Source organism: Siniperca chuatsi, linkage group LG12 (assembly GCF_020085105.1).
Source record: "Siniperca chuatsi isolate FFG_IHB_CAS linkage group LG12, ASM2008510v1, whole genome shotgun sequence".
In the NCBI taxonomy this organism is placed as follows: Eukaryota; Metazoa; Chordata; class Actinopteri; order Centrarchiformes; family Sinipercidae; genus Siniperca; species Siniperca chuatsi.
This window is the reverse complement of record NC_058053.1, coordinates 27,300,868-27,427,415: the sequence shown is the minus strand read 5'-3', so window position 1 is coordinate 27,427,415 and position 126,548 is coordinate 27,300,868. Positions and strand designations below refer to the sequence as shown.

General features: G+C 41.7%; 2 protein-coding genes and 3 long non-coding RNA genes across 9 annotated transcripts; 1 reads left to right on the top strand and 4 right to left on the bottom strand.

Annotated features, from left to right (window-relative positions):
• The first annotated feature begins 11,081 nt into the window (after positions 1–11,081).
• Positions 11,082–13,066, top strand: LOC122885628. Its single transcript, XR_006380152.1, has 3 exons — positions 11,082–11,330; positions 11,436–11,590; positions 12,359–13,066. It is a non-coding gene; the product is annotated as an uncharacterized LOC122885628 (long non-coding RNA).
• An 897-nt stretch (positions 13,067–13,963) lies between these two features.
• LOC122886035 lies at positions 13,964–20,410 on the bottom strand. Of its 2 annotated transcripts, XR_006380233.1 has the most exons (5): positions 19,236–20,410; positions 17,398–17,576; positions 17,010–17,073; positions 16,324–16,468; positions 13,964–15,811 (listed from the first exon to the last, which is right to left on the bottom strand). It is a non-coding gene; the product is annotated as an uncharacterized LOC122886035 (long non-coding RNA). The 2 variants fall into 2 exon arrangements; XR_006380232.1 differs by lacking the exon at positions 19,236–20,410 and having other exon boundaries at positions 17,398–18,103.
• Positions 20,411–32,514: 12,104 nt separating this feature from the next.
• Positions 32,515–45,076, bottom strand: LOC122885238. 2 transcript variants are annotated; one of them, XR_006380073.1, is made up of 3 exons: positions 42,508–45,076; positions 33,165–33,257; positions 32,515–32,981 (listed from the first exon to the last, which is right to left on the bottom strand). It is a non-coding gene; the product is annotated as an uncharacterized LOC122885238 (long non-coding RNA). The 2 variants fall into 2 exon arrangements; XR_006380072.1 differs by having other exon boundaries at positions 32,515–33,257.
• Positions 45,077–64,685: 19,609 nt separating this feature from the next.
• Positions 64,686–66,623, bottom strand: LOC122885237 (ADP-ribosylation factor-like protein 4C). Its single transcript, XM_044216053.1, has one exon. It carries the CDS (start codon positions 65,921–65,923, stop codon positions 65,345–65,347), a length of 579 nt encoding a protein of 192 aa, XP_044071988.1. The 5' UTR covers positions 65,924–66,623; the 3' UTR covers positions 64,686–65,344.
• An 18,201-nt stretch (positions 66,624–84,824) lies between these two features.
• Positions 84,825–125,811, bottom strand: LOC122885235 (SH3 domain-binding protein 4). 3 transcript variants are annotated; one of them, XM_044216051.1, is made up of 6 exons: positions 123,433–125,808; positions 107,630–107,776; positions 102,955–103,175; positions 99,848–102,207; positions 87,712–87,900; positions 84,825–86,549 (listed from the first exon to the last, which is right to left on the bottom strand). In XM_044216051.1, exons 3-6 carry the CDS (start codon positions 103,079–103,081, stop codon positions 86,325–86,327), a joined length of 2,901 nt encoding a protein of 966 aa, XP_044071986.1. In that variant the 5' UTR covers positions 103,082–103,175; positions 107,630–107,776; positions 123,433–125,808; the 3' UTR covers positions 84,825–86,324. The 3 variants fall into 3 exon arrangements, with proteins under 3 accessions (XP_044071986.1, XP_044071985.1, XP_044071987.1); XM_044216050.1 differs by lacking the exon at positions 107,630–107,776 and having other exon boundaries at positions 123,433–125,807; XM_044216052.1 differs by lacking the exons at positions 87,712–87,900; positions 107,630–107,776 and having other exon boundaries at positions 123,433–125,811.
• Between the last annotated feature and the right edge of the window lie 737 nt (positions 125,812–126,548).

Below are 126,548 nucleotides of genomic sequence, written 5' to 3'. Positions count from 1 at the left end.
AGCCAGCAGCCGCGAAACAGGCTGCAATGGCTGCTGTGGACAAATGTCAAATCAAGGTCACTAAAAGTGCTTGTTTAGCCACTGACAGGCTCAGATCGTTATTCTAAGTTTCTGACAACATTATGGAAAGGATCCCTACAGAGACAGACCTTTTTGTTAAACAGTAAGCTCCTTTCGTTTAACCAATAACAGACATTATATCGGTCGCGTTAGCAACCAGACTCCATTGGAAAAAACGATCATTTTACCTTGCGTTAACCATTTAATTCAAACTCAACAGAAACAAAATAAAACTCACCAAAACCATCTTTGTTAGTATTTTCCACTACCAGCAATTACCAACTCTGGTTGGGTCGATATAAATCCTTAATTCACCACGTTAGATGAGAAAAGAAACAGCTCTCCTCAAAGCCAACATTTTCACAGGAGGGACTCACATGAACTCATCAATACGCTGCCGGTCCGGCTGTATTTACAAAGCACAGCGAGGCTGCGACAACATAGGCAGAGGGAGGGTGACCTTATTTTCTGCTCCGGACAACATTACTCCACTATATCTTTACATAGCAAATAGTTGTTTGCTGCTATATTAATGTTAAGAATCTAATTTACAGAACCTTTAAGTTTTTATAAGAAAAACTAGATTTGATGAAAAAAATGTTTTTTCTTCTGCTGAATATCGTATTTGAAGTTGGTACGATTCCTAAAACACATACTTTGAAGTTCACCATCCACTCCTGGATGGAGAACTTCAGAAGTCTTTATTTGTCGTCAGTGTAGAAACACGAGCAGGTCGACGCGAGACAAACAGATGCCAGAATGCAGAGACTCATGGGTAATCTATGTCATCACCACATGCTGCCCTCTGGAACACTGCGACTGTTCAGTTACCACAGATCCCACCGGATTACAAAGCTGTGTGTCAATCTGACTCCGAGTACACGGTCACGGTTTGGCTTAACTTAACTTAAAATTGTTATACGAGTGTCTAAAGTAGAGAAAGCATGTGATGTGGCTCGGTCACTGCGAGCAACTCAAGTTGGTACAGGAAGCTGGCACAAACGCTTCAAGCTGCAGTGTGGAATGATTGAAATGAATGTCTGTTTTTTGTTTTTGTTCTTTTACTTGAGGTTGCATTAATTGATTGTTTCAGCCACAAGGAGGCAGAAAATCCTCTGCAACAGCCTGACAGATACAGTCATCTCTGACATGGTCTGCCCTGTAGAGCTGATAACAAGCTGTGGCCTATTTATGCATCCAGCAGACACAAAGCAGTATTACTATTTAAGTCGTGTTTGTGTTTACCTGATGAATGCACTCTCCTCCTTTTAGCTTTGTTTTGGTCTCCAACCCCTGAGAATAATATCTGGCTCTTCAGCTGCTAAATGCTTAAGTTTTTTCACCAGCTAGTCTGTCTGTCCGCTGCTGAGCAGGTACTGTACATTGGATGCACCTCTATTAATTTATTAATATTAATATTACCACTACCATTACATTATTACTATTTTAAAATGCTAGGTGGTATTTCCGTTGTGCTTCTCTCTCTATATAAATAAATCAAATGTAATTGAATTGGCTTAATCAGAGCTTATTTGCTTAAAACAGCTGCCTACTGCTGCTGGAGACACTGAGACTGAATCTGACTGTAAATGTGCTTTAAAACCAAAACTACACACTAAAAGAAGCTAAAAGTTTTGACAAAATTAAATAAAACGAAACAAAACATTTTAAAAAGGCAGTACATGAATAAAGTATATCTGCATAACATGGACATTTGTTTCAGTTCACCAGTCAAATAAGTTGTTCAGATAATCTTCTCACAGTGGACATTTTGAGTTGTTAAACACAGGTTTAGCTAATAACATGACGGCTGGGTTCTGTTTATTTTTCACAGCTAACCATGCCAGTACGCCATAATGCAGAATACCTGGAGATATGTGCTTTCCTGCTAAAGTCTCAGAATAAACTGGTGAGTTGGAGTTAAACCTGTCTGATTGCTGATTGTATTATCTGCCTTCATGGAATTTAGTGTTGATATAAAAAGGCAGAAGAAATTTGCAAGGGTTCAAGCTGGGAAAGAGGGAGAGGACCCAAACGCAGGCAGAGCATTTTAATGAAATGTACAAGGCTTACTTGGGTTAAGGGCAGGCAGTGGTCACAACCAGGTAAGCACTCCAAAAGATGCAAACAAGTCCAAAAACAGAGCCGGCAAAGTCCAAAACCAAAATCCATAAACGTGGTCCACATGAAACAGAGCATAATGACTAAACTTAAGACCCAAAACCATGACAGGAACTAAAAATCCAGCCTTGGAACAGAGCCTTTCTCAACGCCCGCTTCATATGTTTAGATAAAGACGGTAGTTTTTTGAAAAAACAATCTAATATTGTTGTTTATTCAATATTTAGGTTTTTAGCAGCCTTTAACCAACACCATTTCCCATAAGCCCCAGACGGCTAAACATCAAGGCTCAGAAGAAGAGGCTAGACAGGAAGTGACGTCATGACTTCAGCTCTATGTGAATGTAAGTTCAGTCTTGGATCCACAAGTAGAGAAACTTTTAAATTACTTTTTACAATTTAAACAAGCTGGTCTTCTGTTATTTGTGTGGAGTCTCTTATACTTAATAAGCTGTTATCATAACCAATAGAATAACCAACCAAACAACTAATACAGAATTATGTCCAAAAAACCTTTATTGCTGTAAGACTGACAAACAGGAAATCAAAATGATTAAGAAGAATAGGACTTTCTAACTTCACACCTCCTACCAGATGATTTCAGTCATTACCCCCACCCAAACTCCACCCCCGCCTTTACTTCCTGTAACAACTACAAGGCCAAACATGTTTGTGAACTCAGCACTTCATTTTCATTTCAGGAGGAGAGACGGGAGGTGTGACAATTTGTCAGGCTGATGGTTTGGCTGAGGATCAGCGTGTTTTATTCATGCCAGGGGGTGTCTACAAACACACACACACACACACACACACACACACACTCCACTCCACCACCTCACCCTCAAATGAGAGCTGACATTCCTCTGAGGGAAGCCGTCTCTGACCTTGTCTTCCTCGGCAAGGACAGAGTCCATTTTGAGTCCAAATGCTACCAGTCTCGTTTTATTGTCCCATTGTTATTTTATATTTTCGTAGCGCCCATTGGACATGCCATTTAGAGACACAATGACATATAGACAGGAGTCTTTATCTATCTGGAGAAGAGCGCGATTCACAGAGTGTCACATGTCGAGACGTGTCAGACAACAACAAAAACATTTCAAGTAACAAGCACGTAACTAACGTGTAAAGAAAAAGCAGTGATGTTGCAGCATGCTGGAGGCTGTCAGCGAGTTCAAGGCCAAAGACACGAAGAACGAAAATATCTGAAACGTGTTTCTGATTGGCTTGCAAGGATCTTATGCTCAAATTATACTTTCTGCGTAGCTGTGGAGATTCGCAAGGGTTCCTCAGACCTTCATCAGGCAAAAGTCATACAGACAAACAGCACCATACTTAAAAAGGCTAAAGGCTTTCACCCGGGAAAAACACAGCAATCAGCAGCAACACCTCCCAGTATGCATATAAATTAGGATCAATGAGCTTCCCAAATACAAAAACAAGCTCTTACAAATTGTAAACATCCATAATATTATAGAAAATTGTTCCACATTACACAATAGGGCCCTCTAGGGGCATTAGACCGAACATTTTCCGTCCTATATTACACGGCGTGAATGCCAGTTCCGCCGTTGCTCATTTTAACTGTGGTGGTCCACAAACGTCCATTCTTGGCCCACTGTTCTCACCGTACATGCTTCCTCTCAGCCAGATGATCCAGATGATCATGCAGATGACACGCAACCGTGTGTCCCTCTCTAATCTGGTAACTCCAGCAGTTTAGATAATCCCCATGCGTGCCTGAGCGATATTAAATGTTCGATGTCCCTGAATGAAGATAAATCTGAGGTCATAGACTTTGGTCCAACACATTCAGCTTGGTTCACTGACTAAAAATAAATAGAAATCTTGGTGTCATTTTTGATGCAGATCTCTGTTTTGAGGGTCATGTGAAGAGCGTTGCCCAGTCTTGCTTCTTTCAGCTCAAGAAAATTTCCAAAATCAGGCATTTCTCGTCTCCTATTGATTTACATAAGGTTATCCATGAATTTATGAATTCCCGCCTGGACTACTGTAACGCACTTTATGCAGGTATCAGTCAGAGCTGCCTTCATCGACTCCAACCGAATTTTGACACCAAGAAATACGAAGACACGACTCCTGTGCTAGCCAACTTACAGTGGCTGCCTGTTACGTTCCCTATTGGTTTTAAAATACCATTTTAAGCATTGAATGGCCTTGCCCCAAATTATAACAAGGTCTTATTGACTCGCTATGTGCCATGGAGGGTGGATGCGGCTCTGCTGGTTGTTCCCAGATCCCGGCTTGTGACCAAAGGTGACCGGGAGCCCAGAGCCCCCAGACTGTGGAACAGAGATCAGACAGGCTACATCATTAGCATCTTTTGAATCCCTTCTTAAAACTTTATTCTATAGAAAAGTGTTTATGAATATTTAGCCTAATATATTGCCGGGTTTCAGCATTCCACTCTTGCCATTTTACATTTGTAACTTTATGTTATCCTCCGGTGTTTCATGATCCTTTTGTTTTTATTTAGTTTTTGTTTTTTCTGTAAATCACTTCGTAACCTTGTAAAGAAAAGTGCTATATAAATAAAGTTTATTATTAGATTTATTACAGCGTAGCCTATAGTCTTTAAAAAAGGTAGAGAAGGGCACCGGAGGCTATCTAAAATGGGCAAAAGAGCTAGTAATCACAATATTCTAAAATCATTCGTATCTACAAGAAAACAATGCATGAAAAATTGTACAAGAACAAATATAAATACATATCAGAACCACAACACTTTAAATGTACTAAAAAATTAGTCCTCTGTACGACCAATACCAGCAGGCCATCCAGGAAGAGGATCCATAAATCCTACAATAACATAAAAAAAAAAGGAGAAGCAATGAAAAAACAACAGCTCCTTGTTATGCCGGGGTAGTCACCTCGGGGCGGGTTAGTTCCCTGGTGAAAGCCTATAGCCTTTATCTGTACGGGGCTGTTTGTGTGAAGTTTGCCTGATGAAAGTCTGACAGAAACATTGCGTTAATAAAGTGAGTTCAAGTGACGGACAGTGCGCCGGATTATTTGGTTTTCTTTTCAAGTGTTTTAGTGCTGCCGTCAGTGAACCTATTCTGATTTCCCTCAATAAATCATCTTTGAATTTGTGCGTAAAGAAAGCGAGAGCCTCATTTTCTTCTCTCCCTCCTGTACTTTGAAACAGGGTTAAGCCTTTCAAGTGTGAATAGTAGCCAGAACATTAAAATCAGCGGGACACTCCAATTATGAACCTCCCCTGCTGGGTTACAGGAACTTCAGGGTTCCTCCGTACACCCCAGCTGAACCTGGGTCAGACAAACCTTCCCCCCTCAGCTGTGTGGAGGCCACAGGTCAAAGTGCACCCCGAAGCCTCGTTAGCACTGTTAAATTTAAACGACTTTCTGAAGAAATATAGACAATCGGTGTCACAGAGAGCTGCTTCTGTGGAAATGCACGTTCTGATTTTTTTAAAATGTGTTTATATTTCAATGGAGATTTTTGCAAGGCAATGATACAATATTGTGTTTTGGTTCTAAACATATAGACTCAAGTGTGTGTGAGAGACAGACGAGGAAGGACTGCCAATGCAGAGCACTTTTATTTGCTTTGATTTCTTGGTCGATGTTTTGGTGTGTGTGTGTGTGTGTGTGTGTGTGTGTGTGTGTGGTTTAAGCTGGGCTCAAACAAAGAAGAGCAGGAGGAAAGCAACACGTACGGCCTCTCGTTGAGGTGAAGTGATTGCACCTGAGGGGCACGAGTGCCTGTTTTCTTCTCTGCCCGAGTTTTTGATGAGGTGGTTATGACAATTGTAAATACTACAGTACAGATTGTATGTGCTCGGGTTTATGTTGAAGTTTCCATAGTGAACATTTACAGCACTGGTGACACATTGTCTTCATTTAGCTCTTGTGTTGCCCACACACTGTGGTTACATACTGTGGTTTTAGGATTAGCCAACATGTTTTCTGTATTTTTTCCTCTTTAAAGTTTCAGTTTTTTTATTTAAGAACTGTAATGCAATGAGATATGTCCATTACCTTTCTTTTTAAATATAACTTCTTTTCCTCGTAATATAATTTGTCTCAATAGAGCATTTTTTTAAACGTGGATCTACAGTAATTTATGACTTGAAAGATAGCTGCATTTTCTAAATCAGGGGGGAATACATTTGAACCTTTATAATAACAACATTTTCATGTTTTTGCAAATGACATAAAAGCTTTTATGTTAAGGATTTGACTCAACTAGTATCAAAAAAACACACTTCAATTCACCCTGAAAATAGACTGCACTGATTTTCACTTGCTTTTTTGAATTGTCCTTCAAACAAAAACATATGGCATCAAAACCACTTGAAAGACGCCATTAAATAATAATTCTACACATATGAGTTTTAACCTAAAGCTTAATATGCTATCCATTCATTCATTCATTCATTCATCCATCGGCTTCAGTCTGTATTTTGGTTAAATGTAATAAGCAGAGATTATCTCCCAATATGACTTAAACAAAATGGCTTTAACTGCTGAGCAGCTGCATGAGCCACCTGAAGTTTAACGTGATCAAAGCTCTCAGTAATTATTTTAATTATTTAAGAACAGAATGAAAATCTCACACACACACACACACACACAGGTTCACAGGGGACAAATATTAAATGTGTTTAAATAAACCTTTATGTTACAGATGGCAGATATGGCAGATTCACATACAATTAAAACAAAGGTGACAAATCACAGGTGATCATAAAATATTATATATTGTTATAAACTACCCAACAGTATATCAAAGTAATTCAAATCAGTTCCAGCTACAACAGTAAAATGCTGCTTAAAGGGTACTGCATCATTAATAATAATCCAATAATATATATATCTAACACTCAACCTTCTGCATAATGAGTACTTCTACTTTTAATACTTCAGTAGATTTTGCTGATAATACTTCTGTGTTTTCTTTTTTGGTGTTTCACTTCTTTTACTTTGGATCTGAATCAGATCAGAGTTTCTTCCAGCGTTAAACTAAACTAAACAAACAAATGAACAACAGCAGCATTTTATCACAATGTTTTCTGACACATTTTCTGTTGCAGAAACACTTTCACACATTTCTCCACGTTCGCTTTTTAAAACTCTTCACACAGCCGGCACAACAAAAGTCAGTGTGGACAAAACCGTGGATCACTTTTCAGTACTTTCACACAAAATGCATTCAAAGACCGCATCTTTCAAAAGTCATGAACTGTTTTCTCACTCAAACTCAACCACCACCAAAACGTACGCACTAGTATGCACGTTTACAACCTATTGTAAAAATTGTTAAATTTACGTTCTAAACCATGAAAACAACACAAATCGCTGTAAACTAGACTGAAATTTGCTACATTCTGCTACAGAAAAAATAAAAATAGAAAAGTCCAACCACAGCTCATCGCCATTCCTCAACCCCATGGAGGAACTCTTTTCCTCACGGAGGTGGAAAGTTTATAACCACCTGATCAGGTGTCCCTCTTGGACACAACGAGTGCTGGAGGTCAGGACGTCTGCAGAAGATTGGCAGAGATGGATCAGACACGCAAAAAGATCCTTTCCCAGGTGGACTGCAGAGAGGACAGAGGGTGTGATGTGGATGAGAACTTGTGTGCAGGGTTGACCAGCACTGTTGTATTTCTATATCTGTAGCTATCCTATACAAGCATGTATAGTGAATATATATAGTTTAGTATTCCATTAGTAGAATTACTTTAGTTTCATTTTGTGTACTTTACTCTAACTACAAAAATGACAAAAATAGCCTACTGAAGTATGTTGCAGCATTTCCGATTCAGTTCATGCAATAAAGAAGTGTCCTTATTTCTGTTGTAATGAAATCTTGGTTTATGCTAAATAAATAAATGAAAGTTACTTCAGAGACAATAGTGATCCATACTGTAATGCTACCTGTTGTTAATGTTTTTTAAGTCATTGTGTAATGAGTGACAAAGTGTTACGGTTGGCAGACAAATGTTTGGGTAAAAGCGTTGATCCTGAGACGTGTGTGAAGTGTTTTGGTTGCATTAGTGCATTTTGGATGTGAGCTTCATGTTGGTAAAAAGAACTGTGTGAACAGTTTTAAAAAAGGGAACAGAAATCACAAAGAAATGCATGTAAACAACAGAAAACTGTAATACGTGTCGTTCTTTATGCATCACTTCAGGGTTCCCTCTCAGTTTAATCTACCTGCTGGTTCTTGCTGAACTCCTTTAACCTCTCAGCCTCTCATTATTCCTCTACCACAAACCGGGTATGTGTGTGATGTTTGTTCTCAGGTGGCAGATCTACAGCCCGTCTATTCTCCGTTAACATTTTCTGCTCTACTTCCACCTCTCCCCCTGCAGGGCACAAACAACCCTGGCAACAAGCGGCGGAGTCGAAAAGGGACTGGATGGTTGCGTCTGTGACTCCACACTGAATGGCTCATCTGATTGGCCAGCCAGCTACAACCGATAAAATGCAATGCGAGTCAAGCTCCCAAACTACATTTAACACGTTCCACGAAGCTTCGGCAGAGCTTCTTCATCAGCACATTGTCTCTCTGCAGGAGATTCCTGCTGCACTCACGTTATCATGTTAGCAGGATAACTGGGCCGAACAGAGAGTCTGATCTCCTACTTAAACCTGCTAACTCTCAGCCCCCCTCCGACCTACTGACCTCATGGACTCTCACATACTTTAGAGTTAACGTCTTACAGTTTTGAGTCCTGCAGTTTATTTTAATTTCCACACCTTTAGGCTCATGTCTTTGAACGCCCACCTTCCTCTTTGAACTTTTCTTTCTTCAAAACACAGAAATAATCCAATTAGCTTCAGCAATTGTGATGCCTGGATATGAGCTGCACAAGATTCGCACTTTTGGAAGAGAAAGTGTCACTCAAATACGCCCAGTGAGCTCAGTCAGTGGAAGCAGGTCACCCTCAGAAGAGAGGAGCCCGAGCACACATCCATCACAGCTGCACAGCAGCACAAACTGGACAGGAGATACGATGACAGTTCACCTGCTTCTGGTCCCTGCACAGTGTCACACCGGGACTCCTGTCTGTCACTGTCAGGCTTGTTTGTGTGTTTGTGAGACCCTGTTCCATTAGTCCATTACCACAACTCGACGTGACATTTCTTTTATAAACAATATATATATGTATGCAACAACATCATCATCATCAGTCTACAGCCATGTTAGCAGCTCAGTGAGGCAGTAATGCTTTGAGCTAAATGGAAACACATGCTAACATGCTCAAAATGACAATGCTAACATGCTGATGTTAAGCAGGTAATATTTAACATGTTCACCATCATAGTGTAGTGTGTTAGCATGCTAACGTTTCCTAATTAGCACTAATCACAAAGTCCACCTGAGGCTGATGGGAAGGTCATTAGTTTGGAGCTATTTGATATAAACCAAAAAAAACTTTGACCTGATGATGGCGCTAGATGAAACGTCAGATGATCCCCTCAGGATGAATTGTAATAACTTTGGTGAACATGCACGTCTGAACATCCATCCAATAGTTGTTGAGATATTTCACTAAAGACCGTAAATGTCAACATCATAGTGACGAAAAGGCTCCTGGAAGTCACTGCGCCCGGCCAAGAAACAGTCCGGCACATAAACCTCTATAAAACCACAACTGGTTGTTTTTACACTTTGGTTTTTGTACAGATCAAACAAACAAGATATCATTTGTTAAGCAGTGAGCTTTAGAGGTGCTGGTAGGCAGATTTTGTTACCTTTGGACAGAGCCATGCTAACCTGTTTCCAGTCTTTATGTTAAGCTAAGCTAAGCTAATCGGCCGCTGGCTGTAGCTTAATATTTAATGCACAGACATGAGAGTCAGATCAATCTTCTCATCTATTTCTTGGCACGAATGCGAGTGAGGATATATTCCAAAATGTCGAACAATTCCTTTAATCTTCCTGGGACTACTTGTTTAAAAAGGACAACTGTCCACAGCAAGTCAACTGTACAGCTATTTGTACCAAACGGTGTGATCAATCAGCAAACAGCAGCATCCGGACATAAGGGGAATAAGACTGAGCTGGTTCTGAATCAGCTCTGAAACGTTCCCGCTAACTGTGATGAGAGATCTTGATGGAGGTCGACATGTCGTGTCTCCTTGACTGAACCGTCTCTGTCTCAGAGATCAAAAGCTCTTTGAGATCGCTGAAGCTGAATCCTTCACAGGCAGTGTAGTCCTTATACACATGAGTTCATCCGGTTCACAAGTCAACATCAAAGATCCAGAAAAGCAGCTTCCAGCCAAACAACATTTATATATTACTGGAGGACGTAAAGGTAAAATCCCAGAATGTTTACTGGATTCAATAAGAGGCTGACAAAAAAGGACAAAAAGAAAATTATAGGATCACTTGAAATGAAGAGTCTAGTGTTTGCAGTCAGTTCTTGACTCTCATCTTGATTTACACATCACTTTTATTCACCAAGAGCATCAGTGCTCATGCTTAGAGTCTAAAAGATGAAATAAAAATGAACAAAATCAAGGATTTTACACAAAACAAGGACTTCATGGTTACTCCTGAAAAATTTATGACTGTCTGCAGTGAGACAGGAGGCATCTTTCATTACGGTTTCAGGAAAACATGCTGCAAAGAGGAGTACGGAGGGTTCTGTGATCATCTAAACATTTTAAAAAGGTTTTAGGAAGTAGGGCTCCGTGGTTTAAAGAAATGCAATTTATAGTAATGGAGCTTCATATTAAGCAACCTCTAACTGGGGGAATGCATTTGAAAATGAAAAATGCAGGTATAATGTTTACCGTGGTCACCATCTTAGTTTAGCGAGTTAGCAATCAAACATTTACTAATTAGCACTAAACACAAAGCACAGCCGAGGCTGATGGGAATGTCAGTAGTTTTGCAGGTATTTGGTCACAAACCAAAGTGTTGATGCTGATGATGGCGCTATGAAAAGTCAGAGGATCAACAAAGTTATTACAGTTCATCCTGAGGGGAACTCGTGTGACCCAAATTTCAGGGCTCCATCTAGTAGTTTTCAAGTCCTTTCACACAAAACCTCATGGGTCTTTTTGTTTGATCTTTTTGTTTATACAAGTGTCCTGTTGTCCTCAAGTGAGTGATTTGTATTTTGCTTTGTCTTCTTCGTTTGGATAGGTACGTGTAGGTCAGGGTTCATTTTGCTGACTCCCACCCCGAAGTCAAATTCTCCAAACCTTGAGTATATAACGCTGAATCTTCTTGTTTGTTGGTTGTTCTTAGCAGCTGCGAATGAGCTCAGCAGAGTCTCATTTTCATGTTTCAGGAGCAGGAAACCTTTCTGCGGCTGCCTTCAGTGTCTGGTTGTTGATCTGGACCAGTTACATCAACACGAACGATCACAACAGGTCATGGATTAGGCCGATGGACTCAAAGAGGTGAGCTCAGACTTCTCTGAATAGAGCCACACATGCTGTCTCAAGTGCTCATTTAAAGTAAACTCTCTTTAATCTGTATAACTGACATAATAACTGAGCAGTAGTTTTGATTCACACAGATTTAGAAACAAAAGCATTAGCAGGCGAGCGAATGAAGATAATCTCCTTGTTATATGCAAAAGCAACTGTACTTAGAATAAACAGAAAAAAACTTTTAAAAATAATAAAACTCTTTATGCTCTGTAGTGTTATTATTCAATCTGAACCTTCAATTAAAAACAAAGTTCAGAATCAGAATCAGCTTTATTGGCCAAGTATGTGAACACATACAAGGAATTTGACTTTGAGCGAAGAACAAGGGTAACAAATAAAGGTAAAAGAACAGACAGGACTATTATGTGAAAAATAGGTGTTTATATAAATGTATGAAGCATCAATGACCAACAACAAAAATAAATGTCAAGTGTAAAGAAATAAATATTGAAAGGATATACACAAAGTGGATGGATGGATATGCATGTATACATATATATACAGTATATACAGCATGCAGGATTTATATTGACAGTGACAGAGTATGATGTTGTGTACATGTTAAACTGTAAAAATATAATCTATAATGGAAGTAAGTGGATGTTTTAGTTTTTGCCGGCTGGGATTCTGGGATTTGATGTTCTGTATCGCAGACTTGCACTTCAGCCAGATTGATTCATTTACTGGTCACAAAGTAAAAAATAAAGGTTTAATAAAAGCTTGATTCATCTGCAGGAACTGTTGTTTGATGATGAAGAGGTCAGATGACGTCGAATCTGTGTTGAGTGATTAGATCACTGAAAAATCCTGCACTTTGATCAGATGACCTGCATCAAAGCCTCCTCGTCCTGCAGCGCTTCGGATCAGCTGCTCAGCAGATTGTCTTCATGTCAACACGGCTTAGTCTTCTGCAGCACGCCACATTTAACCCTCTGTTAACCCCGTCCGCTGCGGCTGCCGCAGGCCTGAAATCAGACTCATAAACACGCCAACAGTATCTTCAGGAAAATATGTATAGAAACAGTTTCCGTTGTAATATTCTCTGCTGCATGTTTGTGAATTTTAGAGTTTAGAAAGTTGCTTCTCTTCGATATTTTGCATTTGAGACTTGTGCATTGATGTTTACATTCAAGTCAGAAATGAGTCAGTTTTTGTCAAATGGATGGTTGCATTAGTTCAGGTGGAGCACTGAAGTTGTGTCAACTGGCATCAGCTTCTTCGTGCACGCTGCACCATCAGTGGCTCTTTCACAGGCTATTCCAGAAATCTCCAAATTCTACATATAAGGCTTGTTATGAAAACAGCACTCATTTCTGCAACCTAATAAATTGAATTAATAAATAAAATGAATGAAAGTTAAAGTACTCATTCTGCAGTAAAATGTCTCCTGTGACTGATTCTGTCTGACATTATTAGATTATTAATACTGAAGCATCAACGTTAGAGCAGCGTTTCACTGCTGTAGCTGCTCGAGGTGGAGCAGGTTTAACTGCTTTATACACAGTCAGCTAGTTTAGTCCAGTGGTTCCCAACCTAGGGGTCGGGCCCCTCCAAAGGGTCACCAGATAAATCTGAGGGGTCGTGAGATGATTGATGGGAGAGGAAAGAAGAAGAAACAAAGTTCTGATACACAAATCTGTTTTCAGTTTTTGGACTTTAATCTTTGATATATATATATATTTTTTAAATAATGAATCATTTTTTCTCATTGAACCTTGGACAGTTTTGTTTTTTTACAGTAAATGAAACCATGTGAGAAGTTCAGAGGAGAAATGTTTCTTTGGTGGAACTGCTAACAACTCAGACATCTTTTTATAACGCCTCGATTACTGTAACAGCCCGTTCACTCGTCTTAATCTAAAAACTCTGACAGACTGCAGACTGTACAGGACTCAGCTGCTCGGCCGTAAACCAGGACCCAGAGGTGCGACCACGTCACACCTGTTTCAGCCTCTTTACATCGGCTCCCTGTTGGTTTCAGGATTGATTTTAAGATCTTATTGATTACTTTTAAGGCTCTTCATGGCTCCAGACTATATTTTAGACCTTGTAATCCCTTATGAACCTTCACGTAGTCTGAGATCTTCAGGCAGGGGTCTCCTGTCTGTTCCTGAGTCCAGGATGGAAACTAAGGGGGACAGAGCTTTTGCCATCAGGGCCCCGAGGCTCTGGAACAACCTGCCCGAAGACATCAGGCCGTCTGAGTCAGAGTCTTCTTTTAAGTCTCGTCTCAAAACACATTTTTTTCTGAAAGCAGATCCTGATTTCACCTGAACTGGCTGTTTATTTTACTGTTTATTTTATTGCTTCTGTGTATTTTATTTCTTTATATTTCGTCATTTACTGTGGTATTTTATTTCTCTTGTTGTGAAGCACTTTTGACTTTGTTTTGATAAGTGCTCTATAAATAAAGTTTTATTATTATTATTACAATGGGTCACAAGCCAAGAAGGTTGGAAACTGGTTTAATCTCAAAAAATGTATTGTATTTTATAAGATCATTGTGTTTTTTAAAGTAAAATCTTAATCTGAAAAGTTACTAGTAACTACAACTGTCAAATAAATGTAGTGGAGTAAAAAGTACAAAGTATCATAAAATGGTAACCTCAAAATTATTCTTAAGTATTCCCGTTTCTCACACATAACATTTTAAATTCTGTCTGATGAAGTTTTAATTGTGGTTTATCACATAACAGGCTAACTCATGGGAATTCTGTACTGGCTACCCGAGGCCATCCTCCATGCTCTGCCCCACAAGGGTTGTATAATGGGATATCCTGCAGATCCCACTTAAACTTCCAACATTGCTTTAAATAGCAAGTTTAAACCTGCAGTAAATTATCTTTTTGGGCAGTTGTTTTCAGAGGAAAAAAGCTGAAACATTGTCATATCATCACCTCTATGCATTTCTAACTAAAATGTGAGGAAACAGAGCAGAGCTTATTGTCACTGCTGGAAGGCGACACTGAAACGCAGACGTCTTCTGCATGGCAACCAGCGTGCAGCTGCTGACACAGTTAATTGTGATTGGTGGAGCTGAGTGGCTCTAAAACAGGCCGCAGTGAAACTAAACTCCACAGCAGCACTTGGCCTTCACTCCCAAAGGTCAAACCAAGAAGGGAGGGATGAATCATTTTTGTATGCTCTTTAGTTTTTCCCTTTTGTGCCCTGGGTAGAAACTCAAGACAGTTAATTAATTCCCAGATGAATCTCCTGCAGGGTGTGCACTAATACAACACAACACTAAACCAGATGTCTGTGATCTGCATCACAACAGAAACACACTACTGTACACACTGTATGCATAACACTTCTCTTGTTTCACTGCATCACTGACAGTTGAAGCGTAACCGAAGCAAGAATCATTCACACATTTGTCATTGATGTTTTCTAACACAGCGCGCCACAGCGCCTCAGGCAAAGCGATGGATGAGTGACCTTCACAGCTGAAAAGCTGCAGGATGAACTGTATGATGTAGTTAATGCAGTTCATGGAGCCGTGTGGTTTTTTACTCCTCCAGCACTAAAGTTATCTGTCACCAATATCCTCTGAAGAGGAGCTCTGCTAATTTCATGACAACAAATATACATATTCAGACCACCAGAGTTTGTTTTACACTACTGCTGTCCGTTTAAAAAAATTACAGCCGTCGGATTCCATATTTTTTTCTGTGTCGCAATAATTAACTTGCAAAGACTTCAAACCTGTTTGAGATACTGAAAGGTAATCCATCATTGATAACTTCATAAATGCTTTGATTTTTGAAGTTACTGTTGCATGGACTTTAAAAACCAGTCTACGTTTACAGCTACAGTACAACTGACAATAAGAGAAAGACGTGATCATCAGTGTGATAGATTTAGGGAAGCCATCAAGTTGGTTGGCAGGAAGGGAGGAGTCTTTTCCGTAGATTTCAGGAGGCTCCTGGTTTAGGATTTTTGATGCATTTTGTCCAGACGTTTCCTGTCTTGTGCCGAGGTGTTTCCATACCACACAGTTATCCTGAAGGTGGGGATGCCCTCGATACCTGCATGATGAAAATGCATCATACCTTCCTGTGACTGGAAAACCTTTTCAGCTGTCTTAAAAAGGAAAGTCTCTTCTTCAGTACTAGTGTTGATGTCTCACTTTACCAAGTTGCTCCAAATTGATTTCCATAGCCCCATGAAATAAATGGACACCTTTGCCTTAAAGTAAGGAAAACATAAAAATAAATAAATATGGTTAGCAATAGTGTTAGATATACTGCACATCATTTGTAGTTAAAACTAATGAAATTCTTGCAGCTTTTAAAAAGGCAGAGAGAGCAACTGCACCTCATCAAGAGTATCTAAAACTGTCAAAGTACATAAATACATTTTAATGAAGAATTATATTAAGTAATCATGTGCAAAGAACTTCAATTACATTTCAGATTTACAGACTGACAGTTCATATGTAGCTCCAGTCAAGGAGGGAAAATCTGTCCTAACAGAAGTGGCTTAAAAACAGCTAAAGACATTTCATACTTTCGGAAGTATGATGACAATATATGTATCAAAGTATTTACATACTGTTATTTATGTACATACTTAGTTGTTACTTACAAAAAAAGAAAAAACTCATTAGTGATGGAAAATCTTGTAAAAGTGAAATTCTGCAGCTGTAACTAATAATGCTGACAGGACTGGCAGGAGGCGAGCTGATGGGACAGACTCACCTTGTCTGGAATATTTCCTCTCCACTTTATAGCATGTTGAACCTTAATGTGGGACTCCTAATTAATGTTTCCTGTTTTCTGGGATCGCAGGAAACAGGAAACATTAGAAGAAGAGAAACAACATGGTTTTTCTAAATGTTGCCACCTGTGAAAGTTAAATAAAGTGGATTATTTATCAGTATTTTAATGAAAACACTGATTCTCCATGGGAGATGCTGCTGAATACTTTAACATTCACTTTATCACAGATACGTCATCAAGACTGCTCAAAACATTATGAACGTCATCAGCTCTGTCTGCAGGGCAGCTGAGCCATCATCATCACTGGTTCACCACAGTCTTCACAACCCCGTCTCCTAGAAATTACCTCAAAATTACAGGGTTGGCCTTATATTTGTAAGCAAATATTAGGACATTTTTACGTGTTTATTAATGTGTTTGTCAACAATTCTAACTTCTCCTACGAAGCATCACTAACTGGTGTATAAACAGTTAAAAAATGATGAATGAATGATCAGGATGTATGATGTATGATTACACACAAGAACAAATATTACAGTGCGTTAAAAACTGTTTATACACATGAACAAAAATCATTCACAGGCGGGTTTTAAACTGTTTGTAAAGGTTCGTTTATATTGGAAATAGTAGTTTGATAAAAAAAATGTAACCCAAGGTACACTTACTAGATTTCTTCTAGAACTTTCGGCCGCATCTCGTGGCCTTCATCAGCTGATGTAGGTTACTCAGCTGTCATGGAGAATGAAGAAGAAGTATTTATAAATAAGTACTTCATTAATAAATATAATAAATACACATAATCCGTATATTAAATATAATTGGTAAATGTAATAAGTAGATACTTATACTTGCTATATTTCATATTCCTTAATAACGACATATTTTACATTGTCACAAATCATTCACCAGTTACAGATGCTTTACAGGAGACGTTTTGATAAAATCTTGCCAAATACTTACTACTACATTATAGTGTGTTATAAACCATTTAGTAACTGGTTATAAACCGCTTATTAATGCTAAAATAAAGTGTGCTGCTCTGAAATCATCTACCAGGTTCATAAGTCAACGCAGTCCAGAGGTGAACCCTCATGTGTTTCTTTGTCTTCCGGGCGAACTGGATCGAGCTGCTGGAATCTTTCTGCTGCGAGGGCGAGAGCTGCTCCAGCGCTGATCCTGAACCCTGCTGGTCTGCCAGACACACCTCTGAGTCTGTGAGTTACTGTGAAGAACTGCATAAACACTGGTTTGATGATTTTTAACCATATGTCTAATGACATCATCTATAAACACGTACACTGGTCTGTCAGTGTCTAGAAAGTTAATTTCTAATATTTTTTTTAAAATTCACTCATACTTCTTTACCTATATACTGTAGAAACATCCAGGGCCTATTTTATTCCAGTGCTCCGATCTAGATTGGGAATTTCTTTCACTGGATCTCATTAGTACAGCAGACAAACTGTGGTTTATGCACTGCACCGTACTTAATGCAAATAACAAGAGTCCACGCTAACGGCTCTGTGACGCTGTACTTAGGCACAGCGGGGATTTGAACGCTAAATGCTAAATGCTAATGTCATGATGGCAAAATCATCACAGTCACAATGCTAACTGTGATGACGAGCATGCCCAATGTTTACAATGAAACATCTTAGCTAAGCGTGTTAGCATGCTAACATTTGCTAATTAGCACTAAACACAAAGGTGGGGATGTCATTAGTTTTGCAGGTATTTGGTCACAAACCAAAGTATTGGACAAATCATAATTTGACCTGATGATGGCGCTAGATAGAAAGTTAGAGGATCACCAAAGTCTTTGGGATTCATACTGTGAGGAACATGAATGTCTGAACAACAGTTCGTGGCATTCGATCCAAAAGGCTTTGAGATATTTCTGTCCGGACCGAAGTGCAGAAGCGACAAACTGACAGACGAACATTACCATCCTCAGAGCCACGCTGCTGGAATGACTAAAAACAAGCTTCTCACTTTATGTAAAGCGAATAAAAACATAAACAGAGATTCACAATGGTAATCAATATGAAGGCATAGCGCCCTTTAGCACAGAGATAATGGAATTGTAAGAAAGGACTTCTGAAACATTATAAAGGAGCCATATAGTACTGTCAGTGCACATATCATGAAATGATTACATACAATTTGTAAAACTTTTACTGGGACTAATTGTCCCATAAACTATTTTTCTACATCAACTGATATAATTCTAGTAAATGTGGCAGAATTAACCAAAAGACTTGTTTTCATGTTCAGACCTTGGGCAGATTAATGTTAATATCATAGAAAATGTGGCAACACAAATAGTGTTTCCAGTTATAGAAATTGTAACTGATTCCACTGATGTGCTTAACTGCCTCATAAAAACTAATGACATCACTGTCTTCATATTTCAGGGCTCCATAATATTCTTCTTAATGCAGCAAATTCCTACTGATAATCAATGCCATGTGGGTTTCCGCAGCTCATCTCAGGTTACAAGGAACATTTGGAGCCATCAGACAGGAGGATCGCTTTCACTGCATGTGTTCATTAGAATGAATCATGTGTTCACCTTCCTCGATAAATTACAATTCAAAACACAGAACAAAATGATCTCAACCTTTTTCTTTTTTTTTATCATATTTACAATTTAGAAAATAAGACTAAACTCATTACACCGGCACAGACAATTTAGCCGTTCTGAGAGCCGTACCAGTGAGATTAAAAATGTGAAATCTGTCCAGAGAGTCGTGTCCCTAACTACGTTATACGTGGCTTGCAAAAGTGTGACGATGTTCTTCATAAGAGAGTAGATGCACACTTTGTTTTTTTTTTTTTGCGAGAGGAGAGACATTAAGTTGACGGAAATGTTCGATTGGTGCGTATCCCACCTGAAATAAGTGGTACAGACCTCCCAACGCCACTCTTGCTACACGGCTAACCCGCGACACACGCAAACCTCAATTTTCCCCCCCAACTTTGAAGCTTGAACCAGCGGCTGACTGTGAAGGCAGCTTTCAGTCATGGACGTGGTTGTTGCACACGCCAAAGCGCGGAATAAAACGACTCTTTAGCAACGTTACATTTCTGTAAAGGTGTGCCAGTATTAAACGGGCAACAAAAACTAGCAAAACACAAGTAAAATTGCAGGACGGTGTGAATCTCCACCCCTGTGAAAGCGGCGGTGTCATGGGTTGTTGAGAGAATAGGTGCCATGCTACGCGATATCATTGTATCGACTGTTGAAAAACGTGTTTGTCACAACACATATATACATTTATATATATTTATCTACACAACGGCCCTCGAGGATAGGCATGTGTGTAGAAAAATACACGTAACGTTGTGTTACAACCGCTGTTACTTCGCTCGTTACACTTGCTGCAAACGTTATAGTCAAGCTAAACTAAATGTAACACCTTGCAATCTAACTACGTGGCTTGCACAAGTGTAACTATGTTCTTCACAAGAGAGTAGATGCACACTTTTGTTTTTGTTTTTTTGGCGAGATGAGAGACATTAAGTTGACGGAAATGTTGGTATCCCACTAAACCGTCCGTCCCATCCTCAACAACGGCAGCTCGAGTTTGGGTTGTGCGTCAGCTCGCCTCTGGTAAGTTAGCATGTAGCGGCTAACTGTCCAGCGGGGTTTCTCCCTCCTTCGCTCGCACATGTAGCTACTACGGAACCAGTTAGCTGGCATTAACGAGGGAGAAACAAACACATAGTGGTAGTTTTTAATGGTTGCAAAATAATGGCTGCTTGACTTGGCCCAAGATGGCGGGGATGGGAAGAAAATACCTAGCAAACGTTTGCTAGCTAACTAGCAGCAGCGGCTAGGCTAATCACCAGTCGCACACGCATCTTTCAGGGGGTAATTAAAATCTAGAGCAGGGGTGTCAAACTCAAATACACAGCGGGCCAAAATTTTAAACTTGAACAAAGTCGCAGGCCAACATTGAACAAATGAACCTTTTAATATGAACCCAAACAAGTTTTGCTTTAACGTTGAATATGGAACAAGCGACGCTTATTACCACACAATATACAGTCCCCGACAACATTATAGGGAAATGAAAATATTTGAATTGACATTTGCTTTGAACCAAATTTCAACGTAAAATATATTTATTTTTAATATTATTTTATCTATTTTTTAGTTTTCTATATGATGCAATTTCTTTTATAAAAGATTTTTTTAAATTAGTTTTAATGTTTTTATTCCAACAAAAATATAGGCAAATTAATAATTTATTGACTTTCCGTGCCCAAGAATTACATCTGAACACCCATCTGGCACGCTAAAAGCAAGACTTTACACTGAAACTCAACGTTTCATAGTGCCGTCTAATGTTGTGCTCCTTAGTTAAAGCCACGTTGGCTCCACATACGAAACACATGTAAACAGGTATTCTGCTCCCACCTGGCCAAAAAGCTCCTGTTTCCTTTCTTTCCGCCATTTTTGGGAAGGGGTAGCACGGCGACAGTTGTAACATGAGGTCGCTATGACTGCTGTCACAGAGGAGAGGGCGTTTCTGGGTCCTGTCATGATTGACGCACCAAAACAACAGCAGAGCATTATGGGATTTGTAGTATTAGCTGTGAATGCGCTGTATAATACCGGCGGGCCAGCTCTAGTGGTCATTTGGTATTGCCTTGCAGGCCAAATATGACCCGCGGGCCAGAGTTTGACAACTATGATTCATCCTCTGGGGAGCAGGAATGTGAAAACTGAGAGAGGAATCAAAGACAACACCCAGATTTTTGACAATTACTAAAGTAACCTTCTTCCATCTCTGAGTGTGTTTTTAGCACAGATGGCAGATGCAGAAGTCCTTATACATGCACACTATATGGCCAAAAGTATATGGACACCCCTGTCCTCGTACTTTTGTGTGCGTTTGGTCTGGGTCTGTTTTTCATGGTTGGGCCCCCCAAATCCAATGAAGGGAAATCTTAATGCTGCAGCATACAATTAGTAACAATTTTTTTCATTATTAATTAATCTGTCGATTATTTTTTCAATTCATCAATTAAACATTTTGTCTTTAAAACGCCAGAAAGTAGTGAACATACCTATCACAATTTCCAAAAGCCCGAGGTGACATATTTAAATTGCTTACTTTGTCCAACTAACAGTCCAAAACTCAAACTTGTCCAAACATTACTGCTCGTGGTCAAAAACTCCACAGGGAACGTTTAATCTACAGAAGGTTTACCGAGCATGTACATATTTTATCAGCAACATCCTGTTTCACATTCATACAGTCACACTGGGAACTGCCTAGTTTCAACCACACTCCTCTAGTGTCTCAGTTGTTGAGGTAGTGAAGGACATTAATCATTCCCAAACACTGCAATGGAAAAAACAGTAAAGACGTTTCATTTTAAAACATTAACCGCCCTTCATGATTAGGTGAATTTGTTTCTGACAACAGTATGCAGCCTCTGACCAGTTCCCTTAAACAGGAACTCTTTGTTACTGGGAGCGTAAATACTGCCATGGAAACCAAATCTTAATACATCAACACAGAACCCATAAACCCAGAATAAATCACCCAGCCGGTTCTCAGTTAGCCTTTAGCTAACCTCATTAGCTGCTGAATGAGAGTACATGCCTTTCATACTCCGGCACCCTTCAAATACCACAGGATTATTAGTGCTGGTGGTTCTGTCAACACTGAAATCAAAGAGATTATCATTCCTCCATTATGTTCATTCTAAAATAAAACAACCTGGGAAGCTGTTTTTTCTCACTGGCTGACAAAACGAAGAACCAGGTGGTGCAGATGTGTTTTCCATGACCTCTGATGCTGCATTTTGGGTTACAGGTACCTCGTACCTCTTTAGTTGTACGCTCACCTGTACCTGTGAAAGTGTAGAATCTATTTTTCACATTTGCTCTCTGGTTATATTAAACCTTTTGCTTGAATGATTAGATCAGATATGCAAATGCACACAGGTGCCCGTTTGAAACGCTTGACCCCTCGACTGAGGTGGTGAAGTAACTGATGAAAATATGAATCACTCCACGCTCTCATCATCAGTATATTCTGGTGTATAGCAGTTACACAGCGCCCATGAAATGTTTCTCCTCATCTCATCTGCGGTTGTTTAGTTATTATAAGGCTTGTACCCTAGCTTGGGGTATTGCCTCAGCAGGGTCATATTTGAGTCCAGAGCAAGGCATATCGACAGCTACAACAAATGGTCAAAATCGAAGCAGCAGATATCCAAAAACACTGGATCATACATTTCCCATAATGCAACTTGATATCGTCTTTAATTAGACCCCCATTATATTATTAAAACATGTGTTAAAAGCTTTGGAAAGCGCCCATCAAAGCCACAGAACACATTATATTAATGTTTTCAGAGGCTGAACTTCATGTGTAAAACTGGCGGAGCCCCCTGAAAATGTTTCTTCATTAAGTTGACTGATCATCCGAGCAGCATTGTTTCCTTTTCAGAAAAGTCAGTAGTAACAGTTTGGATCTGTTGCAATGAACACCGCATCCTCTAGGGGACACTAGTGAGGCTTTGGCCTGTTCGGCTGTGTGCAGATGGAAAATAGCACTACATTAAAAACACAACAGGTTGTTGTTACAGATGCAGGTGAGAGGATGAAATACGACCCAGGAGGGCCGGTTTGAGTAACTGATTCATGAGTTTGAAGGTTTATCGGATACCAGAACACTGCACAGTGGATACTTCTGTTTCCTTGGACAGAGAAGTAAAAAAGTAGAATCACAACTATTTTTGATAATTCATTTGGGTCATTTTTCAAGGAAAAAAATGCAACATTTGATGTTTTCAACTTCTCAAATGTGAGAATTTGCTTCTTTTCCTTCTCTTCCTTATTGTAAACTGAATATCTTTCGTTTTTTGACTGTTGGTTAGACAAAATAAGACATTTGATGATGTCACTATGGGACAGTATGAAGGGCATTTTTCAGTGTTTTTGGATTTTTTGTAGACCAAACGATGAATCAGTTAAGAGGGGAAAAAACCTGGTTTTGTTCACTCGAAACTTTTTAGATAGCTCTTATTACACCTTCTCTCTCCCACCCAGAAATGAAATCTTCAGGATTGGCACTAAAGAAAAGGAACCATGTCTGTATTGGCTGCTTCTCTCCAGCCCAGACTGGCTGACTTAGCCTTTGTTCAGTATCTATATTGAAACTGGAATGGGGCTGAACAGAAGTGGAAATAACTACAGATTTCAGGTTTTTACTGGGACGTCTATACAATATATTTCAGAGAACTACAACACTGATAAAATACCTGCAGCCCGTTAAAATCCTGCACTCCAAAACAACCAGTAAAGTAAACAGCCAATTCAGATTTATGATCCTCTAAATAGACTCTGGGGCCTCCACATTAGGAATTCTGCCTGAATACAAAATGAGCCTCGGCTGCTGTGATGCAGGTAAACAAAACACACAATGTACCCACACACACACACACACACACACACCTCCTGCACTCTGCTGAGAGGTAAATCTTAATGGAAATACATGCAAATTTGCAGCAGGGTTTTAAATCTTCCCACATGCATTCATACTGTATGCACATGTGCACATACGCACAGACAGAAACCTGCCCATAAAATCTGCATCTTCTGTCGGATTACCGGGCTGTGGGGTGACCAGACACGGTTGCCTGGCAACCCCGTCTGCACGTGAGCCAGCGAGTGATTGGATCACAGCGCGTTCGCTCAGGAAAGACCAGCGAGTTCGGGTGGAGAGAGAGAGAGAGAAAGAAAGAGAGGGGAAATCCTCAGGCCACCTTGGCTAAAGATCAAACACACAAGCTGAGGAGTCGCGTACTGATGAACATGGAAACAAGCGGAGGATCATAATATGTCAATGTGTAATCAACAACCACAGGAGAATCTCAGATTAGCAGAGAGATGCATCATTTTACACTGAAACAACCATCTGTTCCTCACTGATAACTGACACGCAGCTTCATACTCAGATTTTTGGTAATAAAGACGCAAAAGCGTAAAGTGGTCATGTTCTGAATAAAGATCTCTCTTTCAAGTACTGAAAAGGAGAAATAAAAAAAATGTGGAAATGTATTTGCTTCCAGGATTATGTTTGGGCATTTCCATAAATATGATCATAAAGGTAGATTTTGTAGCAAAACAAATGAAATATGTTGTCTGTGAACATTTTGCTGATGTGTTCAGTATATGTTCGTTAACCTTTTACACATTATGTTGACAAAAACAGGCAGCGTTAAGGTCGCTTCAAAATATATTTGCTGTTGCAAATTTGTATTATATAAACATCATTTCTAGGAGGAAGTATTGCACAGTTAAAAGCAAGATTATGAGGGAAAAATCAACTCAACACAATAAACAAATAATAATTTGTGTAGCAGGCATACACACATGACCCCCCAGGTTGGAAACTGCTGCTCTAAGACTATAATCTCACAGGGCAAAGTGACCACTAGGGCTAAAACTAACGATTGTTTTCTGGATTATCACTTAATTGTTTTGTCCACAAAATGTCACAAAATAGTGAAAAGTGTCCAATGTAATTTCCCAGAGCCAAGAATGACGTCTTCATTTGTCTTCTGTCCAACCGACAGTCTAAAACCCAGAAATATTCCGTTTACAGTCATATAAGCAAATTCTCACGTTTGAAACGCTTCAAAAAGAGAATTTCTGGTATTTTTGCTTAAAAAAAGACTAAAACGATGATTATCAAAATAGTTGTCGACACATTTTCTGTCAATCGATTAATCGTTGCAGCTCTAGTTATTACAGTAACTACGATACCCTCAGCTGGAATCCGAGCTACATTATGCATGTGGGAGATTTTATTCAAGCATCGTCAGTCTCCTCACTCACTGAACTGAACTCAGAGCTAAGTTGATGGAAGGATGGAGAAGAACAGAGACGGCCCACAGAGAGGCGGAGGTATTGTTGTGCTAATGGGGGATATGGAACAGAATTACCCGGGCTTATATGAGTGATAAAAGGTGATAGAAACTCCTACTGTGTTCATCACCCTGCAGCCAAACACACCCCTCCTCCCCCAGCTGCAGTTACCTGCCTCAGTACTGGTGGGGGGAGGGGGAGGGGGTGTGTGTGTGGAGTTGAATGGGTGGAGGCATGTGGGAAACCCGAGCACTGACAACACCCGCTGAATCTACAACAATAAGAGCACTGGACTCAGCAGAGGACAACGCAGCAATCCTGGCCTCAAGGCACTGACAGTTAGCACATTCAAATTCAGCTTTTCAAAAGGTTTTTCCTAAATCCCTTCAGTGTTTGGATTCATGTTAGCAAAGCAAGCAAAGTTTAGAAAATGGAAGAAAACCACTGTAAAAGGGGTTAAAGCGCTGACAGTTAATGTCTAAACTGGTTGTAAGATATTTACTCAAAAAGTGAGAATTATAGAGTTTGCTGTTATGTCAGTTTTGTATTTGAGGACCTTTCAGTCCTACTAGCGCCCCCTAAAGGCTGCGCTGTCCATTACAGCCACAATATTAAAGTATTGGACAGAACAAACAACATACTGATGATTTAGCTATTGGTAAAGCCTTACTGGTGGTGGAGCAAAGTCATTAGGATTCATCCTCTGGGGACCATGAATGCACAGTTTCATGGCAATCCATCCAATAGTTGTTTGGATATTTCAGTCTGGACCAAAGTGGAGGACCGACCGACCGACCACCATCGCCATCCCTAAAGCTAGGCAGCTTAAGTGGCTAGACATAAAAGCTCACGGGGTCATTAAAATCTAAAGGATTCGATTCATTTTGGAAGATTCTGACAAACAAGGCGGTCCTGTCGACGGGGGGCATCAGATCAGAAAACGCTAAAGGCGCTACTTCCTTCTTTTTGTGTGTACAGCCAAATGCAATATTATGAACTCCTTTAAGGAGCGACTGTGTGAAATCCCCACTTGTACGTTTCACGGCGTCTCCCCCCTCTATGACGGCAGCCTTCTCACCCTGCCTTCATGTGTGGACATTGGGAACAGCTATGTGTGCTTTGACCTTCCCATGCGGTCGGATGACACGACATACGAATCGGCTTTAATATGGATCATTGTGGATCCCAATGTGAAACTGCATATTTTGTTGTTTAGTTTAGAAGGCTTGTTGCCAAAATGCAGAAACTATATGTTTTTGTGGAGTAAAATTAGTCACTTTGTTATTCAAGAGCTGAGTTGATATTTATCTTTAATGGAATCAGTTCATTTCAGTTTGGGATTTTTTTGGATCAAGTGTCTTAGCAACCAAATGAGGAACTGCCTCTCAATATTGTGGTGGTTTCCAGTTGAATCAGATCAGAGGCTCCGCCTGGCTTCTGTAAACTCCTCTTGACAGTAAAGGGGAGGGGTATGCTTGAAAATAACCAGTTTGTATAAAGTGTCGTCTGACCACATTAAAGTGTTTATAGCTGTTCTGAAAGACGGGGGTGAGGCGTGAAAATTGTTTAAATATGGAGATAACGGTGCACATTTTCAGACAGACAGTCTCTTTGGAAGGCAGTCACTGCGTTGCATTTGGTTATAAACACCAACAGTGACAAACAGATGAATGGAAGGAAATTAATAGAATAAAAAGAAGAGCTCGAGAGAGAAGTTTAAGTAATAGAAGTCCACTGGCCCCTTGGTGGGAGAGAGGCAGTAGCAAATACACTTCCTGAGGCAGAGGCCGACTTTCGCTCACTTCATTTCGCCGGTAATTTCATTGTTACTGAATGTCTCAGCCACTTGGGTCAGTTGTTGTTATTTTTAGGACAGGTTAGGCTGCTCAGAAATGCCATTATTTGGTATGTGGTTCAATTCGTGTTATAGCAAATTGTTCATGAAAAAGTGTTTGGATGCAGTTTGCACCTGAGGCTTGAAGGAGTTAGGAAATGTAAAAAAAAACATGACAAACATTCACAGCTGTTTTTCACAGATTCCAGGTTAATGCGATCAAATTCTAAGAAAACCAACAAAATGAAAGTCCGCCCCCCTCCTCAGTCGTGAGAGATTTTCAGGCGCAGCTAGATCCAGCTGGTTCCTTCAGGCAGGTAGGCTGCATATAAGTCCTGTGTTTGCACACCTGGAGAGCCTGTTGGTTCAGAGATAAACATGTGGAAACATGCCACCATGTTTGTACTCTCACTGAACTCAACTGGCCGAAAGCCTGCAAGGACACGTCTAAAGTCCACAGACCCAAGAAAAAAAACACATGATTAAAAATAATGGGAGACGTCATGCATACTGATACAACACTTTATTATTATTTATTAGATAATAAGTATTGGATGACTTCTCAAAACTGCAATATACAAACTTTACCTTGTTTTTCCAGATTCACATTACTATAAATAATAAAAAATACTAAAGAAGGATGTTTATTGCTCTGCAACAGCACCAAACTAAAGCTCATGACTTGGTTTAATGTCTGGATCCAATTACATATTTGACACGCTGTGCTATAGTTTGGTAACTTCCAGTGAAACCTATGTTTCTCCACATTTGGTGATTTTTTAAATGAACTTTTAGATAAACTGAAAAAATCCCACATCATCTTAGACATATAGCAGTATATAACAGTTTGATTATCTCAAAAATGCATTGTCACGACACTTGGAACAAGCTTTTTCTTCATGAGGCTGACATTTTAGAGATAAATGGTTTACAGTACTTCGTACTAAAGTGTTAAGTTTCAGCTTCTTTTCCAGCAGAGTCGACACCAACACCAGAGTTTCATTTGTGTAAACAGAGTGATTCGTGATGTGGCGGCGTCTCATTTAATACTAATGAGATTCTTAGTGGTTTACATTGATCAGGCAGCTGCATTTTTACATCACAGTCACTCTTGGCAGAGTAAATTAAGTGCTAAATGAGAAAGAAAGTTGTTCTTTCACAAGTTGCCACGTGTCACACGTGTAAATGTGTGTTTTTAGCAGGTTTTTCAGCGCTGCTCCGCTGGAACATGGGAGGAGAAAGAAGACAAACAACAAGTGAAGGATTTGGAGAGTGGCAGCAGTCAGCACAGCTCTTCATGTCTGACACAGTTCGACCTGCCAAGTTGTGGGTTTTCCAGCCCTGCAGCTGCTCCGTGTCCCCGGGAGACTGCAGAGAGCTTGGAAGGAAATCAAACTAATCACTGCCAGTGATTCATTTAACACCAATCCTCCCCCAAATCCTCCCCCATCCCGCTCTGTTTGTCTCTTTCCCTGCCATCAACCTCTTGACCCCAGTCTCCATCCTGCTCTCTCTTACTGTAATCCACAGCAGTAATGGTTTTAGGTTTTAGGTTACCATGGAGTTCGGTTACATTCACGTCACTTATTCTGCTTAGCTCAGACTATATTTAGGCCCTTTACAGATGAAATTTTTATTGGTTTTAGAATATAGCAGCAACAAATCCCTTTTTACTCCGTCTAAAGGTCGTGAGGACAGAAGTTATTTGTGAGCTTTTACACACATGCAGATAGCTTTGGTTTTATTTGCTGAAGTTTTGAGATATCGGTCTCTGAGATTTCTTCTGGACTCGTATCCATTAAGTCGAGTCTCGACTCAGACGTCTCTCGATTGATTTAAGACATGAGTTGGACTTGTCTTAATTAATAAGAGATTTGACTTGGATTGTCTCAGTTAACGTGAGACTCAACTTGGACCTGATTAACTTGACACTTGACTCCAGACTTGTCTCGATTAACTTGAGACTTGTCTGTGTTTACTTGAAACTTCATCACCTATCATCTTGGTTAACTATAGACTTGACTTAAACTTGAGCTGGGCTTGTTTCGATTAACTCGAGACTCAGATTGGACTTTTCTTGTTTAACTAAAGACTCATCTCGGACTTGTCTTAATTAAAGCTGAGACTTGACTGGGACATTCCCCAAAATACATCTCTGGAAAAGAAAAGTAGTAGTGTATTTTTCAGACTTACAGCAGCTCTGCCTCCACCACTGAGCTCCAGGATAATTAGCACCTGATTTGTAAAGGCTGGCAAAGCTTTGACTACCCTCAACCCATTATACATTTGTACAGTTATTCTCTCTATATCATATTCTGTTTCATATACAGCCTTTGTCAAATCTGGCGTGTTGTTTGATACACATATATAGTCTGAAATGTTCAAATCAAAGCAGTGTCTGACATGATTATTAACCCTCTCCTGTATGTGTGTGGAATATTAACACAGCATCTGCACAAGCGAGGCACCCTGGGACAGCGGAGACAGCCTCAGCAGAGCAGATGTGTGATTGGTGGCGACAGGGCGTTTGTGTGGGAGAAAATGAGGGCTGGCAGCACCAGTAGTGGTTCTTTTTCATCTTGCTGCTCTGTTCATCGCTCTGCCGAACGCTCAGTGCACAGACGTCCTGAGCAGTCAGTCTGCTGTAAGATGTAATGTAATTTCTGCAGCACAGGACGGAAAACAATGTCCATGTTAACATCTTATCAAGTCATTAAGTACAGGGGGCAGTTAGGGCCAAATTAACTAAACTGTTTGGTAAGAATAAAGTCAGAACCGAAGAGACTTAATGAATACTTCAACGTGCTGAGGATTATTCTTGCTTGCTGTCTGAAACTTTATAAAATATCAATAGCGTATGTCCAAACAGCCCTCATTACAGTAGTGTTAAATAACAGAAATAGCAAGGTACAGCTGTAGCTTATGTAATAAAAAGCAAGAACAATTCACAGATTCAATTTTGAATCTTTAAAAAAAAGTGTAATTGTATCATTGAACTAATTGTTTTTATGTTGTTTTAAAGAGTTTAGCATCTCCAGAGAATAATGTTGTTGAGAAGACGGATGCTTCGTCTCTGTGCGTCCAGAGATTGGTCCAGAACATGGCTAGCCTAGCTTAGCTGGTAAGACATGCAGCAGGGGGAAACAGTACAAACTGTATACTCTTACACTGAATATTGCATAATCTAATATGCTCCCTAGATGATTAACTCTTTAGATCTGAGTGGCCCCATGACATTTCCTATAGCACCACCCTCCCCACAAACTTGGTGGTTTGTTGTTAATGGTTTTAGCTCCACTACTGGTAAGGCTCTACGAATAGTTGAATCATCATCTGTTTGACAGAAGCTGCTTAAATGCTGCAGATGAAAATTAACTGACTGACCCGGTTACTCAAGATAATCCACAGACCTTGTTGTGAGCAGTTTCATGTGGGAACTATCGGTAGAAAGAAAATGGTTCCCACATGAAAGTGCTCACAACAAATCTGTGGATTATCTTGAGTATCTGGGTCCTGATTTCTGGAAAGAGACGTTGTTGCTGAGTTTTTCAAATGTAGTTTTTTGGCACTTTGAGCTCCACAAGCCGAGCGCCATGTAGTCCCGTTATATTCAGACGTCTCTACGGCCGATGTCTCCAAAACTCTGCAGCTCGCACCGAAACTATCCAGATGGATAAACGGCTCTACAGGTGAGAGGAGACTGTCCCTTTAAGGCTTATGTTTCCCAGCCTTTTGCAATGTGGATCTATTTCAACCATCCAAAATATTCTTGCAATTACCCTCCTCTTTATTTAGGTCTGTAATCAAATACCTCCGCTCTAGACCTCCACATTAATCTATCTATAGGTTAAGAGGAATATTTCAAGCATGTGAAGGATTGTGAGCGTCTCTGTTCTCCTGAGTATGTGCTTGTCCATCATCATCATGACCTTCCCTCTGCCAAGCCGAATCAAAGCATCAGACGACAGCTGGCAACAACCATTCCTGGCGTGTCTGTCAAGGCTACACCCTTGAGGAGAGTGATACTCTGTTCAGGCAGAGGGTGAAGCGATCTTGCATTACTTCGAATCAAAAGCGAAAGCCTGTGTTGCCGTCTGGCAGTCACTGTTTCATCATTTCCTTTTGGAACCAAGACGGGCCCTGATCCGCGAGGTGACTCCCGGGACACAGAAGCAGGCTAGTCCTGGATTAGGAATTAGACGGGTGGATCTCCTTTATCCTGTCTATGATGAGCAGCAGCGCAGCAGAGCCTGTCTGTGTGGCCACACAGGTCTGCTGACCACGTCATTTAGAAAAGCAAACATTGTAATTCTTTCCCCGCGAATCTGAGCAAAGTTTGCTAAGTGCTTATCTGAGGCAGTGGTTCCCAACCAGGGGATCCGGACTCCCACAAGAGGTCGTTAAGATAAACACGAGGGGTCGCGAGATGAATGTGAGGATAGGATAGCAGAAAAAGCACATTTCTGCTACACAAAACTGTGTTACTTTTTCCAGACTTTACTCTGATATTTGCTTTCTTGTCTTGAGAATTAATTTAATTTGGTGTTTGATGGTGTTGATAGCCATTTGGATATCTACAGACAGAAATCTGGGTCTGTATTTATCAAACTTCTAAGAATTACACCTATGAATATAAATAATGAGACAACTTAGGGGTTAAAAAGGTCTTTGCTTTATCAAGCAACTTACTTACAGTGAAGCGTCAGATATCAGCTCCTCAGTATTGTTAATACCTGCAGTGAGTGTGAAGGGGCTGCGACCTTAAATAATAAAAGAACAGACGCAGTCCACTCTAATGACACTGCTCACAAGATGGATGAGTTTGTCACTGTCACGTCTGAACATGTCTGACTAATGGGGAGATGGTGAAATACCTGTGACAGGTAATACTTTATTCAGCTCACTAATATCCAAATGCATTCCTCCAGACCAGAAATAAAACCATATTATCATCAATAAAACATGAGCAGTGCTTCAGAAATACTGTTTCCTGTCTCTTAATGTGAAATATAATAGATTGGAGTAGAACGATCCTTTTACTTTAATTCTCATTTAACTCAAAACCACTAAGTTGTGGCAGTTGACTACACAGAAACACATTTTCTGCTTAAATTTCTACAAAAACACAAAAATGAAATGAATGCTCACAGACTTCCTTTGCTTTTGTTTATATAAGTGAAAGCCTGGTAATCTGCATTCCCTCTTTCTACATTTAACTGGCTTTGTTTGTCACATAAGATGCAGAAATTAGATTCACTAAGTGGAAACATCTAGCTGTGCTGTACGGCAGAATCACTCACCATCAAAAACTGCTCGGCAGCTCTGACACTTTTTTTTAAAAACAAATCTGGACAAGATCAAACTAATCGTCTTGATAATGTGTTGCAGGGAAATAACAGGGAAATGTTTGTTTGAAAATGCTTCACTGTCACTTTGTGGTTTGTTCTTCCAGTAAGCGCTGCAGATGTGTAAAGCAGGAAGTGATGATCTGTAAACGTGTGGGCTGCAGGAGTTATTTCTCAAGAACAGATGTCATTTCTCTTAAAGACTGCTTATCTCTGTCAGAGGTCTTTGAGTTCCCTCCCTGGATCTGAGATGACACCCTCTCTTCAAAATGTTCTTGGGATTTAAAAAAAACAAAAAAAAACATTTCATAGACTTTTCTGAGCAGTTAAAAGACACATCTGTGCCGATTCAAACCACAAACAGCAGCTCGGGAGCATGTGTGCTTCTTGGCTGACGAACAAGTCAGGGCTGGTGTGTGATCAACAGACGTGTGTCCACACCCCTTCAGTGACGTGGCTGTAGCCTCACATAGCACACCTCTGCATCATCACTTTCCACACTCCCGCAGCAGCCACACGTCGCAAGTATTACTTCCCCGCAACGTCACCGACAGCCTGAAAATAACTTGGAAAGAAAGACAAAAACAAAAGTATCTTTGCTGTAATTGTGGAAGTATGTCGCAAGACTAAACAAACAGGGAACAGCTGTACAGCCCCGTGTGAGCATGTGGATATGGTTCATAATGGGTTAAAAACAAATAACAAAGCAGTGTTGTTGTTGCAGTATTTGGCCGGGGGGATATATCACCTCTTCACTTGACAGCTCTGTTGGTTCACTGGGTATCTCCCTGCTGTCTGTGGTGACTTTACAGGCCTCTGTCAGCTGGTGTGGGTGTAGTACCTGCGGGTCACTAAAGCTTTTTACAATCATGATATTAATATAAACATTTTCTCAACCTCAAAGATTTAGAGGGGCATTTGATTACAGTTTGAACACTTATACATTATGCTTTTCCGGCCTGTTAAAGCAGAGGCTGTCAGACTGTGAGGTGCCCCTCCCCGGGTGGGGGGGCTGGAGAGTTGAAGGGGGAGACATGAGGCAAAGATACTGCGTGAAGTGAAAGAGACAGGTGCATGCAGGTGTTCTGAAAACAACTGGAAGGTAGTCATTGTAGTTTGTCTTGGCTGATTTGGCCGCTTATCAAAGCGGTCAGCAGTTGCAGGAGCAGCAGCGCCTGTGACACACAGCTCATGTGTGTCTAAACAAAATCCCACTTCTTCTCTGAGTTTTAACTCAGACAAATCTAAACACAGAGACACGATACACAAATTTTTAGATTCAGTGTGACGTACACTTTCCAAGGACATCGTTATCTCTGATGTCCAATGTGAACAAACATCCATAAATCCAATTAGAAATCCTAGAAAAAAGGACGCTCCTTATAACTGCAGAACTTGCCTGAGAATCATCAGGTGTTTCAGTTTTCTTCAGTATCACAGTGATCCAGTGATAGTTGTTTGTACATCCGTGGGTCCACTGCAAACAGGAGCTGCTAACGGCTGACTCAGTATACTTTTAATGGTGCCAATATGCTAAAATGTAAACAAATATGGGCTAAAAAAAACAGGGCTCAACTTGTGGCCCACAGTGTAATTCACTGAGAAACGGGATTTTTAACATTACCAACATCCTGTGTGCTTGTGCTAATGCTTCAGTGTAGTGTGTGCATGAAAAATTGCCAAAGATTTGTTTAAAAGTTACATGACGAGTGGACATCTGCGTATGTAGACATTTGTACTGTCATAGTTTTAAGGTGCTGCAACTAATGTTGTTGTCATTGTTGCTGTGTTTAATACAGAGAAAAGCCAAAAGAAGCTAATAATGCTAACCAACAGCGAATTTCAGCATGAACTGTTTCTTGTTGTAGAACGGAGCATAACTGGATTTCTGAATTAGTATACCCTACACACCAAAGCACAACACAAAACCAGCTTCAGATACAAGAAAACAGCTGTTTTCGGTGCATCTATGTTTGCTAACATTGATAAAGTAGCTAGCTGCTAACAGCAGCCAGTAGCAGAGCAAATAGCATAAGTGCCTCCCTAAATGCTTTAACTGAAAATCTCACTGCTGTAACATGGAGCAGCCATTCATTGCTGCTGTGGACAGGCAGTGGATTTACATCCTCCAGCTGGGGACACTTCCTCCTCCACCCTCCCCCCGAGCTCTCCTGACCCCTCCACAGCTACAACACAAAGGAAGGGGGACTGTCTTATCTCGGACCTGGGCCTGAATAGTAACGTTTTCCTGGGAAACCTCCACTCCAGTGGGAAAGGACAACAGATCCTTTGTGTCGTTGCTCTTCCCCCTCCCTTCAACCCCACAACCTGCCCCCCACCACGCCAGGCCTGCAGGGACCACTACCACAGGCTGAGCACCCTCCTTCTCACTCTGTCTCACTCTCTGTTGTCTTAAAATTCCTCCGTCCTCCACCTGTAGTTGGCACAGATCCAACCGGCTGATGGCTCTTCTGTACACTTGATGAATATTACAGCCCACAGCGAGCCGGCCTCTGCAGTCCCCCACCCCCCCCTTCTTGTTTGGGATAAAAAGGCGGTTCCACCTGTCCCACTTCATACAATGGCTGAATGAGGTGACCTCTTAGCTGGGGATGTTTGTTCAGCAGGTCTGCTGTAACGTTAGCTGCCCCAGATTTAACCAAACCCTAAATCAGTAGTTCCAAGTAGAACTTGACCTTGAAACACAGGCCCGATTTGGCTTCAGCCCCAATGATCTCTTTACAAGTCAGCTAAGACAGCCTAAACTCAAATATGGACTATGGAATTATTTACCACAAATCACTTTTGTGTTATTTTTAAATCCAAGATTGACCCTAAACCAGTACATTCATGCATCATCCAACCAAAGGCTAATACATCTTTAAAAAATTCAAGCTTTGGTTTAAAACCATTCAAACGTAGCAGGATGATTTGTAATAACTTTGGTGATCCCTTAACTTTTCAAAATTTCGTTTGTAGAAATACTTTGCTTTATGACCAAATACCTTCCAAAACTAATGGCATTCCCATCAGCTGTACTTTGTGTTTAGTGCTAATTAGCAAATGTTAGTAAACGAACACATTAAGCTAAGATGGTGAACATGGTTAGCATGTTAGCATTTAGCTCAAAGCCTTGCTGTGCAGCCTCAAAGCGGCTAGCATGGCTGTAAACTCTCAGTCTTGTTAAATCAAAGCTTGACCATAAACCAAGGCATTTAGTTAGAACTATTCCTCATTCAAAGGCAAGTATGTCTACTTTGGCTTTATTTAAAGAATAAAAACCATCCAAAGCCCTACATAGGCAGGTACTTTCAGATAATATTCTGAAAAGTTTTCTTAAGACCTTTTGGGTGAAAACCTTGTACCGACTGTTTTGGTGATTTTCATGCTTTCGAATAAATTGAAGGATTACATGCTTCCGTCTGAGTCGAGACAATTTTTAAACCCCTTAGCCTCTTAAAACTCTCTAAAACCTGCTAGGATGATCAGAATACACAAAAGTCAGTCAGCAAGCGTGACACTACAGATACAAGGTATTTTCATGTGGCGAATGTTCCACCATGACAGTAATCACAGTTAGAAAACAAAAAGTAAGCACAGTGTTAGACGGGGGCCTCTTGTCATTGGAGGGTTTGTATTTTATTACCATCCGTCTGCTCCATCACTTCAGGTTATATTTAGCTCGAACAGAATTTGTCCATTTGGGTCACCGCTGTCTCTGACGCCGGCGTACTGTCGTGAAGGCTCTTCACTCTCAGACTGCAAGCATCACATGAAGGTTAGTGGGTCTCCAAACTGCTCTTCCATTTACCTGATGGCTGCTGGCATTCGCTCCACCGCTGACAGACCGTGACAGGATACTTTTAAGTGAAGTGCATTATTCTTTCAAGGCTGAGAGCAGTAGTGGAAATGGCTCGGGAACTATTCCTGGTTTTATTGTAACATTCGAATGAATATTTTGGCTTGCTATTGATGTTAAAAATGTGGCTTGTTGCACCAGATTGCACCCGTTTAAATAAATGGTGGCAGGATCAAAGTTTCTTTCTTGTTTCTTTTATCAGTTTAATTTAGTTTCTAAAACTGTTTAAAGATTTTTATGGTAACAGTGATGGCACATTGTGGTTTTTAGACTGACGTTGATCTTTGCCAGCTGCCACCCACAGAAATACGTGCTGAGGACAAAATCCAAAATCCAAAAGATAGTGACCACCATGACCACAGGGCTGCAGTGACTGCAAATTAAGTAGCAGGTGTTTCAAGACCACAATGATGTCATATCTACTGACCGCTGATACTGTATCACAGAAACTTTACTTCCCCCTGCAAATATTTGGGTTAGTTTGCTGCACAATGTCACAGAGAAGTTGTAATCATTTTGTAAAGTCTTAAACAAACAACTGAACCACTAAATGTCTCTGACGTCCTGTTTGAGCGGAAGGAAACCCTCACGTTACTGATTATCTTGCACATACTCAGAGTTTCACTGATCATCTGTAGATTGTAGTTTACCAACGAAGTTCTCTCTTACGACATCATAGCCTGTATTATTACGGTCACATCAGATGATTCTGCAAGACACAATATACGTCCATTGCCAAAGTGTAGTGCCAAATAAGGAAGTAGTGTAATGTTTGACTGTGAAAATGGAAATCAGTGTTCCCATCTCGTCCCAGCTCAACAACTAATGTCGACTTTTCTAAAACATAAACAAGTGTTTTAGTTGCCCCATCCATTTTTACCTACCAACTCTATTTGCATATTTTTATAGTTTTTCAAAAGAGGATATCATTGTTTTTTATTTATATATTTGTGGAAACAGCATCTAAGACTCGAGCCTCTGGGTGGGTGTTTTCCACGGCAGCGACTGACTCGAATTTGAGAACTACCGTGGTGCTCTACTGATTAGACTGCATAGCCTACCAATGTTGATACAAGACATTATTCCACCTTTTGTAACAAACCCACACAGTGTTAGCTATCAGTGCTAGCCATCATGCTGCTAAGTTTGTAATCCACTCAAGAAGTGGAAGCTAGTCAGCACATAGCTTACAAATATTAGCACTGATTCCCACTATATGTTACTTTTCGTTCATCTTAACGCCTGCTGAGTCATCGAGAGGAAGGAGGTAATAGCGTCAGCGTACGTTACTCCATGTAGAGGTTTACAGACTGCAGAGGTTACAGCTAAAAAGTTGGAAAGGTGTCGTTAGCAGAGAGCGTGTCAGTCGTGGTTATCACGTGTAAGAGAGAAACTGTTCAAATGTGACTTATAGTACAGACTCACTGCTGCACTGCACAACGTCAGGGGAGCTGTACTTTTAATGTTAAATTACTTTTGAGTTACATAAACTAGTGGAACAGCAGCTAGCCGAAAAGTGATGTCATGTCTCTATAATCTCACCCCACTGACAGATTGTTTTCAATATTTTGAGAAAAACCAACAGGATTAAAGGTGGGGTATGTAATTCTGGAGAAATCCAATACCATGACAAATACCATGATATAGAGCGAACAACGACACAGCGAGTAATATAACTAACGTTAGCTAGGCTGTGGGTTAGCAGACTGTCGCTGCAGCTGCTGCTGCGAAGCTAACAGCCAGAGAGGACGAGGCGGTTTCCCAGAGCCAGCACAGCAGCTCCAGACAGCGACGCTCACAACTCTGCTGCTGCTATAGCTAACATCACAACAGCAGCAGATCTTAAACTAGAGAGTCAGCCGAATGTCTGCGGACAAGTCGTTTAACGTTACCAGACACACAAATCATGGCTAATAGTGTTTTTGTTAGTTTCCCGTTTACAGAGCCGGGGCTGAGTACAAACACCGGAGTTATTTTCAGCGCACACACTGAACGCACAGCTAGCGGACCGAGAGGAGATATTCGCTGAATCCCGTCTGACAAAAAGACGCGTGTTGGATTAGAATCGCTGACCCCGCCTTTAATAACTGATACAATGATTTGATTAGAGAGACTTTTATCTGCACTGACAAAGCATTTCATCTAACTATTACCCTTAGCATGTCAATAAAATCACTGCATACTTGCTGAATAGTAAGCACATGTAGTTTTGTATAATGGGAATATGAAATTCTAATCTGTGAGAGTGTTTAGAAAAGATCAGTTACAATATTCAGATCGGGGACGGATTAAAGCAGCAAAAGGCAGGAACAGGAACTCAAGGATTTGAGATTTCACCTCATTTAATCAGCGAGGGGCTTCCAAACACAGCAAGACCACTTCAGTCTCCATTTAAATTTTTTACACACTCATCCCTCCCTGCATTTTAATATCAGCTCACAGTTGGGAGGGTACATTCATGGCTCGGAGGGGATTCTTGTGAAATTTCTCAAAGATTCATGGAGAGCAGCTTATTCTATAATTTAGGGGTTCTGGGTTATGAGTGTGAACGGCCTGCTGTGAAACAAGAGGAGACTCATTTTCAACCATGCCTGACCCTACAGCAAGTTCCTATTCAAAAAGTGTTAGTGTCCTTCAAAATCAACCACAAAAAATATAGTTAAACTGTTAAAAAAGATCTCTGTTACATGAAATAAAAATGAAAATGGCAGTTGTGAACCACAAATCTAACTAAAGAAATAAAATTACACTACAGGGAAACCTTATTCTGTTTTTGTCTGTTGAAATGTTCATTGTTGCTAGACCATCGGTGGCCATGGTGTTTTAAAAGGAATTCAGGAATTTCAATTCTCGCAAAAACACGCAAAGTGTAAGACAAAGGTAGAGAAGAAAGCCTCTTTTCTGACAGACAACTGAAAAAGACTTGTTTTACTGTGCTTGCTAGTTGTGTTCACTCTTGATGATGCAAACCTCCTTTCAGCGTAAACTCCTGCAAACATTTGCTCGATAGCCACTTGATGAGCTCACCTTGGCTAACATCCTCACGTACATGAAGAGAGAGGGCGGGAAGTTGTGCTTAATTTATCAGCAAGCTAATACTTGTAATTTTAGCTAGGTTGAACTGACTTACCAATTTAAAACAGGCGTTAGGAAATAGTTTCAGTCGTTTGTCTTTTGAAAGGATTTTGTTTAGAGACGTTTTCCCTCAAATTACTTTCTTTCTCATTCCTGTCTTGCTCTTTCGGTGGCCTGGATTCAGTTTATTTTTTTTATAGAAGTGATTGCCTGGAAGTTGTCTTGGATTCCCCTGAATAAGCATCAGCGCAATTACTGAGACAAACTATTTGTGTCTGACCAACAGCTCTCCCCCCTCAAATCGCCTACTGGCTCTTGGAGAGGGGGGAGGCTCCAAATCAACTGTCAAATAGTGTATTCAGCCACCAATAAAACTTAACTTACAGTAAGAATAATAAAACATACAAATTTACAACATTTAGATAAAATCCTGCTTTTAATTCCAGGCTTCTTGAGGGCCCTCCCCATATCTGGGCCCTTGGTAGTTAGTTCCACTATTGCCCTTCCTACGAATGCCCTGCCCGTGAGGCTTTGGCAGCATGTCAATGACAAAGAGTCATGGGATATATTGTCGTCACATCACCTCAGGAACAGAAATGCTGTTTTATTGCTCTTCCACAGAGTCACATTGTAGCTTGCGTTATGAATCCAGTGTCACCAGAGCATCTTTATTTCATTATTATACTGTATGCGTCATTTATCAAGAAAAAATGCCAAATATTCTGTCGTTCTAGCTTCTCAAATGTGAGAATTTGGTGATTTTCTCTAATTTATATCATTGTAAACTGAATATATTTGGGTTTTGGACATTTGAAGACGTCACTTTGGGGTCTGGGAAATCGTGACTGGCATTTTTCATTATTTACACACTAAACAATTAATAAAAATTATTATAACCACCAAGGAAAACAATTGTTAATTGCAGCCCCAGTGTTTATTATATGTTTCTCACATTATAATGGCGACTGTGTAAATTGCTGCCAGTCTTTAATACTGTATTTAGTCGTTATCAATAATGCACTGACTGAATGAGATCACACCTCTTTGTGTCTCTTAGCAGTCTCTCCCTGGAGGATATGGAGGGTTTTAAATTTCCTCCCTATATGTTTCTGCAGACCAGCTAATGTCACGATGTTCAGGATCGGCTGTTAGTATCAAACACAAGACTGCAGCGGCTTTATTTAGCTTTCTACTGTGGAGAATGTGTGTGTAAATCAACTTCATCACACATATATATGAAAACCAACAAGTATTAAAAAAAGACAAAATATTTAATTAAATGTGGGTTTTCACATTTTGCTTTTTGTTAAGGAACATTTGCAGCAGGCATCATCAGAATTCAGACTATATAACAGGATATTTATTTTATGTCACGCGGCCATTTAAAAATGAAGGTCATGTAGTTTAAAAGCTCTAAAGCGACTTGTCCCTCTAACAACATAAAGCAGCGGTAGAAAAATACGTTTGAGTAATTCAATTCTCCTCTGAGAATTGAATTACCAGCAGTGTACAACCGAGCAGACACTGTACACTGAACACAACAGCTGACATTCTCATTTCTTCACCCAATACGCTTTTAACAGGCACATCAAATCACCGATTAAACAAATCCATATGTTCTACTGCCAAAGGTCTGTGACTGCTTTATTACCCGGAATATAATGCAGCTCCAGCTTGCTGCTGTTAGTGCTGCTTTCTGCACTCGAGACCAAGTGTAGATTCAAGTTTAGATAAATGGTCTTTCTGCAGCAGTGTTTTCAGAAATGAGTCACTGTCTGGAAGCCACATCTTGTGTACAAGTCATGATTACACAATATTAAATGAATTATGCAATCATTTCCTAAATTACTTAACCAAACAACCCTGAAGGGCTTTTCGTGCAATGACTTTGCACAAATACTGTAGAATTCAAATAGATGACTCAGTTCATTAGTTGCACAAAATTGTGTAATTCATGATTGTCTTAGGTAGGCTATTCTAGTAACAAGCCTTTTTGGTCAGATTCCCCCCACAGTCGTGTCAGCTGAATTCAAGTGCCCCCTCAATATTTCAACTGTTTATCCGTTACTTTTAGCTAGCTACTTTAAATGTTTATCCGTTACTTTTAGCTAAGTATTTCAACTGTTTATTCGTTACTTTTAGCTAGCTACTTTAAATGTTTATCCGTTACTTTTAGCTAACTATTTCAACTGCTTATCTGTTACTTTTAGCTAAGTATTTCAACTGTTTATCCGTTACTTTTAGCTAGCTACTTTAAATGTTTATCCGTTACTTTTAGCTAAGTATTTCAACTGTTTATTCGTTACTCTTAGCTAACTATTTCAACTGCTTATCTGTTACTTTTAGCTAAGTATTTCAACTGTTTATCCGTTACTTTTAGCTAGCTACTTTAAATGTTTATCCGTTACTTTTAGCTAAGTATTTCAACTGTTTATTCGTTACTCTTAGCTAACTATTTCAACTGCTTATCTGTTACTTTTAGCTAAGTATTTCAACTGTTTATCCGTTACTTTTAGCTAAGTATTTCAACTGTTTATTCGTTACTCTTTGCTAACTATTTCAACTGTTTATTCATTACTTTTAGCTAAGTATTTCAACTGTTTATTTGTTACTCTTAGCTAACTATTTCAACTGCTTATCTGTTACTTTTAGCTAAGTATTTCAACTGTTTATCCGTTACTTTTAGCTAACTATTTCAACTGTTTATCCGTTACTCTTAGCTAACGATTCAGGAGAAATCTACACTAGCTGGGAAATCAGGTTTCTCTAATCCCCTACCCAGATTACACAAAATGGGTTTCTCGTTTACATGACATGACATAGTTAAAATGCAGATTACTGCAGAAACCTGACAGTAACCTGGTTTCTTAAGTGCATCTGATTATTAGCAACATTTCCTCCATTTTGATTGTTTCCACAGCTTTTAGTTATGAGATAGTGGGATGGCTGAAATTTTAGGGATTAAAATTTGTCTTTTTTGTGCAGTTTTTTACCTTACATTTAGACCTTTAGCAAATCGAAGCCTGGCCTAAATCTTCAGACCACTTTAACTTGGACCGGTGCCTGGAGGACTCCATATATATATATATATATATATATATCCATATACACAATATTCACAGTGTGTGATCCTGAGAAAAGCAAAGAGCTATTTTACCTCGAAGGGAAAGTGGCATCAGTGCAGTTTGAAACAGCCGGATGACCAAGAAACATGGACTCACTCAGCTGGACAAAACCAAAGGCTATAAAAACGCAACTTTACAGGCTGCTGGATGGAGCTGACCTTTTAATGACCTTGTTCATACCTCTGTGCTTAAAGGACAGAGGAGCTTTATACAGATTCTAGTTTTCTCTTTCTAAGCTTGCATGTATTCTCTTTTTAAATCTCTTCTCATTAATTAGCTTGCACGGCTTAGTGTGTGATATCAGTGTCAGCGGGTTCAGAGAGAGCTGCTCATGTTATTAATTCCTCATGAGAGTCACTAAAGAGACCCTGATATTTGACAAGGACACTTCCACTAATGGCCTGAACAACATTAAAGTCCAATACATCAAAGAATCAAACAGACATCAGCTGACCCAATTAAATGCCGCCATGTCCATCTACTGTAGGTTTTATGAAATGCAGTGATTTACATACATTGTATTTTATGTGATATGTTTAAGCTCTTTTTTCTTTACTTATTTGTGTCATATTGTTTTGTACTTTACTATGTTTTGTGTATTTTATGTTCAGGTCTGTGAGCACTCTTTTTCCCTGGGGATCGATAAAGTTTGCTGAATTGTAAATCCCATAATCGTAAATCATTCAGTCTTAACATCCCTTTTTTTCCCTTCTCAGAATAAGATAAAATAATTCTTAAAACTACAACTGGACAGAGATAAATGAATGCTTTTTTCTTTTACAGACAAAGAGTCAAAATCGTGAACTGAGGCAAAAACCACATACTAGAGATTTAGCTATTCTTAAAGTCTTACAAGTAATGGCGTTTGTCCTGAAGGTGGCACGAGAGTTCATCCTCTGGGGATCAGGACATTTTATGCAAATCTGCCTCTTAGATTTTGATATTTCTTGTGTGAAATGCGAGAATGGTCAAATTAAAAACCATATTTATCCTCTGGGGACTATAGATTATAGACCGCCAATGTATCAAGCGTTATGGATATACAGCATTTTATTTTTGAGAAACCTTGTCATGGTCCAAAGTGTCGTTTGTCATCGCCATCTGAAACAATCTTGTTGTACCAGCATGGGACATGGGTTTGGTTAAGTTTGGGCACAAAAACCACTCGGTTACAGTTAGACAAAGGCGGTGGTCATGGTTAAAACAAACCAACGCTGACTGTTGGTAGGAAACAGGAAGTCACACGCTTTGCTGATCCAAACCTTCCACCCAACTTCCTCCCGAGAAGACGTTTTGTGGTGCTATGATAACATCACACTACTTCGGCCTTTGGTCCGGACAGAGTCATTATTCGTGTAGTCGTTAGAGGTCGATGTCAGGTTGTCATATGCAGGTTGCTTTTAATTCATGACAAATGCTGTCACTTTTAAGGTGAAAACAGTCTTGAATTTTGACTTCCTGGCAGCGCTGCACAAAAGGTCAAGTGGCCACCCCAAACAATTCAGAAATATCCTCTGTGGACCACAGATATCATACCAAATGTCATGGCGATCTGGTGATAAATTACATTCAAAGACACAATAATGAATGATTTGTTAATGTGACAGGAACCAAACACAGTGTAAGTTTTCATTAAACAAATATGTTTTAGCATTATCTGGCCACAAGGACAGACCATTCCTCCTCTGTCACAAAAAAAGCAGTATAGACTCTTGCCGTCCGTCTTTGTCTGGTGTGTGAATGCGGAGGGGGGATGGCTGGCTGCCAAACAAGTGCTGTCCCTGTGGATTGAGGGGGGTAGTCGTGACATTCCTCTGTCCCTGAAACAGCCACAGACAGCTGGACGGGAACCAGCTGACCGGCGCTATGTGAACGCCTTTCTTTGCTTTCATCCCAAAACAATTGATGGTGACCGACTCAGTGGCCCTTTAATCCACTTCTCCTCTCACAGAGCAGCGGAGTCACAGTCTGACCTCAGGTCTTTGTTCCGGCTGTTTGAGCCGTAGCTGTCTGCTACAGCTTATGTTGCATTAGAGTCCTGTTAGCTGATCTTCACTGCACCAGATAGTATTTCTTACGTATTCTTATATGTTGTGGCTTTCTGAAACTTTAGATAGTATGTTCTGTCTTTTTCTGCGTTTTCCTGTGTTCCTCTTTTATTCACAAATGCAATTATTTACTATAGCTAAATGGATGTCAAGAAGAAACACATTCCAGTGAGTCGAAAGGCCTCTACTGCATGTCCCATATGCATAAAATATTTTTAGTAATGAGAGAAACAGAAACTCTTGTACAAGTCACTGCAATTCAGTACAACAGTCTGATTCAACAACAACAACAAGTTTTGAAACTGTAGTTTGTGATGGTGGAAAACATGGGAAACTAATATGGAAAATATAATAAATATAGAAATATAATAATTGCAGAAAAAGCTCATCCACCCTTCCCCCACAACAAAGACAATCCTTAAAGTGGCTATCAGTGACAATGCAAAAAAAATGTCAATGTGAAAGGTGTCTGTGGTAGTAATGAACATGCAGAGAATTATCAGCTTTACACAGCTTTATAGTGAGTTTCAGCTCATTGTTTATCTGTCTGACACACAGCTTTACTGTTCTGGTTCACTCTCACCGCGTCGATTTCAGAGAAAAAGCTGTAAAGAGCCGCTGTACACTACCTGCTCAGCAGCAAACGAGAAGAGCTAGCTGGTGAACAGAGTGGATATTTCCAGCAGGAGTTGGTGGAGACCAAAACAGAGCTAAAAGAGAGTGACTATTGGACTTGCATCATCCAGGTGACCAGACACGCGACTCCAAATGAACGATCATGTTGCTCCGTTACTGCTGGACGTGTAAATAAGCAACTTTTTGCCAACAAGTTCATCATATCAACTTCAAAGTTGATGATATGCCAGTGTTTTAGTGCTGTTTTGTTTCCGCTGCTGAAGGGAGGCAAAGAGCAAACACACAGTGTGCTGGCTGACATCTGATTGGACTGGGTGTTGCAGGATGACGCTGCGATCAATATTTTTTGCTGAAATACCCTGCATTGTTTGGGGGAGGGGGGTTGTTTTTGTTTTTTTGTGCATTCCTTTTTTTTGGTTTCATTGAAATGAACAAGAAAGTCTGAGAGGGAGCTTACATCCAAAGACGTCATAGAGGGGGCAGGAAGCAGTGGCGTTCATAGGTAATGTGGTCTTCAAACAAGTGAACCAGTAACACCAGTTGTGTGAGAGAGAGCCCTTCATACAGTGTTATGGAGCCAAAAGCCAAAAACACTGCCACCCCTTGCATTTTGAGACCCGAAAGCTGCTGCGTCGGGTTAACACTCAGTTTATGATAATGACAATGAGCCGAGTGACCACACACAGGAACAGAAACCCATCGTTGAAACGCAGCGAGGAAGAACCCCGTCCTCTCCGCGGACTCTGCTCCTTCTCACCGAGAGGTTACAATGACTTCTCGATATCATCGGCGAGGTGTGAAGCTTTGGAGTCACACGTTTGAACAGTTTAATGTGCTTTTCCCTTTTTCACATGCCAGTTTCCTCTTTCCACATGCTGAATGTTGCCATGGCAACGGCTTAAACCGTCAGCATAAAGACAAAGACTTGAATGAGATTAGGGAAACGCAGATCCACATCGGATGGAAACAGAGAAGCCAGTGAGCACATGAAGATAAAATATGGATATTTAGCTTCACATTTCCAAATGTACCAAAACTGTCAGTAAATGTGCTTCCTGATCACCCGTGTCTGAGTCGAGACTCGTGTAAACACTTCTGATGAGTATCTTTTCCCCCCATTTGCACCTGAGGGTGGATGGTTTGGCATACAAAGTGTGCAACTTTGACACTGGGGAGCACGTGTACACATGCTGCAGCTGGCGTTCAGACTGAAAATAGCACTACGTTAAAAAAACAATAATAATTGGTGCTAGTGTGTTGCTTCATGTATCAGTAAATACGGTTTGAAATAATGAAACTACACGTTTGGAGGCTTATCAGACAGGAAAACACAGCACAGCAGAGCGTTGTGTTCTGGACAATGGGAACACATCTCTGAGAAAAAAATATTCTAAACTCCCTTGAGCTTTCAACCGTATCCGATGGCCTTCTTCAGCCGGTCAAGTGCTCCAGAAAAAGGTTACAAGCAAATCTTGTGTTATAATATTTTATCACTGATATGTTTTGATATTAACGACACACTGCAGATACTGTTACTGTGAACATTTCAGAATTCAGCAGAACATGAAATCTGAGTGTTACTCAGAGGCTTATCTGTATCTTTTTAAATTTAGTAAGTAAGCACAACAACATAAGGGCCAAATAAAGTTTCAGTTGCCTACTAAGTGGCTCTCTCATCCTCTTTATCTCACAGTACTGTACATAACGCACGAGAGATTGTTCCTAACATACATGATCACTAAACAGGCTATAAACCTGCAGGCAGACTGTGTCTTGTCCTTGACTGCTCTCCCAGCATGACTGAGGAGGACAATTAATGCCCAGAAATTGGGTTTCTGATGAATCATTGTAAAATGGGCGTTCAGTCTAACCTTAACCAAGTTTTAATTTTCTAAAATTAACCGGACTTTAACCATAGATGTGACAGATCAGACATTCATGAGTCATTGTTGCTATAACCACACTGTTTGGATAGTAGCTGAGTCTAGAACTTCCTCCAAAGAAGCCAACAGGCCTTTAGCAAAAACCACAAGCTTTTCCACCCACCGACAAACTGACCCACAGATTCACACAGACAACTCAATCATTGTGAGACCAAACAAAGCTTCAGCTGTTTCCACGTCTCAGCAGATGACCAGTGAGTCTCTGGCTGATATCATAAACACAGCTCTTATAAAAGCTTCGCCTCCACTCGTGAGTTGTCCAGTCGCCTGCTAACGCTAACAGACTCACAGAAATCACAGTTCATCACACTGGTATAAAAGCAGAGGGACTTTTTTCCACTTACATAACTGCTTTTGAAGTTCTTGAGTCCTGAAGGGAAAAAGACATAAAGGCTACAGATAAAGCATTGAAAGCACTTATATAATGAGGCACAGTTAAAGGATTAGTCTGGTGTCATTATATATTCTTTTATTTTTAACAAATCACATGAAAAGACCAAAACCAACAACATGTCAGTCCGTCTCTCAATACTGCACCCTGTCTGTGGCTCTCAGCTCTAAGCCCATTGGTTCCTACTAAAGACATAAATCTTTAAAAACCTCACAAATGTATAGTTTAATTTTTAAAAAGAACTCAGCAATTTCCTAAATCAGGTGGTCACTGCAGTTTTTAATCAAATGTTACTCAAACAGGAGGGAAAAGTGCATTTGTTGGAGAACTATTTTCAGCGGCGGATTCATCTACATTTGGCGCTCTAGTGAGTATTTAGGGCATGGCTTCCACCTCACAATACCTCAGTACTGCCGTAAAGATGACCCGTCATTACGGCGGTTTCGCTTTTTTACAATGAACCAAACAACCGGCCTTCCGGTAGCAGAAGAGGAGTGACGTGCAACACCACAGCGTCAGTATCTAGTGTGATATAACATGCAACATAACAACACGCGTCGGGTAGCGACACTTCTTTCTAAACAATAATAATGGCGGGTGAACTGAGCGTTGAGGTGCTTTTGCTAGCCGTGCACATTTATGCCACTCTGCAAAAGCAAGCAAAGTTGCTGTGCATCGTTCACAACATGATGTGAACAACGGCGGACTTGTGCAAGCAACGTGTTTGTGCGATTGATTTAATGCTAACTGCTGCTAGCAGCTTTTTTAATCCCCCAGCGGTAAGTCGCACACATAACACGTCATCAAAACGTCACACCCCTGTCCTGTCCTGCCGGCTGCCCCATTTTACACAGACGTCAATTCGGCTCTGTTACTACTTCCGCTGCCAGCTTATCAACAAAGCCCGCCCATTCCGTGTTCATACGTTTTATACAGAACGGCGAGGTGGAATAACGCAACATTCCCACTTTGAACAGGCTGTATAAAAGGGGCCAGTGTCAATAAAGTCTGTTCAGAACAGAGTCAACGCGTCAGAAGTTAAAAGTTTCACACCATATTTGTGATTTCACACGTCCAAATCAACTGCATCAGCCTTACCAGTAGTGGAGCTAAAAATGTAAAGTTTGACCTGAGGGTGGCGCTAGAGGATGAAGATGAGGTCATCAACATCTTAAGATTTTATCCTCTGAGGGGCAGGAATGTATCATTTCATAACAGTCTGACCATTACAAATTGATATGTCTTGTGAAGAATTTCTTGTGGATTTTTTTTTGTCACCAAAATCATCCTCTGGAGACTGGAAATATCCACAGCATATTTCATGGAAATCTTTGCAGTATTTTTGGAAACGCCTTTCAATGGACCAAAGATAAAGTTCTCTTTTTGGAGTGACATTGGAAAATACACAATATTATTAACAAAGATGACACACGTGATTGACCCAAATGCTAGTTTCTCTACAGTGGCTTCCCTTTAAATGATGGTGACGTCTATCTTCTAGCTGTGAAAGCTCTAAAAAAGATTAATTATATAAACTTAAATGCTGGTGCTTCAATCACACAGAACTTTCTTTATCAGACTGCTGAAGAAGTGCTCCGTCCTTGGAAGTATGACATTTTATTGAAAGTACAACAAGTTTCATGTTGTCAAGTTTTCAAAATGTACAACTACTTGATTTCCTCCATAATTTTAAATGTGCCTACACATTTCAGAAAGCATGAATGAACCAAACATACCTTTGTACAAACTGTGGCTAGGCGATCTCTATCAGGTAAACAGTCTCACCTGTGTGAGTGGAGAGAGAAAGCAATGCCTCTTGCAGGCAGGTCAGAGAGATAAATATATTCACGGGAGAAGATTACAATCTAACTTTACAATCGCTTCTCCCTCCAAATTTGAAAGAAGCACAAAATGCCACAAATATGCCCACATTTATTGTACATGTGCTTGCATGAATAAACAACACATACACCTATAGTATCCTCCAGCACATCTGTTTTCAGTCCATACACATGAAGAACAGAAGGAGACATCTCAAAGAGATCAACATCTCTTTCAACAAGAGTCGGTGGGCGTTCACACTGAAAATGAAAAGGGCTGCATTGGTGGAGGCGTGTTGCTTCAGGTACCAGTGACATAATGAAATATGATCCACCGGGTTCAGTTAGAGTAACAGATCCATGAGTCTGACGGTGATAATGTTCTGAGGAAGGATTTTACTGCTGTGGAAAGTTATCACAGCAGCATTTTATCTTTTGTCACCAGCATCACGAGGTAAACAGTACAAATATTTACTGAATTTCATGGCAATCCGTCCAATGGGTGTTGGGATATTTCAGTCTGGACCAAAGCGGTGAACCGACCGACGTTGCCATCCATCCACGCCGCTAGCATGGCTCAAAATAAACATATCAAACCTCCCTCTATCACAGTGAAGGGCACTATTATTGCCTGTGTTAAGGAAAAAGGTGAGCAGTCCTTCACTGTACGAGGAGCTCAGGCTGGAATCAACTCATCAGATATTTTAATGACTTTCATGATGTTTCCCTTTCTTTTCAATCGCTTCTTCCAGTTTAATTCTTAAACAACCTTTTCAGGAAAGTGTTGCAAGGCCTATTCTTCAGTTTCTACTTATTGCTATCATTACTAGTATTATTGTACTACTAAAGTTGAGGGAACTGGACTAATGTAACACAGACAACGTGTTTGATTTCATTTACACAGAAGAAGAAATGTGAAGCTATGATCATTTCCGCAGCTGAGCCTGTTAGTACATCCATTTGAATGGAATAAAATAAAATAGAATATAATGCCTTTATCGTCGCTGCACATTGTAAAACTAAATTTACTGTGACGGCGTTGCACTCGTTTTCACAGTTTTCATTTTCTCAAACTCTCAATACAGTATTTCTTGATGGTTTCTTTCCTCGTGCCGGCAGCAGAGCACGGAGCAATACTGTGAACGAAGCAAGTCTTTCTTCACCAGAAAAGAAAATCAGAGTCAGTCTTTTCTAATAAAACTACCGTCCCATGTTGATAAAAAAACATTTAATTTGTCTTGTTGAACTTTCTGTAACCCGACATGGAATTAAACGTGGTATTCAAGTTTCTGCTCTTGTTTCATCACCAGATGAGATGTTTCTGCTCTTTCTTCTGGTTTGCAGCCTTCATGTCGTTTAATTGAATTAAGTTCAAAACAGCCCAGTTCGTTGGACTTTTAATAGATTCCAGCTCTGGCTGAACAGTTGTGATTAGTTGACTGTCATCGAACCGGCTCTTCTTGCTGCGTCTCATTAAGTCAATTACAAGCCGCTGACATTTCAGGGATTTCATAAGAGCGCGGATCTTTTTGAAGAGCACATGACGACCGTTCTGGAGCTTATTAGCCAAAATCATCAATTATTCCAAACACTTTGTAGGAAATGTTCAAAAGCCACGCAGGAACACAGGAGTGTTTGTCCGTGTGCTTGTTTACTCTTCGGCCCTTAATGCTGAACTCACAATCTGCTGAAACATTTAACGGTTGATGTTCAACACTCCTCCACAGGCTGAAACAGAAGCAGAAGTGGCTGTTGGTTAGCAGTAAAAGTCAGCTTGTGTTTACTCTGCCAGGCTGAGCCCCAGTGTGCTTTGACCTTTGACCTCGCCCATCCCCCCGGTCAGCTAACAGGCTGCAGAGGACTCCTCTCACTACCGCAGTGAACTCCTGCCATGTTTTTGTTCCACACAGTGAAAACGGTTTTTTACAGACTTGTAGTCAGGGAGCTCTGATGGTAGCTAACAAATATTTTATCTAATTCTTGAACCTTTTTATATTTTCAAGTAAAACCCTCTTAGTTCTGTTACAGTTAATTCACCCTAATTCTTCATTCATAACTCTCAATACAATGCATTTCTTTTACTCCATTGCAACATATTGGGGACGCCAACATAGGCTTCGTGTTTGGGTTTTTTTTTTTAATTGTTTTTACTTTTGAATTTTTCTTTTTCTAATTTGAACATCTAAATGTAGAATGAAGACAAAACCTGACCAGCACAGTGAGCCAGAGCAGCCATGGCGTCCACTTCATTTCAGTTCGGCACACAAAACAATACTCTCTGAATCAGATGCTTCTCGACAAGAACAGCAAACTTCAGGGGGGAAAAGGACCGGAGCACACTTTGATTTGCAGCCTTTAATAGTGCAAACATACCAACGTTTCAACAATACTTTGTTTTCATGAGATTAAAAAATGACACGTATTTCTCATGGCTTTATCATGGCTGAATTCGAATGGAACGGGTGCTGTCTTTGGCAACACTTGGCTGAAATTAAAAGTTTACCACAGCATCTCTGCTGCGCTTTTATTATCAGCTGTTAGAGGTTCAGCGTCATGCCTGCCGCTTCATGTGCCGCCTTCGCTGCATTAACAAGTCCAGCCAAATGGGGCACGGCCAAAAACAAGGAAAAATATTAATTAACAATAGATAAGTACAACAATTTAGATATTCTGCCGTTATTTGCCTCTGCTCCATTTGTTATTTTTGTCTATTGGGACAACTAGTCGTGTATCACCACTTACATACTGAGAATCCTAACAGCATCAACAGCACATTGACGATTTTACCATTTATAAACTCATCACTTAGTCTCACCAGAAACATCGGAAGCACTTTATTTTACGAGTCAGTAATTTCCTAACAATGTTCTGGAAGTTTCCTGACAAGAACGATGTCGTTTGACAGCGATTGTGCGGGAAATAGAGACAAAGCTCTGAGACAAAATGTAATCAGTTATGTTGAGTTTTAAGCTTTAAGTTTGTTGATTTCCAGAACAATTTCTTTTCCCAGGTAAATATTCAGTTAATACTGGAAAACCTATTCTTTGTACATGTAAATTTCATGCTCATCTGTAGACATATTTCATTCTGTCGCATGTTCGGCTGACCCTCACTAAAAGAGTCTCAAGGTTACGCCCATTAATACTAAATAATTGGTACTATAGTTGAATCCCGTCTCCATTTTCCTTTGAATTAGTACCAAATTACACACAGGAACCTCTCTGTGAATTTTCAGTTACATATCAGTCCCTTTCTAGGAAATATAGAAAACTATCAAACCCGTTAATGAAATGACGTTAATGAAACATTAAGTAGGGAAACGGAGAGAAGAGTTCCTGACTCACCTCAAGATGAAGTGAATCTAAATGTGACTTCTGCCTGGTGAAGGAGTTTTAATAAATGTGGAGACTATATTCAGACATACAAGGAGATACGGAGGCAATTTACTCCTGCTTCCCCTTCTTGGAAAAAAAAAAAGACATCTAAAGAAGCCTGTTTGTTGTCAGCGATTATCGCAGGTTCACAGCTGTTTAATTTGAGGATCTGACCACTGAGGCAGTGAGAGGATTGTGACAACAATGTCTTTGTTAAGTGATTTTCCACATGACAGGCAGTTACAGAATTTGAAACATCGTTGTCAGGACCACCAAACATCACATGTCACTTGAGCAAACAGAAGAGCCTCTGACACGGGAACACTTCTCATTTAATGGCATATTTTAAGTAACAGCTGAAGAAATAGTGGAGTGGAAATGCAGAAAAAAAAGGAAGAAGAGTAGGAGATCCTCTTGTGAAAAAGGCTTACAGCTACATTCTGATGTGAAATTACACAATTTATTCCAGCTGCGCACCGCTGTGACGAGTCCAGAAAGTTCAAGCAAACCAGAGATCTAAACAGGAAACCGAGCCAAAGACACTTAAACAAGAGCTTTACAAAGCAGGTGAAAACACGTGTTTTTGGACAGTGATGGGGTGTCGGTGTAAGATTTCAGAATAGTGAAGTTCTTAAAAACAAAGCATTCTCAGGCTGTCGAGGAGAGGAGATCCATTAACAGCACGCACCTCCTGTTGTAAAGCCCACATCTGCAAAGGTAATGGATCAAAGTCTTTTAAAAACTGGGGCACAGGACCAGGTGTGCCAAAAACAGGTAATAAAGCCATTAGACTGAGAGAGGCTCATAAACACACTGGGTGGTTGTGAGTGTGTTTTCATGCACTTTAAGTGACCTAGTTACTGTCGGCTATCTGTAGAGTCCGTATTTCTAAAACCATTTCATGTTGAAGAGGTCAGGTTTCACGTTAATCCAGTATCTTTTCTCGGTTGCCAAATACTTGAAGTTGCAGTTGTTTCTTGTCAGCTGTCTGAATGATCTAGCAAAATCTGATTGCACTTCCCCTAAAGGTCGTTCTGCACCAACATGATGAATTTAAATCACCGTAACTTAGGGGTCATGAGTCTGACTTCACTTTAAATTTGTCTGATTAATCCTTGTCCAAAGATTTAGGTAATGTCTAAAAGTCTGCATCATTGTCTAAAACAGATCCAGATGCAGATTAAAAACTTTTATATATTATTAAAGCAGATTTAGAGGAGTGTGGGGCCTCAGAGGAGGTCTGAGATTTGTTTCCGTTGGAATGAAAGTCAGAGGAGCGGCAGATTGCTCAGCAACCACAGTCATAAAACTACTATGATTGCCTACAGTCCCAGTTAGAGATGTCTCTCCTCACTCTGGAGTCTCTCGGTCAGGTATTACAGCCTTGTATTGTGATTAATGTTTAATGAGTGCCACTCATTCATGAGGTGGGATGAAGCGGAGTCTCTCGGCCGAGTCACAGCAAGAATTTATGACTATAATAATCTGACACAGTCTTAACAGACAAAAAGATTGTGTAGTCTGAACCCGGCATTAAAGTGTGCCCTGGTCCAGAGAAGCCCAAACTGAAGTCTTGATGAATAAATTCCTCCTGTGTCCGGCTCTGAAGATGCACTGAAAGCCTCCAGCAGACACTCTTTTCAGCCATAGCACATCCCTTTCTTGACATCACCGTAGGTAGACATGTGCAGGTACCTGGGATATAAGAAAGTCTAAATCTGTGGTTTGAAATAACTAGTTCTGCATTATTTTTGTAAATCAGTAGCAGTAGTGAGTTAGTGCCAGGCTTCAGAAAAACAGAACAAACACTCAGAGATAACAATAGATAATGTCAGCGTCTTTGGAAAGCCGCAGGATGACAGAAACAGAGGAGAAAGAAACACTGAGACGGTGAGTGGGAGGAGGCTCAGAGAGCGAACAAAAACTGGGGCAACAAAAAGTCGGCTGCATTTCCATCTGAAAGACGTCTCCCCTGGAAGAAGGAAGCCCCTTCTGTCTGTCTGCTGGGCAGGGAGGCTGGGAGATCCCTCCCTGCTGCTCCAATTTACCAAACCTTCATCTGCCCACTCTGACTCCCAGATAACCCCGACTCTCCTCTGCACACTCCAACATCAAAGCCACCACCTCAAAGCCGAGGTAACTTATTCATAATCCAATACAGAACTAATCTCCCATTCATCTTGTACTCTCCAGTCTCTTGAGGAGCAGTGAAAATTATTAATAATGTGTACCGAGTGGGAGCCAGAGATCTCTGCATTAACAAACATCTGTTACATATGATAAATCATTAAGGTGCTATTCACCAGAGTAAATACTCATTTTGGTGCTGAGAGATTTTACCCCAAATTCAAACCAAACACGATGCACCGGTGTGTAACACTTTATTCCATCATCACCGCCATTAAACAGACGGACATGAGGGCTCTGTCGGAAACAGTTTTACATCATAATCCAAAGTGTCGTCTGCACTTCCTCCCCCTCTCCTACGGTCACCAGCTCCATTATATTATGGCCCTTTTCAGTGAAAGGAACTTTTTCCAGGAGCGTAGGAAATCAGAATTGGGGAACTCAATGTTTCAACCACAAAAACTTGGTTCCTGCTTCAGTCTCTGGGCACCGAAGCCCCCTGTCCTGAGGATGGCTCTTTGGGAACTCCCAAAGACAGTGAGTGAGTCAAAACTTAGTTAATTGTTCCAACTAGTGCAGTGGCCGATTGCTTGGCCTCCAGTAGCGAAACAAAATGGCAAACTTATTGATTGGTGATGCCCAGGACACATTTAGAGATGGGCATTTCAAGCATTTCAGGCTATTTAGCTATTTGGGACCAGGCTATTTCCGGGAACAAACTCGTTCATTCCAAAAGTTACAAAGCTGATGCTTGAAATGTTTGAGTTTAGCGAAACAAAATGGCAAACCTACAAGACGGTTCTCTTTCTTCATCTGTTCTTGAAAGTACGGTCGCGAGCGAGGGAGAGCGAGCTGTACACCACCAAACAGCATGCTGGGTAACAGTCAATAGGGGTCCCCTCTCAATACTCAGTGTACTTCTGGCGGTAGTAACACACAACTAATAAATATGTCTTATAGATCTCAAGAGCTCGCACTTGACACTGCACTTCCTTGGGTCCTACAGCTGCTAAGTGTGAAGTCGATCGGATGAACGGTGACATGACGTGTGATATGGCAGCCTTGTCTTTTAAAACGTATGTTTAATAACTGACAAATATGCTATAGAGGAAAGTTAAAGGTTGAGTCACACCAGCTTTTAAAACGTTGCCATGAAGTCGCCACGATCCATGGATTCGCTCATGGGGTAATGAGTAAACCTGCACAGATTTTTCAAGTTGAGTTCAACTTCGCTGCACTTTGACACACAAAACTGCGCTGTTGACCAATAGCAAACTGTCTTGACAGAGCTGACCTTTGAGGGTGCTAGAAAGTCTAAAATGGAGGAAGCTATTGTATCTTATTAGCTGTGTGTCACCGTCTGTTGGAGTACAAACTGAGGAATTGTTTGCAAACAGTAATGAGAGAGGAGTCGATACTACAAATACGTCTTTTGAACAAACTGAGTGAACTTATTATTCTGTTAGCGACCAAGCTACCTAGCTAGAGAGCTTTTTTTTATCCCTTCAATAAATCTTTATTGATGTACAATCCTGAGAACAAAGTGTCAGGGGGGAGTAAACAGCACAGTGCAGAGAAAATAAAACTAGAAATACGCTCAGAGAGCTGTTGTGACTGAATAGCACTACATCTTCAGCTGGCTAGTGTGTGTTAGCTGTTAGCTCACAGCTAAGGTATTTCACCAACTAGCCCTGCGAGTAGTCACTACATCGCCAAGCTTGTAGTGTGAAGACTCACGGACGAATTACGCTGTGCTACTTCCTGGTGTGACCGAGCCACAATTGCTTATGTCCACTGGCAAAACATTTTCCAGTCCAGGAAGTGCTACGTTCTTGTAGCGGTCAGACGCCGTAGGGAGGAAGTCGGAGCGGATGGCGGGTTTACAAAGTGTTTACAAAGTGCAGGACTTCAGCAACTGAGAGCAGGATGTCCTCAGGTTTACGATACTAAAACACTTTAGTCATGTTTTCGGCTAAATATTAAAATGTAAAGCCGTCCTGTCTCGTGTCACCGTTTTCACTTTTTCAATATTTAACTAAGGCCGTCTTTTTTAATATTCAACCAAGACCACCACTTTTCCCTATCGACTAAGTGCTTTGAGCCTAAAAAGAACCATAACAATGTAAATCGTGCTTTAGTTGCTATGAGCAGATATTGTAGGGCAAACAATGTAAATACATTGTCAGTGAACGTTTTGCAGATATGTTCAGTATAAACATTTTGCTACTTTGCAGATATGTTCAAAATGTTATCCCATTATGTTAACAAAAAAACTTAATCTGGGTGATATTATGTCACTTTCAATTTAAGCATCACAGATCATTTGATTTATGTTGTTCATCAAATGCCAAAGTTACGCTCAAACCAAGCAGTCACTTTTTAATCTGTTAGTAGTCGTAATTTGTAGGATCTTCACAGTTCTTCAGACATAAAATAAAAAATATATAAACGTGCTAAAGGGACTTTTATACCCTGATTTAGGTCTCGAGTTTAGTCCCTGTTGCTCCTCAGTTTCCTGCTTCAGTTGATCACCTGATTGTCTTCACCTGGCTGCCCAGCTGCACCTTGTTAGTCATTAGTTCTCAGTGTATTTAGACCTCAGCTTGCGGTTGTGGTCTGTTTGACTCTTACCTGTGGCATGTGTTGTCTGGGTGTTGGTGCATTCTTGTCTGTGTCTCTTTTACTTTGTTGAGTTAAGAGGTAAACCAGGTCCATATACAAATTTATTAAAGGGTCTTCACTGTACACAAGTATACATATGTAAATACACAAACATGAATACAAAAAAATGTTCTTTTTAAAAATAACCCCCCCCCCCAAAAGAAAGTGTTTGGACACTTTCAGTGTGAACATAAAACGTGACCTTCTGCAGATGATGGATGTCCGCCGCACTGAGCTGCTGTTTGATTATGCAGAGTCTGACAGGCCTCTTTTGTCATCCGATAAAATGCATAATTCATCTACACTTTCCAAAGCAGGAAGCGAAAAGAATGGCTTGTCATTTCCTGTGTGTGTGTGCGTGGTACTGGGGGAAGACGAGTCCTGGTGCCAAGATGAATGGTCTGGACTTCCAGCGTCGGTGGCTGGAGGAGCCTGTGTGTCCTGAAGGCCTCGTCTCCATATAGAGGCATGTTTCTGCTCTCAGACTAAACTGCAGCAGCAGGGCGACACATTCTTCAGTCTGCTGCTGAGCACACCACAGCACAGAGGGAATAAACCAACACACAGCACAATGTGTGGAAAACCTCTCTTTACTCGCATGTCTACAATGATACATAATAGATTAAATGTATTGCATATTATAACCATACATCTTAGCTCAGTGTGATTTCAGACGCTGGATGGATTCAGAGTAAAAGTCAGCACAGTAGAGTTGCTCGCATCTACATTCGACTTGTCAAAGTACCCGAGACTATTACTCCTTTTACACTGAGCCTGTGTCTTGGGAGGTCAATATGTTATCAAAAAAGCCAGGGGGTAACGGCAACCAGGAAGCGTTAGAGATGCAGGAGGTTTGAGACTCTTGTTGATGTTGAAAAGGTGTAAATGCATCTGTCTCTGTCCCCAGTGTAACTACATCAGTAGACAACGTCATGGCTGTCCACTGACTTAACTTTAGATCCTAATTTTCTGTTCCCGTTACAGTACGTTTGGACAGGAACCGTAACTGCTGCCTTGATCATGTTCACTGGCAGCTCTCTTTCCAGTCGAAGAAGTGCCAAGTTTTTGTACCGAAAGCACATGTGGTCCGGTTTAGGCAACAAAAGCACTTTGGTTAATGTTAGGGAAAGATTGTGGTTTCGTTTAAATGTTAAAGGTAAACACATCCTGTCTCGTGCCTCAAGCCGCTGTTGTTTTCACGATCTTTCCCCAACCTTAACCAACTTATGTGCCTAAACATAAGCATAAAAAGTTGAATCCTGCTCTTGTTGCTCCGAGCCGATATTGTATTGCAAGTGCGGCTATTGTAGGAAAACAAATTACTTTGTCAGTGAACATTTTGTAGATACGTTCAGTATCAACATTTTGCAACTTGGCAGATACATTATTCAACAATGGTTCCTTATTATGCTGATTTTAAAATGGAATCCGGACGGCATTGCGTTCCTTTTGAAACGTATTTGTGGTTGCAAACAGTGTTGCCAACTTAGCAACTTTCTTGCTCGATTTGGTGGCTTTTAAGACTCCTTTAGCGACAAATTGAACGACTTTTTGGGCAGACCTTAACTCCTCCCCTTTGAAAAGAGTCACCGATATTTCTCAGAAAATGTGCTCTCATGTGGTTGTGGCTATTTTTTACCTGAGAAGCTCCCATTGCCTTTGCATTGTGAGACAAACATGTCCACCGATATTACTCTTATAAATAAAGCATTTTTTTTTAGCATGAATGCTGTTTTTTATTTTGAGTATACTGAGCGCTCCGTTTTAGCTCCCTAAAAAGCCCAGTCTGCTCTGATTGGTCAACTCTGTTGTCAGTCACATTATGCAAATGTTACGTAGTGACATAGACGAGTAACGGAAGAAAAGGCTGAAATTCAAACGAGGCGTTTCAGCCAGGTCAGGAGCAGTGTTTCCTGTGGGAGACAGTAACTCCCTGACGTGCGGACTTTGCAGACCTTTCACATACACAAAAAGCTACATAATACACTAAAACCCCCAAAAGCATAATATTGCCTCTTTAATGTCTGCCATGAGAGAACAGCCTGTTGGGGCCCAATAGTCACTTCAGTCACCACAAATGTTAGCTGAAATAACGTTGGGCTAGCTTTAGGCTACTTTGGTCCATGCTGTCTTGCATTCACGCTGTTGGAGACGGCAGAGATTATCACTGGGTGACAGCAGCTTCTGGCACTGCTGCTGTTGCATATTGTTGAGAAAACAGTGACACATACCCACACATGCAGTACATACAGTGGGGAGGAGGCAGAACAATGAGCGTGACCTATATATGCCAGGGACACGCGAACAATGCATGGCTTATCAACCCTCTGAACAACAATAACAACTGCAGGAGCAAGACAGAGCTGATCCACCAGGGAGAGCAGCTTGGAGATAAACGTCCTACACAGTCCAAGTCTCAACACGGTGGTTGAAACCAGAGATGTGAAGTAACTGAGTCCATGTACTCAGTTCAAGACCACTTTAGAGTCTTTGGTTTGTTACTCGAATATTTCCATTTTGGAGACGATCTAGTTTAACCGCTGCTACATTACAGAAGGACATTTGTATTGATTTACTGCGCTACATGTATCTGACAGCTGGTTCCTTACTGGGGTGGGCGATACAACAAGATCTGGTTCCGATCTGATTTAATCAGGAGAAGACATGGATAGGCTAGTTCTGCATTTTCCAAACATTAACCATTTCTTCTTTAACATGCAACAGTAAACACAAGAAGTTTGTTGTTTGGATTCTCTGTACTAACCAAGGTAACTGCTGCGTGCAAACACAGTAAAGTACAAGTACCTCAAAATTGCACTTAAGCACATACTTAAGTAAATGTACTTACTTACTTTCCACCACTGTCTGACACGTTACTACTAATACTTCACATTTACTTTTACTGAAGTAAGACAAAATTTAAATTCCTGTCAAGTGGGTTGAGCAAATGTGATGGTGCCATGAGACAATAGATTTATTTAGTGGTATTTATTCCTTTGTTTCTCCAGTGATTAATAATTATTAATATTACACTTGAGATTAAAGGAATAGTTCCAACGTTTTGGGGGAAAGTTTATTCGCCTTCTTGCCAAGAATTGGATGAGAAGACCAATAGCATTATGCTACGGTTGTCTTTTACTACAGTTGTCTTCTATTGAGGCCGACATGGTATAAGACCATTTGTGCACAGTGTCACAAAGTAGTTTATTTTTGCTTTATGGCAAAATTTGGATTTGATTTTTGCATCAGTGTGATGAAGTAACTGGATGTTACAAAGTGAGGTAGCACACGGTGCTATTTAATTAAGAACATTCCCATCTGAGTGTTGTATCTAAAAAGATTTTCCTGTTTAATACCCAGAAACTTCCCTGTCACTAATGTGATATAAAATTACCGGTACTGTGATAAAAGATTGTATCCGTACTGCATATCTCACTTATTCCACCATGGATTACCCTGGGCTGAAGTGGCTCAGACTAAAGCACACACATTCCTGTTTCCACAAACACTGGAGCCCACGGGAGACAGTAACGACTCAAAGTGAGCTGGCTGTTCAGGTTGAAAGCATGTACAGTGTCCGCTTATTATCTTTTAATTTCTGCAGCGACTGAAGCAGCACAAAGACACGCTGCTCTGTAATCAGCAGTTTGTTTTGCTCCTGCAGAGACTGCTCTGTTCCTGCTTTAAGTAGATAATTGGGGAGCTGACGGAGACACCAACAAAAACCAGAGGAGGAGGAAAGAGAAGGGGGGGGGGAGTTGAGAAATGCAGTCTGCAACTTACTCTGACTTGAAAACCATGAGAAGAATTGAATTATCTCAAGAGCTGCAAGAACCGCATAATGTCATTTGACTTGTTTTCGATCACGGTGTGTTCTCACTGGCTATCATCATTTGGCTGCTGGAAGGAATTACCTGACCGTAACTAATATTCAAACTAAAAATATACTCAATAGTCAACCCAAATGCAAAGAGTCATTAAATCGCCTCAAACTGTCCAAAGTACAAGGGTCAAACTGCAAGATATCAGCTCCAGAGCGGTCCGACTCATCAGATGTGGGGCGTCGGGGACAAACAATGAGTGTGTAACACGACAGTGGCTCGTTTTATCCTGCGTAGGGGGAAGACAGAACAAGACAACCACCGCAGCATCTTGGACACCTCACAATGTCCTGACAAAAAAAACGAGCATGTCAGCTTTCTTTTGCCTTTTCTCTACAATCAACTAATCTGACACAGGGACCGTCTCAAGACCGATCCAAGCAACCTCCACCAAGTCGCTTTTGTGCCTAAACAGGACTCTGTGGTCGCAGATCAGAAAATAAAGGTCAGTTTGAAAGGTAATGAGAAACAATGTGTTTTGTTTCCTTTGGAGGACTTGTTGGTCTTTTCTGTCCTCAAACGTAGCTTTTTATCCTGCAGGATATAAACTTACTGTGTCGAGTTGACAAAAGTCAGGCCTGGTTTCTGTAGACAGTAAGACCGATCCTTCAACATAAACAAGGACAAGTTTCTCTGGAGGCCGTTGGTTTTTATAGGCCACTCACGTAGCTCACTGTGCCGCACACACGTGGTTTCGCCAGCAGCAGCTTCAGCATGTTTCAAACTGCCGAACGGGACAAATGAAGAGACTCTGCTGTTACTACACTGGCATGAAGTGGAAGGAGACAACCTGCCATCACCTCTGACTTTGCTTCTTCTTTTTTTTAATAGCATATTGAGATTAGATTAACCACATACTAAGAGCTTTATACACACTATTATTGACTTACAGGACAAAATATAAATGAATATTTATGTTTCTGTGTTTTGTGTGAGGCAAACGTAAAGAGATGGTAAATGGACTGTACTTGTATAGCGCCTTTCTAGTCTTCCAATCACTCAAAGCGCGAGACATTTCTTAAATTCAGCATACACTCATCAGGTATGTCATGGCCTTCACACCACACACACGGCCTCCAACAGCTGAACTTCAGCTAAACCCCGCTGGCACAGAGGAAAAACAGACTGAGACTGAAGATAAAGGATGACTGAATAATGATTAACTAAAGCTGGAAGCAAGAAAATAGACAGGCTACATTTCAGAAATACCCACACGACTGAATCCTAAACCGAACCTCAGAGTTTCCAAACGGCAGATTTTTGGGGAAATAAAGCTCAAGACGTGTAGAATATTTGATGGAATGGTGCAGGCATGAAAAACACAAGTCTTGGCTTTTAATATTTTACTCAGTGTAAACATCATATAGCTTCAAAGAAGAGCTGCAGCAAGTGATGCAGAATAGATAAGATACCGTGGAGGAAAATATTCCCTGCATTTGGAGAAACGCGGGGGCAAATCAAGAGACCAAGACACATTTTTGTGACCTCTTGTCTGCAGTGTTAACAGCTGTGTTTACACTGACAACTGCAAGGAAGGGATATGTTTCCTAAATCACTGACGGTGGACTGGGTTGGTTCTGCTGTGCTGTTGCCATAGCAACGGGTAGTCCTGAGATGAGGGGGGAATCACTCGGTTTTTCTGTTGTCATGAAAGAGCATTAAAACACAAAACTCCTTAACGCGAGATAACGTTAAATGATCAATCATCAAAATAGTTTCATTATTCTTTTCTGTAGATCGACCACTTGATTGGCTAACTGGTTCAGCTCTAGTCTGGACCGCATTACAACACATCAGCAGCAGAAGGATCACGAGAATACAGCGTGATGGTTTCACGCCTCTGCAAAGTCGAATTACAAAGCGAAATGCCAGGAGTGAAAACCTCTGTGTGATGTGGAAAACAGTCAACAGTAAAGGAAGGTATGGAACGTGAGGTTTGTACAGAGGTGATGGTTCAGAGTGATTACTCACGACAGTGTGAGAGGAGTACTCAAATCTCCGAGTAGCATTTTAAACGCAGGACTTTGACTTGTAATGGAGTATTTTTACACTGTGGTATATTGCTACTTTTAAAACTACGGATTTTTAGTTAAATCTACTTAAAGTGTCAAAAGTAACTCATCTGAGTCTGTCAGGCATGGTGAGATTAATACTGATGCATCAGTGTTAGAGCAGCACGTTTTCAGTTTTTGAACTTTTCTCTGATCTTTTGTGAAAATATTGAATAATTTGACCTCAAACAGCCTTAAACTGTTATTGTGAAGGAAACCACGGGAGAAGTTTAGAGCTGAAATGTCTCTTTGGAACTGAAAATAACTCCGACACCTGAAACACGACCTTTTGCAAAAAGGCTGAGAATCACTGGTTTACTCATCAACAGTGTGTTGTTTTATCTAAGCTTCTATGTTTTTATGTAAAATCTGAATCTGAAATGTAGCTACAGCTGTCAGATGAATGCTGTGGAGTAAAAAGTACAGTATTTTCCTCTGAAATGTAGCAGTAGAAGTGTAAAGTCACGCAAAATGGAAATACTTTTGAGGTAACTGTACTTTACGTTTTGTTGTTCAGACAAAACGAGACCTCTGAATACGTCAATCTGTGATGTTCATTTTCACTATTTTCTGATATTTTCTGGATCAAATCGATTAATCGCTTATTGGGGAAAATATTTGTCAGATTAATCAATAAAAGTGTTATATATATATAATTAATAAAAGTACTAATGTGTAATTCATGTGCACAAATTGACAGTTTACACTGACATCTGAGCAGAAATCTAAACTCTTATTCAGCAACTTTCCGACACGCGGTGCACGGAAACAGTCCGACCGTGTCCAGAAAGAATTACAAAATGAGTTTGGACATTAATTAGAAAGTGATGAGTACGAGGTGACGGTCCTCAGGACAGAACTCGGACATGCGGCTGGGTTCTGGTCCAGTTGGAGGTCTGGCTGCGGCTGGAAACGCTGCAGAAAACACAGCACCGCAATGCAGATACATAAATTTCACAAACGAGCTCCGGCTTCGCTCTGGATGTTCGCTTCATGTGCAGAAGATTAAAACAGAAATCTGTGCTGAGGCCTTTTCAGCCTCTTGAGCTCCGTGCATTAGAAGGATTTACTCATTTAACCTTGTGCGAGCTCTCTGTGACCTTTGACCCCCCTCTCTTTGCTCCACACCTGTGAGTGTCTGGATAAAGAGATCGATCAGGTCAGCGGCTCACAGGCTCTTATCGTTCTTATCGCTGTTTATCCCACTTCCTGCTGCCAGTGTGACCTCACATCATCAGTACGCCTTCGACCACATTTAAATGAAGATCACCCAAATCATGGATTTTGACTCTTTTAATATTCAAAAAATACTTAAAGTTTGGTTTCTTAGTACATAAACCACCTGGATCTGCTCCTCTATTAATACAGTGTAGTTCTCTACTGTTTGTTAGGAAATGAAAAGTGCAAAGTAGTGGACAGTCTGTCCTCCACACAGAGGAAAGGCTACTTCAATGCTCCAGAAAAACAGTCGGCATGACATCCATAATCAAAGCCTGGTGCCTGCTGTCCAAAAGAAAAAGAGCAGGGGGCACAAGCGACCCGAGCCTCGTGCAAAATCAGACTCGTGTCTCCACAGTAGACCTCCTGTGGGTGGAAATAAAAACCACCGGAGCCCATATGAGTCCTCGGCGAGCTACAGCAGGAGCTGCTTCTTCAGAGTCAAACTGTTCAAAGTCCACGATGCAGCAGCAGATAAACAGGCCAGCTGTTCATCTTCCTCCACGCTGATCTGAAGAGTCCTTTCAAGTTTCTTTTCTTTTGTCTTTTTGGTTGTTTTGTACGTTATGTCCTGCAAAAGCATCATTCAGCAGAGCTTCACAGCATCGAACAGCTTTAATCCAAACACAGGATATTTTAAAAGAAAATCACTGCAAAGTAAACCTGTTGATTCCTTACAGTAAATTAGACTGAAACACTGTCCACAGGAGCAGCGGCCGTTATCGCTTCTTCTTCTGTTTGAGGGATTTCCTCCTCTTCAGTATCATTTCATACAGTTTGTCCATACCCTCGTGAAGCCCCTCACCTATTATAGCGCATGCAGGCTGGATGTGATAGGTGGTGGAGGGGGTGAGCTCGTGCAGAGCCAGCTGCTTCTCAATATCCGCCACTGGGAGAGACTTGGGCAGGTCCTGCTTGTTGGCGATGACCAGCAGCGGCGTGCCCTGGTTCTCCGCAAACTTGGTGACTTTGTGCAGTTCGGTCTTGGCCTCCTCCAGCCTGTCAACGTCCACAGAGTCCACAACATAAATGATCCCGTCGGTGCACCGGCTGTAGGACTTCCACAGGGGCCTCAGCTTCTCCTGGCCCCCCACGTCCCAGAAATGACAGCTGATGCCCTTCGCGGTGCCGTTACTCAGCTTGATCTTCTCGGTGTTGAACCCGATCGTGGGAACCGTGTTGACAAATTCGTTAAATTTGAGTCTGTAAAGGACTGTGGTCTTCCCAGCAGAGTCCAAACCCAGCATGACGATGTGAAGAGACTGGAAGGCAGAGATGTTGGAGAAGCTGTTGCCCATGTCTGCAGCTGCTGGAGGGTTTTATCCAACCCGAGTCTGGCAAATAAAACCCGCTCAGTAATTCCTGGTCTGAGGGTGTGAAATCCCTCAGGTCGAGACCGAGGTGGTCCGCAGGGCCCCGGCGCGCTCTGGACGACTGGTCGGCTCTGCTGTGGCCCTCAGCAGCAGCGGGGGACGCGGTGCGCCTCAGCAGGACGCAGCGCGCCGTTCATTGGTATTCTCCCCGCGCACTCGCATCCATCCGGCGACGAAGAGGCTCCAGCGGCAAAACAGTCCGTCAGGACGGGACGACGCCAGCCTGGAAACCCGCCGTGTCCTCTGATTCGGTCCTCTCGACCAAACGCTGCCCCTGGAAGCTGCGCGCAGGCGGATCCACCTCCCAGGCTTCTGACTGCGCCCCTGCGGTCGAAAACGGGAGAAATAACGTCCACCGAAGATCCTCCGCTGGGGTCGGACGCTGCTCTCCGGACGGCCGCTGCAGCTGCACTGTTGAGAGGCTGACAAAACAAGACCGCAAAACAAGAGGCGGCCCCGCTACGCTCCACCCCGCCGGGACATGTGCCAATGAGGCAGCGAGCGTCCCCACGAGCTGCTGAGCAGATCCGGTTCCTACAAACGCCGAAGGTCCAAGCTGCCGCCTCCTCCTCGGTAACGACACGTTGTGTATGAAGCCAGACCAGCCGGCCAGCCCGCCGCGCTGCGTTTAACTCAACAATGAAGAATAAAACATTGGGCTGAGGATTGTTGATGGGGGCACCGTGGACAACTACGCCACCTCCCGGTACAAAGGGGCAAGAGCAGGGAGGACGGAGGACTCTGCCGGGAAGGACTGTGTGGAAATGAATGAAGCAAAAGCAAAAACGGAAGTTTAGAAAACTAAATGTGTTGAGATGCATTATGGCTGTTCTTCATCCTTTGTTATATTTAATTCCACCAAAGCCCGAGGCGGGTTAAGGCGGATTTGGTGACCCAGGCCAGCGAATGATCTTAAAGGTTGAACTTCTCGTTGACAGAAAGAACTACAGGGATGTTTTTAGATAAAGTGCTTTTACTTTATTAATTATTAATCCCGAAGGGAAACTGCAGCGCTCCAGCAGCCAAGTCACAAAAAACAGAAACAAATCCAGTTATTTCTCCTCCTCCTCCTCCTCCTCCTCCTCCTCCTCCTCTTCTTCTTCTTCTTCTTCTTCTTCTTCTTCTTCTTCTGTTACCGCCAACTGCTGGAGTGTAACCAAGGTGTCCACCCAAAGTGCTCCCGCGGTGCTTCCCTCAGTGTAACATCTGGATCTTCTCCAGATGTGTCCACAACATCCAAGAACCTCCTCGCGGCGTCCAGCGCCGTCTTGATCCTTTAATTTGTAACCATGGCAACGGACTCTGGTCCTCTCCTCCCTCTCTGACAGATCCTCCGTATCCTGACAGATCCTCCTACAAACTTTCCGACAAAATCCCGTCTGTCTGTGTCACACAGACCAGACACGTCTCCTCCTTCCTCACTGTCCGACGGGAATCACTTGACTCTTACTCTTCTTCCTTTTCTGTATTTTCACATCCTCTCGTTTCCTCCTCTGACTCCATTTCCGGCTTAAATACAACTAAAATCGACTAGAATGAATGAAAACCTGAGAACAGAGACTAAGATAGGACCACACCTGTAATATGTTCTGCATATACATTAGTGCAAGTCAACACACACACCACGTGACACCCTGAACGCTGCATCCATCAGTGATTGTTGAGCATCTGCTCTCTCAGGGTTTTGGACCCTGGCTGCAGGAAGTCCGTGAGACAAAGTGCAGCTCAGACCACAGGCCTCCACCGGCAGTGTCCTCATAAACATTGCACTTCAGCACCACCTGGTGGGCAGCGGGATCACATGCAGGATCACAGCAGGCTGCACAGTACAGTGCTGAAGATGAGAGCTGCATGTATTGGATTTTGGGGGTATAGCTGCCACGCAGTTGTAAAGGCCCTGCACTGAGCTCAGAGCCTCACACAGCCTGACCCGAGACTCTGAGTCCCATCTGTGACCTCGGAGACCGCTCGAGACGCTTTCCATTAGAGATCCAGTCGGTCAGAATAAGTGAAAGTGTGTGTGTGTGGTTCTTTGTGTGTGCTGGAGGCAGGTTTTAGACTCTGCAACACGAGCAGACCAAACTAAACAGTCGCCACTAGATGAAGAACGTCGTTCAGGAAACATGTTTGAGCACAGAACCTCACCAGGAGTTTTACAGAATAAGCTGTTTCAGATGTATCTTTATGTTCGTTACCATTCAAACTGTGTCTTTCTGTATTTTATTTCATGTGTTGGCACACTAGTTTGATTTATACATTTATACAACCTGCCTCTGTATGTGTCTACATGTCAGTGGACATATTTACAACTAAAACTAAAATAAACAAATGTAATAGCCATGATTACACACACACACACACACACACACACACACACACACACACACACGCAGAGAGCATTAAATAAAGACATAAATAAAATCAGTGATTTCAAATGAAGGACAGGGTTTTCATACAGGGACAGCGATGACATCATAACACGAATCCTTTCGGTGTAAAAGGTTTGTTTACACACGATCAAGTTTAACAATAGTCGACTGACAAAAACCAATCAAACGTGAGGATCTGCTGCTTTTCTGTTTATCTGTAAACCGAATATCTTTGAGTTTTGGACTGTTCATCACTTCGTGCTGTGAGAACTCAGGATGGCACACGCAATGTTAGACCAAAAGATTGAATCATTTAATTGTAAAAATAAATATATAAATAAAAGAATCAACTGAATATTCAATGAAAGTGGTGTAAAAGGTGTTGAGGTCTTTCACTAAAGTAAAAGTAGTAATATCAGTGAAAACAGAAGTATCAAAAGTAAATGTACTTATTATGCAAAAGACTGTTACTGTGTATTTATAATTAAAACGTGGAATATTATTATAGACGCATTAACGTGTGAGCAGCATTTTAATGTTAAAGCTCATTTTAACGACTCCATGTGCTGCTTGTTAATCAGAGTCATAGAGCAGTCACTACAGGAACCGTATCGCAGCGGGGAAAGCCAAACTATCAGATAAAAAGCTTCATGTTGTGCCTTTGGTGCTGATTAATTATTGTCACAGACAAAACACTTAGATACGAATGCTCAGCTCTGTTTGAACAAGCGAAAGGGAAAACACCGAATCTACAAATAAAAAGCTTTTTCTTCATCTCGCTTGTACATTTGAACTAATTAGCTAGTTTAATAAATGAATCTTTAATTAAATACATTTTGAATATGTGAGTTAAAGGAAGCTTAACCACATGAAATCACGTGACTTCCACTAGAGACTGCTGCTCTGCTAAGCTAGGCTAGTTAGCATTTAGCAGGACTAGTTTATCTGCTGTTAGATTTAGCTGCTCTCTCAGCGGCACATTAACACGCTCAGTTCAGTTTTTACCTCTGTTTCATAATTCAGATTTTCCACACTTTTTTCCTCCTCAAAATATACATTTGATGGTATAATTTCTTTAATTATTGGTGCATAAACACAGAGGTAGCAACATACAATACATAGGCACAGAGGGTTGTATGTATGAGTTTCCATCTATAACTGATGAAGAAGAGACAGGAGAGAGAGGGAATACAGAGTTAATAATAATTAAATGAAAAACAACAATAATATAGATAACGTGGTGATGATGATGATTTCTATAGTAAGGTACGATGTCAAAAAGTCAGATTCTGGTCTGGACTCAGTTTTGACTAAATATGTAGTCACGCTGTTTTGCTTTTGCAGAGCGGCACAGTGCATCGTGTTATTATCTGGTCACATGTTTTACATGTAAAATCTTCATCTGATAGTCAAGTAGTAACTATAGTTGTCGGATAAATGTCGAGTAAATAGTGCAATATTTTTCAATCCTAATTGTAGCAGAGGTATACAATGGAAATGCTACTACTGTACCTAAAGTACAAACTGTACTTGAGTATTGGTAATAGTTATTAGCAAAGCGACGAGAACATGTTGGCTCCTGATACACAATAACTCAGAGTCCTTAATTATGTACGAGTGTGATTTATTACTGTCTACATGTGAACACTAACATGAGTCTATTGCACGAACACGCTGTACTACTTTCATCCACTAGATGGTAACGTCTAACAATAAAACGTGCGTGCAGTGTTTTTCTCCCACACTCAGCTGTCAGATGTTTTCATTTCATCACAACAGTGTGATGTGACACGAATGTGAGATACAGTGGGATTATTTTTTTAATTCCTGCACATTTCCTCCTGCATGTACAGTAGCAGAGACGGCAGAGGAGGTGTGGTGACGAACTCAAAGTGAAGGCGTAGAGACGGCTGAGCATGTTCATTACACACACACACACACACACACACACACACACAGTTTCAGGAAGTAGCTGATACCTGTTAAACAGTCAGTGTACATGTGCACACACGTTTCCAGCCTCTTCAATTTCTCCTTAATCGCTATTCTGAGAGGATACTTGCAGGAGCGCCACTCCACCCACCTCCTCTTCTCTCTGAATAAATGCTCACACGCACACACACACACACACATATAAATCTCTCTCTTCTTCACACACACACACATCTGTTTTATTGTATATGTGAGACTGCATTCATTCCCCAAAGCCTGATTCATTTCCAGGGATGTACTGGAGGGTGAACGTAAATAAACTCCATTTACCCTCTACTCAAAAGGCAGAAATAGCGTTCAGGATCTCTCCTCTCTGATATTGCTGGATATTGTTATCTTCACAAGAGCACAGAGGAGCCATTAACCCTCCACACAGACACCGAACCCTCCTCCCTCTATGGGCCACACAGACAGATAATATCTACATTTAATATTCTTTACAATAAATGAAACACTATGAAGGTAAATCCGTGTTTATGTTAAGCTGAGGCGAACATTTTCCCTGAGTCTCCAACCAAACCTCAGTCACGTATGTTGTTAACTGCTCTACTCCAGATGGCAAAAACACAACAACTCATTGAACTGTCTCTCAGCTGCAGGTTCAACTGATCGACCGAACAATCCTCAGTTGGAGACATTTTGGATTTTTCACGAGGCATATCATTATATCTTTGTTAAAATAACCAGGTTTCCAGATTCTACTGTCCGTTACAGTAGACGTACATTTCGTCTACAATATGGGCAGAAACCTCCACGAGAATGTTTCGGTCTACAAGAAAACCTCTGTAAAAAAAACAAAAAAAACATTGTGACATAAATGCTAATGGAATAGCAGCTAGCTTGCAGAGGGGGCGGGCCTGTAAAATACCCACAAAACAAACACGACAAGAAATGGTGAAATATCAGAAAAAGTAGGCTTGTCAATAAAATCTCATATTAGTACAATTATTAAATGTCCAAAAAGTTTGACATTTTCAAATGCTGGTGTGACCTGGCTCCAATAAGTAAAAGATGGCAGCGAGCAACAAACTGAAATCAAGCTTTTAATTGTCCCGCTCAGAAACCTGCAGGCTCATTATAGCACTGTGTGTGTTCTTATGACGGCAGCAGCCCGCTGAGTCCGTAAAGTTCATTACATACCGCACAAAAGGAAACAGTTGGATCAGAAGTGGAGAATGCAGCCATGTTGTTGCCTTCTGTACGGCGGAGACGACATGTTGAGCCAAGTCTGACCATGTAGAGCTGAGTCTACGACGCTTATATTAGCACGTTAGCACTGTTCCATGCTAACATGCTGATCTTTAGCATGTAACATTTAGCACGTTAAAATACACATAACGTTCACACTGTAAGCATGTTAACATGGTAATGTAATGTTTAGCATGAAAAGGAAAGTGATTGGTAAAATCTGACCATTTCTGATTGAAACTTTCGATTGGCTGTGCTCACTAAGGTTAAATTCAACCAATGAGATTGTTTCTGTCATCACGTTGGCTCCACTGCCAAAGAACCTTTGTAGATATAAAACTCCACTGTGCCTGCAGCCAAAAGGCCCACATTTGCGTGAACCAAATATTTTAAAATCATGATTTATTCACGTCACGCACCATGTTTTCAAGAAGCATCTTCATGTTGTCAGTGGGAGGTTTTGTAATGTCTCGATGGGGGGGGGGGTAGTTTGCATCTGTGTGGGCATGTGTTCCCTCAGCTTCAGATGGGTGTGTCACGATCCCCCCCCCTCCTCTGCAGACCACCTACAGCTCTATTAAGAGCTATGTAAATGTCATGCTTCTGTTTCTGCAAGTTGGGATTCAGTGTTGTCTGAAGATATTAAACATTCACACATGAAGCTCCGAGTGGGTCACATCTGTGCAAACAGCCGTGAGAGGACGAATCATGTTCAGCTGCTTTTTATCCACAATTGCCACTGAAATGTAATTTTGTAAAATAAGTGTAGCCAGGACAGCGCATGCTTGACGTTTCATATGTTCTGACTGAATAATAGAGGAAGATAAAGTGAAAGTTGGTCTCAAGGACAAAGAGAAATCAGGGTCATGTCCACGAAGAAACGTGATGTCAGAGCAGTCTGGTCCATCTGAGCTGTTTGCTAATGAAGACTTCAAAGTCTGATCCGCAGGATATCGCAACGCTGATATCACATCCACACATTCCTAATGACTCTGAAGTGTTCACTTTTCTGAAGTTGGAAGCTTTTTTTCTCCAATTTTGAAAAGAGAGGCTGTAGAAAATTGGACTGCAACAGCCGTGAAAGATGAGTGATGCAACAGAGGTCTTTGGCTGTGAAATCATGTTAAATGACTCGTGGGCCCGTGGCTTTCGGGGCTGAGCTCACACTCCAATCAGGAAGTCAGGTTTCATTCAAAACTCTGCCAATGAAAAATATCAGGAAATGTCTTCGTCGTCGTCCCTAACCTCCATCTGTTTTCACACACACACATTTTCACATAGTGGCTTTAATATGAAATATGGCCATAGAAAATCCAAAGTTTCTGATTTGACTGTGCTCAAAGCGCTTCACACTACATGTCACATTCACACACTGACGGCAGGTGCCAACTCTTTAGTACAAAGAAACTAATTCAATCACACACCGAAGGCGCAGTCCTCGGGAGCAGGCCAGTGTCTTGCCGAAGGACACTTGGACATGCGGGCTGGGGGAAGCCGGGACGACCCGCTCCACCTCCAAGTCTCAGCCGCCCGTATGTTGCTGGTGTCGGACGTCCACAGCTCAGAACCGGTCCGGGAGTGAACAAAATAATTCTGCTTTGATGTATTATTGTGCAGTTTATTACTGTAGTTTTGAAGGCTCAAAGAAGTTACAATTTTTAATCTTTTGTAGGAGGAAGTTTTTGCCTGAAAGCAGAAACATGGTGCAGACCTGCACGTTTTCCATCCTCAGCTGAATGGAAACGTCTCTGAGCAGCCTGCAGGAGGTTGCTGATGGAGCAGGTTGATTGCTGCTGCTGGAGGTGTATTGCTGGTCTTGTTATCCAACCTGATAGACCACTGAGCTCCGTCTTAATGGCTCCTCCAACCTGGTTTTGGGAGATAAAAGCGTCACTCTCAGTATCATATGTAGGAGGTATAATGGAGGCTGACAGGTCTGGTTCACCTCCCTGAAGAAAGCGTCTCAAAGCCCCTCGGGGAAAGAGAGAGAGAGAGATAGGTGGAGCAGCATGAAAGAGAGAGAAAGATGGCCTGAATTCTACTTTCATGCTTCACATCTCAACTCAAGTGCTTTTGATGGTAGTGGAGTGTTTGTCTGTATGTTTCTGTGTTTGCAAGCACAAACAAGCTACCAGGCATAGCATATTTAATGTAGTTTATCATATCGTGCTTTACTTCAGACTGACCCGACATATACTGAGAATGATCTAAGTCAGTGATTCCTGTGAGTCCTGATTGGTTGATTTCTTTAAGCCCTGAAGAAGAAACCAGACTAAGAGTCTACTCTAACCGGCTCCGTGTGCCAGTGTTTCTGATGAGTGCTTCATATAGACTGTTGTAAAATGTATGTAGTGTCATTCCCATCTCAAGCAATTAAGTTGTTATTAAAATGTTTTCTTAAACAATAGGAAAGATAAAACCCAGGTGGTAAAAACAAAATAATTTAGTTAAATTTAAAGGACAATTGCCAAACCAAACTGCTGGATAACTGTTAATGTGACAAACCAAATTCCTAATTTGTCTGCATTTCAGCGTTTAGACGGATCCTGTGCAGGTTAAAACAACAGAGGAGGGTGAAATATACAGTATGTGCTGCTGTTTGGACAGAACGCCACCTGTTGACTTCTTCTGCTGTTTGTGAATCAGTCCGACAAACATCTGCACACTGCTGCCTCACAGAGCAGGAACTCATCACCTCTGAGGGAAAATGGCCAGTTTGGAGTCAACTCCAGTGAGGCAGAGCGCTGACGCACGCAGCTAGCTTTCAAACTCTGACATGACAACAGCACCGACATCGCAGAGTCGAATCACTGCAGCCAGAACGAGGACAAAGCTGTCTGTGACTGTTTGCTGCTGAGACGGAGACCCAGCGAGCAGCCTCGTTCACACAGCAGCGAGCTGCGTTCATTAACCTCCTGTTGGATGCAAATGAGAAACCCTGATTGAAAAATGAACAGCTGCAGGTCACAGCAATGTCTCTGAAAGTCTGCAGGCAATTAGTAACATCCTGTGAATTCATATTTCTAATTTGGCTTACCGTGTTTGTCAAATCTTACTTGTTTATTAAGATGAAACCTCTAAAGAGTAAAATAGACGAAGACAAGAGGAACAAATAAGATAAGCACAGAGTTATGAGCACAAGAAATCATCAAGGATGAGTCTGTTGTTGTTAGTCCTCGTTGAATGTAAGAAAAATATAGAATAACACCAACGTGTCAGTCCGTCTCTCAATACTGTCTGACTTCCCTACTCTGTCTGTGGCTCTCAGCTTCAAGCCAACTGGTTTCTACTGAACACACAAATCTTTAAACACCTCAAAAGCCTCATTAATTTCCTAAAAAGGCTGGTCAATGTAGTTTTTAAAAAACGTTACTCAAACAGGAGGAAATAGTGCATTTGTTGGGGACTATTTTCAGCGGCGGATTAATCCACCTTTGTGTTGTGGTTCTGGGGTTTAGTTGTTATTTCCTGTTTTATTTTGTAAGTGTTCTGCCTCATGTGTCTTGTGTAGTTTTACTTCCTGTCTTTGTTTGCTTTTCCCGCCAGTTTTGAGTGTTTGCCCTGATGAGTTTCGCCTGTGTCTCGTCTTCTCCCTTCAGCGGAGTGTATTTAAGTCTGTTCTTCCATCTGGGTTTAGCGGTCCAGCTCGTTCCCCAGTGTTCTAGTGTTTTTGGACTTCCTTCCTCGGTTCTTGGACTTTCTGCTTGTATCATTGGACTTTGGACTTTCTGCCTGCCCCTTGGATTTTGTGTGTGTGTGTGATGAAGGAGTATGTCGCCCAGTGTGGCTCACTGTGTTTTTGAAAAAGAAAATATCAATACACTCATCCTTAACTAAGTAAGCAATAACACTAATAATGTTAGTTAACGGTAGAAGTACTGTTGCTATGATTACCTGCAGTTTAAGGTAACCATAGCAACATAGCACAGATGTTTAACTGTTGGCAAAAACAGGACACCTCAAGCAAACTTGTTTGAACTGCTTCCACAGAGATACTGATTTCTGATTGGCTAGCAGGTGTCTGTTTGTTTTTAAAACGGGTTAGTTAAAGGGTCAGTTCACCCACATTACCAAAACATAAAGAAAAGAAACGCGTTTTCTCACTGGTATCGATCCAGGCAGATAGTTTTGGTTTTGTTTGTCCAGGTTTAGGATTATCCGTCTGAGATTTCTGCCTCTACCCCAATATAATAGAGATGACTGAGTGAAATTTTTCAATGCTGGGAGCACTGCAAACTAAATTACAAACAAGACTAAGGGTCTATAGCCATGCAGTTGTAACATTTACCATGTTCACCATCTTATTTTAGCATGGGGGGGGGAGTGATGTATGACACTCTTTCAAACTAATAAGTACGAACGTAGTATAAAGAGCGACAAAGTGCTCGTAGGGAGGAGGTGGATGGATGGGTCAAACACAGGACTTTCCCGTGTCAAACCAACATTGATAGTCAACATTAAGTATTTATTCTAACCCAAACCATGATCTTTTCCTAAACCTAATCAAACTGCGACAGTCACATGAAATGTTTCACAGCAAGCTTTATTTTGAAAGTCTGCATATTTATTATTGCTTATTTGACTGCAAAAAAACTGTGGTGCAGGCACGAAAAAAATGGAAAATTCTTGTCCATGTACACGAATCCTATATTTTTCATTTAGTCCATTTTGTGACTTTTTCACAGACTGAAACTGTGTTGGACAACTGATGAGGGGGACATGAACCAAATTTTATGACAACCCATCCAATACTAATAATAGCGGAAAAGTCAAAGGGTCACCAAAGTCAGTAGGCTTCATCGTCAGGGGACCATAAATATCTGGACAAAATGTCATGACGATCCATCCAATCGCTGAGATATTTCAGCCTGGGCCAAAGCGGTCGAATGGCCGACTTTGTCATTCTTAGAGCTAACAGCAACATCTCCTTCAGCCTGATGTTACGTGTACTTTGGGTGAACTGATCCTTTAAGACGTATCCAGTAAAACTGGAGCAGTGAATGTAACGTGAGACGAGGAGAGGCCTTTGTTGTTGTCGCCCTTCAGATCTCTCATTATCCGTCTCCTGGACGCTGCAGTCAGAGACGAAGTGGGAACCGACTGATGCTAAATATGGTTGGTTTGTTGCACTTCTGATTTGATGTCTTTCGATCATTACCTCTCCCTTACTGTCTCTCTCACACGCACACACAAACACACAAAGGTTGCTATGGAGATGTGCATGCTGTGCTCTGCAGGTTGCCATGGCACCCGTTTTTACTAGGAGTGCTTTGTTGGCGCGGTGGTTGATCTGCCTCCTCCAGCAGCTCAAATAAATAAATCAGTTTTGTTTGTGCCTGTTGAATGCAGCGCTGGATGTTTATTGACTCCCGACATGGATCATAAAGAGGAAGAGGAGGATGTGGGCCAGACAGAGAGCGAGAAAGGGGTGTGCTCCAGAGATGATCTATGATCTGATGATTGAAAAAATAACCCTGCAGCGGCTGAGGGCCGAGCAGAGCGCTCGGGGTGAAGTAAAGAAAGAAAAGCAGCGCCTCGCTTCCGCTGCAAATAGGAAGAAAAATAAAACTTGTTGTTCAGTCATGTTTTTACCATAAACGTTTGCCATTAGTCTCCCTCTTACAGCTGTCCATGTTCTAAAATCTAAAACCTGGTGTACATTAAGAGAGGAGACATATCCACAGTTTCATTGTCTGAATCAGTGAAGTTTAGCATCCAGTGGGACACTGCTTCACATGTTTAGATAACAGCATGAAGAGACTTCCTCTCTGCTGTAATATTGTATTCTGTTTGTTACTCCGCTCAGCCCAGAGGGGGCCTTGCTGGGGGAAAAAAATACACTGAAGACTAAAATCAATTCCTATATAGAGCGAACAGTATTCGATTTCCAAATTCTAATGTCGATTGGGGGGGGGGGTAAGTTAGATATAAGAAATGCAATCAAGATTGATGGTGAAATGTTGTTCTGTTGCTCTCTGGTGAGTTTTCGTGGGCTGGTCTCCAGTGAAATGCTGATGAAATGTCCTTAGCTCAGGCAAACCTGTCTCCTTGAAACCAAGTAGGTTTCAAACCGGCGAGGTTTCCAAGGAGACAGTTTTTGGAAAGTGAAATGAAGGCGAAAAGAGGCCATCATGGGTGAGCTGGTATCTGTTAGACACCCTCGGACGCAGAGGTGTCACCAGTAAAAAGTGATATATTCTGTCCATCATCTTGGCACTCTGAAAGCTGTAAAACTTGTTTGGCCTCGTTCCAGTTTTACCTTGACAACCTGTTCTCAACAGCAAATCCTGAAAATCCAACAAAGGTCGTCTCAGTCTGTCTGCACAACATGCAGCGAATCAATGCTCTCCATTCCCCCGAGCACTGTGAGCCACTTCTCTGTACAGACTCGCTACTGAGTGACTTAGTTTTAAGAAATACTGTGAGTGCCATTGAAGTAATATTCTGAAGGCACAAATCCAGCTAGAAGGATAAGATTTAATAATACGCAACATAAAGCGGTCGTAGTAATTAAGACTCGCGTCCATCGGAGCAGAGGTGGAAGAAGTGTGACGTGTTATTGAGCCACAAAGTCCACAGACAGAGGAGGTCGGCGTGGACGGATGGGACCACAAAATTGACGACCTTGACGAGGCAGACCGCGTACTTTTCTCGTTTCCTATCGACAGCGAACGTTGGTTTCTCTTGAACGTGACCACGATCGTTCCCTGACCTTAAGCAAATGGTTGACGACAAAGGTCATTTTAACCCAAACCACGATCTTTCCCTAACACTAAACAAGTTGTTTTGTGCCTAAACCTAGCCGAACATTAACCATAGCTGTGTCCGAACGGAAAACAGATAACTTTGATTTGTAACGAGGCACAGAAATGATGCTGTCCCGCTGATCGGGGCGTTTAATTTGGAGGACTTGTTGCTAGATTGAGAGTTGGGACGTCATCTTCCTGTACCAGAGCTACAGGTGTTCAAAGTGAACTGATGACACTGGAATTAGTAGCAGAGTGCGGATTTGATCGAAGCAGCAGCACAGGTTGTTACAGAAATAATATTTCTTTTACTGATCGATGTGAGACTAATATAATTTATTTCCATATTTCTGCCTTAAACGAACACCATTTCCTCAAAGTCCAGGACCTTTGTGGGTCAGCCTTCGTAAAAGTCTCAAGGGTGGTTGCCACAGAGAGCTGACGTGGTCTTCATTATATTACAGTAGCATCATTTTCATCAGAGAAAAAGCGCTATGACTACTAAGACACAAGACAAATTAATTAACTAGCCAATATGCTAATAAGCTAACAATTTTTCTTGACAAATGTAGTAAGTTCAGTGAACTCTCAGTGCGACGTTCAATCAAATCATCATGTTAAGACACAAGACAATGGTCCTGGAGGTGGTCACCAGTTCTTTTCAGTTGACTTGAAACAGCTTTTTATCTCAACAGCTACTGGATGGACTGCCATGAAATTTAGCTCAGACATTCATGTTCCCCTCAGGATGAACTGTAATAAGTTGATCCTCTGACTGTTTCTATAGAGCCATCATCAGGTTAAGATTTTTATTTGTCCAATACTTTCTTCCATAGTTCCGATAGACATTCCCATCAGCCTCAGCTGTACTTTGTTTAGTGCTAATTAACACATTTTAGCATGCTAACACACTAAACTAAGATGGTGGACATGGTAAACATCAGCGGGAGCATGTTAGCATGTTAGCGTGCTGATGTTAGGCACAGTGGTGCTTTGAGCTTAATGCTAAGTACAGCCTCACAGAGCTGCTAGCATGGCTGCAGACTTGTTTTTCCATTAGTGATAGTATATGTGTACGTATATACAAGTGTACGTATTTGTGTGGGGGGCTTTTTTACGAATCTAAACCTCATTTTCTAGGCTACCCTTTAACATATTTATCCATTCCCCAAATATGAAATATTTTAATAAGATATCTTAGAGATATCTATAATATCATCTGAACATGTTGTTTGTCCTGGTTGCACCTGTATGCCATGTAAACACGGAGCTGGCTGTGGCCTCCGCCTGCTGTCTCCATCAACGTCTTTCCTTTTTGCTCTGGCTCCTGTTTGTTGGCGCTCCTTATCTCCCCACCGACCCTCATATCGGAGTGTGTGTGTGTGTGTGTGTAGTTCACACAGACACACAAAGGGTTGAGTGAGTGGGCAGTGGTCACAGTCTGGTTTGGGGAGGGGGCTGACGGTGCTGAGTAAACAGAGAGAGCCGGCCTCCCTGCCAGGTTTCGATCTGACTCACCTTTCTCATCAGAGAGCTGCTCTGAGAACAAGCACACTTCTGTTCTGCTCACGTCAGCACAGACACAAACTCCTGCTGCACGACCAGTATTAGAAAACGCTCTTCATTTGTTTTTATTTTTATTCATGTGTATATCCCTGAAATCACCCAAAACATGCTCAGATGTTTGAAAGCAGTAGATTGTTTTAGATTTTCAGCTGGCTTTGATGCTCTCAAGACATCAGTTTTAGTTTGTTTGCTGTTAGCGGAGGACTCTGCTCTGCTCAGCTTACAGTCAGCAGGCTCCTCTGCTGGTGAAGACCGATCAAAATCTTCTTTGACTGACAGAAAGTGAAGCGAAACCTCGAGAGAGAACACCAAAGAGCTGCCGAGTTTCTCCAAGTTATTTAAAAAAACAAACAGGGAAATGCCAAGACTGGAATCGGATTTCTAAAATCTGGCTTTCACCTTGAGATTGGCAGTACTTAATGTTTTTCCATTTAAATGAACCATGTTGTTGTTTAATTTTCCCAAAAATGTCCAGATTATATTTTAAAGTGAAAATAATAACTTCTTGCAGGGGCTACAAATGTAAAGTTTGTTTGCAAAAGAAAAGCGAGGTGGGGTCATTATCGTCAAAAAGTGATTATCCTCTGAGGAGCAGCAATGTGAATAGTAAATATAACGGCAATCTGCCTTTTAGATATCAGGATTTTCATTTGCACAGGAAATATTAATAAGTCAGGTTGTCACCAAAATAATTAGCATTCATCCTCTGGGGAATGAATCCACAGCAAAGTTCATGGAAATGGGAGCAGTGGTTGTCGCGATATTTTGAGGTTTTTGGCCAACTGATCGTAAATACAATATTAAATACATTAAAGCAGAATTGATAGATTTTTTATTTTGCCAATTTGGGCTGCAGAACAAGCTAAAAACACAAGTGACCTCATGAGGTTGTTAAGGCTAACGTGTTAGCAAAAAGTAGCATGTTTAAACATCCAGAAGACACACAGCAACATGATCATCCCACAGGAGGCGTGTCTTTGTCTCCTGATGGACGTCAGTCCGGTCTTCTCTCCGTCGGCTCTGAGTTTGGTCTCCAGCAGCTGCTGAGGGAAACATCTGGCTCTTTAGCAGCTAGATGCTCCGCTATGTTCAGCAGCTCGTGTACTGTGGGTTCATCAGACTGAACCAAACGGTAAATGAGCTTCAAATCCCAAAAATATGAGCTGAAAGAGGCTAAAAAAGCTCAGTAGCTCTGCAGAGATGGTGATTATTCTTTGTGGCTTTGTCACTGTGAGCGAACCCGCTCGCATTACACATTGATTAGTGCACTGCAGCTTTAAACCAATAAAGCGTCTCTGTCTCACTCTCATTTTCCTTAATAACCCATTTGAGCCAGATGGATGAACACGCACAAGTCAGCTTTCACATGAAGTGACGGACGGGAATCTTTTATATCATGTGTTTTTGTTCTTTGCACCCACACAGGTTCTTCAGTCCAAGTAGCGTTAACAAGTTTAAACAGGTTTCACGAGACAGGATGTTGTCAAAACCTGTTAAACTCACCTCCTTTTTAATTCAGGGCAACATTTTCAGAGGCAGAAGAAAATGGTTCCATTAAGCGTCTGCGAGGCTCTCGGGCTGAGTGCTTCACCCACACGCTGACCTTTTCCTGCCGCTGCTGATAGCTGCCACAGTGAAGTGACAGCACAATGATAAAAAATGACTCAAATTACACCGAGCTCCTCTTCGGCTGGCAGGGATGTCAAAGCTTTCGCCGCAGTCTCGGCTGTAGTTAAACTGACATTTGGCCGCGGTTGTTGACAGATGGAGCCGCAGCTCTTCATGGAAAAACAAAACACCACAATCATCGTGCCGGAGACGGCGGGGTGTCATTCTTTCTCTTTGTTTACGTTCAACTGGGGAGAAAATTGTAGAAGATAAAATGAAAATGTTTCTCTGGCGGGTTTAAGTCTGTCAGGAATCAGGTAGTTTTGACTAAGTTTTCAATGTATTAGAAAATTGGTTTGGTGGCATTTTATGCTGTATGAATGTACATTATATGGCCAAAAGTATGTGGACACACACCTTCTGTGTAAGTTTGTTCTGGGCTGTTTTTCCTGCTTTGGGCCTCTTGATTCCACTGAGGGGAAATCTTAATGCTACAGCGTACAATGATATTTAAGACTATTAATACTTTGTGTCAACAGTTTGTTTGTCCCTTTCCTGTTTCAACGTGATGATGTCTCCGTACACAAAGCCAGCTCCATAAAGAAATGTTTTTTCCCAGTTTGGTGTTGAAGAACTTGACTGGCCCGCACAGAGCCCTGACCTCAACCCCGTCCAGCACCTTTTGAGATGAACCGGAACACCGACTGAGAGCCGGACCTGATCACCCACATCAGTGTCGGACCTCTCTGATGCTCTGGTGTCTGAATGGGAGCAGATCCCTGCTGCAGGTTCAACCTCTGGGGGGAAGACTGAAACCAGAAGAGTGGAGGCTGTCAGCAGCACGTTAATGAACACGGTTTTGAAACGATACATTCAACTATTACATATGGGTGGGATGTTCGAGTGTCCACATACTTTTGGCCCTGAAGTGTACCAGCTAGTGGTTATAAAACCATGGCAGAGGACTCATGAGAGTGACAGCAGGTTCGGACTCGTCTGCCGTTTTACACTTTGTAGTACTCCAGTCTGGACTCCAGTTCTGTTCTTATCTAATGACGTGTTTTCTCAGGGTTGCAAATATTGCAGCATTTTAGCACATTTATGTTGTCTCCTGTTCCCATCACATTTCAAAGTGAAGTTACCTCACAGTTCACTCTCACTGTGAACATAAGTACACAAACAGCATGAAGAATATTGAATGGTCTCAGTCTCGACACCATTTGGACTCGTGACTGAATCTTGAAACTGCTGGGACTTGGAGTACAGAATTCATTAATATCAACATTCCCACATTCCTCTCCGACATATTTAACAGGTGCAAAACGCTCCTTTATTGCGTCAGATAATGTAACTGGTGAGGAACATGAAAATGCAGTAAAAAGCACAGGTTTGTGATTTGAGGAGGATGAAAAGCAACTTGTGTGCTTTTTAACGGTCTCTCTGCATTTCTGGGGAACTTTGTGGTGACCGAGCACGCGCAGGAAATCAGAATCAGCATTATGGTAATGGAAAATATGATTCCCACTCCAGTGAGCGGGGGCATGAAACATAAAGGCTTTATCCCTTTTTATAAAAATGTACAGCACATGCAACCATTGCGATTTAGGACAAAGAAACAGAGATTATTCATTTTCCATTTTCCATTCTGATCTGTACCTGTGTACAAAGTGAGACCTGCAGGTATTTATGAGGCTTAAACAATAATCCACTCATTTATGATACGGCAGCATCTGCAAGTCGAATATTTAAGACGTTTGTTTGGAAACTAAAGCCTTAAGCCAAATGAGCACAGCGATAAAACCCCACATCTCAGGGAAGTAGCAGTCCGGACACGTTGGACATGACAATGAAAAGTCAAATCTGCCCGCTTTGTACAGATTAGGCCTGGATTTTGAAGCTGAGTACGGAGCTGTGTGCTGTTCTGTGAGCCCTGTCACCCTGGGGGAGCTCATTAGCAGCACTCCAGGCTGGGATTTGATGCATGTCAGCCCAAACTCCGCTGTAATTAATTCCACTCCTTTTGGCTCTTTTTTTCTCCTCCATTAATCTGTGTATTTAATTAAGGTCTGCTTGCTTTAACAGCACAGAGAGCGAGAGGCACAGAAAGGACAGAGAGGAATGAAACTGAGCCCCAAACGTTACAGACGGTTTAATGTAGAAATCCTCCCCATTATCAGAGTAAAGAAGCCGGTCTTCCCCTGTCCCCTCTGACACTGTACACACTCCTTTTTACTTTAAGATCTGGTGTCACTGGAGTCACATGACCAACAACCAAATCTCCATCTTCTTCAGCCCAACAAGACACTAACAAGACGTCCAGCATGTGGTGCCACCGACATAACGAAATGCCCGAGCTGCTCTCCAGGCAGCTGTGGTCAAACCTTTAGTCCGGCGAGTGTTTTTTAGCAAAGTTAGCTGTGTGGCTCGAGGGGAGGTGGTGTTGGTTGGTCCAGAATGGAATATCTTACAGACTGTTGGATGGACTGCCATGAAATTTTGTCCAGACATTCATGTTCCCCAGAGGATGAATCCAAGTAACTTTGGTGATCCTCTGACTTTTCATCTAGCGCCACCAATGGTTTCTGAACTGTTTTCCTATCAGCCTCAGCTGTACTGTTTGCACTAACATGCTAAATCTTCTATGTTAGCATGCTAATGCCGGCAAAAACACAGGAAAACCTCCCGTAATAGAGCTGCAAAGTGGGAGGAGTTATTTCAGCTGCCCCTGGTTCCTAAAGTAAGTCACGTAACATTGTCTATGGGAAAAATGAATGGGACTGACAGTTGACGCTCCTCCGAGGCTCACTGTAGTATTTAGAGCCGAATAATTACCTGGGCTGGTTTACCTGGCACAAAGTCCTGGTATTTTCTGTGTGTATTGATCACGAGCATGGCTGTTATTCTTGTTCTAGTGAGACCGTTATTATTTTACCTCCCGGAGAGCTCTGCTGCTGGGAAATATAACGATAAGCTCCAATTTGAAATGTGAGACTATTTGAGGCTGCAGCAGTTTGATCTCTTAAATATGAGACGTGTGAAATGATGAGGGCAGTGTGAAGACAGGCAGACACGCTGCTGGAGGTCATCGAGACTTTTACGCTGCAGAATCCTCCTTTTCACTCGTCTTTCTCCTTCAGTTTTTCTCGTCGCTCTGTCTGCACCCTGAACTCTCTCCGTCCACGCCTTCCCTCCTGCACCATCCCGTTTACCTTCCGCTGCACATTTTCTCACATGGTGTGTTTTCCACAAACTCACGCTGATAACACACGAAACACGACGGCCTGTCGCTCCTGTTTCAGATAAGCAAACCTCCTGACTGTGATGTTGTGGTGCCAGACACAGGTACAATATGACAAATGGTGTGTACAAATATTTACATTTTATTTTGAGTCTTTTCCACAAAAGTATGCAGTCACAAAAAGGTCTTCAAACTCACCACTGGATGCGTTACTACCACATTATACAGTATGCAGCACTGAGACAAACCTAACCAGAAGATCTGACAGACAGTGTCATTACGACAGTGGTCTCAACATTGTACAAGGTCATCTGCGTGGAGCTGGATTCATTTTTGGCAAGCTTTGGTAAAAAGTACGTCCATCGGACAAAAGAGAAACAGGCCGAATACGGGAAAGAGTTGAGAAATGAGCGGAAAAGGTTTGGATGTTTGTTATTTTCAGCCTTTTCCTCCATACAATCATTTAAATCCGTGAATCGATAGATTAATCGTTGGCAGAACAATCTCAAATCACAGTCTACTTACTCACTTGGTCTGGACCTTTCAGTCGTATCACATGGTCCTCATCAGCAGACTGAGTGTAAGCCAACATGGACGAGAAGTCCTCGAGGTGCTCAGAATCATGGAGAGACTGAACGTGTACAGTAGCTCCAGCAAACGTAGAGTTGAGATTGTTTTGTCAACGGCTGTTTTACAAGGTCAAGGATAAACTGCTGAGCTCGATTCAATAATAGTTTAGTGATAAAACAGGGGAAAATGTCCATCACAATTTTCAAATGTCTTGTTTTGTCCGACCAACAGTCCAAAACATTCAATTAACAAGGATGTAAAAAAAGAAAAGCAGCCAATTCTCACATCCGAGAAGCTGAAACCAGACGGTGTTTCAGGTTTTTGCTGCAATCAGTCAATTTAGACTATTTAATCTGTTGCTGATTCATTTTCTTTAATATGACTTTTCAATTAATGTGACTAAATGCACTAGTGGAGAAACTTGTTTAGACGAATAAATTATTCAGTTTTCTTCAGTGCCAGGTCTTAAAAAATACAGACTGACAGCCGAATATTTGGATCTCTGAAATGAAAAGGACCACAGTGAGAAAGAACCTGAAGAAGAAAAAGTGACGTTTCTCTTTGATGTACAAATAAATAGAACAGATTTGACACATGTGACGAGGCTACGGTAACAAGGATACGATATCAAAGTGTCTTTTCTTGAAAAAGTGTCTTTCTTGGAGTTCGATCCACAGTTCTTAACCAAAGTGTTGCTTTAAAAAAAAACACTGTGCCATAATAAGAGTACAAAAATACATAACTATGCAAGACAGGAACTATTAAAAGAGTCTTTGTTAATACTGCGAGCTCCGTACAGCACTGTGTTGTTTGGCCGGCGGCCGCGGAGACGTGGGGGCAGTTCAGAGACGTTCCCCTGGGCTGGAGGAGCTGAAGGCGGCGCCGCAGGAACAAAACATTATACGACAGCAGTAGTGGCATTGAGAGTGAGCAGACAGCTGATACGCAGCGTTTCAAACTGTGTAACTTTTCAAACGCTCCAGAAGAGCGGGGCGAGCTGCTGTGGGGAAACACCGGCAGGATCAACATGGAGTCATGTAGGAGAGAGTTTAGATGGCGTAGTCGTCCTGAGCGGCGGGGCTGAAGGCGGAGCTCCGCAGGGCGTCCAGGCAGTTGACCAGGATGAGCGTGCCGGTCAGGTGCTTCCAGCGTTTGGTGATGGGGTTCTTCATCTTGTCTAAGCCCATGTGCAGCTCCTGGATCACGTCCCTGTAGCTGTCGCCGATCTGAGCGGCCCACGTGACCAGGAAGTCATACGCCGGCTTCCACATGGCCTGCAGACAGACAGAGAGAACAAACATCCCGTGATCTGCTGACACACCTGAACACACGTCCTGACTGCAGACTGTTAATGTACGTTGACCTTTCCGTGTCTGTTTCAGAATCAGATCTTTTAAAAAAGGCGTTGATCTGACCCTGATGGTCATGTTGTGGATCGTGGACTGTCCACCATTGACACACGTCAACGCTGAGAAGCAAACTTTCTGTCGCCTCTGGCTCAGTGTGTTTGCTCCGGTCCACCTGTTGTTACTGGCATCTTCTGTTGTCACAACAATACCCTTAGCCTTGATTGGCAGGTAGCATGTACGGACCACATAAAATAAAAACAAAAGGTCAAGAATGACAACAGGAACTTGTGTTCAGCCATACTGTTGTAAACTCACACGTCTGCTGCATCGTGACGCACACCAAAGCATCAGGATACACCACCGTCCCCCCAGCATCAACTCTCCAGAAATAATTGTGCATGACGTGTGTGTATATAATTTTCCAGTTATGACTAATGACTAATTTTCCATTAAAATACTATAAAAGGAAGGAGGAAGCGTTGGTTCAGACAGAGCACGGAGGTTGTGCTTGTTAGTCGATTGGCATCAGCTGTTTCATTCATGCGTCACCATCGCTGCTGTGTGGCTCCCAACTAACAACGCCGAATCATATTCATGCAGGTGTACAGCGCCGCCATTATCCCCTGTCACTTCTCCCTGTTCCTCTGCAGCTCCCTCCTTCACCAAAACCTCCACCTTATTAATGTTTGTACATGTTGTGCACCAAATCTAGCTGTTTCACAATTTGCTATAAATTCCTTCCTACAAAAGCGGCTCTGACTGGACTGAATACTTCTGAGCTCTGACCTTAAAGACCCAAAATGAGAAGTTAAATAATCAGCAACCAATCAGCTTGTCAAACACAAACCTCACCAGATGGTGGAGATACTGCAGTTGTTTGCCATCCACCATTAAACTAAAGAGGGCGAAAGGGGTTTGAAGCATTTTCCTATTGCTTTGGCGTTTCAACACACACTTTTAGAGCACGATGTGACAACAGGAGTGTGAACTCGTCTTCAGGCTTTGATTGTAATTCCAATTTCACCTGAATAAACCATTTCCATGTTCACATGTCAGACAGCAGTAATCTCCTGTAGGACAGATGTACCTCACTGTCCACCACCCCGTTCTTGTCGCGATGCGGTGCCTCATAAGCATCCATCTGCTGCCGTGAAACCTTGGCGAGTCTCTCGGCCAGCTCCCTCCAGCGTCCGGCCACCTCCACAGCCGTGGTCAGGAGGACAAAGTCCATGACCAGTCTGGCCACGAGACCCTGACAGTCCATCTTCAACAGAGCCTGCAGAGAAAGGACACTTGAGGACTTTAGACTGAGGTGAAAAGAAAAGTGAAAAGCACAGCCTGAAATGATGGAGGTAGGTAGAGATTCAGATCCTGGATTCTGGAGACATGTGGGGCCTGAACTGTGAAGAAAAATCAGATATGAGCTCTGACTGGGAATCAGTGGACAGGGTGAGAGAGAGGACGACAGTGACTTGTGAAGATGGAAACTGAGCAGAAGACGGTGAAGTCTGACTAAAACCACACACTACAAAGAGACTAATACATGTACATCTACAGGTTTCATTCCACTGACTTGATCCTCTGTTACTTTCCACAGCCTGCCTCCCCAATCCCCCTGCAAATCTCAGCTTTGTGCATTTTTCAGATGCTTTCTGGTGGAAACAGAAACAAGAGCCTCATGTTGCTTCAAGTGTGGATTTCTGTCTCATCTGAACTGAGAGGAGGAAAACACTTGGTGACCAATACTGATACAGATAATGATACACAACAGGACACACAACAAGTGCAGAATTCAACAAGATTAAAGTTTAAAGCCCTGATCTGGAAAATACTGCTGATTTAGCTCTTGTTTGTCCCGAGGGTGGAGGGTCAGAAATGAACCGCAATCGTTGAGCTTTCTCGCTCTGGACCAAAGTTCAGACAGCTGAACAACGTCTCCATCCTCAGGTCCCGCTGCCAGCGAGGGGAAAAAAATGCTATGTGCCAATGTGGCTGCTGTTTGTTTGGGTCTAACCGGTCTGGACAGGAACCCGGCTCCTCCCATCAGCCTTTGTAACCTCTCTGTCTCCATCAATTCTGCCCAGACGGCTGGTGTTTGTGGGAAAAGAAAAACGCTGTGGAGTCAGTCTGTTCCTACAGGAGACACAACCTGCTGCACGGCAGAGAGGGACTTGCAAATACAGATGTCGCACATGCAAATACGAGTGCATTTGCACTGACGCGCGCACGCACACACACACACACACACACACACACACACACACACACACACACACCGGGATGCAGCCTTTGACTTGCAGACTCAACAGAGCGAAGGTGAATTCAAAGCTCCAGTTTGGGCTTCAGCTCCATGTGCAGGAATGTGTAGAACGACAGGATATGAAGGGTGGTGGGGGGGTGAGGTGGGGGGGCGGGGGTGAGGAATGCAGCTGACATGCTCCAGCAGCCTGTCGCACTCGAGACGAGACGAGACCAGAGGATGAGACAGCAGCGGCTGTGGGCCAATCAGACGCTTTTCCTGGCTTTTCTCCAGGAATGCTGAGCTGCCACCAAATTACATTAAGCGTTTTTTTTTTGTTTTTTTTTCTTTGATTCGAGTAAAAATAAAACATAACTTGTAGAATTTGTTGCAAAGTGTCAGTGAGCTGCTCTAAGCGACGGCGTCACACAACATTTGTTTGTGGGTCTTTGTGGATGTTGAGGGGAAGAGGCTGTCAGGGAGATAAAACCTTGGACGAGCCCCCGTTTCCTCGCTGGATAACGACCGGAAGTCCCTGTCAAAGCAAAGGGGATCACTTCCTGTCCTAATACGGGTTTAAGTCTGTCACTGGACAGGATGCTGCTTTGTTTATTCAGTAGTGATATACAGTTAGACTGAAAGTCAAGCAAACATGTTGACAGCTAAACGTCAAGACTGTGTCTGTAGTCGTCCATATTTACAAATGAAGATAAAATCGATCCCACTCTCGTGTCTGTCTTATGGCTCCAGTTGCATATTTACCTGTTAGCATAGCTTAGCATAAAGACTGGAAACAGGAGGAAACAGCAAGCCTGGTTCTGTCCAAAGGTCACAAAATCTGCTTAACAGCACCTCTAACACTCACTTACATCTAGTCTGTTTATTGTGTACCAAAGCCGAAGAGGAAAAAAGACAATCTGAGGTTTAACGGGTTATGTGCCGAGCCATTTCCTGGAGTAAAGAGGAAGTCACTGCTAACCGGCTGCTGCCTATAGCTTCATATCTACCGCGCTGATGTGATTGATAGTGGTATCGATCTTATTTGACTCTTGGCAAGAAAGCAAATAAGCGTATTTCACAAAATATTAAACTATATTCATTTCATGTAGAGATATTTAGAGCTTGTTTATGGTTTTGGCAGTTGATCAACACAATTTAAGAACAAGCAGGAACAAGATTCAGGATTTTAATCAATGTCTCCAGATCTCCTTTGTCCTCTGTTGTTGTAGTTTGTTTTCCTCATATGCAAACTTGATGTTTGCTGAGAGAAGAGTGAAATCTGAAGCTTTATCCATCAGACTACTTACTAGTTTCTTCCACCTCCTTTTTGGTTTGTCTGAAAGGCTTTAACTGTGAAAATGAGCCTGAACAGAACGTGTTGGAAAGTGTCCTTTTAAGAGTTGGACCAGAGTTGGACTCTTTACTGAGTGACGGTATCATTACCATATGAAAGCATCAAACCTCTCCATTATAAAAACACAGACGGTGAATTAAGCAGTGACTCGATCAATAATTCCTCCAACATCCCTCCCTGATTCCTCATTTCGTTCTGAGCAGCCTATTAATTCCTCCAGATCCCGTTTCACTGCTGCTCTAATGTAAACCTGATAACCTGAAACCCTCTGAACTCCAGTGTCTCCCTGTGCATTAAGGATACACATCCATAAATCCACTTTTTCTTCTGTATCAAAGTGATCCAGGTGATTGTTTCCATGGTTACAATCGAAGAGGAAGTGCCACCAGCTAATGCAGCATGACTTTTCATAGTGCAGATTCACCAGAATGTAAACAAATACAGGCTATAAAGGTCCACACCTGACTGACTGACTCACAACGTTAAACTTCCTGTTTGCATCACGCAAAGCATGATGGAAACTGTAGTCTAAACACATTAATCCACAATCAAAATAAAAACAACAGCTAAATCTGGTACAAAGCATCTCTTTTCTTTTTGAGATGAATGTATTTTGGACATGGTCCCTGATATAAATATATTTAATAAACCTAAAGGTGCTATTGGTAACATTGATAACATCCAGTTAGGATGTAATGAATTAATTTTGCAACATATATTAGCTATAGATTAGGTGACTTTGTGCGGTGGTGTTTCATGGAACGTTATCTATGGAAGTCTTAGGATGTGGCTAGCTAGCTTTAGGTGACCCCCCATCATTTAATTATAGGGGCCCTGTATTGCGACATTTCAATCATCCTTACACTATAAGACATTAGGTAAATATTTACATTTTGATCCAATCAGAGTACAGGACGGTGTAGGGATGCGTTTAAAACCCACAGCGCTCCACACTTTCTAAGAGCTCTGTGGATGTTTTTATAAATATTCGTCTACATAAAAATGTTCAATCAATATAACATTTTACCTAAACAGGAGCGACAGAATGGATGCATATTTTCTTTTTCTAATTTTACACAATAAAGAAATGTTTTGATATTCCTGTGGCAGATTTTATGGACATATAGGAACAAAACCTGATTGCATTCAAATTGCAAAAATGTTTTCTTTTCATAATAAACTATAATATATATAATTCCACTGTCATGAAACAAAATGATGGCATTTCTGAGAAGTCTAACTTTACTTAAATAATGTTTAGCTAAGTCATGTAGTGACTATTTACAGGCTTTACAGCTTCTGGCATTAAGAGTAAAAACTAACGATTATTTTCATTATCGGTTAATCTGCTGATTATTTTTTCGATTCATCGTTAGTCTATAAAATGTCAAACTTGAGAAAAAAGTTGCATTGCAACTTCCCAAAGTGATGTCTTAATGTTTTGTTTGACACCCAGATATATTCAGGTTTCGATGAAATGACGAAGAAAAGCAGCAAATCATCTGAGAGCCGGGAACTAATGAGTGTTTGGAATTTTCTCACTATTTTTCCTTGAATTATCTATTATTGTAATAATCTACATTATTTGATTATTAAAATAGCTGCCGATTATTATTCTGTCGATGGAACAAAACAATCCTAACTCAGCTACTAAACCACTTACTAGCTTTTTCAGAGCTTTCAACAGCATCTCATGGTCTTCATTAGCAGATGGAGTTCGTTTGGGTGACCTTGAGCTGCTTATGTCAAACTAATATATCCAAGGTCAATAATGAACTGTCACACTCAGGGTGGCGGCTAACTCAACAGGGCATTTGCTGAGAGCGCAGTGAGCTGAAAGTCCAGTTCCCTGGTCCGAGCTTTAAGAACAAGTTTTGTGAAGCTGGTCTTTTCCGGGCACATCCTACTGGTCTGAAACGTTCTGGCTGCTGTAAATTTTTGATGGCGTGTTGTAAAGTATTTATCACTGAGCGCCGTGCCCTGTGAGTCTCCAGCCTGACTTTAAACTAAGAGAAGGAGCCGGGTCATTACTGTAGTTCAAACAGCGTCTCTGCACCGCAACAACACACCGAGACAGAGGAGGACTGAGATGCTGGGCTGTGTTTTTCGAAAATGTCAGCTGGTCTATGTGGACGGGTTATTAGACTCTCTAAGAGTGTGTGTGTGTGTGCTTTAGTTAAATGCCACAGAGTTTGTTTCACCAGCTCAGCAATCAGCACTCTGAAGCCCCCCCCCCCGCTGCATAAATCATCTGCTTGTCAAAACGAGAAGAAAATTCCTGCAGACATATTTTCAGAGATAACGTTGATGTGGAAACGAAGCGGGCACTTCAATCATGTCCGTCGCTGCACACACACACACACACACACACACACACACACACACACACACTCTCTCTCTGCTTTCACATACGAAGAAAACGGCCAAACAACCCTTAGTATAACCAACAGTGAGGCTTTTGATAAATTACTTGTTTCTTCCATCATCCTGCTTCTGTTTTTCCTCTCAGCTACAAAACTGACACTCAAGCTCTCCACTTCAATCTCCTCTTTATTATTTTTCTATCCCATCTTCATTTTCCATCTGACTTCCTCCACCTCTCCCATTTGCGGCCTCTACACACCATCTTAACCACACAGTGGCTTTGCAATTTCATTTCTCATCCAGTTTTGCCTTAAACCTGCTTTCTCATCTCTTTACCTTTTTTGTGAACAAACCTCAAAATCGAAACCTGGGGATTCTGGGAGAGATCAAGGATTGTGGGTGCTGGCTTTGGACATTTTACCCTACACGTGAACTCCCTTCATTCGTCATAAACTGGCTCCAAAATAACTCCACTCACTCTCTGGAGATCTTGGCCTTGTTTGGGAATGTGGATCTGTTGTTCAGTCAATTATTGCAAAAGCAGCAGCTTGCCACACCCAGTCGCTGAAGGAGGGGAGAAGAGGAAGCGAAAGGAAAAAATGACGGAGGAGGCTGGAGAAGTTGGAAAAAAAAAAAGTCTAGATTTGTGTACAAAAATGGCAAAGCAGAGAGCTAATCGCACATACAGTAATGGGCCTGCTTGGTTTTCAGAGTCCCGCTCCAGAAATAGGATGTTATTGTTATTCCCAGGCTCTACCTGCCACACTGATCTCACCGCAAATAATTCAGGAGGGTCAGACGCTCTGCTGCAGAGCTGAGCGAGAGCTTTAAAATGAAAATCCCCTTTTAGCGCCAAGACACAACAAAGGTTCCACCTCTGTGGTCTCATGCTTCAAGATGTTATGGAATCTGCAGTCGGTTCACTGTCTGCAACGAGAGGAGGAGGAGGAAGAACAGGGTGAAGGAGGAGGAGGGTTTTCCACGGTCCATTGGAGGAAGCTCACAGTGGGATTCAGTTTTATTCACGTCATGTGGGACACAAAATATTAAATGTGTGCACGTTGGTTTCAGTGTCTAGTCCATTACAAACAATGAAAACAAAAGAAAATACACAAAGGGCTATTTTTAAATCACATAACTCAAGACAAACATATTTAGCAATAAACATCAGTGCCATTACTGTTGTTGTTGATAAATGCATATACACTGATGTCACTTTTCAGTCACAATAGTGGCTCTAGGGACGGCAATGACGGCTGGTCAGCTGGTCGGTCCCCCGCTTTGGTCCAAATATCTCAAATCCACATTATAATGGGCAAACAAGTCATTTTACTGGTCAACAGCTAACTGCAGTGTTACATTGTGTCATAAAAAAGCTGCTGAGTAAACACACCTTACATTTTTAAAATATATTTCTGACAAATCAATAAAAGAACTTAGACAAAATAGAACTTTTTTCTTATCAGAAAAACATGAAATATATTTCCTCAGTAGCTTTTTAATGAGAAAATGGAAAACTATAGTTAGCACTTTTCATAAAATAACTTTTTCGCCCATTCAAATGTGTTGCTGTGACGGTAAATCTATGCTGACAAGAGAATGAGTTCTGTGGGTAAATGTTTGAGTTACATTTTACTGTGAACCCCGAACGTGCCTTAACGTCATGTGGATGTTACAGCAGGACATGAGCAGACAGAGAGAGAGAGAATCAGAGAGGTGGATCACTTTTTGTTTTGCATTTTTAATTTCTGTCTGAATCCCCAAAGATGTCTGCAGCAGCTTAAGAGAGAGAGAACCTGTAAAGGCTTGCCTGGAATTACACAAGTGACTTCACAATGCTTTGTTGAAATCGGGTAATTACCTCTCATTAAAAAATTGGAGAAACACTGAGGAGTGCTAACGTCATGTGTCAACTGCCCTGAAATCCCATCTCCGACTTCCTCCACAGGTCTAAACACTTGTTTTCTATGATACAAAACCTTTAAAGCAGCACTAGGTGAAATCCAAAGGCATGTTAATTATGTCACATTTTGTCTAAATATATCAGCCATCGTTAATTTATTATATTGAATTATTTAACCTTTATTAAAACCTGCAATAACTGTTTTTCTTTGCTTTTTGGCCACTCGGGGGCAGCAGAAACAAGCTGTGAAAACAACATTGCTAACAAGTTCATCATATCAACTTAAAAGGTGATGATGTGTTACAGCTGCTTATTTCCACATCCAGCAGTTACGGAGCAACATTATCAATCGTTTGGAGTCGTGTTTGCGTCACCTGAAGAATGCCAGTCCAGTATTCTCTCTCTTTTAGCTCTGTGTTCGGTCTCCACCTTCCTGAGGGAAATATTTGACTCTTTAGCTGCTAGATGCTCCACTATGTTCACCAGCTAACTGTCTGCTGGTTGCTGCTGAGCGCGTCGTGTACTGTGGCTTTTTACGGGGTTTTTTGCAGGGAACTGCAGTGAAGGGTGATAATTCTCTGTGGGATCATCACTATGAGCGACACCTTTCACATTACACATTTGATCCATTAGAAATAATTATTATATCTGCAGTTATTAACCATCTTTAAGGCACTTAAATATGGTTGCCTGTCTTGTCATTGTCCCGTCTATTTATGTTGCTAAATCCAAATTCTCTCACATTTCACACAGATGTAGTTTGTTTTCCTGATTTCTTGTAAATTTTCTTTACACTGTGGTTTACTAAACATGACACTGCTTCCTAGTGGACACGTACATTATACAGTCCAAGTACAAAAGAACAACACACGCGAACGTGACCAAACAACTTCCGTGCAGCCTGGAGAATCATAATTCCAGCTTAATCGAGATTCTATAATACCTCGAAACCTCTGCAGCAACAAGAGAGAGCACACAGTGAATTCAAACCACTGCTGCAGAAACTGAGAGACCAAATTCAGCATTTTTAGATCTGACTGCAGAAGGTTTCGTGCAGGGGTATCTACAGTTCTGGGTTCTCGCATTGTGGCAGATATTCAGATCGGATGTTTTTAAATGTGGAAAACCACAGGACAAGAACTACCGCCCAAATTAAATGTACCTGAATTATTAAATACTGATTAATTATAAATAGTATTGTAAAATGGCCATCTGTAGTGCAGCCGTACGCTGACATTAAACAGAAGTCATTATCTGTTATGTTACAGAATTCACCTGCAACAGAGAACAACAGTCACTGTGGCAGACAGCTGGTCATGTGCAGAGGGGGTCTGGGTCAAGGAGGATCATGGGAAGGACATGGAAGTCGTACGGACTGCAGGCGCCTGCAGGTCCACAACTGGAGCTTCTGTTTAGTTTCTGAACAATGAGGCAGGAAACATCTGCAGACCTGGATCCTTTCCATCATCCGCTGACAACAACATCACAACCTCTTCACAAACAAACAAGACTCACGTCAGACTGTTCTGTAAGTCCAGGCTGATTCATATATGATGGTAGCTTCATCCACACAGATATTATTACCTGGGAACCTCCAGAATTCAGAAATGAATTAAACAACTTCAAATAATTAATTAATCAGAGTCTGCTTCAGTGAACCAGCTACAATAACACATGTGCTTCAGTTCACACCACTCTGCCAACACACATTATCCTGACACAGGGGGCGGCTGTGGCTTGGTGGTAGAGCAGGTCGTCTACTAATCGGAAGGTCGGCGGTTTGATCCCGGCTTCCCCCAGTCAAAGTCCTTTGGCAAGACACTGAACCCCAAATTGCTCCCGAGGGCTGTGCCATTGGTGTGTGTGACTGAGTTAGTTTCTTTGAACTGATGAGCAGTTGGCACCTGCCATCAGTGTGTGAATGCGATGTGTAGTGTGAAGCGCTTTGAGTGGTCAGAAGACTAGAAAGGCGCTATACAAATACAGTCCATTTACAATTTTACACAAACACACACTCATATAGACACATACAGAAACCAGTGGCTTCAGTGTTGGAGAGATTTCTTAAGGAACATCCTTTTGAAACATGCACAAATTTGATGACATGAAGTTAAAAGTAGAGACGGAGAGATGTTAACAGGAACAACTTTATGTAGCTTCTAAACACAGAATTATAGAAAGATGGGGCATCACTGGTGGCTTTTTGGGTTTAAGATGCGGACCATGTAACTGCAACATTCCCGGTTCAAGTCCGGCCATGGACCTATGTGGCACTTCATCCTCCATCTCTCCCCCTTCCTTTCCTAACAGCTATCTACTGTCACTATCTAATTAAAGGCAAAGATACTTGATATATGGGCAGATAATAGCCTAATCTCCCCAAAATGTGTCACTTGAAGAAACTGAAGCATAGGCAATGGAGTCAAAAGCAGAGAGAAACATTAATAGGTATAACTGTTGTGGTACTTTGACATGTTGAACACGGTGAAAATCTAAAATAATAATATTATTCATTCTAAAAGTACAACCACGCAGTTTTATAAAATAGAAAGTGCACTCTGAGAGAGGCAGCGACCCATCAGGTGCTTGGCACAGTGACACATGATTATAAATCTCAACCTGTACTGTTGAGGTTCACACTGAGACCTCGGGCTGTTTGTGTATGTTATTCCTGTGAAAAAGTAACTATTAATTTGTAAACATAATTAATAATCATCTAAAGCTAAAAGCACAAACTTGAGTTTTTTCAAAATGTAACATCCAAAGCTTCAAAAACTCATAGTTCACCTCAAATGACTTATAGGACCCATCTGTGGTCATTATTAACATATTCAACAAGCTCATATCTTGCTTTGGGCGTTGGGATATTCTGTATATTTTTACTGTTATGACATAAATACACAGGCAACATGACCAGCCTGAGAAGCAGTTAAACACAGAACAGAGGGTAATGAAAAATCTATATTTGTAACAAATACACTGTATGTGTGTGCATACACTGCTGACAACCCCTTTCTCCACCAACAATCAAAGCAGACCAGAATGGATTCAGACACTGGAGCACAAAGGAAGCTCTCTGGTTTGACTACAGTGCTTTTGATTTGGTTCTCTTTCTTCTAAAAATAGACACTCATCCATGTCAAATGACACACCAAGAGATTGTCTTCTATGACATAGAAAACAGTTTCTTTGCTAGAGGAGAGGAAAATGAGGATTTAATCCGACAGTCTTTATAGTTTAAAGTTATTTCCTGTTTTATTTTGAAATATTCTCCTTCCTTCTGTCTTGTAGTTTTGCTTCCTAGCTTTGTTTACCTTTCCTACCAGTTTTGATTGTTTGCTCCGCCCTGATCGTTTTCATCTGTGTCTCGTTGTCTCCCCTCAGCTGAGTGTATTTAAGTCTGTGTGCTTCCTTTGTTCTGTGTCAAGCATTCCAGCCCTTTCCCTGTGCTTTCTAGTCTTCTTTTCTTGGATTTATTCTTAGTGTTGGACTTTCTGCCAGATTTGTTGGACTTTGGTTTCCCTGCTTGCCCATTTTTGGATTTGTTTGCCCTTTAGACTGCTTTTCTGGTTTGACCTGCGCCCGCCTGACAATCCTGTAAGCCTTTTGTACTGTTACCTTTCATTAAATCATTGATCTGCACCTGCCCTGCCTCTGTGTCTGCGTTTGGGTGCAACCCCTTGTATTCCCTGTGTTACCTGCTTGACTAAACGTGACAAGACTCACTCAGCTTTACTCTGAGGCCCACACACGTAACAAAATCCACTTTTCAGAGGACAAAAAACAAACTTCAGATGTTTGCACATGGCACAAAGAGCATATTTGTGTCGCTTAAACAAAGAGCCTTCGTGATTTCAAATTTGCTGGATTGCAGTGTGCTTTGATTGTCCCCACAGTAAGCAGTAGTTTAGGTGTAATCCTGACAGAAGAAACAAAAAACAGACCTATATTCAGAAATGAACAGTGGTGACGCCCTCAAATGGCATATTTTCAGTCACCACCTTTTATTATGTTCTTTCCCATACTGCAGTTTCTCTGTCTATAAATGGTTCTAACTAGTGTTTACAACCTCGTGTAAATTACAGTGTTTCTACTCCGTGTTACTTCAGCTGTAGTATGTCCATGACCTCTGACAGAGACTCAGTAGGATAATATGCTGACAGAGAAACAAAGTCTATGAACAGTAGTGTAAAGACAGTAGGGAAGCGAAACACCACTCTCTGAAAACATTGTAGTATTTGAAACAGACATAAAATATAAACTGTAAAAACGAAAATGCAAAGTTTTATGGAGCATTAGGCTATAAGCATAAGTCAGACTGGATATGATAAGGGCATTCAGTGTGTTTAGACATCTCAGGATGAGAAACGCTACCTGGACTGCCTGAGGCGACAATGAAAATCCACATTTCCGTGAAAGAAGATGCACAACCAAGTACCTGAGAGAGCTGGTTTGCACATTTTACAGTGAACACAGCTCAGCATTTTGTCCTCTTTGAAGAAAAGCTGAAAATACTGAAAAAAGAAAAGCATGAAGCATGAACGGGCCTCTTCATCTGCCGCGGACACATCTGTTCTTAAAACTAATGTATGACTTGGCTAAAGAATACCAGTCTGATAGTCTAATTAAAGCAGAACTCTTTCTGGAAAAGACATTTTACAAGACATATTTTATCATTGCTGTACGAGAAGAAGGGTTATGCTGTGAAATTACTGTCAATCTATACATGACCAGGTACCTGTGGCTCTGTTTTTAACAGTACACAATACTGATCCACTAAATTTGCCTGTGGTCCAATTTCTAAAACTATTTTATACTTTAAATACAAGAGTAAGGGTCTGTTTCATTAAGCTGTTTCGATGCGTTATTTTTAGCCCTGAGGGCTTTGATTCATATGTACATAAATATAGAAAATTATCAGAGCGATCAGTTGGATTTATAAGATCCAGCATACTGTACACACACTAACTCTGTAACTCAAGCAACAGACGCTCGTAAGAGGACAAAGTATTGTTCTGCTCTCCACAGCTCCTCAGGTCCCATTAGACCTTGATGCCTACACAGCAGTTATCGACTGCACTCCCAGCAGAATTAACAGAGACGGACCACAGCCTAGAGCCAAAAGCGTAAAGCAGCTGTGGGCAGACAACAGAAGGAAGAATTGTGCTCTGAGAGAGAAATCTCATACCAGGAGGATACAGACAGAAACATGTGACTATTTAATTGGACACATGAAGGACAAAAGACTCAACTGAGATTCAAAATTTAAAACAGGGAAGGACAATTTGCATTTTCTCAAATCAATGACTCGGAGAAAATGCTAAGTCACTGCCACAGAGGAGGATGCCAAAGTTGTAACTTACCGTCAGGAGTTCTTTCTGGAAGGACTTTCGCTCTTTGCTCTCTGCATTGTTGCAGTCCTCCTTCAGCTTCTCCAGCACTGATGCAACCCTCTCAGGTTCGCTGTCCAGCTCTGCGCGACAGAAATGGGTCAAGGGCAGGTTGATGTATCCAAGGGCGTCCGCAAACGCTCGCCAGTTGCCGATGTTCTCCATCAGTATAGTTCTTACGGAGGCGTAGATGTACGTGAGGAATTTGCAGGGCTTCAGTATTTGCTCCAGTAACAATGAAGTCGTAAGGTCGGGCCCGCTGAAGTAAATGGGCTTAACTTTCCCAACCACTAGCACATTCTTTGCATGAACAAATCCCATTTTGCCCTGATAATATCCAATGTACCATTCTTTTGTCCACAACTGGCCTTTGAGCTTGATCTTCTCCTCACTCAGCAGAGCTACAAAGTCTCCTTTTTTGTACTCGAGCAAGTACTGATTTTTTGTTTGTCGGATGACGGTTTTGATTAATTTTCCAAACTTCAGGTTATTTATTCTCCTATCCTGAAAAACAGGGTACTTGGTGGCGATGGCGAGAGGAGACAAGACTATCTTGCCCACTTCCTTCTTCTTCAGGAATCGCCGTTGCACTGATGTTTTTGGGCCTGCTTTGGGTGGCGGTGTTGGTGTCTGGACACAAAACTGAGCCAATATACAATCTTGGTCGTCTTTGACCTGGATTCTTAAGGTGAAATCAGAAACATCATCAGAGTTGCGCGAGGCAATGATGTAGACAAGCCTGCTGACTTTGCCTAGTTTAACCTGGAATCCCCGGACAACTCTGGCCTGGTCACTAGCCTTTACCTCATAGTTAGCCATGTTGGAGTAAACTCCAACGCGGAGGTCCTGGGGTTTGGATAAGACAAACTGGTGTTTACCCCAGAGCTGCAGCACTACTGATGGTGCAGACTGCACCTGTTTGCCTACCTCACTCACCAATAATGTCTTTGGGGCACAATCATGGCCAAACATAGCCACAACTGTCTTGAAGGACGGGTGAATATGTTTGGGACCATATACTCCTAAGGTGATCTTTTTAACCACATGCTCCCAAACTGTGGAGTCTGGAGATATGGACTGGGACTGAGCCACAACACACACGTACATGCACGGTTCCAGGTTATCCAGGCACACCTGGACGGTGTCCCCATACATGTACGCCTGAGGTATGGGAGTGTAAGGTCCCTCTTTACAATCACTCCTGACACACAAGACTTCTGTTGTCTGCCTGCTCTCCATTTTCACTACAACAGACACTTTCATCTCCAAGGTAACGGTGGTTTTGGTCTCCATGTTGCTGAGTTTGATCTCCACCACAGGGCTGACTGTAGTGCAGCGGTCGTTGTTCAGCTCTAGTGGTGGATCGAGCAGAGCTTTGATTGAGATCTGCTGGGTGTCCCCCAGGGCCACGTGGCCCTCCGGTATATGGATGCTGATGTTGGTGTCCGGAAGCTGGACAGCCCCTCCTGAGCTGTCCAGCCGACAGACGATATTGGTCTCCACTGGCTGCGTTTGGCCCCAGCCTGGGTTCTGACCCAGCGAATCCAAGTCATGGCAGGACCTGGCTATCTTGCGGTGGGTGAGCCACGCTGTCCGAAAATCCTCCCTGCTCTGAAACTGCTCCGGCGCTGGTGCTTTCAGACCTCCGAAGAAACCTGAGGCCTGAGGGGCGTCGGACTGAGCCTGCAGGATGGACAGCTCAGACAGACTGTAGGACCGTTTGCTTCTAAAAAACGGGTTGTCCCTGCGCAACGTTTGCCCCACCCCTACAGTGGGACTAAGAGGGTTCATGTTAAAAACGCCACTGCCAAAACCATTGATGTCAGCAGTGCTGCTGGTGGAGTTGGGCACTGATGGAGTGAGCGTATCAAACAGAAGGAGGTCAACTGATTTCTCATTACTGTTCTGATCAAGTGAGTTCTGAGGACCCCCGTTCAGGAAAGGGTTTGTAGAGGTATGGGTTGTTGCAAAAGGATTTCCGTTTTGGAAGGTGGTTGGTTTCAGAATCACCCCTGACCACTCTCCTAGAAGGTCCATTTCTTTGGCTGCCTCCTCGTTACAGTCTCCCACAGTGTCAATCATCCCGCTGTCGCTGAAGGACGAGTCTCTGTAGTTGATGGGCTGAACATAAGCTGCAGGGATGTAACCCATCTCTGTGTTGTTGTGGGCATACCACCACTCTCCTCCTGACGAGTCCAGAACGTAGAGGCGGTCTCCTTTAGAGAACTTCAGGGTGGTGAAGCTGGATGGGCAGTAGTCCTTAATGGCAACGACTTCCCTGGCAGCACCGAAGGAGGCAGTCGCGTCCAGTCGTAAGGCACTGGGAGAAGGCACTGGGAAAAAAACAATGTAAGGTAGAGGTGGATGATATGGCTTAAACATCTAATCTTGAGTTTTCTGAGTGGCAATGTGTGGGAATATTATATTTCAAAATTTTCTGATGGGATAAAATTGGTGCAGTCTATGAGTTGCTTTTAGCTAGTTCAATTTCAGTGTCCCTGGATCAGATCCATGGGGTGAGGGGGGCTATATGCATACACTACAGTCTATCACAGTGTCCCTGCGCCCAGTCCTAGACATGGAGCTTTAATAGATATTTATTTCTTACACAAATTTTGAAAGAATGAAAACATGATTGAAACACATATTTATAAAGCCTACATGTGCAAAACAGTTCATAAGAATAACAGAAGAACTGCACAGCTTGCAAGGATGTCATCATTATGCATCTTTTAAAAATACAGGCTGTCACTACCAGATGCTTCAACTAAGCAGAACACAGACATCCACTTAATCTGTTTCAGCAGACAGGGGGAAACTGAAAGTCTGCTGACTGATTCATCTGCTCCTGCTGTTTGTGTTTCTTGAAGGGACAGACCAAACAAAGTAGAATCCACTTACTGTTCAGTTTCACCTCTCTAACTAGAGATGTCTCAATATCTCATCAACAAACACAAACCAAGAGCGCAGGTGTGTGCGGTCTTTTCTAATTTGACTTATGCCCCAGTTCGAGTCTCATTAAAACTACAGAAGTGACTCTTTCTTCCTGTTAAATGCATTTTTAAGTTTGATCAGCTGACCTTTGACATCAGTCAGACTGGCTTCTGACACTCCATCACTGAGATCGATGAGCGTCCCCTCAGACTTGCAGCGCGGGAGAGAAGTGGTGTTGTTGGTGGTGGTGGCTCTGATTCGATGGGCGGCCATGTTCTGACTTGTCACTGTGCACCAACCGGTGTGTACTCTAATGGGTTTCCTTTTGCTAGTGGCCAAGTCGGATGTCAACAGCCTCCCATGTTCTCTGAAAGACACAGAAAATATTGGATTAAATAACATATTTATGTTCTAAAAATCTACATTTAAGTGTGTCTTTGCTTGTTATTTATTACTTTAGATATGCAGTCTTCTGTGTGAAACATCATATTCCACATCCAGACTCCCAAACCTCTCATCGAAATTTGTCTTGTTGATGTTGATCATCACGCTGAGATTTTCAACTCACTTTTAATTCGAAATGTTTTTCAGTTTTCTGCTTGTGAGCTTTCAGCGTGCTACAAATCAACATAAACTAAGCAATAAACCCCAGGATAAAGTGGATGTGCATAAATATGTGCGTGTGATTAAAGTCTTATAAATAACTCTGATCCTCCAGCCTCCTCTCAGGAGTTTGGCTCTGAATGTCCAGACCAGCAGGAGAATTAGAAAATCAATATAAACAGAATAACAAATTATTTCAAGTGGAGTTTCGGCTGTCTGTCTCATGAATGCAGATGTCTGATTAATGTTCATAGATATCATGACTGATGTTATTTATTTACACTAATTTAGCCATTACTGATACAAGATTTCTTTGATCATTAATACACTGGTAAACTGAGTGGAAAATTAATATTTCAAAATCTTCAGTTCATTTAATTATTTTCTAAATCTGAAAAGTACAACTGACTACCATATATGATGAAGTAAACACAAGTCATATATTAATTTTATTGGTAATTTATTTGTAAAATGTGCTTAAACAGATGTAATTGCATAGCTGCTGGCAGGGTACTGTATTGTGCCATGGCCAAAACGTAATTATTCTTTTTTTAATTGTATAGCCACTGCCTCTTAACTGTTTGCTTCAAATGAATGCAACTAGAAAACATTAAACATAATACCTTATCAGTACCTCCTCCAAAGTGATTGCTATTAACCTATTAAATGATAAGGCTGGTGATGTTCTATTTTTTTTTTCAAAACACTGACTTAGTCACTTAGCAAGCTTGTTAGCTTGGTCAATAACGAGACAATAAGTTAACACAGTTTATTCAAAAGCCATTTGTACCACTGACTTCTGTCTCTTAACTGTCTGCAAAGCATTCCTCTTCTGTGGAGCAGTTTATACCCCGTGGATGGTGCAACTCAACAGCACAAATTCACGTGCCAAAGTTGAACTTGATGCAATATTACAAAAAAATATTCAAACCGCTGTTGTCAATGTAAACATGATGATTAAAAAATAAATAAACGAAGGGCTGAAAGATTGTAAACAGCAGATGTGGGTCAGTGGAACACAGCGGTTTGAGAGACACCAGGCTTTTTACTTCAATCCATAATTCATAACAGTGTCAGCTCGGGGAAGACACGCTGCACAAAGAGGCTGGCGGCAGTTTGCTACTGACGCACAGGAGACATGCAGCTGGGACAACGCTGCCAAACTCTGCCAACAAAGGCCACAACTGCTCCACTCAATTAAGATGATTATGTATTTTTATATCTTAACATCTTTCAGTTTCAGTTTCCTGTTTTGACTTGATTGGGCAAATACCGGAATGTTTAAAGGTGATGGATTTGTTTTGCCTGTTGAACGTAATTTGTTTCGTTCATCATTAACTGCCTCCTCAAACACTCTGGGTATCAAGTGTGAGGCAAATAGGCCTTATTCACACCAGGCATCTTGACTTATCATAGTAGGAACACAAGGCACGACGGTGGCTGTGTCCAAAATCACTCACTTCTCACTATATAGTGAGTTCGCCATTTTGTGGTGCTGTCCGAATGTATAGTGAGAATTATTATACCATATATAGTGAACTCAAAGTATCCCAGAATGCATCATGGAAAGTAGTGTACAACCAAGCATGTATGTTTTATTAGAACCAAGCGGTTTATACCGTCCTGCACTGCACTGAAAGAAAAACTGTGCGACTTCTTTATTTAGCTGAGACCCAGATAGTGAGTAGGGAGTAGTGAGTGAATGAGCTAGCACGAACAACACCAGGACCCTGAAACTGAAGCAGCTAAAAGGAATTCAGCCATCATTCATTTTCTTATTTACACCTACTGTGATGTGTCAAAATGTCTAATGTGAAAAAGGCCTATTATACAGTGCCAGAGCCGCTGCGGTAAGGACTCAGCCTTGGTATATGGGGCGCGCTCTACCAGGTGAGCTACCGGGCGCCCCAGAAACGCTTTTCTATCAGATGGATTGCCATGAAATTTAGTTTGGATAATCATGTCCCCAGAGAATTAATCTTATCGACTTGGGTGATCCCCTGACTTTTCCTCTAGCACCACTATGAGGTTATTTGTACTGTATTTCATGACAATTTCACTCAGAACCACAGACGTTCATGTTCCCCTCAGGATGAATTATAATAACTTTGGTGATCCCTTAACTTTTCCTCTAATACCATCATCAGGTTGAACAATGTGTCCAACACTTTGGTTTATGACCAAATACCTGCAGAACTAATAATGTTCCCATCAGCCTCAGCTGGACTTTGTGTTTACCACTAATTAGCAAATGTTAGCATGCTAACATACTGAACTAAGATGGTGAACAAGGTAAACATTATACCTGCTAAACATCAGCACGTTAGCATTATGAGCATGTTCTTAATATCTTAATAATCTCAATAAGCTACACTTAACTCGACAGTACATTGTATTATTATACTGTATTATCGTCATCAACCGGTAAACCCACTTGGTACCTCACACTTATTTTATCTTATATTTATACCCACCTGATACTTAATTTATTTTCTGACCTGTTTTTATAGTTTTTATAGTGTATTGTATTATATTTTTTGCTAGTACTTTCTCCTGTGTGCACTGACGTAAAGGCGAGCTGCTGTAACAAAGAGTTTCCCTTCGGGGATCAATGAAGTATAAAGTATTTCTGTTAGCCTACTGCCGTTAGCGTTTAGCTCACAGCAGCACTGTGCCTCAGTGCAGCCTCACAGGGCTGCTGGCATGGCTGGAGGCTCTTGTTGTTACACACATGAAGAGAGGAGTCGCACTGAGTCACCAGTTCAGGCTGAATATTCACCCTTCTTTATTTCCACGTTAGTGTAGTTAGGTGATTTTGAGGTTTTTCAAATATTACATAGCCTGCCATGCTGTTGTCCTGTTGACAAAATGAGGTTCGACTTCTTAAATGATTATTTGAATCAATGACGTTCGGGGGGGAACCATTGCATATATCTATGATATATATCTATTGGAAAAATATCTTAATAATCACCCAGCTGTAGTTTAAATAAATGACATTTCTGTTTATTTCTTGCTTTCTGTTACGCTCAGTTTGTTCCAACATCTAAAAGATAACAATTTTATGTTGCAATCACTCCAGTTAGTACTGTTGTTTCTGCTGCCACACATAAAACACTCACACACAGGCTGTCTGAGAGAGAACGGGGTTTAAACAACCAGCTGCTCTGCTCGGAGTTCTGCTTTTAGGCAGCAAAACAAGAAGTCACCATGTAACTACTTCCCACTGTGTTGTGTTGACATTTAGGACTTCAGAGGAATTATGCTGTTATGCTTTTCAAACCATTAACAGCCCATTCACTGATGCTGAATTTTGATATATCAAACCTGCAGGGTCGGCTCCTTTACAGTTTATGACGCTACATAAACCTTACGGTTGCATCACAGCCTGCATGTATCAGCCTACACATGTATAGTGCCTGAGCCTTATTAGACTGAACAAAACAAAACTCTTTGTTTGGCTGTTATCAACTTATGATAAATCTGTATCAATGTTATGTGAGAAAAACTTCCACTGCAGCAAATTGCAAGAGTAAATGTTTCATAGGCTGCGCCTTTACGTGTATTTAACATTCATTATTCTTTAAAAAGTCAAATATAGTTTTGCTTTGTGATTTTAACTCTTTAATTACCAAATCTGTATGATCCCTGCCAAAGGGAAACACTGCTATCAGCATTAAAAATCCGATACCAGTAGGGCTCTTACACAAACTGTAATATTAAGAGTGTACTGCCGCAACAGATGAGTAAACTAGGGCTGCAACTAACAAAGATATGCATTATTAATTAACAAATATTTTCCTGATTCATTTTGTCTGTAAAATGTCAGAAAATAGTGAAAAATGCCCATCACCAGTTCCCAAGGTGAGTACTTGTTTAGTCCAGACCCCAGTTAATATTCAGTTAACAATAATCTAAAACAAAGAGAGGCCGCACATCCTCACACTGCAGAAGCTGGAACCAGAGAGCGTTTGGTGTTCTTGCTTAATAAATGACTTTAACGATTTATCAATTATCAAAACTGTAGAGGATTAGTTTTCTGGCAATGAACTGACTGAAGTAAAGCATTACTCACAGTGTGACTGCTGGATAGTGACTCCGACACGTGAAAAATAACACACTCCGCGGAGGCCGGTTATGTCTCGATAAGCGCACAGTTTGACGTCGGTTACCCCTTACACTTGTTGCACTCATTTTAAAGTCTTCTGCACTGGTTACCTGTCAGTATTTGTTTCGGTGCAAAGAACAAGGAAGGCGTCTCAGGTCCTCTGCACGAGCCTTTTAGTTGTTCCAAAGTGCAGGAACATTCGGCGGTGCAGATTTGAGCTTTTACGCTGTGAGCCGTTGGAACGGCCTGATGAGGATCTGAAAGGAACAAAGTGTCGACAGCTTTATACGTACATTTAAAAGCTACCACTTTAGCCCGGCTTTTGCTTAGAATGTTTTATGGCTCTAAATTGATTTTCTTTTTTGTTCGTTATGTTTTTATTGTTTTTTATCTATTGTATTGTTTAACTGTTTTTGAACTTCTCTTTATTTTATTCAAATATGAATATTCTTTATTTAAAACATTTTTTTGGACCAGTAGTCCCCCATGTTTTTGTCTTACTAGTTTTTCATTCGCCTGTGAAGCACTGATTCAGCAGTGTATTCAGCTATCTGCAGCTTTGATCCAAATATCAGTATCACATTCAGTAATCCATGTTAGTCAGACCCTGAAGGCAATTCTGTCACTCTGTTAATTCCTTCCTAATGTTAGTGTGCTCTGCTTCCTTGACGGCTTGACGTCTGGATCTCATCTCTTTGAAGCAGATGAGGGAGTTGTGGGAGGGGGGGTCAGACGTAAACTCTGGGTGGTCTGCAGCAGCAGCTATCCAAACCTCAGCCTGACCACGGTGCACTGTTTGACTCCCACCACAGAACAATGGCGGGTGGGGACTGCTGGCATGTAAATCTGAGAAAGCACAACAACAGGAACACTCTGTCATGCAAATCACCACATGTTGCCTGGTAATAAGGCGCTTGGAGAGGCCATAATGAGGCTCAGCCAGCTTCTCTGCTAATGGCATGTCAATAACTCTCCCTCTGGACTTCTCTAATAACATTTCTGCAGAGTTTAACCGCTCGGCCTCGAGCGCAGACTTTCATGATGTGTGGAATTAACAGTTAACGCGATCCCCGGGTGAGACACATGAAATAGTATTAAGAAGGAAAGTACTTGGCTCTCATGTCGGTACTTTCCTCAGATCTTGTGTCTATGTTGTGTATTAGTCTGAGAAATGAGTCTTTGGGTGGAACTTCGTATTGGGAGGCAGTAAAAAGTCGAGTTCAGAAGTGATCAGAAATCATCAGAGAAATTCCATCAATCTATTCTTATCTGTGAGAAACGATGAAACGTGTAGATGAGAAGACTTGAATCACGGCTCGATGAAGGTGTGTGTGACCAGAGCCAAATTTAACAGTGCGGAGACGGTCACTGCTCAGTACTGAGCCAGTGTTAGACTGCAAAGCTTTTTAAAGTTTGTATAGATGTCAGACTTAACATTCAGCCTGACATCTATTCATTTTAGTGATTACTGTTTGGGGGGGGGGTATATGTCCCATCTGTGTAGTTTTCAGTTGACATGAAGTTGTAGTAGTTGCTAAGAGCGGTTCCAATTTGCTACAGCAACTGCGAGTAAAACCTAAGAAGCGATAAAAGTTCCTGATGCTCCAGATAAAAAAGAAACTCGGCGTTCAGAGGAAGGATTGGACTGAGGGCAGACACGGGCGTCACGTTACAGCTCTTGGACAGGCTGGTAAAATATTTGGAGTAGGCTATGTAGCTATTACATTTACTCTACCTGAATCATGGATTATTGTCTTGGAACCGTGGAAATGTCTCTGTCTGAAGGCATACATCATAAGCATGCGTTGACAGTGTTTGTGTAATTACTCTCACTGCCAAAAGGGGGAGTCAAACGTTCCGCACTGCAGGTTTAAACCCAAACATATTAAGTACATCTTTACAGTTGGAGAAAGAAGCAATAAAATTATTTACATAGAACATTTAACAGGCTTCAGATCCTCCAGTAAACTCTGGTGCAGTGGACTGTTCTGCAGGCTGTGAGAAGATAATCTGGTCATATCTTTTGTTTGCTGCCCTTCTCTGCAGAGTAGTTTAACAGTACAGATCCACTGTCAGCCCTGTTAAAGCTCAAACGGCCTCAGGCTGCCTGCTGGCCTGTCCTTCAAACTAGTCTGCAGCAGGAGGAGGAGGGAAGCTCTGTTGTGTTAACTGCTGCCTCAGACTGTTAGGACTCTCCCAGCGCAAACCAAAGCTATGAATATAAAATTATAATCACGTATGCCCTCCTCCAACCTCTGCTCTCATTTCCTGTCTGGGCTGTGAGGTGGTCATTGTCGGTGGGGAGCAGAAGCGGCGGTGCGTTGACCCTGCTGAGACACCGTAAGCCGATTTCCACACTTCAATTCACTGCAGCGGCCGTGGGAGAACAGCCCGTCTTCAAAAAAAAAAAAAAAGGGAACAAAATTCACTCAGCCTTTCCTTCACAATCCCCGCAGAGTGCTCTATGGAGCTGTCATCCATCCCACTCCTTTAATTCAGCAGTTCACTTCCTGTGGGGTGGATGTCCTCAGGGAAAAGTCAGTTGCCAAATGGCTTCTTATTACAGATTCACAGAGAAAACACAAAGCGTCTTTAATCAGCTGATAGACGAAGGTGTGAGTCCTCACTGTGGGCCTGGGTTATGAAATGTATCTTCAGTTTTTATGCTTAAATTTGTTGGTAAAGCTGGTAACAGACCTGAAGATTATTAAAAGTTACAAATGCCAGACACCAAACACAACAACTTTGTTTTGTGCCAACATGCACAAAATGTTTTTAGTCCTGACATTCAGAAAGAAGCATGACTGAGTAAATACTCAGGACAACACACTGAGCTACAGGTGGACTAGGGTTAGTTATGGCGCTAAGCAACCCCCCAAACCTGCAAGAGCATGAACATGCTCGTGAACCTCATCAGAAACTGACATCCATCAATTAACAACCTCTCATTTAGAAGGTTTATTATTATTATTTTTATTATTATCATTTCTCTGGCTCTCACCCATGATGTCGATGTTGAACACCACACACTGTATGTTTGTATTTCCCAGCTGATCGACTGGAACAGACTCAGTCCAACGGCCAAATCACTATAACTATAATCAGCCCAAAAATCCTATTGTGTCCGTAGCCTCATAAAGCGTCAGCTGAGTTTCAGGTGATACTCACAGCAGCTCAACAGTTAAGGAGAGGCTGTCGCTTCACAGCCAATCACATAACTGGTTCTGCCGTGTTTGTCACAATGAAACAACTGGAAGAAAAAAGGACATCAGTATAATGTTCACCATGGTCACCATCATAGCTTAGCGTGTTAACATGCTAACATTTCCTAGATAGCAGTAAACACAGAGTGCAGCTGAGGCTGATGGGAGCGTCAGCAGCTCTGCAGGTATTTGGTCAGAAACCAAAGTGTCGGACACGTTAACATGTCGACCTGATGGTGGCGCTAGATGGAAAGTCAGAGGATCAGCAGAGTTATTACAGTTCGTCCGGAGGGGGGCAGGATCACGGACTGTAACAGAACCGGCCCTCCTGCTTACTCATCATGTTCAGTTTATGCTGTTGCTTGCATTAATAGGACAATACAGTATATTCTGTGTGCATCTGTATAGAGGAAAAGACCGCAGCGGAAGAGCATTAATGAGGCCCTGGCTATAAAACCAGTCACTGTACAAGGTCAACGGCACAACAACGTTCACCCGCAGCAATAAAAGCATCCTGATGACCAAACAACTGGCCCCATATTACCCCTCAGTGCAGGCCGAGTCTCTGCTGTGAGTTTAAGGATGGCTGCTCCTGAGCAGGAAGTGGCTGAGGAGGAAATGCCATTGTGATGAGAGGCAGCCAGATCTCTGCTGACTCTCCCTGCCTGCTACATTTCCTTCAAAGCACCGCCTTCAACACATTGTTCTCATCTGTTCACTCACAGTCCAGAAGGATGCTTAAGGCCCAGCAGCAAAAAAAGACATCAGATTTTATGTTGTATGGACACTGGTAGGACATCATCTCTATACAGGAAGCGATGAAGAATTTAATTAAAACTGCCTTCTGAACATCAGTCAGTCGTATCCTGTTGCCCGTTTGTTTTCTTTTAATTTCAAAATCCAAAAAAACAGACGACATAAAATCCATTCTGAATGCTGCTGAAGCAGTTCAGGTTGAGGGCAGTAAATGTGTTTGTTTGTTTTGGAGAGTTAATCAAATGCATCAGAAACATTCAAACTGTAAGTTAGATTAGGTGAGCTTTCATTTTAATTCTACATGCAGCTTCTAACAGGGAGCACAGATTATTACTGAGTGACCTCCTCTTACAAATGTTAAATTCATAAGCACTGAAACCCAGACTTGCTCAATTAAATACAATCGTGGGTTTTGCTGCAGCTGCATGGTTGCTAATGTTAGCAAACTTTGTTAACATTAGCTACTATGTTACTCAGCTACTCAGTTAAGTCCGTTATATCGCTGTATGGCTCCCGGCGGCTCCGGCTGTCGCCATCTTGGCAGTGCCTGACCCCGAAAATGGGCAAAGAGGTGGAGCTGAGGCGGGCCGAATGAGGCCTGGTTGCTGACCCACCTAGCGGCTAGCCACCTGAGAGAGCACCCACCTGTCACTCACCTTAATTATGCAGAACTTTAAGCCTAACATTCACCCCCCTCACAGCTGTCATGAAGGGGGAAATTGGCTATAGAGACCAGACCCGCTTTTGTAACCAGGCTGTAAACGTGTTTATTTCTGCTGTAAAGTTGCCATTTTAACACGAGGCTCTATGGGGACTGACTCTTTTGGGAGCCGGCCTCATGTGCCATTCGAGGAACTGCGGTTTTTCCACATTGGCTTTTTCTGCCCGTAAAGCTTGGTCTGACGTTATTTTAACGACTTGCGCTACTGTTACAGTAGGTTTCAGCATTTATAGAGATGTACGGAGGACCCGAAGGGTCGCACCCATAGACTGTATATAAAGATGGGAAACGATTTAATAGCGTTCAATCGGGACTTTATTTTTCACGAGCTACTTGATCTAAATACTAAAGTGTCTGATCAAGTAGGATACGCCTATTATTTCAATGTGTCAGATGCATATAATCAACATTTAGGTAAATGTAAGTATCCAGTCAGACTCGATATCAGCAGGTATCCAATATTAAAGGACTCGGATCAGGATTGGGGCCAACCTTCACTGTTGGACCTTGCACATGCACTAAAGTTTTAATTTAAAGCACAGTCAAAGGGACTGTGGAGTTTTTGTTGTGGCACTATGGAGCAATGTGTTAATTATGGCGTCTCTGTTTGTAAGCTGTGCTTCACGCAGGTAATACACATTCCACACTATTCCTCTGATCCATACTTGGTGACAGTAACGCTGGATTTAAGTCACCCGTCGAGGCTATGGCAGCTATGGAGATGCCACGTGGGGACTACAGGACCTGTGATTGGCTGCTTGTGTTTTCCCCTACAGGTTCCTGACACCAGGAGAGATCACTGAGAGTGAAGACAACATGAAGCATGTTGAATAAAGGATCTGAGGATCACATGCAGCAAAGCCATTCCCACTGCAAAGCGCCTGTTCACTGCGACCCCCGCTCTCTATCACAGCGAACAGAAGGGCGGAAACGCAGCGACCCCACGGAATAGTCTCGTATTCAGTAACGGAACAAGGGGGACCTTCCCAACGTCGCTCGTGTCACACGATGAATAAAAGACTGTAAAGCTGCGGGGAATACAATGTATTAATGGTATAGTTTGATCACATGATACACCAGTGTAGTGTTGTGGTGGGGTTAACGGGTGACATCTGACGCTGACCTATAAATCAAAACCTACGCCGTCTGCGGGAATGTTGACGCAATGGATTATGTATAAAGGTCTCAAAATAAACAAAATCAGCTTTGTAAATGTTTTCTGAGGAATGAAACGCATTGAACATGTTTGTTAAGCCTCAAGGATACATGCAGGAGTTTAAACAGGACTGTGTCTGTTTCCAAGAGAACTCCACAGGGCACCTTTAAATAACACTTTACATAATGCCGTGACAACCACACGAACCACAGCGGCAGAATATTTCTATAGACACACCTAATATTATACAACTACACTGCAGATCTTGACAGCAGGGGGAGGGAGAGGGGGGCGAGTTGGCATAACTGTGGTTTGCAAAAACCACTGCTCAAATGACCACCGTGTTTCTTTCTTAAATGCATGTAATTAATGTTTTCAGTAAAAAGGAGCAGATGAAAACAACAAAAGGCGTGTGCTTAAGAGCTCTGAGCTGCTGCAACATTCAGGGTTTAATATCTGGTTGTTTTCTGTTAATCTGTTTTAGATTCTGAAATGAAAACAACAAAGCAAACTTTCATCATCTGTTTTCTAACCACATGTGGACTGAACAGAAGTTAAACTGATCCCAGCACTGCCTCACATTTAGAGCCACAAACATGCAGTCATCTGGATTTGTTTCCAGAGAGGGAGGTTTCAGCAGCTGACGAGCGCCGGCTGAACGAGCGCGCAGACCTTGAATTAGCTTGTGAATTCATCAGATAATGAGAGGAGCCCAGATGCCGTGTTCTCAGGCAGCAGCTCAGTGAGAGATGCGAGAACACAAACAGTTTCACTGAGTCGACACTGCTGAGGCCTTAAGCATTTGGAAACAAAGCTCCAGTGTCTCTGCTCCTGGAGCCAGCGCGTGTGCTCGCTGCTGAAACTTTGCAGTTGAAACATTTGAAAAACAGTAATTAATGCAAGCGTTGCGGCTGCTACAACTTCTGTACGGCTTCATTCGCGCAGTAAGCAGCAGTGGCTGACCCTAGAACCAACATCAGAACAACGGTTGCACATTTCTCTGATATTTATTGCCGTTAAAAACAAACCAATGCTGTCGGCTTCTCGATGAGTCTAAAAAGAGTGAGAGCGGCAACAGAGGGAAAGAAAAATTTGCTATTTTATTCACTTTGTTTACTTTCTGAAGAATAAATAAATCACATTTAAACACTCAGCAGACTGTCACTACTGTGGAGACAGGTGCCCGAGGCTCTGGAGGTTTCAGTCTCCTTTTCCATCTCTGCATGCCTCATTTTCATTTATTCATTACATCCATCAAACATCAGAGTTACACAACAGTAAATACAAGGAACAACAGGGTGACTGTTGTTGTTTCCTCGTGTGAAAATTGCTTCTCAAATGCCAGTGATATTTTTAAATATGTGATCCGTCACATATTTGCCTAATCTTCGCGGTTCTGCAGCCGCGGTGGAAATGGAGACAGCCGCGGGCTATGGGACATTTAGTTCCTCAGTGTTTCTGTAGCGCCATTTTCGGTTAAAAAGAAGCTAATTATATTAAGCACAGAAGCAGCAAATCCTCACCTGAGAAGCTAGCGCCGGCATGTTGGTCTTTTTTGCTTGATAAATGACTCAAATGAGTAAACAATTTAATCAAAATATTTGTTTGATCAACCAATCGATCTAATCAGCACTATTTCATAGAGTCTGTGCACAGAGGATGCCGTACAGAACAGGCTCTGAAATACTGAATAGCCTGTTAATGGTGTAGTATTCCAACACATGGGTTAAAAAATGGTTTAAGGCCTTACCGCAGCGGCCCGGGTTCGAGTCCAGCAGAGCCCTTTGCTGCATGTCAACCCCCCCTGCCTTTCCTGTCTCGCTCTACTGCGATTATCCAATAAAGCAGAAATGCCACAAAAAAATCATCTAAAAAAAACAAAACAAGTTTCACCTTTCAGTTAAATAACAAACAGACCCTACTCACCCTGTGGGAGTGAAACCATATGAATTATTTCACTCTTTTCTGACTGTCAGAGCCGTCAGGAGTCTGATCGGCTGAGGTCCACACAAGCAGCTGTCTGATCTGACGCAAACCCACAAACACACGGACTAACAATTTCCAGTGCTGGTATTCTGTTTGTTGACTTCCAGGCTCTCCTCAGAGTACTCTGCTGCTGACTGCAATAACTGTGCATGTTCAAACATCTGGGCTGCAAACACCCCTGGCTCCGTCAGTCAGACGGGACATTCGCTTAAGTACATATTTACAGATGTTTATGCTAGATATTCTACAGTTGTAGACACCAGTTTTCTTCGTTTGCAACCAGAAATGGATTGTGTGTGACTGTCAGCGCTGCAGCAGCTGCAGCCATCATTCCTTCCTTTACTTGATAATATAAACATACCAAGGTGGAATGGCTGCAGGGATAAACGGAGGAGGAATGTGAGGAATGCCGAGCTCCAAATGAAACCATGCATTATTTAAGTGAAGGAGGAGGGATACAAAGAGAAACTTATCATTCTTTTGACAACAAAGAAGAGGTTAGAGATCATGTTAAGCTGTCATTCTGGGCTTTTATCAGGAAATTCATTGGGCTGCTTTCGCTGTTGCCAGTCTTGTCACGAACCTGAAAACAATGGCATTACACTCTCACCCCTATCCCCCTAACCCATCACCCATCCTAGACTCACACAAAACCTGTGACACATACACACTCCCCTTGACTTTGCTTAAACTTTGCTGTAACAGTGGACTGTGACGTTTGTCCACAGAATGGCGACAACTGGTGCTGAGAGGGACGCAGCTGTACAGGTCGTTATAAGTAACCATTCAGAAGTAACAACTCTTAAATCGGTATATTTCTTTGATCATTGTGAAATCTGTTAAATGAACTATTACCTAGCAAGCACTACCACAGCTTCTGTGTCCACTAAAAAATGACATTAGTGGGACGAATACATCACTCGCTCAGTGTTTTGTTGTTTTTTTTATACCCTGGTCCTGAGAGAGACGATATTTCATTTAGCTAAATTTTTTAGAGCCCAATCGATAAATCAGCATGGTGGATATTAGTAAGTCAGTAAAGAAACGTCAAAGATATGTTTGAGGTCAACAGAATCTCCATCACATTGCTGCCCACCAGAGAGCTCTGACAAGTTTATTTTTCAGCTGCAAAGTGCCCCCCTCCCTACATAGCTTCATCTCGGTCACAATTCTTTAATAACCAAATTTAAGGGATCTTTATGAAAAGCATTTGTTTAGGTTATTTGTTTATCTTAAAAATTTTTTTATATCTGTATTGACCTCAAACACCCAGTATTGATCAGGATATAATTTTTCTAATGGTTGAAATGAAATTTAAATAAAAACTAGTAAAATTTGCACTGAAACTTCAGAGGGGCCGTGTCACGAACTGAAGTGGAAATTTAGTTTGTGGTGCTTAATGAAAAGGCAGGAGGACCCATCCTCTGGGCGCCACGACTGTCTGTAAAACAGTTGTTGTGATATTTCAGTCTGCAATAAAGTTGTCCTCTAGACTACATGTGTTGCTGCTGCTTTGACCCGTTACGACCGCTCTGCCTTCTCCATGCACATTGCGATTAAATATGCGAAATCTCAAACTCTACTCTGGACCACACCGGCGTTTGCCGCCCCCTGAGCCACACTGCTAGCATGCTACAAATGATGTTACCAAATACAAACGCAGGGAGATTAACGTTCACATCATGGAACAATCACTTCAAAAACTGTATGCAAAACAAACTGATAAAAGGTGAGCTTCCTCTCTGATAACAGGTAGAGATGGCTCGCAGACAAGAATGAACACTCACTCTGAGCTCTAGCTCATGCTGAGCATGAAGGAAGGGGGCGGTGGGGGTTGCTGGGGAAAGACCGAGCTCCAGGATGACTCACGCCTGGTATAACGCCTGGCTTCAGTCCCTGACCTGGGCTGAGGTTGGAACGAGTGGGATGGGGGGGGGGTACCAGCTGCCCGTCAGATGCTAACTACAACGACAACTTGTGCTGTAATCTGCTGGAGCTTCAGCGACACCAGAAGACGCACGTTCACCCCTGGAGGGGAGGAGGTGGGCGACGCTTATCTGGAATCACATGCATTCATTCAAACAATGAAGTCTATTCAGGTCCAGCTGTGACCCAACTTCGGGTCCTCGACAATGAAGGATGAAGTAGGCTTTGCTCAGAGAGTGATAAAACATCCAGAAACAGATTCCTCAGCTCGTTCTGCAGCGCACCTATCTGAGTAACATGACTGGCTCTTCTTTGGAAATGTTCTTCCATCACCGGGAGATACTGTCTCGACTTCACGTCCATGGTTGCAACCTCAAATAAGTATAGAATTCTGGGTAATTTCTCACGGACCTGCAGTTACGGTTGCAATGTTAACATCATCCATCCTCAGGTTAATGAAATCCACATTGATGCAGTTGTTGGTGTATTTCTGCTGAGTGTGAAATGTCTGATAAATGTCTGAGACGGAGAACAATCTGCCAAAAGAAAACTCAATATGATCGCACAGTTATCATCCAGTCTGAAGCAACAAATAATGGACAAGATAAGATCTTCACAATAACTCTTGTTTATCTTAATCGAGATAGTTGCTGTCGAAGGTACTGTTTTCTTATTTTTGTTGCTAAGGATGTTTGGACATCGGAAAACTCGTATTATGAAATTTCTTAGAGCCTTTATTTTAAGGACACAACGTTTTTTTTATTTGAGGGTATTTCTTCAACACACAACTTCTGGTGATATTCTATATTGTCAACAAATCCCATGAAAACACCCAACAACGAATGTATCCTACTAACAAGTACTCTGTGTGTGTGTGTGTGTGTGTGTGTGTGTGTGTGTGTGTGAATCACAGCTGATGGATCTTCTCCCTCTGAGCCACAGAGCTCCGTTGTTGTCCAGAAACTATTAAAAACACATCAGTGAGCCACACTGTAGTTTATTCTGACTCAGCCCCACACACACCGTCCTGCTGCCCCAAACACTCACTACAGCACCACATGTGGATTCATCCGCCGCTGAAAGTAGTCCCCAACAAATGCACTGTTTCCTCCTGTTGGTTTGATCAAAACTACAGCGAGCAGCTGTTTGAGGAAACTACTGAGCCTTTATTTAATAATGAAACTATATATCTGTGTTTTTAAAGATTTACGTCTTCAGCAGGAACCAATGGGCTCGGAACTGAGAGCCACAGACAGGAAAGTATTGAGAGACGGACGAACACACTGTTGGTGTTGGGGATTTGTCAACAATAACAAAATACAGAACAACACAAGCCTTATCCTTTCTCTTAAAGAAAATAGTCCAACATTTTGAAGAACATGCTTATTTGCTTTCTTGCCGAGCTAGATGAGACGATTAATACCACTCTCATGTCTGTGCTTTAAATATGAAGCTGGGGCCAGGAGGCAATTAGCCTAGCTTAGCATAAAGACTGAAAACAGGGGGAAACAGCTAGCCTAACTCTGTCCAAAGTCCAAAATTACATCAGCCAGCACCTCTACAACTCACTAATTAACATGTTGGATCTCACTTGTTTAATCTGCACAACAAAAGAAACGTACAGAAGCGTTGGTTTACGGGGAGTTTGGTGCTGTAACTGTTTCTGTCTTGCCATCGCCACGAGGTTGCCGGGCAACCAGCAGAGACTAGCTGTACCTGTTGATTCACTATCCTTCGCCCTGGTCTTGAGGGTTTATGTACCTGTTATCCCTGGACATGCTACACCTTCCTCTCAATAAACTCTAAGCTATATCCATGGCAAATGAGCAATTCTTTCTGCTGAGGAAGACCGTGAGATATGGTTAAAAGCTCTGGGGGAAAAGGAAAGGCTAATCTGTGGACCTTGAGTTAAGATTTTTTTTTTTATACTGTTTCCAAGGAACTTTCTCTCTCTCTTTTTGTATGGTATCAAGTTGAACAGCAGACATGATGTTCACTGCAATGGATTACATATCTCAATCAAACTTTCATTATTGGTTTTCAATCTGTTAACAAATTCAGTGGAAACCAGACTCACGCGTGTAAAACGCTGGGTATGCTGTGGAACATGGTCTGCAGCAATGTGAAGTACATGTGATTTATAGCAACATTCAGAAACGCGGGCGTGGTCAATGAAAACATGAAATGTGTAACAGTAAATCTTCTGTAATGGTATCAAGTTGTGATACTGTAGTACTCTTCTAATGTACACGTACTGTATACAACAGCTGGAAGACTGAAAAGATAATAGGAGACACCATCCTTTAATCAATATAGGCCATCATTAAGCCTACTAGTCTTTGGTGCCATTAATTATTTCAAACTACGTTGTTTAATCTATGTATGAAAAACAAGAGAACCCTGCATATGTAATTTGTTTTTAATTAAAATATAAATGAATCATTAGATATAATAATAATAATAACATGAAACCAGGACTGGTTTTATTAACAGACAGACAGTAAGTCAGAGCCTAAATTAAGGTTTATCTTCCTGTTGTAACAGTGCAGCACAGTACACTGGCTTCTTGTGCGTGAACATGTCCACTGAGTGAGTCATGGTCACACGGTCTAGTCCAGCTCTCTGCAAATGTGCACGCATTTCACTGAGCAGTGTGAGACACTTCTAAATCAAACATCTGCTTTTCAAGTTTTATTCGATATGAAAACTATATCAAGAGTAAATAACAGTCTGAGGTCACGATGCCACATCCAAGGAAACTCAGATCTACGGGAAACTGACTGCTGTTGTTTGGCATGCTGAGGAGTCACTCAGTTTACGACTTTTCATGTTGTTTGTGCTGCAGCAGAAAATATCAAGCTAACTTTACTGCTGGACGAACTCCAACGCTAATATCAGTTTTGACCAGTTTACAACAAATCACATACACACACATTACGTGTTTTGTTTTTTTTGTACTTTTTTCGAATGTGCTTTTCCTTCAGACAACCACTGGTTTCCATTTGTTTCAGTAGAATCCAAAAATCGACACGATACTTGAGATGACGGGCAGCATCGCGTCTGTTTTACATGTTGTCTGAGTTACGTGACGTTTTGTGACATAGCACACAGCAGACTTTTCAAATCAAACGTTTTTTTTCCCCAACCTGGGTCTTTGTAGTTTTGTCCATCACTCCAAAGTGTTGGGCAAATGAAGGCAGTTCATCATGAGGGGAACATGAATGTCTGAACCAAATTTCATGGCAATCCATCCACCAGTTGTTGAGATAGTTGACTAAAGCGGTGGACCGACCGAGATTGCACATCCCGAGATCCCAGCCCCGAACACGGCTACAAATATGACTTCAGTATCGGGCAGCAGGCAGCAAGACTCCAACAAAGCAGGAACTCAAGCAGTCGGGCCATCACACATGTTGTAAACAAACTCCCAGTTTATCCATATTATCTAAAATCACTTTCTTTAGAAAAACTCTGGACAGGAAACCTGTGTGCAAAATTACGGCAAGTACAGTAGGTCAGAGTTGAAGCAGGAAGTCTGTCTGTAAACTGTGACGGATGTTTACGACAGACAGTTTAGATAAGAAACGTAGGTTCACCTTTGTTTTCTCTTACAAATAATCTGGTTTAGATGACTGGTTGGAACGACCTGATTGTCTGAAATCAGTGATGTCACAGCACCCCCAGACCTCAGCAGTAGAGTTGGTTTATCATAACTAATAGAAATGGCGGTCAAAACTATGAAACGACTCAGAAAAATACAAAAAAATGCTAAATTTTCCTTAAAAGGGCGGCTTGAAAGTACTAACTTTAAAGATAGGAACAAAGCCAGCGTGTTGCTGTCAGATACTGACTAAACCACTTAGCGTGGTATGTGTGGAGAACAGCAGGTCAGCTTAGTGAACAAGAGGGAAAAGTCAGGAGACTCGGCCTCAGCATGTTAACAGCCTTTCTTTCCACTGCCAGGAAACGCATGGGTGAAGGCTTAGAAAAGATGGAAAATAAATATATTTTATGACATATAATGACTCTAATATTTTTAAGATGATGCTTCATGGTAACAGTTTAAGGAATAGTTAACACTTGAGATACACTTATTTGCTTTTTTGCAAAGCTTAACATCACTCTCATGTCTCTGCGTTCAGTATGAAGCTTCAGCCAGCAGGTTAGCAGCGGGTTAGCTTAGCTTAGTATTACGGCTGGAAACAGCTAGCATAGCTCTGTCCAAAGGCAACCAAATCCGCCCACCAGCTCCGCTAAAGCTCACTGACTGGTTTTTGTACGCTTTAAACAACGTGTCAAAGTGTAAAATCCAGTATTGGCCATTTTTTACGGGGGGGTTTTGTGCGGGACTATTAGTGAGGTTGCCAGGCAACCATAGACTACAGGAAGTCACTGCTCCCAGCAAAGAAGTAGTCCCCAAAACGATTCCTTTAACGCTCACCTAAGCATGGGTTCAAACGATTATAAAGACACTTTAAAAACCCCCAGCACACCTTGTTCCTGTGGTCATGTGGTATAAGAAACATAATGCACTGTGATAACAGAGGAAACATCACGCTGCTTCACACCTGATCCGTTATCATCTCATGCCAGGACTCCTTGTTGTGCGTTATCGCTTACATGAGTTAAGATACCAATTCACAGTCAAAATAAAGACACGGTATCTCGTGATTAAGTCATTATTATTAAACATTAAGTAGAGCCTGGCCAACTACATCAGCAGTCCAACATCTCTGGTTTTTCCACTTTAGTCAACTTATATTAATATATTTTCCTCTTCGTTGTATCGTAATGTTCTTCTAATGCATGTCTTTGCTGTATGTAAAGCACTTTGAGCTGCCTCTGTATTTACGGTGCTATACAAGTAAACAAGTTTAAAATATTTTAACTGTATCTGAGTCTTTATTTAAAGTTATTATTTGTAATCTACAGTTCAAAATATCTTAGTTTGAAACTGACTGTTACTTGTCGTCTTCACTTTAGGCTATTGTTGGACTATAATAAAATATAATGCCACAGTACATATTGTTGTCCCTTAGAAAATAGATTGTTTTTACTCTCTTGCTGATATGAGATCCTAAAGATCCTGTTTTGGATGAGCGATATGAGCCAAAATTAGGAGAGTTAACTTTTTACCACATCATAATTAAGATATTTTCTTATTTAAATTAGCCATGCAACAAACTACTGTTTTCATTACCCATTAATCTGCACATTATTGTCTCGATTAATCGGAAACTTTACTGGGAGTCCAGGGTGAGGTCTTCAAATGTCTTTGAAACACAAATATATTCATTTACTTTGATAGAAGAGTAATAAAAGCAGCAAATATATACATTTGAGACGCTGGAACCACTTTTTTTGTTCATTTCTTGCTTAAGAAAATAATTATATATAATAAAAATAATAATAATAAGGAACTTTAATTAGATTTTCATCTAATCCTCATCTTCCTGCATGTAGGCTATTGACTTTGGCTGCTGGCTTCCACAGACCCGTCTCGGTCTTGCAGTCTGAAACCTCTGTGATCCGCGTTTCGTGCAAACATGAGCCAGCACAGTGAGGAGGATGAAGATGACGAAGTCAGATCCTCGCTGGAAATCGGCGGAGTTGTTGTGATTTAGAGCCATGGCAACTAGTGTCACCCACAGTCCCAGAGTCCAGCTGCGGGCAGACCACCTTCAGGTTCAGCCTTCACGTTACAACACCGCTACAGCCGAATACCGGCTGGTTATTACAGCTTCACGGGGCTTTCTCTCCAGGCAGGTTTCTGAACTTGCTTTTAAACGCTTCTGTAGTTTTCCAGCGCGACACAGTAACCCAACACCCACGGAGAGGCTCTCTGGGACTTCAAACGCTCCAACAAACAGCGAGGCAGGAGAAAAGAAGACGAATGAGCACATTCAGGACTTGGGAAGACTGGTCTGCTTTGGATTTCGACGGTTTGTTGTCGATTAACCGTCGTTTTCTCGCCAAACAGCCCTGAAATGTGCAGCTGAATTCCCCTCAGCGGAAAGTTGCAGCTCATTCTTCGGGATGGAAACCGTCGCTCCTCAAACACATTTTCCCCAAAACACTTTTTAACATTGTTGCGTTTTTAACACACACACACACACACACACACACACTCACACACACAGAGAGGAAGAAGAAAGGGCAGCTCACCTGGCGCAGAGGAAGTCTGGTTCTGTCCCATGGAAAAGGCGACAACAGCCGAGCAGCGCAGTTCCCGTCGAGCTCTCCCGGTGCTGCTGGATGTGTGTGCGCGGATCCACCGTGTGCTCTCCTGGAGGAAAGCAGCAGCGCTCCGGCTGATGTCACCGGGGCAGGGAGGGGCCTGACCGGGACACATTTCCATAAGGACGTGATGTCACCTCACTGGTTCAAATGACTCCACGCGCACATTTATAGCATATAGACAGGAAAATGTATTTTATTGTCTGATGTTTTGTGGGACCAGACTCTCATACAAGGCAACAGCTCCCCCACAAACTACAGCAGAGGAAAGTGCCAGTGGCTGCACGCAGGGCTGGAGAGTAGCCACTCAGGGTACTTTACTTGAGTATTTCCATTTTGTGTTACTTTATACTTCTACTCCACAACATTTCACAGGACAAAAAGGTGCCCTTCTTCTACTCCACTGCGTTTATTTGACAGATAGAGGAGGCCTAGTTAGGTGCCGGTTACTTTTCAGATTGAGATTTTACATAAAAACGTGATATGTTTCGGAGCGGAGTGCTAAACCAGTTTATGGTTTGTTGCCTCGTGCGAAGAACGCAGTGTCTAGTTGAGATCCAGTTCCACCACGGACACATAAAACTTCTCGGATGGTTTCATTTAAAGAGTTGATCGAGGCTCATAACAGGTAATATTGTCCAGTATTTTACAAAAAAAAACAGAGAAAAGTCTAAAGAAACTGAATACAAATCCCATCAATCATCTCACGACCCCTCGGACTGATCTGGTGACCCTTTGGAGGGTCCCGACCCCTAGGTTGGGAACCACTGGATTAAACTAGCTAACTGTGTATAAAGTAGTTAAATGTAAAATGCTGCTCTAACATTAATAAATAATAATATATCAGTCGCCTTTTATATTACACACAGTAATTAGATTTATTGTTAATAAAATATTGATTCGTGCAGCTGAAAAGATCAGCGTACTTCATCCACCACTTTGTGATTAATAATGTAATTTAACCGTCGTAATTAAGGTCATATATCAGAGGAAAATAACTTCAACGCTCAGATTTTTTCAAACTTTGGTCTTTTTAAAAATAAAAATATGAGACATAGTTAAAAAATAAATGTTACGAGGGAATTGGAAGGACGAGATATATACAGTATATGAAAAATGTATATTCTTATTATCCATCGATATGTTCTCAGCAAAATCACATTCACGCATCTGAAAGCTGCCTGTACAACCAGTCTGACCTGTTGAATAGGCAAATGTCTTGCTCAAGAGCTCCTCAGCAGTGTAAATGTTGCTGCTTTATTACTTCCACAGCAAGATTTACCTTTCTGGTCCAGGAGTCGAACCCACGACCTGTTCGCCTCGGTTTAACGTTGGAGATCTCACTTCTTCCTGCTAAAAACGGCAGCTTATGAACCCCCCCGTTTCATAGTGTTATAATAAACTGACATGCAGAGATAAAAGTCATAAGCTATAATAATACACACATTAGAAGAATCACAAACAGGCAGCTCTTCGACGCTTTATGCAAAACCAGTATTTACAATGTTTTAACCACCACACAGTACAGCCCGTTATTCTAGAGGGGGTCATGGGAAGGTCACCGTTTATGATTGCTATCAGGAACACAATGGGCAAGAGCAGACACCATGTCCTCATGTTAACCATTAAATGTAAAATATTGTAAAATAAAGTTTCACAGAATTCGAAGGCATTAAAAATGAGTTATGAGTGGAGACGTGCGGACGGCTGCATGAGGTTCAGTCACACTTTAAAGTGTCTGACAGAATAATTTATGATCTGCAGTGGAAAGTTCAGAAACAGAATCTCAAACTTTGATTCAACCTCCACTGAGACCCAACACCAGGAATAAGACACTTCCTGGCTCCATGATGGTAGAAATCTTTCTGGTCTGTTATAATCTGCTGGACTACAGCAGTCCTTGTTTTCTCTTGTGCTCCATTATTTTATACTGTATCACTGAGATGTAGCATCAGTACACACTTTCATTGTTACAAGCAAATAATTCAATTATTTGATGACTGAAACAGTTAAAAAAATAATAATCACTGCTGTTTGTCCACAGGACAGACGCACAATTGTTGCTGATTATTTTCAGCCATAACTGAAGAAAGATCCCCACGAGCGGCCCCTAAAGGCTGTCGTCTGACTACAGTTGTTACAGATCGAGGCACCGGATGAAAAGTTATTATAATTCATCCTGAGGGGAGCATGAATCACAGATATCAACCTCATAGTGGCGCTAGAGGAAAAGTCAGGGAGTCGATAAGATTAATTCTCTGGGGACATGAATATCTGAACTAAATTTCATGACAATCCATCCGATAGAGTGACTGATAACAAACAAATACAAATAAAGTTTTTTAAAAAACAGAATCTGAATGATTGATTTGCTTATGTATTGTCATTATCCAGCCTTTCAATCAGTGTGATGAATAACGAGGTGGAGGTGTAGGGATTGATCGACTCTGAGGCTCCCGGTCTGCAGTGAATCAGAGTCTGGGTTCAGATCTGGCACCGTGTCCTGACAGACAGGCTGCCACAGCACGTCCATGCAGCCAGATTACATTACGCTCACACTACAGAGCCGACAGCTAATATACACTGTGTAATAACACCTAACAGACTGTTTTATGTTTCATAGCCTTGAAAGTAAGCAAGCTTCCATCTCCACAACCCTCCCCCCCCCAAAAAAACCCAGCTGTGTGCTAACAGTGAGCAGTCAGAATGAAAATGTCTTTATTTATATTCAGTGGAAGACATCGGCTTGATAAAATGCAGGAGATATATATATCAAAAAGATGCGTGGTGTAATATTGAGGCTCGCGGGCAGATTGAAGACAGATTGCATATACATCAAATAAGTGTGGTTTCATAATACATGTTCGCACATGAAGCAAATGGAGCCATTATTGCAGAATATTCCAGCACGTACTGTAGATCCTGCGAACCTCCATCTTCAGGCAAATGCACTGATGGCTTCTGGGTAGGAGGCTGCGTGAATGCGAGGCTGACTGTGTGCGTGTCTGACTTGACAGACAAAAACTTCTGAGTCATGACTGGAG

Excerpts from the sequence above, each read along its gene's own strand:
- LOC122885237 (XM_044216053.1), bottom strand. The coding sequence starts at position 65,923 with ATGGGCAACAGCTTCTCCAACATCTCTGCCTTCCAGTCTCTTCACATC.
- LOC122885235 (XM_044216051.1), bottom strand. The coding sequence starts at position 103,081 with ATGGCCGCCCATCGAATCAGAGCCACCACCACCAACAACACCACTTCT. Across the intron at positions 102,208-102,954 it reads CAGTCTGACTGATGTCAAAG|TGCCTTCTCCCAGTGCCTTA; the intron begins GTCAGCTGATCA and ends TTTTTTTCCCAG. Across the intron at positions 86,550-87,711 it reads ACGGGGTGGTGGACAGTGAG|GCCATGTGGAAGCCGGCGTA; the intron begins GTACATCTGTCC and ends GTCTGTCTGCAG.